At 36.0% G+C, this 144,179-nt stretch overlaps 1 protein-coding gene and 2 pseudogenes across 1 annotated transcript; all 3 read right to left on the bottom strand.

The window, feature by feature from the left end:
* Nucleotides 1-37,255: 37,255 nt before the first annotated feature.
* On the bottom strand, nucleotides 37,256-44,737 carry LOC143686815 (polypeptide N-acetylgalactosaminyltransferase 11-like; annotated as a pseudogene).
* A 21,993-nt stretch (nucleotides 44,738-66,730) lies between these two features.
* CRISPLD1 (cysteine rich secretory protein LCCL domain containing 1) lies at nucleotides 66,731-111,501 on the bottom strand. Its single transcript, XM_077167030.1, has 15 exons — nucleotides 111,116-111,501; nucleotides 109,783-110,102; nucleotides 88,523-88,641; nucleotides 88,040-88,172; nucleotides 86,932-87,047; nucleotides 86,123-86,223; nucleotides 84,303-84,443; nucleotides 82,472-82,532; nucleotides 82,308-82,374; nucleotides 81,921-82,051; nucleotides 77,868-77,911; nucleotides 77,696-77,768; nucleotides 72,107-72,182; nucleotides 68,830-68,960; nucleotides 66,731-67,819 (listed from the first exon to the last, which is right to left on the bottom strand). The coding sequence occupies exons 2-15, from the start codon at nucleotides 110,038-110,040 to the stop codon at nucleotides 67,768-67,770; spliced, it is 1,503 nt and encodes a 500-aa protein (XP_077023145.1). The 5' UTR covers nucleotides 110,041-110,102; nucleotides 111,116-111,501; the 3' UTR covers nucleotides 66,731-67,767.
* Nucleotides 96,142-97,530, bottom strand: LOC143688752 (zinc finger protein Pegasus pseudogene; annotated as a pseudogene).
* Nucleotides 111,502-144,179: the final 32,678 nt, after the last annotated feature.

Genomic DNA, 144,179 nt, shown 5'->3' with positions numbered 1-144,179 from the left:
GAAAATGGAGCAGGAGGAAATAGCATGCTCAGATTTGGCAGCAGTTTTGACAATGGATTACAGAACAGGAAAGACTTAACACAAAGTGGCAAATCAGGGAATGGTTATGATAACTTGTGGAAGGCAAAATAATCATGTACTAAAATAAAGGCATTGATGTAAGGAGTGGAAAAGAGTGGACAGACTTGAAAGGTAGGAGACAGAAGTGATGGGCTTTATTGATTGATTGGATGTGGGGGGAAAGAAGGAAGAGGGAAAGCCAAGCGTACCTTCCTAGTTTCTGCCTTTTTTCCCTTGATTAATGATGTGGTCATTGACTGAAATGGAAAACTCAGGAGGAAAAGCAGAGGAAATATCCAGCTAAAGATGTTCAATAAAGAGTTGGTTGTGCCAATCTTTGTACTGAGGAGAGTGGTGGGGTAATGGTAGGATGGAATTGATTAAAATGAATAAACACACTTTAGGAATGATGTTAAAAAAATATGAAAAAAAAGTGATACAATAATTTAAGATTGTACTAAAGAAAAAGAATCTGTGAAGGAAATTGTGAAAAATGATCAATATCCTCTCTTGTAAAAGGAAATGTAAGAACTGTCATATTCACCTCTGTTATGTTCAGTTTGAGATACAGGTAAAAAAATTTATGAGAAAATTATTTGGAACAACATAAGTCACCAGAAAAATAAAGCATCATTAGGTTAAGTGACTTATTTATATACTCACCTCTCTCAGCATTCCTTCTTTGTCTCTTTCATGTTTTCTTTTTTTTCCTACCAAAATCTTAATCTTAGCTGTTTCTTAAGGTTTAGTCCTTGGCTCACTTTTCCTTTTCTTCCACCCTATCTCTTGGCAAATCTCTTCTACTCTCAAGATTTTAACTGTTGTCTATATAATTAAAAGTTTGAAATCTATCTTTTCAGCTCTGACATCTTTTCAAAGGCTCAGAATCATATCTTGAAAGCCAATGGTGTATTGCCCTTCCCCCCCAATACAAATTCATTTGGTCATCTTCTCCGAAATTTTTCGTCCTTTATTCTTAGACACAGTAAGCAGCATCATAGTCTATGCCAGAAACCAGGGGAGTATAGATTCCTATGTTTCCCTCATACCCCATAGCCAACTAATCTCTATATCCTTATCATTGTATCTCTCTTCAATCTTTTCTCTACTCACCATCCCAAACACTCTTTTCTGAGTTGTTACTTCCCCAGCCTTTTTCTAGACTACTGTATTAATCACTTAATTCTGCCCTCCTTGAGCTCATTCTTCATCATGAAACCAGCATAACCTATCTAACAAGCAAATCTTAATATATTACTGCTTAAAATTATCTGTGGCTCTCATCCCTAAGGTTTTAGCAAGATCTTTAGCATGTCATACAAAGAGTTTCACTTTCTTTTCCTGCCTCTAGTTTCAACTCTCTCCTCTCTCTTCCTCTAAAAGCTCATATTATTGAGCTATCATTCTTGCATAAAACTTGCAGTTCACATTTCTTTGCATTTGTCAATAATATTTCTTTTGCTTGAAATAATATCCTGACTTTGTCGTTGATAAAACTAGAATCCTTCAAGTCTCAATCTAAGCATCCTCTCTTCCAAAGCGTGTGACCTTCTTATTTGAGCTTCTTTATTGCCCTATACAGTCCTTGACGCCAAACACTTCACCACATATTGACATACATACGTTTATAGTCCTGTCTCTTGCCAAACTCTCAGCTCCTCAAAGGTAAGGACCACGTCTAAATAACATTTGCACTGTCATGCAGTTCCTGGTACAGAATAATTGTTTCAGTCATACATGTTGAAATGAACTGAATTATAAAATTCAATTATAATTATGTAATTAATTTAAATTAAAATAGAATAATTATCATTATACAGATACAGTATTTACTACTGTTGTTACTCCTATATCATTCCGAACTCTCCTTTGATCTTGCTTTTCACCTTTTGTTTCTATACCAAATGGTTGAGGTCGAGAAAAGAGATTAGAAAAGGGTAAGAATAAAAGTGAATTCTAATAGTACCTTCTACTCAGGGCTTTATTTTCCATTTAAAGCCCACCATTCAGTTGTTTACACTTGTTTTGTCAAGCAGCAAGATTAAATCAGTGAGGCCAGAATGGCTTGTTCTCTAAAGGGCAAGTTGTGGCAAGGAGTAGGAGTGAGAAGGCCTTTTTCCTATGCCTGGCTCTGATTCTAACTGGTTGGGTGTCCTTGAGCAATTTTCTAAAACCCTCCATTCACTCGCATTTCCTTTAGTATAAAAGATGTTTATGAGTAATTGACATGAGACTCATGGGAATCTTTATTTGAAAGGCAGTTATAGAGATGTTATTATCCACATCTTTTTAAGAGTAAGGAACTAGGTATCAGTAAAAAAGAAAGGCACCCTTCCAAGAGACTAAAACCAAGAAGTAGAGAAAACATGAAATTAAGTTAGGTACTAAATTGTAAAGCATATTCAGTTTTTCAGTATTGCTAATGAGTTTATTGACCCAAATCGATGCAAATTAGTTTAAAACAAGAAAGCTTTATTTTTTTTCCGTCATTTAAGGCAGACCAACCTGTGTGGCCACCCTACAAGCCAACAAAATATGTTTTTGTAGAGCAGCATGTAACTGAATTTATGTTATACATCATGCACAGTAAACTTGCTTAAAAATATTTTCCCCCCAAAAATGACAAGTTGTTGAAATTCACTCCTCCTTAACTTCATGGTTTTGACTACATAGACATTTTAACCCAACTTTGACAGCATATAGAGAAAAGGTAGAACAAAATGATAAGCATTTTGAATATGGAAATTTAAAGGATTGTATTCAAAGTTATTTTGAAGACAAAAATGGCAAGAGCTAAGAAATCCTCTTCATTCAGACATCAGCTTTCGTATATAATATTGTAACTATAAATTTATGGGGTTTTGAAGTTGATTTTTTTTTTCTGTATCAAAAGAGAAAATAATGAGTTCTCCAGAGAAGCTATAACTTTTTAGAAAATATACAGATTGTGATGGAAACTCTAAGTCATGCAATTTTTTTAATATCTTGATTCAGGTACAAATTCAGAATGCCCTCCAACTTTATAGAAACGAGATACAGGAATTAAATACCTGTATACTGCTTATAAATATTCTTACAGATTGTACCCAGTCAATAACAGTAACCTCTGTTTTATACTGTCATATGAATTAAGATTTGACTAAAAGTGATGCATGATTAAATCCAGAGTAAGTTTTTTGAGTAACACAATGATACTTGTGAGGCCATAAACCAAAGAAACCATAAACTCCTAGATCAGGCAACCGCCACCCCCTACAGGTGCATTTTTTTTAAGTGTAAGCCTAACATTTTTTTTAATTAATTTTTTTATTTTTTTCTTAAAATACCAAAAACACCAAAAAAACGAAAACATTCATAACTTTTGGTCATTCTGTTCTACATATATAATCACAATATCATCACATGGTTGCATATTCATCATCATGATCATTTCTTGGAACATTTGCATCTATTCAAAATAAGAAATAAAAAGAAAACAGAAAAAGATTCATATATACCATACCCCCCACCTCTCCCCCTCACCAATCACTAGCATTTCATTCTAAATTTATTTTAACATTTGTTCCCCCTATTATTCCTCTTTAGTCCATATGTTTTACTCATCTGTCCATAAGGTAGATAAAAGGAGCATCAGACACCAGATTTTCACAATCACACAGTCACACTGTGAAAGCTTTATCATTATACAATAATCTTCAAGAAACATGGCTACTGGAACACAGCTCCACATTTTCAGGCAGTTCCCTCCAGCCTCTCCACTACATCTTTTTTTTTTTCTTTTAATTTTTTTAAATACCAAAAAAACACCAAATAAATGCAAACATTCCTATTTTGATCATTCCGTTCTACTATATAATCAGTAATTCACAATATCATCGCATAGTTGCATATTCATCATCATGATCATTTCTTGGAACATTTGCATGTATTCAGAAAAAGAAATAAAATGAAAACAGAAAAAAAAATTATACATACCATACCCCTTACCCCTCCCTTTCACTAATCACTAGCATTTCAAACTAAATTTATTTTGACATTTGTTCCTCCTATTATTTATTTTTATTCCATATGTTCTACTCTTCTGTTGACAATGTAGCTAAAAGGAGCATCAAACACAAGGTTTTCACAATCACACAGTCACATTGTGAAAGCTGTATCATTATACAATCATCTTCAAGAAACATGGCCTCTGGAACACAGCTCTACATTTTCAGGCAGTTCCCTCCAGCCTCTCCATTACATCTTGAATAACAATGGCGCTATCTACTTAATAAGTAGGAATAACCTCCTGGATAACCTCTCGACTCTGTTTGGAATCTCTCAGCCACTGACACTTTGTCTCCTTTCACTCTTCTCCCTTTTGGCCGAGAAGGTTTTCTCAATCCCCTGATGCTGAGTCTCAGCTCATTCCAGGATTTCTGTCTCATGTTGCCAGGAAGGTCCACACCCCTGGGAGTCATGTCCCATGTAGACAGGGGAAGGGCGGTGAGTTTGGTTGTTGTGTTGGCTGGAGAGAGAGGCCACATCTGAGCAACAGAAGAGGTTCTCTTGGGGGTGACTCTTAGTCTTAATTTTTTTTTTTTAATTTTTTTTATTAATCAAAAAAAAAGAAAAGAAATTAACACAACATTTAGAAATCATTCCATTCTACAAATGCACTCAGTAATTCTTAGTATCATCACATAGATGTATGATCATCATTTCTTAGTACATTTGCATCGATTTAGGAAAAGAACTAGCAAAACAGCAGAAAAAGATATAGAATGTTAATGTAGAGAAAAGAATTAAAATAATAATACTAATAATATATATATATATATATATATAAAAAGGAAAAAGATACAAACACACAAACAAACAAACAAAAAACCATATTTCAGGTGCAGCTTCATTCAGTGTTCCAACCTAGTTACATTACACTTAGGTATTATTGTGCTGTCCATTTTTGAGTTTTTGTATCTAGCCCTGTTGCACAGTCTGTATCCCTTCAGCTCCAATTACCCATTATCTTACCCTGTTTCTAACTCCTGCTGGTCTCTGTTACCAATGATATATTCCAAGCTGATTCTCGAATGTCGGTTCACATCAGTGGGACCTTACAGTATTTGTCCTTTAGTTTTGGGCTAGACTCACTCAGCATAATGTTCTCTAGGTCCATCCATGTTATTACATGCTTCATAAGTTTAGTCTGTCTTAAAGCTGCATAATATTCCATCGTAGGTATACGCCACAGTTTGTTTAGCCACTCGTCTGTTGATGAACATTTTGGCTGTTTCCATCTCTTTGCAATTGTAGATAATGCTGCTATAAACACTGGTGTGCAAATGTCCGTCTGTGTCTTTGCCCTTAAGTCCTTTGAGTAGATACCTAGCAGTGGTATTGCTGGGTCGTAATCCATTCTGACATTCTATGTCTTTTGATTGGGAAATTCAGTCCATTAACTTTTAGTGTTGTTACTGTTTGGATAATATTTTCCTCTACCATTTTGGCTTTTGTATTATATATATCATATCTGATTTTCCTTCTTTCTACACTTTACTCCATACCTCTCTCTTCTGTCTTTTCGTATCTGACTCTAGTGCTCCCTTTAGTATTTCTTGCAGAGCTGGTCTCTTGGTCACAAATTCTCTCAGTGACTTTAATGTCTATAAATGTTTAGTGTCTATAAATGTTTTAATTTCTTCTTCATTTTTGAAGGACAATTTTGCTGGATATAGGAGTCTTGGTTGGCAGTTTTTCTCTTTTAGTAATTTAAATATATCATCCCACTGTCTTCTAGCTTCCATGGTTTCTGCTGAGAAATCTACACATAGTCTTATTGGGTTTCCCTTGTATGTGACAGATTGTTTTTCTCTTGCTGCTTTCAAGATCCTCTCTTTCTCTTTGACCTCTGACATTCTAACTAGTAAGTGTCTTGGAGAACGCCTATTTGGGTCTATTCTCTTTGGGGTGCGCTGCACTTCTTGGATCTGCAAATTTAGGTCTTTCATAAGAGTTGGGAAATTTTCAGTGATAATTTCTTCCATTAGTTTTTCTCCTCCTTTTCCCTTCTCTTCTCCTTCTGGGACACCCACAACACGTATATTTGTGCGCTTCATATTGTCATTCAGTTCCCTGATCCCCTGCTCAAGTTTTTCCATTCTTTTCCCTATAGTTTCTGTTTCTTTTTGGAATTCAGATGTTCCATCCTCCAGTTCACTAATTGTAGCTTCTGTCTCTTTAGATCTACCATTGTAGGTATCCATTGTTTTTTCCATTTTTTCTTCTTTGTCCTTCACTCCCATAAGTTCTGTGATTTGTTTTTTCGGATTTTCTATTTCTTCTTTTTGTTCAGCCCATGTCTTCTTCATGTCCTCCCTCAATTTATTGATTTGGTTTTTGAAGAGTTTTTCCATTTCTGTTTGTATATTCAGCATTAGTTGTCTCAGCTCCTGTATCTCATTTGAACTATTGGTTTGTTCCTTTGACTGGGCCATATCTTCAATTTTCCAAGCGTCATCCATTATTTTCTGCTGGTGTCTGGGCATTTGATCAGATTTCCCTGGGTGTGGGACCCAGCTGGTTGAAAGCTTTTTCTGTGAAATCTCTGGGCTCTGTTTTTCTTTTCCTGCCCAGTAGGTGGCGCTCGTGGTGCTCGTCTGTCTGCACGGCAGTCGGCCCGGGAAACCGCACATGGAGGCGGGGGTTGCTGGCCGCCGTGGCTTGGGAGAGTGCCGGTCCTAATTGCCCAGCTGGCCCGAAACGCCAAGCGTGATGGGAGGGCCCCGCTATCCAACGTTCCCAGTCAGACCGGGGAGCCACGTGCATGGAGGGGACCCCAGTCGCCAGCCGCCCGGCCGGGAAAACGCGCGCCCCTCGGGTATCTCACCGCAGCAGATTCTCCCTGCCCGTTCAGCTGTTCCAGAATGGGGTATGCTGTCTTTTTGGTCTCTGTCGTGACTCCGGGAGCTGTTTCGTATTGTTTCTGTTTCTTTAGTTGCTTTTCTGGAGGAGGAACTAAGACCCGCGCGTCTTACTAAGCCGCCATCTTCTCCGGAAGTCAGTCTTAATTTTAAGTAGGCTTGACCTATCCTTTGTGGGATTAAGTTTCATATGAACAAACCCCAAGATTGGGGGCTCAGCCTATAACTTGATTGTCTGCACTGCTTATGAGAATATCAAGAATTCAACTTGAGAAGTTGAATTTTCCCCCTTTCTCATCATTCCCCGAAGGGGACTTTGCAAATACTGTTTTATTCACTGTTCTGGGATTTATTGGGGCATCACTCTGGACAAACCAACAAACTCTCATGTACTACTCAAGGTTCCATGTACTTATGGTGTTCAATTAAGCTGTCTACATAAGTTAAATTAGGAAATGCACTAGTCAAAACATAAATTTTGTACCAAATAAACATTTTTTGCTTTAGTCTCACACATAAGGTAAAATTTTTAAATATCAATTACCATCTATTTTCAGCACCCTGCAGTAATGACATTCCTTTGTTCTTCCTCATGCAAAAAAAAAACATTTTTAAAATGTGTACATTTAGATGCTATCATTATACACTCTAGGCATTCCTAGACATAGGTGCATTTTAAAGTACACATGTCCACTCCTACGCTAGAACTATTCCTGCTGCAAATTAGTAACTTCAAAGAAACATGTTTATGACCTTACTAATCCTAACTTGGCTTTGTATCTCCCTTGTTCTTACCTCATATAATCCCCTCTATGCCCTCTATGTAGGGGAGCACAACTCTGAATATCAGACAGCTGCCCAGAATCAGCTTCACGGTTTGTAAAATCTGTGAGAAACTTACTATTTTGTTATACGGAGTAGCTTCCCTTTTTTTTTCAATCTTGAGTGCCCATGGAACTTCAGCAGAACCTATTCCATAGGATCAAAGCCAACTGGGTGCATATAATAAATAAATAAAAATTAAGTGATGAGGTGAAATAAAATCAAGTAAATAAATAATATTTCAATTTTCATTAAACTTCCTGGATTAGGTGTAATGGGTCAAATGTTATCTTACTTTTCCTCCCTAGTAAAGCTTAGCATTTTGTATATATACAACAATAGCAATTTTTAATCACAAAATTTTATCATAGTACATAAACCATAAAAACAGCCAACGAATCCACAGTGTTCATATTTTTCAATTATGAATATCTTTTGTTCAGGCAAACTATGAAGTTTTGGATTCATTTTTAGTGGAGTTTTAAGACAACTTAAATTTTTTTTCAAAGACGCGAAAGAGGCAACATGAGCTGATTAGTCTGAACAACCTAAAGCACTTTAGAATGTCAAATATCTATTTTTAGGGACTATATTTAAATTTGGCTAAAAGATTGCTAGTTTTAGAACAAATGTATTACCCTTTACAGTTTTTCTGCTCAATTCAGATCATATCTTATCTTAGTAGACTACTGCAAATATTTCTTAAATGGTTGCCTTGTTTTCAGTCTATACACATACACCACCCCATTCCCTTTAATCCATATTTTTAAAACAAATGTCTGATCTCAATTCCCACTCCATTAAAAACCCCCCATGGCTTTCCAAAACCTGATGTTCCTATTTCCTCACCTTCTGTTCTATATATTTGCAGGTGTGCAGGATAGAACATCCAAAGGTGAGGGTAGTGTCACACTGTAGGTCGACTCACACATTTGTCCTCAAAAGGGATTCTTTTTCCTTTCCATATTGAGAACTCCTACCTTCTTTCATTTAGCCTCCCCCTTCCCCTTTTCTCTACCTTTCCTTCTTTCATTAGGATACCATTGAGCGAGAGGAGAGAGCTGAGAAATACCTAGAAACAGCCACTGCAGAACCTAATGTCTACAGCCCATCTAAGCCAAAATGTGGAGAGGAAAAGAAATGTTCCAATATAAAAACATTTAGAAGGTAGAATTGTCAAGGTGTATGGTAAATTACAGATTAGACGTTAAGTGTTGAGGGAGAAGATATGAAGAATGACTTCTAAGCCTCCTTGAACAAAAGGAAGAAAAGAAAAATGAGACAAAGTGAAATATCAGGTGGCTGTGGTGGCTTGGTGGCTCAGTGGCAGAATTCTCACCTGGCATGTGGGAGACCAGGGTTCAATTCCCGGTGCCTGCCCATGTTCTAAAAAAAAAAAAAAACTGAAGTTTCAGTGGCTGAGAGATTTCAAACAGAGTTGAGAGGTTATCCTGCAAGTTCTTCCTACGCATTATATAGATTTCCCTTTTTACTTTATGGTGTATTGGAGTGGCTGGAGTTTCAACCTGAAACTGTTAGGCTGTGTTCCAATAGCCTTGATTCTTGAAGAAGACTGTACAACTATATAGCTTTTTACAGTGTGACTGTGTGATTGTGAAAACCCTGTGTCTGATGCTCCTTTTATCCAGGGAATGAACAGATGAATAAAAAGTAATAATAATAAGGATAAAAATAAATACATAATAGGGAGACATAAAGGGTAAAAATTGGGTAGATATGTGGGTTAATGAGGGGGAGGATGTGCTTGTCTGAAGCTATTATATACTTCATAAAGGACATAAAAGCCATGTCCTTTAATTCTCATTCAGTATTGCTGGATAGGATCTTTTTTATTGTTCCCATGGAGATGTGATCCACCCAATTGTGGATCACATCATTAATTAGATGATATCCATGGAGATGTGTCTTCACCCAGTCAAGGTGAGGTTGTTTCCTCATACCCTGTAAGAGAGGCCCATTTTTGAAAAAGCTATAGAGCCCACCAGAATCAACAGAGCCCACATAGCCAGAGACCTTTGGAGCAGAAGGAAAATGCCCCTAGGGAAGCATTATGAAATGAGGAGAGAAAGCTAGCAGATATCAACATGTACCTTTGCAGCTGAGAAAGAAACCCCAAACTTCATCAGCCCTTTCTTTGGAGTTAAGTTGTCTTTCCCTTGATTGCCTTAATTTGGGCATTCTCATTGCTTTAGAACTGTAAACTTGCAACTTAATAAATTTCCATTTTAAAAAGTCATTCCATTTCTGGTATATTGCATTCTGACAGCTTTTACAAACTGAAATAGAGAGGTAAGGAATATGAGATTAGTTCTTTTTTTTTCTTTTTATTTCTTCTTCTGGGGTGATGCAATTGTTCTAAAAATGTTCATGGTGAATACACAACTATGTGATGATATTGTGAACCATTGATTGTATAATATGGTTGGACTGCATGTGTGTGGATATTTCTCAATAAAAATATTTTTTAATAAAAGAATGACTTCTAGGCTTCTGTGTGAGCCATAGACAACTGGATGCCTGGGGTTTCATGAACTGCATGAGCTGGGGGAGGAGCAGTGGTAAAGGACCAGATTTAGTGGGGAAAAAGGAGGAATTAATGAATTCTGCTTGTGAATATATTAACTTTAAGATTTCTTTAGACACCCAGGGACGGGTGTCAGGCTAGCACTTGGGAACATGACTTCATAACTCAGAGGAATGCTGCAGCTGAAGTTGCAAGTGTGGGTGCCAAATGCATAAGGATACTAATTGAAGGTGGGAATGCAGATGAGGAAAAGAAGGAAGACTAAGAGAGCACAATAGTGAGTTTTGAGTTCCTTCAAATGTTATCATTACTTAAGAGAAGCATATCCAGGAGAGACAAAAGATAGCAGCCAGAAAGGGGGGAGGAGAAAAGAAAAATATAGTACCACAGAAGCTAAAGGAAGAGAGTGGTTCAAGAAGGAAAGTAGTATCTAATGCTGAATCAGATGTAAAAAAGAAACTGAAAAACTTAGTTGCATTTAGTTTGATAGATTGTTTGGTAGATTGATGGGGATAAGAATGAGAGAGAAGTGAAGAAATTCAAACAGAGGCTATAAACAAATCTGTCAAGCATTTTGACTGTGAAGGAGGGGAGACATAAGGACGTGAGGGAGGGTTGCCTTAAAATAGAAAAGACTTTCTTAACTCTAGCTAGTCCACTTAAATCCATCCCCTCTATTGCATTGAACAGTCAGGCTCTCTCCTTAACAATTATTGGCTCCCTGCTTCTCTCTACACATCATTGCCAGGGTCAGCTTCGGAAAATCAAAAATAGTAAAATTCACACGGTGAGGAAATAACTTCAATGGTTATTTATTGCTTAAAAATGTAAGACTGTACATTGAATCTAATAATGATATCTTTCATAAATTTCTCTCCATCTGACATCTTTGTTTTGTCTTTCAAGGAATCCTTTTCTCTACTACTGAATGTTTTTTTCATCCTGATATTTATTTCAAAATCCAGATCAAAGCCCATTTTCCCATCCTCTTAGGCCTTTCCTTACTCCCAAAGTAATTTGCTTAGATTCTTATTATAGTTACTTATGACCAATCTTTATCAGAATTACTCATATGTATTTCTCTCTTCTGTGGGACTGCATGGGAAGCAACACTGTATAATTGGAGAAGGTTCTTTATGAAAAACCCAAGTTTTACACTTTCTGACATAAGACTCAAACGCTAGAGGCTTCTTTCACCCGCCCGTGTAGTCAGTGCTTACTGAGCACTGATTGGAGAGTTAGGACTTTTCTAACTGCAAGTGGTCAAAATTCATAAGTTAGCTCAGCAAACTTAAGACTCTGTGATTATTTAATAGAATCAAAGAGTGCTAAGGAATGAAGAAATTAAACTATCTCCAATAGCAAAATTTTGAAAATGAGAATACTCATTATGGATAAAAGTGTGTAGATAAACAGGTATTTTCAGGCACTGTTTGATGGTCTGAATTGATACAAACTTTATGGAAATATATTGTATTCTGTATCTTTAAGAGCCTCAAAAATAATGATACTTTTGTACCTGATGACTCTGTGTAAAGGAATTTACACTTAACTAATCATCCGAAATAGAATTTAAAAGTTCATGCCACAAAATGTCATGCACACAAACACACATCCACACAAATCCTAAATTTTAGAAACAACATATGCCCCCAAATAGGGAAAAGATAATTATGGTATAGCCTCAGAGTAGAATATATGCAGCCTTAAGCATTATATTTATAATATATTTATGAATATTAAGTAAATTTTTTATAAATATTAAGTAAATTTAAATGTCTACAATGATTTCAATTGGAATATCTTCAGCCTTAAATATTATATATAAGTACATCATATTTGCAAAAATTTATACAATTGGAAGACATCTATGATATTATATTTGGCTATAAGCAGAAAGCAAAATTTTGCAAGTGGGAAGTTATCAGTCCTTTTATAAAGCTATATAGGAAAGAGACTTGAAGGAAGCTCACCAAAATGTTAGCAGCTATTTTAAGCATTACTCTGTGCCAGAATGACCACAAGCATTTTTTTACAGCATTTAATCAGGAAAATGACACTCTCTGTCCTCGAATAAATCACAATCTCTTGAGGAAGGACAGATAGTTAGCAAAATAAATTAACCGCATTATGTCACACTCCTTATCAGGCAATTTTAATGCTGTCTTTTACTTATATTCAAACAATATTGGGAGGTGAAAACTGAGGCTCAGGCAGGGTAAGTAATTTGTCCAAAATCACATGGTCGAGAAGTAGCAGGGCTAGGATTCAAACCTCCATTTATCTGATTTTAAAGCCAACTATTTTTTTCAGTCAGAAATTTAGGTCACTTTTTCAGTTCTCTCCTTTGTGAAATTCACCTTGTAGTACCAATCCTATCCACAGTTGCTATAGGATCGATTGTTTAAGTTAATGTTTTTTGGAGATTTAAGAGAATCTAATTTTATCTTCTCTCTGTTAAAATATATATATATATATATATATATATATATATATATATATATATTTAATTATGTTTTTAAAGGTGTAAAATTGACCTAAGGGCCTCAGCCCAGGGATAGACATGCCAACCTTTGGGAAGGTTTCCTTGGAATTAAGTAAAACAGTTTCAAATAGAGCTGTAGAGCTGCAACCTAATGAGAACATTTATATAAGCTTTTGGAGTGAACTCAGCACTCACTGGAAATCTACTGTATGCAGTTTTTGCTTTTAATACATGCTAATAATTCAGAGTCCCCCTTGGAGAGCTTAAGAATTTGGTGTAAAATAAATAATATGGAATTAGTTTCTCTGGATTCATTCCTGATTGTCACAGCTAACAAATTATTGATCCCATGAATTATTTATTAACGGTAAAGTTGGCAGAAAAAAATAAAAATTTGCCATCATTCAAAATTTAATGATGTAAACAGCTAGATTTACTCCGGCTTCACTAGGCTAATTTGCCAATCTACAGCTTGAGCCAATCATAATAAGCTAAGCTGACTTCATGCCAAGATGTTGGAGTATAAAGCTGAGGCTACTACAAGGTTTCTATTCTATAATTTTATATTAGGTTACTCTACTCTTTTCCCCGTGTAAACAAATGAGCCTTCGCATGTGAGGTATATTAAGTTCAGTGGTTGAATTGAATAAGCCCTCTGCTTAGATTGTATAACTGTTTATGTTCTAGGTGTAGACAAGTTAAAACCATGAGTGCTCTTTTGTAAGGCTGTGATTAAGTTTTTCACCTAAAATGTTTAACTGACAACAATATAGCCTATGATATCAGCATCACCTTTTCAAAATTTCGCAAGAGAAAGGCCTAACCCAAATTCAACAATGTTAAGTACAGACACAGGTAAAGAAGGTAGATTCATCACCAAGGCCCAGCCTTTGTTAACGTCAAAATTTTCATAGAAGTTTTTCTCTAAGAAAATCATTATAGCTCAAAAATATCAAGAAAGGGTGTTTGAGCCTCCAAATTTTGTTTCTCCTGGTAATTTTGCCTTTCTGGGATCTGACCCTCAGCTTTACAGACTCCATGCCCCCTCCCAAAGAAGATAGCCCAGTTCAGATGGTCACAGTTATATATACCATTAACAGTAAACTAATAAAATTACTGAATTGCTATTTCCTCATTTATAATGTTGTGCTAATGGTCCAGACACTTGTTTCTATGATCAAAGCTAGCCCTTCCTAGCGTCAATTCAGTGTCTAAGAAATAAAACAAGTTAACTTAAAGCTGCTTGTTTAATATACAATTCAAACAAATGGTATCAAATGCTCTTGAGAAGAATTTTACTGCTGTTAAAGACTCTAGAATGATCTTTGATCCATGGTAGAATACAACACTCTAATTGTAAAAATTCTTGTGTCTTCCTGATAGTGCCTCATATTTTAGTATTGTGCTGAGAATATGCTGACAAATCTTAGTATCCAATGCTTATGTTAGGAATGAGAAGTTTCTAAATGGGAAGAATATTGCTTTTTCTACTTTTCTTATATCCATATAGTTCTTTTCCAAAAATGAATTGGCGAGGAATTAAAATTTTCTCATCATCTATTCCAGAAAGAATAGATGTGGTCAGTGATCTCAACTCAGATATCAAAGTTTGGGCCACTGGCAAATGTTTAATTCTTAGTCTCAGAATAGTTCCTCAACTCAGCCAGGAAAAACTGTATATTTCCTAATTTCACTCATGTGACCAGAAAATATTTACAACTTGATTCATTTCGATTCACTTCAACAAATATTTCATGAGCAGCTACTACATGCCAAGCATTGTGCTAGCCAGTGGAGTGTGAAATTACAAAAATGAATCTATTACCCTGCCATTTAAATACTTAGCATTGGGGGAAAAAACGTAAGGTTAAAAACAGCTGCAGAATTCTCTATGATACCTTTTTTTGCTTTTTTCTTTTTGCATGGGCAGGCACCAGGACTCTATGATACTTTTTATTATAAGAAAAAATATGTCTTTGAGAGTATTTTGGGTTCAAGATGTATGGGAGAAATCATTGTACAACCAAGTGCTTCCAAACGAAATGATTAATTATGCTTTTATTAAAAATGTTGGGGGCAGTGCAACGGTGGCTCAGTGACAAAATTCTCACCTGCCATGCTGGAGACCCAGGTTCAATTCCCGGTGCCTGTCCACAAAAAAAAATGTTGGTTTTTCCCCACACAAACCAAAACTAGAGAATAAAAACAGAATATAGAGTAGGAAAATACTCATGTTATTAAAGTCTTACTGTCCCTCAAAATGGAATATAAAATTTCAAGGACCTAATCTAGGTTTAAAATTATATACAAATGTTGAACCAATATTATGTCTGTAATTTGAATAGCACTTTTATAACTACTCCAATAATAAATCAGGCAAGATCTATACCTTAAAAGCAGATAGATTAAAACATAAATTGGTTCTAAGTAGTTTCATTGTGGACATTTGGGGTGATTTATGGATCATTAAAACTGATGAGTTTTGGACCTTTACTAAATATGCATTGATTTATGCTTATCATTTTTCATGGGTTGTCTCAGGTCTCTCCATGAAGCACTGCGGATTATGAATTAAACTCCAGTCGTTTACTATAACATTCATCTCACTGTGAGAATACGATGTCTGACATCTGTGAGCACACTTTTTAAATATTCCGTCTTTGATGTTCCCATTGGTATCTTTAACAATTTCATTGCTGAGGCATACAGCTGTCTCTTGTGGTCCTGCCTAAATGTCACCTATTAGCTTTAGAAAGACTATGGCTCATGCCAGTCACCTTAATATCATGTTCCACCTGACTTTAACACTCTCTCAGAGCACTCCTCTCTCAGACTAACCCAGTCTGATATTTCCCACCATAGTTAATATTTCCATACCCAACAGCCTTTCAAGAAATAATAATAATCATAAATTTGAATTTAATAATTAACATTGGTAAGAGTGACAAATTTATTAGACTGTGGGAAAACTGGAGGCAAGGAATTCTATTTTTCGTTATTTAGTTGAAAGATAAGTGGGGCTTGAATGAGGGCAAGGTAGGATTCAAAATTGATGTCTCTTCTCTCCTGCCTCCTGCCGTCCACTAAGCTACCTCTCTTGCTTTCCATCTCTTTTGATTTTACCCCTTGTGGTACCAAAAGTACAATAGAAAAGCCTGAATTTATTTTCCATCATTTTCATTAATCTTTCCCATCTTCCTAAAATTTTCTCTCTTTTTTGACTTTGTATTTTTATGTGCAATTTAAAGTACTTTGAAAAGTACTGATTGCCAATTGCCTATAATGTAGCATGGAAAAAACAATAGTACGTTTGCTTGTCCTAGAATTTTGCATAAAGAGAACATCTGAACTCCTTTTTATTTATTCTAAATATAAGTTTTCCAGTTTTAAGATATAACACATATGTACTGGACTGTGGTAGCTTTTATTTTATCTGCCCAGGATGCCCTGCCACTTCCTTCTACTAGAAACCATAACATCGTTCTGTTGGAGAACTTCTCCCTCAATAGGAACGAGGTTCCAGTGGAATTGTCAGGTACGGTTCCCTGACCTCCATTCTCCTGCGACCACGGGAATGAGCATGGCTCTGGCCACTTACTGTATGCACAAGTCAGAAATGGTCGTTGACCCAAGTCTATCCAACCAGGGCTCTCCCCAGAACTTTTCTGTTGGAGATAGCAAGGAAGGCTCTTTCTCTCATGATCAATATTCTGAGAGGAATAAGCCCAGAGATGTTTGCTGACATCTAATTATCATAGGATAATTAGAGGGAATTGGGCCAATTTACAAAAAGCATCATAGACAAGCATATAAGAAATATGGATGAAAAGAGAATAAAAACATCTCTTGAACTTCTAGATTTGGTGCTGGAATAAACATAAGATTTGGAGTAAAAGACCTCAGTATCAATTTAATTTTGTAATAGCCCAATAGCTATATATCAAGATCTGTTATGCATTGGTAGGAGGAAGACTCTGCAAATAAGTTGGCTCCAATTGCCTGGTACCTGCACGTTCCCAAAGCAGGCACATTTCTTTCCCAAGTTTCAAGCCAAGACATACACTTAAGTGGAGGTTCGTGAGCCACTCCACTGAATACTGCTATAAACTCACACAGTCCAGGATATTAACTATTCCTACAGCCATCAATCCCCCAATTATGAGTTTCAATAGTCTCCTGGATTTGGAGGAAGTTCATGTCCTCTGAGCCCATTACACTTTTCCACAGTCCATAATCCACAAACTGGTGTATTTAGACAGATGTCTAAACAACACAGTCCTGAGAAATCATCTTTCCTCTCAATGATAGAACTGTTTCTATCATAGCAGCATATAAGGCTCCTAGTCTTAGTTTACTGTCCTTCTTCTATCATAAACATCCCCACTAAATAGTACATGTGGGTTCTACCCCGTGCTGCTTGCTTATGTGCCCTAGAAACGTTGGCAGCTAGTCAGAATCCAAGCAAAATATAGGTCACCCTGAATGACTTTTGGAAAATACTCTGTGGGTTGGGATGAGGGCAAATACCGTATAGTAAGCTCTTTGACTGGCATAAAGCCCATAACGGAGACATCTTGGTGGAAGATACCATCTGGCCTCTTCACATTATATGTTCTATTTGGGCAATGAGAAGGGAGAATGGCTACCAGAGCTTTTTCATTGTGATGAAGGCCATGTTTCCATAATATTCTGGCTTCCCAGGCCTCCATCCAAGGGGATTCACTGATATTTCATCTCTTCTTTCTGCTCCCAGCCCAAACAGACCCTATTCTTTATTCTGGATGCCAGTACTCTTTCCTAAAGGTAAAACTGTCAAACACCCTATGATTCCATGGCTGTCTGGGTACCTAGCCCACTGGAAAGGGCCTGGCCCAGAGAAGCAGTTGTAGGAACAGGACACTTGTCCTAAGAAGGATGCCAAATATATTAGAAGCATTCATCAGTCTGGGAAAACCAGACCCCACTCAATTCAAGCAACAAATTATATTATCAGAGTGCTCTTAACAACTTCCTCCCAATTCAGGCACACATTCCAAAGCAACCTAAGAAAGAGCCTGGATCTTCTTTTTAACAACTCTGAGGATCTTCCTAGTGAATTCCCAGAACCTGATGCTGTCCCTTTGCCTCATATCTAGTTTTGTACACTCTAGTTCTCCTTGTTTGAGCCCTCGGGTCATTTACATTATGACTTTTGTTATCAAGGACACATCCTTTTATCTTTTTGCTTCCATAGTGCTCCCTAACACACAGGTCAGTCTCACTGTATTTCCATGCACCAGTCATGGGAAAACCGCTGAACCATCTTTTTGCACCAGAGAAGAGAAATTTGCAAGTTAAAAAAGTCTCCTTTAATTTCCAAAAATATCCTGAGTAATTGAACCAAAGGAAGATTTAAGGAAAGGTTTCTACCACTGACTTTATTGGAGTCAATGAAAATGCTGTGTCCCTATTTCTTTGTATGACAGCCTAAATACATAAAATAAATACATCTCATAGGACTGGAAATGGAACTGGTAAAGCAGGCCTGGAAGATTCAAGTGCTGCCAGACCATATCCACAGATGGCATGTCCCTATTGCTCATTCTTTTCTCAGTATTCAAAACTCAAAAAAAGTAAGCATTACCATGCATTCACAGAACATATCTGTGTTCTCCTAAACACCTGTGGGAGCTGAGTTAATTAGTATATTCAATATAAAAGCATTCCTAACATCCAATATATTAAGAATATTCTGGTTAACCTATGTATGAATATATCTGAAACCATTTATATTATACTTAGATAACAAGCACTCATGGAGCAAAAGAATTGACACTGGGTTTACTCAAAGCCAGTATTGTTCTTCTTGCATCTAAGTCTTGCATATGAATTAAATCAGAAACAGGCTATTTGGAGCATACATATGTCACCATCATCCAATCAGTGAATGAGTGTGTGTCTTGCAGGGAGGCAGATTTAATTAGGTGTTCTAAACAAATTAAGCCACACACGAATGTATTCTCTGGCAATGGTGGTATTTTTACTGGCATGCCAGAGGTACATGATGTTCTTTTCCTAAGTTAATATACTTTTCTGAACAAAAGTTTGACCAAAACAGTTGACAAAATTCCAATTTTACTTTTTAGTTGGAGGAGTGGTTTAAGGGAGACACAGCTTTTTTTTTTTTAACATGGGCAGGCACCAGGAATCGAACCCAGGTCCTCGGGCTTGGCAGGCAAGCATTCTTACCTGCTGAGCTGCCGTGGCCCGCCTGAGGCACAGCTTTGAAGATGTCATGTATTAATAGCTGCAGGTGCTTAAAGTGGTTACACTGATACTACTAGAATGGTACTAAGAATCTTGAGTGGAAAAAAAATCCCAGTGAAATCTGCAAAGCTCTCCAGGAACACTGACACTTGGTTTCTATGAGCCATTCTATTATTTTTTTATGATTAGCCAATTTTCCTAAGGAGAAAAATATTCCAGATGACCATTGATGAAAATAAGCTATTGTCAGTGTCAAATATACTAGATAGCGAGCGTCAATAAAGTAGTGGTATGCAAGTACTGTCAGTGGGTTAGAAGAATTGTAAGAGGTGATCACTGTCAAGAAATTTACAGTCAAAATTGAGGAGAGAAGGCTGAGTACATAAATACAGAGCAAAAAATACTAATGGTACATGATTTTAAACTGTATAGGAATACCTGTGCTTACCATCTTTGCATGGTTAATTCCTTTCATATTTGATGATTTTATTTCATGGTCCCAATTGGCCATTGTTCCTCTGCCCAGCACCAAACTGCACAAAGTGGAATTTTCTTGCAGTTTTTGGCTGTCTCCAGCATAGCAGATATCGCACTGCTTCATACCTGTCTCCCCAACCAGGGAATGAATTATTGAGGGTCATATCTTTTCACCTTTGTATTTCAAAGCTTGGCATCACTAGCAGTGAAGGGGAGCTCACTGGTAAGGGCTAAAGAATTGACCCAAAACTATGTAGTGGATGTGGATTTTAAGCTGAGCCTCTAAGGATGCTGAGGATTCTAGTGGACAATTGTCTCCTCTCTGCCCTTATTTCCAAAGCAGAACTGTCCTTCCCTCACCCCACACAGTTCTGGGGTGCCTTCCCTTACCCCTAGCCATGAGGCCCAAGCTGGGTACAGAAATGGAAGAATTGGACACATAACTCAGCCAATCAGAACCTGTGCTGGTTTGAAAATATTATGTACGCCAGAAAAGCCATGTTTTAATCCTGATCCAATCTTGTAGGGGTAACTGTTTCTTTTCATCCTGATTCAGCACTGTAAATTGGAATCTTTTGATTTAGCTTATCTCCATGGGAGTTGTGACACATTCAATTGTGGATATGGCCTTTGATTAGATGGATGTGTGACTCCACCCATTCCAGGTGGGTCTTGATTAGCTTGCTAGAATCCTTTAAAAGAGGAAACATTTTGGAAAGAACCAGAAACAACAGAGCCTAAAGAGAGGGAGTCAGCAGAAACTTCAGAGTAGAGCTGAAACAGATGCTGATATTTGGAGAACAGAGATACAGATGTTTGGAGATGCTTGGAGCCCAGAAGACATTGCCATGAGATGTTAAGCAAACCAGAATCGGGAGAGAGCCAAGGGAAGCCAAGAGATGAAAGCCAGCCCCTGAGAAGCAAAATGAGGAACCCCATAGGAACAGAGGCTGAAAGCAACTGAGCCCAAGAGTGAGGGACCTGCAAGGGACCAGCATGCCTTCTCAGCTGACAGAAGTGTACCAGATGCATCCCCCTTCCTTGAATTAAGGTATCTTCCCCTAGATACCTTAGTTGGGACATTTCCACGGGTTTAGAACTGTAAAGCTGTAACTTATTAAATTCCTTTTATAAAAGCCTTTCCAGTTCTGCTATATCACATTCGGGAAGCTTTCAAACGCAGAACCTTTTCTTGAAACATACCCTATACACACAGGGTATACTCAGCTTAGTTTTTCCTGTCACTACCCTCTCCTCTATGTGGGTAGAACATATGTGAAGCAAAAGAGGACATGACATTCAAGAGAGAAAGGTAATATTTAAAAATAGGGTAAATCAAGTGTCAGGTCTGATGTGCCACATTGGACTTTCCTGAATATCCTACTTTGTTTCAGTTTCAGGGAAATGTGCTTCTGCCGCTCAGAAACAAAGAACCTCAGTTACTACAATGAGCAGACATTAAAGTGTATAGTGCACAAAGTTCTCTCACATACATTATCTCATTTGAATTTCAAAGTCATCCTTTGTGGATTGGCATTATTATCATTCCCATTTTAGAGATAAAGAAATCAAGCTTCAAAGAGATAAGTATCTTCCTTAAGCTCTCACAGAGAAAATGTGCTAAATTTACCTGGATGTTCTGATGTCAAATTTGATATTCTTTTTCACTATACATTGCTGCTTTAGGTTGGAATTAAGACTCGAGCTCAAATTTACAAAAGTACAAAACATGCTCTTATAGAAAGGTAAAGCCGGGTGATAAAGGCTGAGCCTAACCTGAGAATGAGTTCAGGAGAACAGTTATTTCTGTGGAGAGTACAGTTTGGGTCTGTGCAAAGCAGAGCATTTTAGCAACACAAAAATATACAGGGCTTTGTTCATGAAGTAACTTCTGGGACATCTCAGAAATTTTATGTTGGAGATTGATAACAGATTCTGGGTGAACTGAAGGGGTAATAAACAATGAAGATTTTTATATAGAGGCTAATGTGAAATAATTTCACCATAATTGGGTGAAGGTTGAGCACATTCAGGTTAAATTTGTTTTTCTCAAATAATCATGTTTGAATTTTAGGAACTAAGCAAAGATGAAAATATATTTACTGAAAAATGTTTCCATCTATTGATTTAAAAAAAATCAATGGATGCTTCTATCTGGAATAAAACAGAAAATATTAGCAAGGAAGGGCTTGTGTTTCTAGCAAGATTGTTTTTTAATATTCAACTGTTACTTAGAGGCAGGAAAACTTAATTCAAGTTCAAAAATATAAGAGTTATTGGCTGTTTGATCTTGATCAACTTCTTAAAATTTAAGTTTCCTCACTTGTGAGGTGATAAGCCTAATAACGACCTCTTAGGACATTTGCAAATATTTAATAAATTCATTTCTACACACATGTACTATAAATGTTAGAACGGTGTAAATGTTAGTTCTTTTAATCTTCTTCTGATACCTTATTCACTATGATTTTGCTTATAGCACTCCTTGATATTAAATATTGTTCTGTGCTAAAAGATAGTTGTAGTAACTGTTTCTTTTGGTTCTTCAAACAGAAGAACCAGAGAAAGTTCTTTTGGGTAAATTTTATAACTCACCACATGTGTATCACAATCTATGAAGATGTATAGCACACGAATTGAATCAAAGATCGCTCTAAGAAAGCTCTTTCATCTCAATTCTTCCATTTGCATATATAGTGGAAAATAATCACTTAGTCACATGTTAACCTGCCTTTACATTTAGTACACAATCCCATTACACCTGTAGGACTCTACCTCCTCAACGTTGTCAAACTATACAAACTGAGGTTCTTCAACCTGCAGGCAAAACTCTGCTCAGGACACGTACCAAAATAAACCTGACTGCCAGTACGGAAGGGCTTGCAAGCTTCCCAGCAGGTGAGGTCTGGCTGCTGAATTCTAACACCTGGCAAGGTTGGTGTGGCTCTCTGGCCTGATTTTCCTTCCAGTTTCATGGTCCTTCCAACCTTTTCCTACCCCCACCCTCTATCCACCCCTCACAATTTCTACCCAGCACTGCAGGCTGTTCTGCCATCTGGAATAGGAAGCCTGCCCTAAATCCATCATTTGTGTTGGTACAGGGTTTGGATTGGGGTGGGGGTAGGGTAAGGGGAGCAAAGCTAGTTGCCTCTGTGGCATCTATTACTTCACTCTTACTGTCCTTTCCTTGCCCAAGATCTATCTGTCTCTCCTCCAAGACGCTGGTTTTCATCCTGTCCTGCTTTAACCCAAAGAGACTTGCCTGAAGCCAGAACTGTGTTAACTGTTTGATTATGAGAATCACCGCAGCTCAGAACTCCTGCTACCCTAAACAAAAATAGGAGCCAGAGGCTATCAATCTCACCCCTGTTCAAACTTGAGTTTGCCATGGTCACATGCATATTACGATTTGGACTTTTTGCCACTTCTGTGGGAGTCAACCCTACAACACGAGAGTCTCCTCCTGGGCTAGGGAAACAGATAATTTCTCTTATTTTTCTTGGCCTACAGTTAAGGTCCCTACATGACCCAAAGCCAAGAACACACAGATTTTGAAAATATCCACACCAAATAGAATGTCTAAAAATAATTTTTTTCTTTTCATCAGTAAACAAGTTTTAATGTTTGCTATTAGCTATTTCCCACTATTATAGAAAAAAGGAAAATCACTTCAAAAACTCTATTTTTTCAAAGAAAAAGAACATTTTTTCCATAATAGAAAATATTTTTAAATACTGAATAAAGAAGAAGAAAATTCTCACTACATTTATCAATAATACAAAAATATTCATTATATCAAGTTCCGAGTATGTTCATATATACATATATATGTGTATATCATATTTGATACTTAATAAATCATACCATATTTACTTAGAGACTTGATAGGTCCCATAAGATATCAATTTTCAACAAACAGAAAACCAGAGAAAAAGTTGATGGGGCGCATAAAATGTTTCTTTCAAAGAGCCCAGGATAGGAAAACAGAAGATCTATGTTTAGTCCTTATTATGTTGCCCTAACTTACTATGTGAACTTGGAAAAGTTCTTTGTCCTCTCTGGACCCCAGTCTCCTGAAATTTATGTCCCCTACACCCTTGTGTACATCTAAAGAACTAAGAGACTGTGGGTCTGCAACTTTCTATTAAATGTTAAGATACTAATATAAAAGCTTTAGCTGAGACCATACCAAAATAGATACTAGATGCGAAAGTGAATTATTAGATAGAGCATCTCATTAAAAGTAAAGTGTCAAAAAGGAGTCAAGATAAGTAGAATTAATGTGATTTAACAGCATCAGGGTAAGATTTTATTTTTTCTTTTTCAGTGGCATGCAGGTTAAGTATCAAGAAGGGTAGAAGATAATACAAGAAAAATTAATGATGCCATAATATGAGGAGCCATAAATACTAGGCTGAGAAGTTTGTATTCAGTTTGATAGGCGCTAAGTAGTCTATGAAGTTTTTTGGCAAGTATATGGGTCTAATGGACTTAGCTGGAATTGTGCCTAAGGAAGATGAAGCTAACTTTCTTTTTCAACTTGGTTTGTTTTGTAGCAGATGTGTTTTATTGTTGATTTTGTTCTTGAGCACCAAAGTGCACAGGAACGATTTGTGCCTTTGTCCATTATTGAGGGTAGTATCTGCTTGATAACCGTGAGTGTGTGTGTGTGTGTGTGTGTGTGTGCGCGCGCACACACACTCCTCTACGTTGGACCCTGTCTAAGGACTTTTATTCCTAAAATTGCCAGCAGAACATTTGTGTCTTCTAATCTTCTCACTAAAGGTACATAAGATCAGTGTTATAATGAAGAATGCAATATAATTTCCTATTACCTATAAAATCTGCTTCATTGAATTTTCATTATTTCTGTCTTACTAATTGCTCTCCTACATATTTTTAAAATTCTAATCAGAACCTAATTCAACTACTGTGCTAGTCAAAGGTTTCAGTATCTATCCACTCAATAAGCTCTCAGGAAATAGTTCAAGATAACATGTATTTTACCCAGATTTCATATTTCATGTCACAATTATAAAAGTGTCAATCTTATGCTATTTGTGCCAATTGTTGAGATGACTTTGCATTTTTTTAACACTTAGATAATAATTTTCTGTTTTGAATATGAAATACACATTTCTCTTTAGTTTGTTGGTGTGTTTTTCCAATAGGTTTTCCTTCCTTCCTTACTTCCTTCCCTCCATCTGTCCATCTGTCCTTCCTTTCTTCCCTCCTTCCTTTCTTCCTTTCTTCCTTCCTTCATTTCATTCTTTCCCTTTTTTACTATTTGTTTTCCCCTAGCACTATGGTTTTCAGCAGCCCCACATAAAGCCTTTCATATCATCCAATGTAATGTCCAGTTTCAGCATCGAGCACACACCACCTTTGAGAGGTCATATTTCAGGAATGACGTGACTTGTGTGTGTTAGGGTTGGGGATAGGAAGTTAAGGAGAAGAGGGAAAGATTTGTATGTATGTATTTATATAGGGAATTAGGGCTTCCATTGGGATGAAACACTACATAAATACATTATTGTTAGTAAAAATGAAGACCTGGTTAAACTGGAAAATCTGGGGTAAGAAAGACTTTTTGTTTTTAAATATGGAAACAGAAAGAAGCCATAACTGAAAATAAAGTGGGGTTCCTGGATAGTCACTCTCCTGTGTTTGGGGTTGGTGAAAGTCAATGGAATCCTTTCATAGCAAGCAAAAGTTGGCCTCAGGGGCAGCTGACATTGGAACCATAGCACAGAGCTCATGTTTTGTGGAGTTTATTGACTGCTTCCCAAACAGAAGAAATAAACAGAGGACTGGGTTTTTAATTTTAGGATCTATTTGCACCCTATTAAATTAAAGAACCCAAATGACGTCTGCCTGGAGGAACTCCTGGCTGCGCCAGTGCTTTCTTTACTAGTTTGACAAAAGATGATTCAGTTCTAAGGAGGCATATATCACTCCTTACCCATCATCAGTACCAGTCCCAGGGCTGAACACAAAAGCAACACTGTTTCCATTGTGTCTGTGGAAATGCCACACCTTAGCTCTGCCGGCCACTTCGTTTTGATTTAGTTTTAAGAAGTTTTTGCCAAAAATGAGCTACGCATTGAAAGTCATTCACTATAGGGTTTGCTAAATCGTGGCTTCATTTGGGGACTTTAGAGCCTTCCCCCTCAAAATAAAATCAATTGGATTTTTGTTTTGAATTTTGTTTTTGAAACATTTATTGAACACTTTCCATATGTAATGTTTTCTTCTTATATTGTATAGCAATTTTGATAATTTTTTCACTGTTTATCTTCTTTCTTTAGAATGAAAGCTCAAAGTGAGAAACTTTTTTCTGTAGTTTTAGGATAGTACCCGGCACATAGTAATAATAAATACCTTTAAGAAAGAGTGGCACACAAATGCATACACACACACACATGCCTATTCAAGCTGGTGGACTTGACTTTAGAATGAATTTTTAGCAACAGGTTTACTTTGAATTGTCTTGAGTCTTCAATGAAATTAATGAACTGCTAATACAAAGATATAACTTGGTATCTATGAAGCAGCAGGAGGCAATCAACAATTTGTTTTCTTCCCAAAGAAAATTTCTTCGCCATTTTTGGAGATTATTTCAGTTTTATAAGCTTAAAAACTTTCAGATAATTTGAGCACTGCCTTAAATATCCAGTTTATTCTACTTGAAAATTAATCTTAAGAAGACAACCAATAATTCCTGGATTTTTTCAATAAATATTTCCATTAAAATAATCTTGAAACAGAATAACATTGATCTTTCATCAATATTTTCCTTTTACTTAAATAGTAACATAAAAGGTAAAATTAAAAAGGTAGTTGTAAGAGTCTGTGTTGAAATCCCAGGATGAGCTGGGACCTGGCATCAAGGGATTGAGAAAGCCTTCTTGACCAAAAGAGGGAAGAGATAAATAAGACAAAATAAAGTTTCAGTGGCTGAGAGATTTCAAACAGAGTCATGAGGTTACCCTGGAGGTTATTCTTATGCATTATATAGATATTCCTTTTTAGTTTATGGTGTATTGGAGTAGTTGGAGGGAAGTACCTGAAATCGTTAAGTTGTGTTCCAGTAGCCTTGATTCTTGAGGATGATTGTATAAAGTTATAACATTTACCATATGACTGTGTGATTGTGAAAACCTTGTATTTGATGCTCCTTTTATCCTGGGTATGGACAGATGAGTAAAAAATGTATATATATATATGGATAAAAGGTAAATAAATAATAGGGGGGACAAAGGGTAAAGTAAATTGGGTAGATGCAAATACTAGTGGTCAATGAGAGGGAGGGGCAAGGTGTATGGTACGTATGAGTTTTTTTCTTTATTATTTTTATTTCTTTTCTGGAGTGATGCAAATGTTCAAAAGCATGATCATGGTGATGGATCCACAGAACTGTGATGATATTGTGAGCCATTCATGTACACCATATATGGAATGTATGTTTGTAAAGATTTCTCAATAAAAATATTTTTTAAAAAAAGAATCTGTGTTTCACCGTGTGTCTGATGCTCCCTTTATCCAGAATATGGACAAACGAGTAAAAAATAAGGATGAAAATAAATAAATAATAGTGGGGAAAAGAAATAAAATTTAAAAATTGGGTAGATTGCAATACTAGTGGTCAATAAGTGGGGGTATGGGTTATGGGATGCACTGGCTTTTTCTTTCATCTTTTTTTTCTTTTTCTGAAGTGATGCAAATGTTCTAAAAATGATTATAATGATGAATACACAACTATGTGAAGATATTGTAAGACACAGATTGTATACACAATCTGTGTATACATGGCACATGAAGATATCTCAATTAAAATTTTTTTTAAAAAACGAGTCTATTTCAGTGTGATCTCAGAAATGCCTTGTACAATTCAGTTAGGAAAATTATTGATACTTCAAAAACTGAGTCACAAGGCTCCTTCCTCTCCAAAACTGAGGAAAAATGACAAAAAGACTATGAGAAGAAATTGGACTTGTACTGTTTACTTGTGCTTTCATGTTATGGGTCCATTGAAAGGCAAATAACTTCTTCTAAGACCTGTAACCAGGGAGTTTATATTTAAGGGATTATTCTGATTACTGAATCATTATATAGCTATTTCATTTTTTTGCTTTCTGATATATTAGAGTAAACAGAGGGAAATACCAGGAATCTCTGAACTGCAGTCCACCTGCCTTGAGCTCTGATAATGATTGTGTAGCCTTTATCTTGTGCCCCGGTGACTGTAAAAATCTTATGATTGACCATCACTTATATCCATTTTATCCAGTTTTTCAACTTTAGAGTCTTATGATCACTAAAGACAGCCCTAATGTCTATTAATGAAGGGCCTGAATCAGCCCAGAACTAACCCACCCTAATTCCAAGGCTATCTTGATAAAGGAAGCTGATTCTAACCAGTATGGGGCCACCTGATGGGCGCAGTAGCTTGAACACTAATCTGTAAGCACCACCATTTCCTTACATATGTTCTGTGATGAAGCATGTGATCATTCTGCACACACTTAATAATCAATCACCTCTAATTATGTCATTTGGAGCCATTGTGCTGATTATCCTAAAACCTGCCGATTTTTTGACACTATAAAACTATCAGGATTACTACAGTTCAGAGAGACAGAATTTTAGGCAGACAGGCCATCTGCTCTCCTGCTTCACCCCCAGCAGTGAACTGTCTTTGAAACCCCGGTGTCACAGATTGGCTGTTATGCTCTCGGGGCAAAGAATTTACCACTTTGATCCCATTATCAGACCCAGACTCAGTTCATAATACAGTAAATTCAATACAAAGAACACATATATATTCTGTGAACACGAAATATCCCAGCAATTCTCTCCTGAAAGGTAAAGAATTGGCAAGAGCAGAGTCTCAAGAAAAAATCACTTAGCCACGATGATATCCCCCATACTCCAGCAAGTCTCTATTTAGCTTTCTCCAATTTCCCCTCTCCCAAGGTGGGGATGGGGTGCGGGCGGCGGCGCGCTCTGGGAGGTCATTACAGTTGAAGTTGCAGGTGGGTGAGGCCCTTGTGACCGCCCTCCATAGACCTTCCAAATAAACTCCCAGGTGTCTCTATGAACCGACCCTGCTCCAGCAACGTCTGATGCGCCTGCTTTCCCCCTTTTCAGCCACCGACGCTTGGCCGCTTGGTGCCCGCGTATGCCTACCGCAGCCTGTCGCCGCCGGGTCGCGGGTCTCAGTCCTGTGGCTGCCGCTTGCTGGCTGGTTCACTTGGACCAATTCTTCCCTGACTAGAATGATCTACTCTTCGCCATTTCCCCATTCCACTTGTCTTTTAAAATGGATAACCTCAGAAACATTCCATTTTAGAATATTAATAGAAAAGGGCGTTTCACCTTTGATGTGTGCTGTCATCAAACTTCTGCAGATAATTTCCTCTTTCAACCAGAGCAATTTAGAAGCAGGGGGGCAGACACTCCAATTTTTAAAAATTGCATTTTGCATATGTACTTCATTGTTAAAAGAAATATGGGGGAGAGGGGGAAACATGAATTTAAGTTCTGGATCCAAACTTACTAGTCTTAGTACAACAGTAATATCTTTGTGCCTCAGCGTTCTCATATTTAAAGCATGAATATTATTACCTATTCTATCTACCCCACAGAATCCATGTAAGGATTAAGGAAAAATAATTTATATTGGAGTGCTTTTAAAACTCCAATATCCTGTATATATATATATATATATAATACATTTTACCTATAATCAGACCAGCCATGAAAGAGCCATAGGCAGCAAGGAGCTAAATAATTTAATTTAAACATATTAATTGTGACGTTATATATCAGACACTATTCAGGTGCTTGAACAAAGGTGAACAAAACAAACTGAACCCCCGCCTTCAAAGAGCCTTACTCTTGCTGAGAGTTGTGTCAGAGGCTTAGTGCTCAGACGGTGAAGCCATTTGAAGGGTGGGTGGAGAGGAAAGAGATGATCATTTTAAATCCTAAATGTATTGTTTTTCCTTCATGCTACTGCGAGGGATAGCCTAATCTACTTTGGATTGAATATGTGTAGGTCAATATTTCCACATACAGAGATTTGTCAGAGAAGGAAAAAAATAGTCTAGACTTCAAAGCCTCTAAGTCCATTTTGTTTAACTGAATTAACTCATAAGAAGCCTCCTCCATCCCTTTTTGTGAGTCAAAAATTGTGTGGAAAAGTAAATAGCTGTATATTTTAAAGAGAGAATGTGAGTTTACCAGTAGAGAGAATAGGGCCTGGAAAATGGATTAGCAGGAGTAATTGGTATGAAATAAATATGGCTGGTAGCTAAAGCCTACTTGGGGAAAAAGATGTATATTGATAAATTCAAATGATGGGGTGCCTATCAAGTAGCAGGAATTTATAATCAGCTTAACATCCTTTGTGTTGTTTCCATTTAAATGCTCTCTATTATGATAAGCTAAAATAAGGTCTGTTATACACATAAATTCTTAGGTTGTAGGAAACTCAAGTAAAATGATTTTGTTCTATATCTGTATTGGTATAAAGGAAAGGGACATCCCAGGAGGAGGGAAATGAATGAAACAGAATTCAACAGAACAAGGAATAACACAATTCTAGGAATTCTCAGCACTCTAAGTGAAAATTCAGAAACACTGCCTTGATGATATGCATGACAGGTATATAGATCAGTGGGCTTGAATCAAATTATTTTTAAATTTCATGTGGATTTCAATCAATGACTTTAATTAATATGGGGTTTTTTTTATTTCAGTGGGAGATATTTCTTAAACCAGCAAGCAGAGGGACAGAGTTGAAAAGGATAATGCAAATGGTAGACATCTGTGGGTACCTTGGTTACTCGTATGGTTGAACCATTAATTCTGAGACAAGGGTAGCAGACAATGAGGCTAATTTGGTGGGAGAACTAATTGTATGGAAAGCTCGAAAACTCTTAAGTGGATTGAGAAGGAGCTTGAACTAACAATGAGGAGCTATAGTTTTTTGTGTTTTTTTTTTTTGTATGCTGGGTGGCGGGGTCACATTTCATTATTTTTCCATGTGAGTATCCCATTATTGCAGCACTGTCAAATTTTTTGTTTGATTAGTTTTCTTGTTTGTTTGTTTTTTTAGGAAGTGCATGGACCAAGAATCGACCCGGATCTCCTGCATGGCAGGAGAAAATTCTGCTCTGAACTACATTTGCACCCATGCCATAGATTTTTAAATAGGGAATTGACATAGCAGATTTGTGACTTAGTAAAACCACTTGGCACTGTGGGTAGCATGGCTACATAGAGAACAGATACATTGTTTGTAAAGGTTGGTGAATCAGTTCAGTAACAGGATTAGCAAGCCTCTGATTATCTAATATGCAAGAAGTTTCATTCAAAATTTTCTTCACAGGCCTAGCATCCCTGCCAGAGTAAAGTATTGAGAAACAAGAGACTGCTGCCTATAAAAATGGAAACTCAGATTCAAGTTAAAAAGACAAAACCACGGAAGGATGACTTTGGTATTTTCTTTCGACTAGTGAAAACATCAAAAATTGCTAATACCCACCAGTTTTCCAGGAAGAAGGCATTGCTTTCCATGGGGCTTCCCTGCCAAAGTTTTCCTCTCCTTCCCCACTCTTTCAAAGACAGACTTTGTGGGATCCCATACTGTAAAGATTTAGTATTTAAATAATAATTTGTTTTAACTTTCTAAGTTTTGTATAGAAAGTGAAATTTCTTTGTAAAAATTGTTGTAGGTTTGCAATTGTGAGAGCCGAAATTACATGGGAAAAAAATAATGTAGTTCAATGCATTCAAAAGATAGAAGGAACAACCTTTAAATTATGATAAACTGCAAAAGAATCATGATCATATAAGAATATTGTGAATTTAAGTAAACACGTATTCATGTATTCAGCTAAGATTCATTTTTTTAAATTCCTTATATAAAAGAGAGCTTTTTAAATCATATTCTAATAGATGAGAGAAATAAGGGGAGGAAAATCCTTGAAGGTTGAAGAAGCTCAAAAGAAGGCAGATGTGTTCAAACATTTTTTTTTTTTCCAATTTCTCTATCAGGATAGGTAGACAAGCTGATTAAGAGAAAGATGAAGCCCAAGATAAGTGGAAAAAAAAAAAAAAGCCAAGATAGGACCTGGCCATTTTAAATTAGTTCACGTGTCCAGGCTCAGAAAAATTAGATTTTATGGGACTGAAAAAATATTGAGGTGATTATGAAACCATCACTATAATGTTCCATCTTTTGACTTTTAATCTATTTGTGTCTTCATATGTAATGTGAGTTTCTTATAGATAGCATAGAGTTGGATCTTACTTTTATATCCAATTTAACAATCTCTCTCTTCATGGTGTGTTTAAGTTGTTCAATGTAATTATCAATGTGTGCTTAACTCTACTATCCTGTTACTTGTTTTCTATTTGTTCCATTTGTTCTTTGTTCCTTTTTTTTCCTTCTCTACTTGTCTTCTTTTGGACTGGTTGAATATTTTATTATTCCATTTTATCTCTTGTTCTTGCTTTTTAGCTATGCCTCTTTTTATTAAATGATTTCTCTGGGGTTTACAGTATACATCTTTAACTTATCACAGTTTACCTATGAATAAAATTATTCCACTTTATATATAGTCATTAAAACATACAAAACTGTGCTTCTATTTTTCCCTTCTTGTCCTTTGGACTATTGTCATAAAACATTTTTTCTTCTACATTGTGGTAGTTAGATTCAGGTGTCAACTTGGCCAGGTGAAGGTGCCTCGTTCTATTGCTGTGGACATGAGCCAATGGCATGTGAACCTCATCTGTTGCTGATTATATCTGCAGTCGGCTAGCAGGCATGCCTGCTGCAATGAATGATGTTTAATTTAATTGGCTGGTGTTTAAATAAGAAAGCTCAACATAGCACAGCCCAAGCAGCTCAGCATACCTCATCTCAGCACTTGCATCTCAGCCCAGGTCTTTGGAGATGCAGAAAGTAGGCACCCCAGGGAAAGGTGTTGGAACCCAGAGGTCTGGAGAAAAGGCCAGCAGAGATTACCCTGAGCCTTTCCATGTAAGAAAGAACCTCAGCTGAAAGTTAGCTGCCTTTCCTCTGAAGAATTATATGTTAACTAAATAAATCCCCTTTTATTGAAAGCCAATCTGTCTCTGGTGTGTTGCATTCCAGCAGCTAGCAAACTAGAACAATGTTGATCCAATTTCTATCTGGTGTCATTGTCCATCTTCCCAAAGAACTTCCTTTAAAATTTTTGGCAGTACAGGACTGCTGGATTTGAATTCTCTCATTTGTTTATTTAGACAGGCTTTATTTCACTTTAGTTTTTGAGAGACAATTTTTTGCTCTTATAGACTTCTAGGTTAACTTTTTTTCTTTCATTATTTTAATGTTACTTGTTTTCTGGCTTGCTTAGTTTCCAACACAATGTCTTCTGTCATTCTTATCCCTGTTTTTTTCTAGGTAATATCTCTTTTTCTATGATTACTTTTAAGATTTTCTCTTCCTCTCTTATTTTCAGCAATTTAATTATAATATTACCTTGGTATGATGTGTTTTGTGTTTATTCTATTGGAGGTTAATTGATTTATTGGACCTGTAGATTCACACTTTTCATCAAATTTTGGAAAATGTTGGCCCTTATTTCATCAAATATTTTTCTGCCCTCCATCCCCTTAGTTTTCTTTCCTTTAGAGATTCCAATTGCACACATTAGTTTGCTTGACATTGTTCCATGTCAATAATGCTTTATTTAATTTTTTCAGTCTTTTTTTCTTGCTGTGCCTTATTTTAGATAGTTTTTATGCCTGACTTCAACTTCACAGATCTTTCCTTCTCAAATGTCTAAACTGCCTTTAATCTATCCAATTTATTTTTCATTTCAGTTATTTTATTTTTCATTTCTAGAAGTTTCATTTTGTTCTCTCTCTCTTTTTTTTGCACTTTTCTTTTCTCTTTTCATCATGTTCATGCTTCCCCTCCATTCTTGAGTATGTGGAGCACATTGTTAATAGTTTTTTTTTATGCTCTGCTTTCTGACTCCATCATCTGTGCCATTTTTGATTCTGTTTCCATTGATTACTTTCCTGGTTTTATTTTATGATTTTTTCATGGTGTTTTTTTTTTATTGAATACTGAACATCATTGTATTCCTTTAAAGTATGTTGGACTTTGTTCTAGCATGCTGTTGTGATCCATTTGATCCTTTTGAGTCTCAATTTTAAGATGTATTAGGGCAAATCTAGCACAGCTTTTAGTCTGTAGCTTATTTAATTCCACTACTAAGGTGATATCTTTCTGAGGACTCTGGAGCACCGTGTCTGTATGAGATGGCTCTTTGCTGGCTTGTCAGAACTTGAACTGTGTTTGTTCTGAAGGAAGGTTTTCAAGTGGTTTTTCTCCCAGCCATCTAGAGTTTTACCGTCTGTTCAACTACAGAAACAAGTGACTCCTCTGCACATTTCTAGGGCTGTCTCTCTGTTAATTTCCCTCCTCTCTGCCATTCTGGCATTCTACTTAATGATTTCTGACTGCCTCATCCTCCCCAAACTCTGATCTCTTTCTCCTAAACTCAGTGAGAGCAATGGAGTTAGTTACAGTTTCCCTTCCATTTGCTACAGTCTGGAAACTGTGTCTAGGCAATAAAATGACACAGTCATAGGAATTGCTTAGTATGTTTCCCTCCTCTTAGGCACACATCCTGCATAGCCCATTGTCTAATGTTTAAAACCAGTTGCATATAATTTACTCAGTTTTCTAGTTGCTTATGATGGGAGGGAAATTCTTTGGCAATTATTTCTTTATAAGTAGAAGAAAGAATAATAAACATAGGCAAGTTCCACATCAGCTGCTTGGTCCTCACAACATCTCTCTGGATATTATTTATTATTATTTTTTATCTCCGGTCTGTAGATGAACAAATCAAGGCTCAGAAAAGTTAAGTGATTTGCCTATCTTCACACAGTCATGTGAGAAATATCTGGGTCTCAGTATTGGCTCTGAATACATACATGTTTATTTTAAAATAAAAAAAAATAATTCTGTTAATATAAAAGTTAAAAGAGACCATATGTACCAGTAGAAAGATTTGGTATACAAATAAATGATAATTACTTTGTCATAGAAATTATTAACTAATTGAGTAATGTAAGGCAGATCAGGCTACTCAGTTTCCTACACCTCCAATTTCTCCACTTTGAAAGTAAAGGTTGGAAAATGGGTTTGCCGAACAACCAGCCAGTCTCTACCATACATTAGTCAGGGTTCTCTAGAGAAACTGAACCAGCAGGAGATATCCGTGAATATGAGATTTTTAAAAGTGTCTCATGCAACAGTGGGGACCTAAGAGTCCAAAATCCACAGGGCAGGCTGAAAGGCTGGCAACTGTGAAAAGGGGTCTAGATGGATGCCATAGGAGAGGCTGGCTGGCTGAAGAAGAAGCAGTGAAAATTCTCTCTTCTCCCATAAAAGTCTTTAATTGATTGGATCAAATCCAACTGATTGGATTCTCTTATTGTTGAAGACACACCCTTAATTGATCAGAGATGTAATCAGCCACAGCTGCAATCAACTGACTGATGATTTAATAAACCAGCCTCTAGCTTATCAATCAGCCATGAAATATCCTCCCAGTAATGGTTAGGCCAGTGCTTGCCTGACGAGACAACTGGGCACCTGGCCAAGGTAACACCTGAACCCAACCATTATATCTAGTAATAGAGATTTAGCCTGGCATTTGGCCGGCCAAATAAAGATTACATCTCCCAGCTTCCCATAAAGCTAGGAATGGCCATGTGAGTACATGCAGACTAATGGAATGCTAGCTAAAGTGAAGGAGAAATTCCTACCTATCACCATTTGGAAGGCAGGTTGCTTACCCTCAGTCCTGTCCTTTCCTCTTCAGATGGACTGAAATGTGCTCATGAAAGTGGCACAGATTTAACCATACAGATGGGGAAAACATCACAAAAGTAGTGTAATAATAAAAATCTCAACAGGAACCTGTTCCTTAAATGAAGTCAGAACTACTTTCCTGTGCTGGGCTGCTGCCCCCCTCTAGACTGTTCTGAAGAGGCATAAACATCAATATTGTTTGAGGCACTCTGTTTGTCTCTCTCAAGTGCCTTATGATTTCTAGTTACAGTGAGTATAAGTTGACAAGATGCAAGAGTTTAAGAATTTAAACTACTCTGTTTATTTATCCTTACTTCCTGGAGTAATAATTCCAAAAACCCTAAATCAGAATGAAATACAAGCTTTACAGTTAATTAGCTTCCCAACCCCCAAAATGGGAATGACAAAGTAGTTCCATATATTGCTGAACTGAAAGCTACATTACCATTTTGTGGACTTTTGGAAGTAGTTTTCATATGGTCTAAATTACCTTTATATATTTTTATTTTTTCATACGAAATGAAGCAATAAGCGCATGTTACCACTGACCGGGTTTGCTCTAAACCACACACTTATAATATCCTTCAAACAAATATTTTAATAATATCCAATGTCTATTAAAACAAAAAAAAAATGAATGCAGCAGTTGCATATCTTACTGAAGTGAGAGTGGAAAGAGAGGAAGAAAGGAAAAAAGAAAAGAGGAAGTAGGCAAATATGCAATGTTCCTTCATTCACAAGTCTTTCTAAATTAGGACAGCTAACACCCCAATTCCAAGTGCCGTGGAGCAGATGCAAAAGCTTGCAAGGAGAATGGATGGATAATTGAGAAAAAAAAACAATCCTTTGAATATGCCAAGCTTACACAGCTTTCAAATTATACTTTTATTGCTAAAGAAAAAAATTTTTTATTTTGTTAAGAAGCTTCCAGGAGTCTGGTGTTAAAGTCAGTAGACATGGCATTAACTTCAGCTTTCTTTATTCTTCGGAGTATTGGAGATTCTTAATTATTTGTCTCTCAATATTTCCCACTGAACTTTTTTTTTTCAGAATTTTTATGTAACTATTATTTTGGCATTATTATTTCCTCATTGAAGTATGTATGCTTAAAAGGAATGGGATTTATATATCTCATTTATTTCTTTTTTATAGTAATCAAAAGGACCCTTTATTTTAAATGTAGATAGTATCATAAGTCATCAATTTTATAATTTATAAAATGCTTACTTGCTTCTTAAATATTGTCTTATAAATGTTGTTTTCTGAAGTTAAAAAGTAAAGTGGATTCAAGAAGCCTTTTAAAATGATCTATTTAGGGCACATTAAACCAATGATGAGAGTAAATAAAAAATATAACTAGTCTCCTATGAGGTTTTCTGAGAAAGAAAATCATGACAATGTTCCTACTAAATGTCATTCCATCATTAAAAGGGATTAAAAAGAAGCATAAATGAATTTTAACAGAAATGCCAATCTCCTGCATTTGGTTCTTTGTACAAACCCAAGTCTCTAAAGGTGAAATTACATTCTGTACACAAGAAAGTCCTTAACAGCAGCTTAGAAACAACATAAATATCTTGGTGACATGTACTTCGTTTATGATGGTAACACAATACTTCAATCTCTAATGTATCTGCTGTTTTACCTCTGCTAATCTTCACAAGCATCTCCACAGCATTAAAAAAAGTATATGCTCATTCTCTCAAAGATGGTTCTATCCAAATAAAACATCACCTCAGGGTTTTTCTTGTACCATCAATATTCTTTGGAAAGCCTAGTGAATTTCACTGTACCAGTCTGAGGTCTCCACCTTAACCTGTCAAATGCCCCTATTTTGAGGAGGAGCCATCACAAATCACCATAGCAACATAGCCGTTGTGACTCAGTGGATCAACAACTTTCAGGCACTGCCAGATTGATACCTGGTAGAGCTGATTCTTCTTTCCCAAGGTCCGTTGCTGAGACCCTTCTGACCCACGGCACTTCATGAGTTGTGGTGCGTTTGACTGAGCGAGTCTCTGACATATCTAAGCAAAGGAGATTATTGGAAACCAATTCATGCTTTCATTATAAACCCAGATCTGATTTGGGTCACTATAGTTATACACATTAAGCACTACAGTCCCTTCTGATTTGAGCGACCTTGTGCCACCAGACATTTGTTGGTCTGGAGGTGATAGAGCCTTCCATGTTGAAGGACTTTGGGGCATTTGGGCCCTCTATTAATAAAAACGGGTTGTTGTGCTTTGACATTGGGCCCAGATATCTACATCTGTTGGTAAATATTATCCAAATATCATTTAAATGATTTATAACCCAACTTCTTTCTCAATTCAACATGCTCACTAGTATTTCCATGTCTTTTGGTCTCTGGATCAGGTCTTAAGAAAAAATACTGTTCCATATATTTATCCAACCGTACATGTGACAGCCTCAAAGAGGAGTGTGTCATGGTGTCCTGGTCTTCAGGAGATCCATATGGTTACCTTTTCCAAAAAAATATGTGTCCTACTCTAGAGCAAGGGATGGTGAAGAGCATATCTCCACACATCCAGATCCAAAATGATATTTCCAAATTTTCTCCTCCCCAGATATCCATGCCACTGTCATACTGTCCTAGTTCATTGCAACAGTGTCTGCTCATGGCAAACAATTCTCTGGCCATTGTAGGCAACTCTATTGGTGCAGTAGCTCTTTGTGGTCCTTCTAACTCAGAAAGAAGAACAAGATCCCATTTAAAGCGTAGTCCCCAATTGAGTCCTTCTCATAAAATAGGAAATGAGCTGTATGAGAGCATATGAGTACTGATGATATCAATCACTGTGCACACGGTGATTTTACAGTCTTCCTGGGCCACTTCCAGCAAAACCTGTAGCCTCATCTCAATGACTTCACAGTGGCTATCTAGGAATACAAAAGTTTCTCCTGTAGCATGTGCTGCTCCAATCATTGGACCTCAAATCAATTCCTCAGGCTTCTTATTAAACTTTAGTTGTTCCAGGATGATGTTTTTGATATCATCTAGTTCTTCTTTCAAATCATCCAAATCCTATCATCATCCACTAGGATACTTTCATGAAGATGTGCTAGAGTTCGATCTATGACACTATGCACTGTCCAGAGAAAGGCAGAGAAAATTTCATTGTAGAAGCAAATAACACTAGTAACTGGAAGATCAGCTGGGTAAGACTTTTCTTTACATACTGCATCCCTTGTATTTGGCACATCTTTACAGTAGCCCAAGTGGTCACTAATAGGCATACTAAAGGCTTGTTTCTGATAGGCCAAATCTCTCAACTCCTGGTTGTGTTCATTAAAAATCCTATCTGATTCAGGGGAGAATTTCACACTGTCTTTTCCTGGATCATCAATTTGATGATGTGTCATGTCACCAATCTTATTTGCTTTGAACTGTGGCTCTCATATGCCACTTGGGCCTGAAGCAAAATGAAGGTAGAATTTTGAGAGGAATGGCCCATGGAGTCCAGACCCATTGACGGCACTTTCCTCAGTGGCTCAGTCATTTCAATGAAGTTGAAATAAAGAACAAGGGTGGCCAGGTTACAGATGTTAAAAGGCATCCATAACAAAAATATCGAATTGTGACCTTTCCTGTTATAGACCTAGCGTAGCTGATGTGCCATTTTCAATTTCCTTTCAGTAGTTTCCAGCTATTTCTTCGTAAGTATCCTCAGTATTCCGAACCAGACACCTGCAGCCCAGAATTGCAGTCTTCCAGGACTCAGACTGTGGTGCCTTCCCTCCCACCACAGCCCAAGTTCAAGTGACTGGAGTTACAGGGGAGAAAACACAGCCAGGGAACACAGTGCAGTCAAGGGTGACAAGTCACCACCCAGGGCTCGCCAGGGCCCTTATTTACTTCTTTATTGTAGATATTTAGGATACATTTCCGATATTATCCAAACTGCATTTGGTTCATAAGCTAGAAACCATACTACAATAAATACTTGAATGATTTGTCCATTGCGTTCTTCTATATTCCTGTTAATCAGTTAGAAAACTAAATGAAATACTTTGTAGCTGCCTACATTCTGTATAAATGATGTATTTTGGAATCCATGCTAATAATATAAACTTTTTTAAAGCTGCAGGTGCAGAAAATTGAGTTACTCTTATCCATTAATTCTTGGCTTACCATCATCATTAATCAAAGTGAAACCTTTCTCCTGTTTTATTTACCACCCCTCCATCCAGTCTCTTCTCCACTACCAGCAGTTGTTCCAATGCGATTCATTCTGTTTGTCTTTGCAAAATGTGCACTGTTCCTTGCATTTATATATTTTGTACATTTATTTTTAATTTTATAAACATATGGTATGATATACCTCATCCTGGTTTTTTCCATTCTTTTGTACCTCTTTGCTTTTAAGTTCCACCCATTGTGTCATGTACTCTAGCTGTTGATTCTAGCTGGTGACTAGAGCACACTGCCCCATGGTTCATCTCACCCCATGTACCAGGTTTTGGAATCAAATAGTCATTAGCCTCATAACATGAGCTTGGTGGAATCCACACACTGTCTACTTCTTGGATTCACTTGTATTACATTTTCCTTGAAGTTTTGGTAAAATTTATCTAAAAAAAATACCCAGAACAGCTATTTCAGGGGAGGGGGGGATTGAGTACCATTTAAATTTCTTCATTACTTATTAAAGTTGTCAGATTCTCTATTTCTTTCACTGAAAGTAACATTGTATTGTTTTAGGAATATAATTTCGTTTTTCCAATGTTAGTAGTTTTTTTTTAATCAAATTTTTTTCTTCATTTGCCTTCTTTTTTCCTGATCATCATTCTTGACAAAGTTCTACGTTACTGTCAAGTTTTGTTTATCTAATCCAAGATTTTTTTTTGTTCCTTTTTACTATTGGTTTCTTTCATTATTATTATTCTTTCCTGGTTTCTTACTTCTTTAACTTGCTCTATTGCTCTTTTTCTTAATTACTGAATGAATGCTTAGTGCATCCTGTTCAATTTTTTTTATCCTAATAAACATATTTATAGCATTTAGAGATAAGAACTCTCCACATACTGCTCTACCAGAATCCCACAAAATTTGGCAGGTATGGTTTTCTTTATGTTTTAAAAGCCCTATTGTTATTGATTCAAACGTTGTTCATTACTTTCTGATGTTCTAAATCTTCTTCTATTATCATTTCCTTTCTGTTTAGAGAATTTTCTTTAGCCGTTATTTCAGGGGAAGTTTTCTAGCAACAAATCGTCTTCATTTTCCCACATCTGAAAATGTCCTTTCTTCCACTTCATTCCAGATGGGTATTTTTGTCAGTCATAGAACTCATGGTAGACAGTTCTTTTCTTTCAATACTTGGAAAATATTGTGTTACTTCCATCTGGTCTTATTATTTCAGATGAGGCATGTGCTGCCATTTGAGTTGATGTTCTCCTCTAAGTAATATATTGTTTCTCTATGGCTGCTTTAAAGATTTTTGCCTTGTCTTTAATTTTCTGACTGTTAATTCTGGTGTATCTTTAGTGTATGCCTGAGAATACCTTCAAAACTAAAAAAGAAAAAAACAAAAACAAAAACAACAAAACACTGCATCCAGTGTTTTATTGAAAAGCCTGGTGTCCACCTGAATCTTGTCCTTTTGTAAGAGTTTTTCTCTTTCTCCCTGGAAATATTTAGCATTTTCTCTTTGACTTTGACATACTTAAAATTCATTATCATCATAAGAGATATTAAAACTCTTTGTCAAAGGAAATATTAAAGAATTGAGGAGATTCCTCTTGAATGACTAAAGATTTTCTATGTCATATTCCTGAGATAAAAGTTTAAAAATTGAAGTCTTAGGTCATGCTAAAATTGTTTGATTTCAAAATTTAATTTTCTAATATGCAAATAAATATTCTACTGTATGAATTCTCATATTTTGACTATAAACCTTTAGAACCTATGCCACAAAACAGACTGTCATAAGCAAAGACTTTCCAGTATAACATTTAAATTATATAATTAATTTCAAATATCTAGTAATTAATCTGTCATGAAGAATTTAGGCTCAACACATTGAAAAATTTGTCATTATTTTATCAAAATTAATTTGATAAAAATAAAATAAATTAATTAAATAAAAATAAACTAAATTAATTTGGATGTAAAAAATGCTTTTATACTTTCCTCAGTTTTCTTTTTAACACTAATACAACAAAGTTTAAAATATGGTAATGTCTAACATGTACAAGAGAAGTAAAAGAAAAAATTAAAAGGCTTAGCTTTCTAAGAAAAAATAAATAAAAATAAAATTCATTATCATAGTGGTGGATTTTCCTCTCTCCTTTTTGACATTCTCTGAATATTTGCAATCTCAAAGGTTTCAATTTTTTTTTAATTCTAGGAAATTTTATTTTATTGTTTCCTCAAATAGTTCTTTCTGTTTTTGTCTTTCTCTTTTTCTGAATAGCAATTATAGGTTAATTTGCATGTGAACGTATGTATTTGCTTCTCTGTCCTTATTTTCAATTAGCATTTCTTTTATGCTTTTAAAATTTGTATTATCTTGCTGCCTTCTGGGAGAATTCCTCTATTTGATTTCTCAACTCATTGATTCTCCAGCTGTATCTGGCCTACTGTTGGTATGCAGGGACATGTTTATTTACTTGTTACCCGATCTTAGACCAGGATCTTTAAATCCCTGATACCTGTACCATCATATTCATTTGTCATCTGTGTTTTTCTGCCGCCAAATGTAACTTGCCAAAATCCTTGGTAGTCTTTATTTTATACCTTACTGTTTCATTGATCCTAGTTTCACCTTTTGTCTTCCTTTATCCTTCACATGGTCCATCAGATCCTACCCAAATATCTAAATCTTTCTTTGTATAATTTGTGCTTCCTTACAAAAAGTTACATTTGTATCCTCTTCTGCTTAATTTCTTTATAGAAAAATTTGGTTGAAAGATAGTTACTGGTGAGTTTTTGCGTCCTCCATCTGTATATGTCTAATCATTTGTTTATGTTGCAAGACACTATCGTTTGTTGTTCCATTTACACATAAGTTCAAATACTTATACACATTCCACCTATACAAGGGGCACGCTTAAAAATAATTGTAATTATAAGAGCATATGTTGAGTGCTTATTATGCGCTGGCACTGTCCCATCCTTAGTATGTTCAGGCATATCACATATGTCAGCCATTTGATACATGAGGTAGGTGCTATGATCATTTCCACTGTACAGAGGAGACAGTTGAGATCCTGAGGGATCATATGATTTGTTCAAGGTCACACAATAAGTGGCGAAGCCAGATTTTGAACCTACTGTACCATACCTCAATAAATTGTACCTGTGTTTAAAAAATACACTGATAGGAAATATGATGGCATTGATAATTAAAAAAATGTTTAACTTTATATGTTATTTTCAATGGTATTCCAGAAAAAAATATTTTTATTTCTTGCGAGGGCTTATTCGTTTTTCTTGATTAACACTGCCATCTTTCCAAAAATGAAAATGCGTAGGCTTTATCTATTTTATTTGTGTTGTGTTAGTTATATTATTCTAGAAATCAATTATGCTTCGTTTAGGTTATAAAGTTACATTAGAACTAAATTTTCTCAATGCAGACAAATTTAAAGACTTATTTTTCATACTGGATATAGTTTTTCTTTCATTTCTTCTGTATTAGGATTGGGGGACCCAGGAAAAAATATTCTCTAACATCCCTTCAGCTTTAAGCCTTCTTAATCTGACACTTTAACAAAGTAACACAAGTACTTTTTTTTTAGTGGATAAATAAATATGATGGTCAGTGTACATTTATCTGTGCACATCTGAAACTGACTTGGAAGGAGAACAGTATACCCAATAAACTCCAGCTAAAAAATTCACAAGAACAAAGATGGCAGCGCCTAGTCTGTTATGGTGACATTTCCCCCACGGGAAGTAAACATTCATCTGGCTGCTCATTAAGAACATTTCTTTCCTGAAGTGCACTTGTGAAAAAGTCAGTATTATTAATATTTTAAACACAGTTTTCATTGGATAGCTTTATTTTAAACATCTATGAAAATAATGCATGCATAGCTCTGAATCATGAATGAATATTTCTTTCTTTTGGCTCTTTGTTCTATAAATCCCTCCCCCCCCACACACACACACCTCTTGTTTTTTTTTTAATTTTTGAGGAAAAGAATTTTCAAATCCTTTTCCCTTGTTTTTTACTCTGAACTTTTCCATCGCTTCCCCTTGCACCCCAGCTCAAGTTTTCACATCTATCTCTCTTTCTCCTTTCCAGCCAAGAGCTCCAACCAGTGGGTAAAGCTGCCAATAAGCAAAGATTTACTCAGTGTGTGAGGACATGGAGGAGTATTTGGCTGATGCAGGCCCAGCCGGGCTTTTTCTGGCAGTATTACACTGAAGGCTACTGTCAAACACAGCATCATATTGACCAAAAGAGCTGGGGACGTGCCATTAGAACCAGCGGAAATTATCTGTGGGTTGGTCTAATTATTTTTTTCACTGGGAAGGAATATTCCTTCTTTCCTTTCAGGATGGTTACACTTCTTCAATGGAAATAAGGAAAGCATTTATTATACTTGATATACAGGATATACAGGAAGAAAAACAATTCAACATATTCAATTAAGGTTATATTTAATAAAACCTATTGGTAAAGAGCATATAAAGAATTTCCTAATTCATATTCTAGTTTTAAATCTTCACATTTATTATAGTATAAATGTGAAGGTTTGTAAAATCTTCACATTTATTATAGTATATGCCAAATTCTGCAATTTTAAGTTTATATCTTCTGTGCTATTGTGTGGGAATAAAATGTGTACAGATCGAAGGAAATAATACAAATGTAAGGGGTAAGTTATTTGCCTGGTGATCATACTTAAATGGTTTTTAATATGTATATACAATGTGTGTGTTTATTCTTGTGCATTAATCATGTAAGTACTTATAGACAAAGTGAATAAAGAATTATTTTTAAATTATAAAGATATTAATAGTCAAAGAAACAAGTCTCTTAAGGGCTAAAACAAATTCAAAGTAGATGTTGCATTAGAATGGACCCAAAATCCCTTTAGATAACCTTAGGTGGGTTTCACACCAAACAACATTGAACTACTACCTCTCTTTTGTATGAAGCAGTATGAAGATCAGGCATTTCATTTGATTATGTAAAATGAACAAAAAAAAGGTGTAGTGATCAACTCATAGACCAGAAGAGGTACACAGCACCTTTGTCTTGGTTGTGTCTGTCCCACACAGCTTACAGCGCAGCTGCACCTGCAGACTCCACCTTGACATTACAGATAACCATCACCAGATTCTTTTTTTTATATTTTTATTGTAAACAACAAATAAACATGCAAAACATTCTTGACATGGCTGCAACCAATGGCTCGCGATATCATCACATAGTTGTGTTTTCATCACCATGATCAATTTTTTGAATACTTGCATCTCTCCAGCAAAAGAAAAAAGAAAAAACGTGTGCACGTCATACCCCTTACCACTCCCTTTCATTGAACACTAGTATTACAAGCTACTCAATTTATCCTAACCTTTATTTCCCCTATTATTTGTTTATTTCTTATCCATATTTTTTACTCATCTGTCCATACCCTAGATAAAAGGAGCCATTAGACACAAGATTTTTACATTCACACAGTCACACTATAGAAGCTGTATCATTATATAATCAACTTCAAGAAACATGGCTACTGGAACACAGCTCTACAGTTTAAGATACTTTCCTGTAGCCACTCTAACACACCTAAACTGAAAAGGGGATACCTATATAATGCATAAGAATAACCTCCAGGATAACCTATTGATCTGTTTGAAATCTCTCAGCCACTGACACTTTATTTTGTTTCATTTCTCTCTTCCCCCTTTCAGTCGAGAAAGTTTTCTCAATCCCTTGATGCTGAGTCCCAGCTCCTGCCAGGATTTCTGTCCCATGTTGCCAGGGAGATTTACACCCCCGGGAGTCATATCCCAGGAAGAGGGGCAGGGAGGGCGGCCTCACCAGACTCTTAATCTCTTCTGCATTTAACCGTCATTTTTTTTCTATTACGCCTGTCTAATCCCAGACCACTGTCTATTTTCTGTCAACCAAGAACTGATTTCCACCATTTTTGATCTTCCAGACATTGGAATCCTCTCACGCCCTGAAACCATGAACGCTGTCAGCAAACCCTGATGACAGACCCATCAGCTTTTGGTCGCTCCTAAGTGTTTACCCCTACATCTGCAATTGCCTTGTGTTTCAGTTTGGCATCAAGCAAATGAATGAGGATTATCCTACAAGCATAGATAGTACTTTTTAAAATTCTCTAATATAAATCTGTTAACTTGGAGTAAAACAAAATATCCCAAGCATCTTTGTTTTCCAAGCACTTATAAAAGTATGCTCCTCTAATTCCTTTCCCTTCTCTTTTCTTGAAAGTTGTCTTCTGTTCGTTTTTATTCACAGCAATACATTTAAGCTTTCCTGGTGAAATATTTCTAATGATTTTTGATTATGTAAGAAATATATAATAAATTTCAAACTAGGATCCAATGTAAACCCTTAGGCTATATAACATTTGTTTTTTGGTTCATGTGTTAAGAATGAAGATCTTCTCCAAAGTTTAATTTCAGTTTAAAAATAAGTTGTTGGAAATTTCTCCTTAATTGTTTGACATTTCAAATAAAATAGTAAAGGACAGAAAGATTTAGGTTCACTTTTTGAAATGGACAATCAAGATTGTAAGGCTTTTTTATGTTCTGACTATTGTTGCTTTAGTCTTTTGATGTGAATATTTTCATGGGCTTTCTACTATAAGACAAATGCTTTTTATATTTTCTTTGGACTATGCAAAGAACATTTGTTACAGATAGACTAAGAGCTAAGAACTGGGTGAGAGTAAGTTCATTGCACAGCCCAACGCTGAAGCATTTGTTTACAAAAACAAATTAAGTTTTTAAATTATAATAACTCTGAGTCTTCCAAAGAAGATTGTTAACCAATTCATGAAGTGAAAAGGGATAAGCTACAGGTCTGAGAATACTATTTTTTTTTAACAGAGAGTAATAGTGGACCAGAAAATAAGAAACTGGATTTTGTTCAATTCTTTATCTCCAGCATTCAGAACAGAACCCAATACATAATAGGTACACAAAAATATTTTATACATGAAGCTACTGTTTCATTCTGGTGGTAAATCATTGTAAAAGATGACTCTTAAAAAATTTCTTCCTCCCTAATACTCAGCTGCTACTTCTTATAACAAGAAATGGAGTTTATTCTTGCTGACTTTGTTTGACCAGTAAAATATAATCCCAAGAATATCCTGGGATATCTTAGATCATAAGAAACCATTCAGTTCCTCCTTAGGCCTCTTACAACCCTCACCCTGGGAGAATCCAGATGTCATGTAAAAAGTCTGAATATTCTGAAGCTATCATGCTTTGAGAAACCTACGCTACATAGGGAGGACATTTGTGGGCACACTGGTGTAGCAGTTAGGTTCACGTGTCATCTTGGCCAGGTGATGGTGCCCAGTTGTCCTGTTACTGTGGACTGAAATAATCAGCACTTGAAATTCATCTATGGCTCATGACATCTGCGGTTGGCTAAGAGGAGTTGCCTTCAGCAATGAGTGATGTTCTAATTTCACCAGTTAGAAGCTCAAAAGACACAGTCCGAAGAGAGAGAAGGACCTCAGACCCAGATGTTTGGAGATACAGAAAGGACACGCCCTGGGGAAAGCCATTTGAACCCAGAATCTGGGAGAAAGGACCAGCAGACATCGCTGTGTGCCTTCCCAAGTGACACAGAAAGCCAAAGGAAAGTCAGCTGCCTTTCCTCCAAAAAGCTGTAAATTTGTGACTAATAAATCCCCTTTATAAAAGACAGACCATTTCTGATGTATTGCAGCATGGGGGCTTTAGCAAACTAAAACGGCCGGTCAATGATCTCTGTGGAGCTTCCAGTGGACATCTAAGGGTAATTTGCCAGTTATGTGAGTCAGACATCCTGACATCCAGCCAGCTGAGCCTTCACATATGTTCAACCCTGGTCACCATCAGCCTTCAATTTCATGGGAGCTCTCAAGGGAAAACTGCCGAAACTGAGACCAGTTAATTCAACAAACCAGTAAAAAAAATGATAAATTTGTTGTTGTAAGCCTGTAATTTTTCGAGTGATATTTTACACAATACACAATAGGAACCATTATTAACATAAATAATTCTTAAAATATGGGCATAAGTCCATTAAAAAAAACGTAATCAATAGTTGAATAATGGTGAGGATATGGGGCAATGGGAACCCTCATGCATTTCTGGTTCAAGTGTCAATTGAACTGTCTTCTCTGCTTTCTTCGGTGTTGATCTAGTTCTCAGGGCACCACAGATATGGTGGCAGCCAACAAATCTAGCAGATTGCCCTTAGTTAATCTCTACAGAAAAAGAAAGAAAGAATTGCTTTTTCAAAGTAATTAGAAACAAAAGTCCAGAACATTTTTCATGCTTCCATCACTGAACATTTACTTTGGTCAGAGAGTTGGAAAATGCTTTATCCAGGCTTGAGTCACAGGCCCACCCTGGGAGTTTGGATGTGAGTTCGGTACCAAATGAATAACATGGGCTGACAGTGGAAGAAGTGTGATTACTCAAAGTAAAATCAAGATGCACTTATCAGAAGAAGAATAGAGAATTCTGGCTAGACAAAAGAGGCAGATTCCACTATTGTACACTAAAGGACACAAACTCCTGCAATACTTCTGCTCTCCTCCAAATGTCCATAGTCCAAAGGTCTGGAATCATGGCTGCAGCCTTGAGTAAATATTCAGGGACAGTTAGTAAAAGAGGATTTCCCCTGTCAAGTTATATCCCCTAAGTCATGCGATAGACATTCCCGGACACAAATGTCTGAAACTACTGCAATATGTTCTAAGGATATCATTGACCCAGTTTAATAAAATGCAGAAGTTATGGTAGCAGCAACGATGATTATAACCAAAGGCCAATGCATAAGACACCTGATATTATACCAGTGCCTCTTAATCTGGACTGTTTATTAGAAATTGACAAAATGACCTTACACTTTATATGGAAATAAAAACATTTGAGAAATGCTGGGAAATTTCTTTAAAACATGAGCAATGAGCCACATCAAATGTTAAACTGTATTATAAAGCAAATTAAATAATAAATGCTAGTACTGGCTAATGTGTAGATAGATGAATGGATCAGTACAGGCACCTCAACAATTAAATCAAATACTTATAGAAATTTAGTTTAAAGAAGACAGCATTTTCAAATTTATGTATAAAAGACCAGTTATTCAGAAAACAGTGTTAGGAAAAATGTTATTCCAAAATAGCCATTTGGAAAAATATAGCTGGATTTCTCCTTGCCCTGGTCCTTATACCAAAATAAATTTTAGATTTATCCAACATTTAAGCATAATAAATGAAAACTTTAAAGTGCTGGAAGAAAACATTAAAATTTTTTTTCACATAAGTTTGAAGGTAGAATGGTCTTTCTAAGCAGACACAAAACTAAGAAACCATTAATGGAAAGATTACAAAATTTTAATAATATGCAAATTAAAAATTAAATAAAAATGACTGGAGGAAGTATTTTAAATAAAAAAGGAAGTAATCATCTCTTAATTACTTGGATCAGCATGATATTCAGAGTTTACATACACGTATGCACACATTCATACATACACACAAACATATGCCTATCTTCAAATGTGTTTGAAGTTTAGTAGAATTTAGAAAGGGAAATTGAAGTTCAGGGTAATAATAAGACTTACCTTCCATCATATATTCTTGGAACTTCTTGAGTTTTTTTGCTGTTGTTGTTATTGTCAAAATTTACTTTACATTTACTGTACAAAAATACAGTTTATTAAAAGAAACATAATCTTCTGATTCTATCCATGTGAGAAAAGATTGTTTTGGACTAACCCACCAGCAAAAGACAATGTTGAAAGCTGGAAAAACTATATAAAACAGGTATTTGAAGGTCTGGGAAGCCACTAGTATAGGAAGAACTTTAAGGACTGGAGTGCTTGAGAAAAGGACAGAGTACAGTGTAAGCTCTACATTTTTTCTGGCTTTGCCTTTAAAGTAATCTCCAAATCTCAGACCGGGGAAGGAAGACCAAGTACAAAATGGAAAACTTACTATGCTAAGAAGACTGAGATCAGATTTGAGTGATCTCTGCCAGAGTGGCTGGGGTTTGAGGGGCCAAAAACCAGAAAAGGAGGAAACCTCAGAGACAGGATGGAAGAAGTGGCATAAAAATCAGCCCAAATCACTGGCTGACTCCTAACCCGTGTGCGTACAGGGTGAGATTCCAAAAATCTTAGTGCAAATAGCGTGGGGGAGGTTTAATTGCTAAAGGAGAGATGGCAGCAGCCACATGGTGCCGACAGAGAAGTAGGAGCTAAAACCCTGCCAAGATGGTATTACCTTGGTCAGCACCAAAGGCTTTTATTTGAGACTTTAGACGTCTCCGCTGTAGTGACAAGAGCCACACCTTGGGGATAAGGACAAAAAATAAAATAACTGCCCATAACAAAGACTAAAAACAAGCCTGCATGGGACAAAGATGATCCACTGGTGCTTTGTCTGTTTTCCAAAGAAGATAAACTCATTTAGAGCCTGTATAAATTTTTGACCAATCAAAACATGTGAGGCATGGAAATAAGTAAGTAAATAAATAAATAAAAAGAAGGGGAGGGAAGGAAGGAAGGAAAGAAGACGGGGGCCAAGAAGTCAAAAGAAAAAAAACTAAGAAAATGATAAAGTAACCTATGGGAAAGTCAAACTGTCTAATCTAAAGATCAAGAGAAAATTTAAAGAGCCACCAAAGAAAATGGCATGTTACTTACAAAGGAGCAATAACAGAAGTTAGAGCTGACTTGCCTTCAGCATTATGAAAGTAGAAGAAAATGGAGTATCATTAAATTGATCAAAAAGAAAAACAACTCATCTAGAATTCTATACCTAGCAAAAATAAATTTCAGAATGAATAGTGAATTAAAGATGTTTCAGATAAATAAAAGTTGAGCAAATACACCTTCAGTAGGCTTTCACTATAAGAAATTGTAAGAGGGCTCCCTATGTTAAATAAGTATGACATCATATGGACACATATAACTTTACAAAATAAAGGCAAACATTAAATATAAATGAATATTTACTACTTCAATAAACAAAAATAATAATTTCTTACAAGGTGTATAACAAATATAGAAGTAAAGTATACCAAAGCCCAAAAGGCAGAAGTAAGGCAACTTTTTAAATGTGTTTGTATTGAAAAGTGACAAATGTGCTTATTTACCATAGATTGTAATATATAAAGGATACATATTATAGTCTCTTGGAATTACCACTATAAGAAAAATAAAAGACTATAGAGCTAAAAAATTAATTAAGAAAAAATATATAATAATTAAATGTAACTGATTTATTCAAAAGAAGCAAGAAAGGAGGGAAAGAGGAAGAAAGAACAGAATGGCAATTGAAAACACAAACTAAAATGATGAACATACTATCTCAGTGTTGCCTTAGATACAAAAAGAATAAGAACTCTCCCAAAATATTATCAGCTTTGGGAGGAACTCTATAACTACTACTTTAAAAAAGATACATCTTAAATAAAAGGACACCAAAAGATTGAAAGTTATGGAGGGGAAAAAACCTTCCATACATGCAATAAGCAGAAAAAAATCCAAGTAGTTTTATTAATAATAGGCAAAATAGACTTTAAGGCAACAGAGCTAACGAATGAAATTTCATAAAGTGGCCCATGAAACAGGAAGTTATACAAGTCTTACATTTGCATTTGCATTTAATAATGTAGTTTCAAAATACATAAAGGAATATCAGATAAATATAATGAAAAATAGACATAGAAACAGAATGTGATAATTGAAATAAATTCCTTCAAGACTTCTTGTAAAATTTTTAGAGTTAAAAATAAATCTTATGTAAGTATATACTCATTTCTCAGCTATGTGCAAAGATAGGACCTGGTTTATCTATAATAATAAGTGAACTCCCCTTGAATTATTGGTCTCCATTCCCACTCACTAATGAGAAAACTACATTTAGACCAATAAAATCAATTCATTCCTTATGATAATTTTTAGGCAACTCCTCACCTCTTGCATATATATATATATAGCAGGATGTTAAAATAGGATGCTACATGGGCTCCCAAAATGGGTTTATCAGATGCTCCATGTAATGGTTTGAAGGGTGGCCTCCAAAAAAAATACGTTCATATCCTATTCCTCAGAACCTGTGAATGTGACCTTATTGGAAAACAGGGTATTTACAGACCTCATTAAATTAAGGATCTCAAGAGGAGGTCCTCCTGGATTATCTGGCTATGCTCTAAAACCAAGAGCAAATGTCCTTAGAAGTGACAGAAGAGGAGAAGACGCTGAGACATAGAGGAGAAGGCCAGGTGAAGACAGAAGCAGAGATTGGAGTTATGAAGCCACAAGCCATAGAATGCCTGGGGCTGGCAGAAGTTGAAAGCAGAAAGGAGGGATGCTTCCCTAGAGCCTTCAGAGTGTCTGTGGTCCCTGCTGACAACTTGATTTAGGACTTGTGGCCTCCAGAGTGGTGAGAGAGCATATTTTTGTTGTTTTAAACTATTGAGTTCCTGGTAATTTGTTGTGGCAGCCCTGGGGAATTAATGTGCTCCAAAGAGAGAATTTCACAAAGAAATATTTGACAACAATTTCCATGACTTTGAGATCCACGATACAGATCAAAGATTCAAAAGAGAGCCAGAATAAGGAAGAGTGAGAGGACTTCATGGAGAGCTGCCTTTAGCGAGAGTGTGATCATGCTGTGAGCCCCACCGCTTTACAGTCTTTCTAGGGCTGGATGGCCTGACCTCCCAGAATTTGTGAGGGCAAAGGATGTTGGAGAGTGTCTCATGGACAAGTGTGGGCTTGTAAGGCAGAGATTCTAACTTTTTCTTTTTTCTTGGATATAGAGTCACCTAAAGGTTTGGAGAGCCCACTGCAACAATAAATTATACCTGGGTACTTGATTCCTAGGAGAAAAAGAAGGAGTCCTACTAGAATAAATATGCATGCACCTTAACAAAAAAAGAGGTCCTTAGAGATGAGAATTCTGTAAGGCCCACAAAAAGAGAATGATCCCTAGTGGAATCATAAACAGCAGCTGGCAAGTAGGATAGGAGGTAAGCTGAAAGAGAGACAATGACAGAAGATGACCACAGCTGTGAAGTCACAAAACTACCAACTACTGACCTTATTTTATCAGATGGGAAGGAAAAATATTAACTTCGATTTAAAATTAAAGCATTTAATTTCTTGTACTGAACATCTTCTAATTTACAAATTGACTTCATGCTTGCAACTTAAAGTGAGCATTGGACTGTTTACTTCTGAAAAGTGAACAGAAGAATCATGAAATTTTTCCAAGTTTGCATGGGGGGAGGCAAGGTGCAGGGAAGTGTACATCACTAAATGCATTTAAAGGGATGGTGATAAAAGTTATGCTTTGACTGTATAACAAATTCATAGCTACTCAACACCCTGTTTAAGTATTTTCTTAAGTAAATGTATCATATTTGGTGAAATTCTCCAAATTATCTATTTTTTAAAACATTAGTCAGCGTTAATTTAAAATTTCTGCCTGATTTTTCCACTAACTGGGTCATCTATTGGTCTTGTTACCAGTCTTGCTCCATTCCTTGTCATTTCTTCTTATACCTAGTAATTTTTTATTAAAAGCTGGGCATCGAATATTAAATTTGTAGAGGTTCTAGATGGTGCTATTTCCCTTCATAGAAGATTCGTCATTTTCTCTGGCAGGAAGCAGAAGGCCATTTCACCTTAAACTAGTCAAAAACTAATCTGAATTAAAGATTGCTCACCATCTCTGTAACCTCAGTCTACTGCTGTTTCACACCTAAGACATAGTCTTTTAACAGTCTTGAATTTTCCTGGGGCCCTTATTCTTGTCAGGTCTTGAACTCTATTTTCTGTTTCTCTATCACTGTGGTAGTATCAAAAACTCTCCTTTGCTTTTTAGACACTCTCTGCTAAACTTTCTTTCATTTCAATGTATAATTAAGGGGACCTCAAGGGGAAAACTATTCAAGGTTCACTTCTTTGTGCCTCGCTTCTCTCTGACACCAGGTCCCTCGAGTTCTAGCTGCCTTACCATCTCTAAACTCCAAAATTTGTCTCCCCATTCCCTTGAGTTTGCACAAAGCGTTGCTAGTTTCTCTACCTCTCGGTAGCCACCTTCTACCTAGCTTTCTAGCTGAATATTCAGTGAAAATTGAAAAATGTCCTTTGGGAAAGAGGAGCACACATAAAGTTGGGCTTGCTTCAGTAGGTTTTCTTTTCCTTTGGGGTCTGGCCCCTTCAGTCCTGGATGACTTAGATGATCTCCTATGTCTTGAAATATGTATGTGTTTTATTTATTATTTTTTAAAATGTTATGTGGTTGTTCCAGTTCTGGCAAGCAATTTGATCTGCTATATGCTTCTGTGTTATAACCAGAAGTGGAAATCCTAGGCTGAGCCTTGAAAGCTAACTTAGGCCTGGCAAGTTGAAGGAGGAAGCAGTATTATAAGCAGAGGAAGTAGTGCTATAAAAACTCAAATTGGAGGGAAATTGTGTTGTGCTTAGTTGGCATGGAGTTCCATAGACAGAGGTTGGAAGATTGATGAGGGATGAGATTAGAAAGATATTCAGGATCTAGGTAAGCAAATACCTTATTTATCTTTGTAAGTAAATTGGGTTTTTATCTCACAGATATTGATGAACTATTAATGAATTTTGGCAGGGTAATTACATGGTTATATCGTTAGTAATGATGTAATGCAGGTATAATTCTAATTAAGTTCTTTGAAGGTGGTAAGACTGAGACTGTTAGATCGGTAAGGTCAATGTTGCTATAGTCCAAATTAGAAAGCATAGGGAACTTTAAGTAAGATGGTAGCAATTTTAATGGGGAGAAGAGATATGAATCATATAAAGTCAATGTGAATTTGTGATGCATTGAACATAGATAAAGGAAAAGAAATAGAGAGATTCAAAGATGACTTGAGTTTGCAGCTGTGGTAAGATAGTGTAAGTAGGTTTAGAATAAGACATAAACAGATTTGTTTAGGAAACAGAATGACATATGGGACATGTTAACCTTAAGACATCTGAGGCACAATCATGTGATGATATCCAGATGCTTATGGGTTTGGATATCAGTAGATATCTTGGCCAGAAACGCAAAGTAGAAGTAATTATGAGACAGACAGTAATAATTAGAGGGAATGGCATCACCTGATCAGAGCTTGCATTTCATCTGCTACCAGCAATCCAGCTAAATTGTAGCTTGATTACCAGTCCTTCACAGTGAAATCAAGATGAACTCCAGGAAGAGATTTTTTCCCTAGAAATTGTTAGAAATATGTTTGGAGTACATATTTTCAAAGATATACATATGAGATTTGTGATAAGTATGTGATCTGATCTATGCTTCCAAGTGCATAGATAATTGTGAATTTTCGTAGTGACATTATTACCCTGTATATATAATCATATAACTAGAGGGTTGCAAAAAGCTTGAATTGTCAAGATATTTAAAGAATATTTGATGTAGATTATTTTTTCCTATTCACGTGGGAAGATATTCTTGCAACATTAAATTTTTCATGATAAGCAGAGAAATCCATTTTTTTCAAAATGTTTTCCAGTCCATAGAAGAATATTCCAGTTGGCAAAAAAGACTTATTTACAATCTACTGAATTTTTTATTAACTTAGGCATTAGATTAAAGGTTTACTCATTCTGATATTATTCATAAAGAAAAAACAGAGAAACTTAAAATTGGGTGAATTTTTTATGCAGCATACATTAATAAGTTGCATCATCAAATTTACTTAGATGAGACATTAATAATATGACTATAATATGAAAGATTCAGGACACCTTGTATTAAAAGAATAATAACATGTTGAAAATGCAAAATTATACTAAAGAAACCAGTTCAACTTCTAAGTTCTTAAAATAACACTTACCTAGAACATTTTAGCCATTTTTTTTAGTTTTGCCCTTTCGGCTTTTTCCATTGCATATTTCTAAGCATTTGCAGTTCTCAGTTTAGGCCTCTACTTTGTTTATAAGGCATCCTTTTTGATTGTTTAGAGATCAAATTGTCATGTTAAGTATACTTTCAGTGCTTCTCCCAGCTCCAGTAAGCCTCCACAAGCATTTCTGCCTTTCTAATCAAATTCTTGGATCTGCTGAGCTGGCAATTCCTGTGAGAAGCCACTAATACTTGAGTGCATTTAAGATTAACATATTTTGAAACAATTCCACAATTTTTGCAAATATTATTTTAAAAAGATAAACACTCCACCATTATTTAAATCTTTTAAGCTAATTGAAGTGAAAAGTAATGGAAGGGAGTTTTCTCTGAGGGTAATTTTCTTTAAAAGTAATTGAAGATTTCTGTTTTTAACCCTGATGGCAGAAGAAGGAATAGCCTTCTCTTCCTTTCTCAAAGACCTAGAAAACAGGAAAAAATATATAGGATAACAGCTCTTTTAAGCTATTGGTCACCAAGCAAAGCAGGATGTAGTGCCTGAGAAACAAGCAATGTTCACCCTAGGCTCTCCCTGGCTGTGTGCCCAAGGCTCCTTCCAGCCTGCAGTCCAGGGCGGATGATCCCAACAGAACAGATAGAGATACAGAATGGAATTCAAAGAGGCTGAGGCAACTGGAAGTTGAAGAGCAGAGTTCTGGGAAAAAGGAGCTATGTAAAGAGATTCAGAAGTTTGCAAGGGGTCATCCTGAGTTTTTGCTGAAACTCCAGGAAGTTGAAAAAGAACAGTCAGAGAAGAGTAAACTGAACAATTTCCAGAGCTCACCCCATTCCAGGAGCCAATCAAGCTCTGACCAGCCAGACTGGAGAGCCCTTGTTTATCATCTGGAACACTTAATAGAAAACGCAGATGGGTCAGGTCTTAGTGTGTGGGTGTGGGGAGCCCAGGGGCCGAGCTGTTCCCTGAGTCTTTGTGAAAATCTAAAGCACCCAGCCGCTTGCATGACGCGGGTCAGTTAATGTTTAAACTAACCTCTTTACAAAGAAAGAATGCGCATGTGATCGATGTACACAGGAAACCAGACCCCTCTCTGCGTAAAATGTTAATCTATACCCTACCCCCTCCTTCCCGAAATCATATTTACTGTTAATCTATAATCTTTTTCACGAGATCCCTCTGCTGTCTTTGCTTCAGGCACCTATTACTGGATCCGTTGATTCCCGCCTAATTGCCGAGCGCTCTGACCCAAGCTCTGAACAGACCGCCTTCAGAGTAGCTGGATTCCCTGACTTCCTTCTGTCATTCCTGTGAGTGAATTCCTGTAATAAAGTTCCTGTCCCAGTCCATGCCTAGTGCTTTCTTTGGTCTCTCAGCTAGAAAGGCCCCTGCCGGCTGGAGCAGAGGCTATACCAGCTCCAGTTAGTGACAAAAAGGTCTGCAAAACTGCCAAAGAAAAAAAATAATTATGTAGAGCGGAATAAATAGTAGAATTACAGATTCTACAGATAAGTAGTAGAATTTCTGCAGATGTCTCTTCAGAAAATATATAAGGCCAGAAGACAATGAACTGACGTTCTTATTATGCTAAAATTAAATAAGTGTAAACATAAAATTCTATATCCAGTGAAAATACTTCTCAAAAAGAAGGCCAGATAAATATTTCTTCAGGCAAACAAAAGCTGAGAGAATTTGTTGCCTACAGACCTTTACTTCAAATAAAGTTATAGGAAGTTCTTAGATGAAAGGAAAATAACAGGTAGAAACTTAGATCTACATACATGAATGAAACAAATTTGTGAATGAATGCAAGAGATATTTTCTCATTTGAAAATTCACTTGAATGTTTAGAGTTAACATATCATGAGATATGTAACATATCATAATAAAATATATGACAGAAATAACATGAAGGATGGGAAAGAACAAATGGAAGTATTTTGTTGTAAGACAAATAGAATCTTTTATTTGAGTAGAATCTATTATTTTCAGAAGAATATGATAGTTTAAAGATACATATAGTTCAGCATAGAACAATCACTAAAGAATTAAAACAAAGAAGCCTACCAAATGAGCCAAGAGTGGAGACAAAATGGAAGATTGAGAATGATCAGTTAGGGCGGGCCACGGTGGCTCAGCAGACAGGAATGCTTGCCTGCGATGCCAGAGGACCTGGTTCGATTCCCAGTGCCTGCCCATGTTAAAAAAAAAAAAAGAAAAAAAAAGAATGTTCAGTTAATCCATAAGGAAGTATGAAAGACGGAAAACAAAATCAATGGGACACTTAAAAATGAAATAACACACTCACAGATTTAAACTCAATCATATCAATAATTATATGAAATTTAAATGGTTTAAATGCCTAATAAAAATAGAGATTGCAGACTGGATAAAAAAGCAAGACCTGACCAGATGTTATCCATAAGAATAGAGCATGAAGTAGTGGATAAATTAAAAGTAAATAGATAACAATAAAACCCCACTATTCTCCTATTAGAATGGCTAAAGTTTTAAAATCTAAAAATACCAAGTACTGGTAAAGACGCAGAGCAATGCTCATATAGTGCTACGGGAATGGAAAATGGTATACCCATTTAGAAGAATGTTTGGCAGTTTATTTTATGAAGTTGGAGATACAACTTATCCTACAACAAGGCAATCCCACTCCTGGATATTTGAAGTGAAAACTTGACACAAAAACCTGTACACGTGTATTTTCATACCAAAAAAAAAAAAAAAAAAACCTATGGCTTTATTTACAATCATTAAACCCACCAAAAACTGTGGCTTTATTCCCAATTACCACAATCGTTAAATGGCCTGCAACCGTGAAGTGAATAAACAAACAATTATACGTCCATGCAGTGGACTATTACCTAGTAATAGAATGTAACAAACCACTGAAGCACACAACAAAATGGATGAATTTTAACTGTCTTATGCTGAAAGAGGCCAGACTCAAAAAGCTATATCTATTCCATTTAAATGAAGTTCTGAAAAAAGAAAACTTTTAAAGACATAAAAGAGACCAATAGTTGCAGGGGCAAAGAATGGGGGACGAGGTTGACTAAAAAATATTGGGAGTTGATGTAAGAATAAAATTAAGTTTAGCTTGCACACAAGATGGCACAGAAAAGGGCTGCAGGACCGCTTAAACCAGACTTGCAGGTAGGGAAAGGAGAGAGCATCTGACGCAAGCCTAGAATTGGCACCAAATAGGTAAAAACAAGATTAAATGAGTACTGGCTAGGGTCGTTGAAATGTGAAGTGTAATCAAAAGCTGGAACCTTCAGTGGGAATTTGAATTAGACTATCCGGATAGGCTGTAACTTCTGGAGTATCTAATCAGTGGAGAAACAGGGAAGGAGCCTGCATGCTAGGTTTAGGGAATAAATACTCCTGCTTTCAGTTGCTGGGGTGCCAGCCATCTTTTTTTTTCAGTTGAGCACCCATTCTTGCAAGATCATGAATAAACTCTTTTCTTCTCCACAATCGGATGACAGTTTATTCTCTTTCAGTATGGCCTTTCTACAGTTGATAGAACTTTCTAACAGTTGATTGTGTTGTTTGTTTAGATAACTATTCAGAAAATAGTACACTAAAAGTATATAATGCATGCACTAAAATGTATGTAAACTGTCTCAATTTTTAAAAAGCAAATGGATGGAAGAATATCCATCATTCAAGCACTATCATAAGAATTCTAGAGTTGCAAGATAAAGTAGTATTCAATAGAAAACTATTACTGGATATTTATTATATCAATTATATTTTGGAATATATTTTGGCCGTATTGGTTAAACAAAATATATTATTGTAAGTAATCTCCCTTGCCTTTTATTAATGTGGCTATTAGGAGACTAAAGATCCTATATGTGGTCCTTAATGTATTTCTATTGGATAGTGCTGAAATAAACTGTCCAGAAATAGAGCCACATCTATATATTCAATCGATTTTTACAGTGATATCATGGTAATCCAATCAGAAAGGATAGTTTTTTTTTAACAAATCGTTCTGGGGAACTGGATATCCACATAGAAAAAATAAATAAATCTTGACCCTCCCCTCACATATTGCTTGCTCAAAGATGAACTCAAATGGACCATAGATTTAAACTGTACAATTCCTAGAAGAAGCCATAGGAGAAAATTCTTTCAATCTTGTGTAGGTAAAGATTTCTTAGATATGATACAAGAAGTCCAAACAACAAAGTAGAAGATTTGATCATTTATACTGCTTCAAAATGAAAAACTTCTCTTTGCAAGAACGCCATAAGAAAAAGAGTCAAGACACTAACTTGAGGAAAATATTTTAAATACATATATCTGATAAAGGATTTGTATAAGATATATAAAAATCTTTTACCAGTATAGCTCACAATAAAAAGACAACAGCCCAGTAAAAATGGGCAAATGATTTGAACAGGCACTTGACTAAAGTAAATATAAAAATGGCACATGAAAAGATGCTCAATATTATTATTCTTCATGGAAATGAAAAATAAAAGCATAATGAGATACAAATGGACACATTTGAGTAGTTAAAATTAGAAAGTTTACAAATACCAAGTGTTACCAAAATTGTTGAGCAAACAGAGCTCTCATGCGTAGCTCTCATGTGTTGCCAGCGGAAATGTAAGATGGTATAAAACCACTTTGGGAAATAGCTCAGCAACATCTTTTTTTTATGCAATTTCACTGATACATATTCACATACCATGTAATCATCCGAAGTATACAATCATGGCTCATAGTATCATCATATAGTTGTGCATTCATTACCACAATCAATCCCAGAACCCTTTCAATACTCCAAAAAAAAAAGTCTGAATAAAAAAGAACACCCAAAACATCTCAAACCCCTTATCCACACTTTTATTTATTTATTTAACCTTTGTTTGTCTTACTTATATTCTCTGCACTGTAAAAATGGAGTGTCAATCAAGGTTTTTGCAATCACACAGTCACACATGAAAGCTATATAGTTACACAATCACCACCAAGAAAATCAAGGCAGCTGGATTACAGTTCAACCATTTCAGGTCTTTCCTTGTAATACACCATGAACTAAAAAGGAATATCTGTAAGATGCATAAGGATAACCTCCAGAATGACTTCTCCACTCTATTCAAAGTCTCTTAGCCACTGAAACTTTGTTTCACTTATTTTCTCTCTTTCAATCAAGGAGTCTTTCTCAATCTCAGGATGCCAGGGCCAGGCTCATCACTGGGAAGTCGTGGCCCACGTTGCTAGGGAGATTTACCTACCTGGGAGTCATGTTCCCTGCAGCAGGGAGTGCAGTGAGTTCATTTGCAGGGTTGACTTAGAAAGTGAAGCCACATCTGAGCAACAAAAAATGTTCTCTGGGGGTGACTCTTAGGCATAGGTATAAGTAGGCTCAGCTTCTTCTTTGCAGAACTAAGTGTCATAAGGGCAAGCCCCAAGACTGAGGGTTTGGCTCATTAAATTGCGAGCCCCAAATGCTTGTGAGACTATTAGGAATTCCCCAGGTGGAAAAGTTCAATATTTTCACATTTTTCTCAGGTTCCTGAAGGAGACTTTGCAAATATGTTCTTATTTTCTTCCCAAATTACTCTGGGATATGTCAGGGTATTACATTAACCTACACAAAATAAGATCTCATTCCTTATTCAAGGTTGCATGTAAATATGTTGTTTGAATAAACTGGCCATAGAGGTTAACTTAGATAGTGTGCTATGGAAATTTAAATTTTATGCTAAATAAACATCTTTCCCTTGGTCTGACATTGAAGTTGAAGCTTTAAAATAAAGTCAATATCATCCTTTACCTTGTATTCTATTTACTTTAGTCCAAACCAGATCAGCTTAATTCATATCTCTACCTGAAGTCTGATCTCTTTTTCAGCTTCTTTGACGGTTGCTTTATGGGGTAATTCAGCAGGATCTTTTAAAATAAACAAATATTTACTCTATGACCCAACAGTTCTCCCAGTTATTTACCACAAAGAAATGAAAATATATGTTTACAAAAAGACTTGTTCCTGAGTGTTCATAGCAGCTTTATTAGACATGGAACATATATCTGTCAACAGGTGCATGCATAAGCAATTGATGTACAACCATAACAGTGGCATACTATTCAGTAATTGAAAGGAGAAAACTTTCTGATCAATACAACAGCATGAATGTGATCATTGCAACTGCATGAATAAATCTCAAAAACATATTTTTTTGTTGCTGAGTAAAAAGGGCCAGGCAAAATAATATATACCATCTAATTATATTTATATGAAACTATAGAAAATACAAATCTAATCAATAGTGGCAAAAAAGCACAACAACAGTTGTCTGAGACTGGGGACATATGGGGGAATGACTGGGAAAAATCACAAAAGAACTTTTTGAAGTTTAAAGAATTGTTTAATATATTGATAATGGCAGTCATATATATGGATATATAAATTTGTCAAAACCTGTCAAATTGTATAATGCATTTTATTGTATGTAAATTATACCTCAACAAATTTAACTAAAATGACTGAAACTTGTTCATAGAAATCTAAAACAAAATCCATGTAATCTCTGACAGAACCCAATATTCATGTCCAAATGGTTATGTTCATTAATATACTCATATGTGACTTTCATTTAATTAGTGTTTGCCAAGGGATAGGCAATTTCAACCATGTTTGTTCATTTAATTTAATTCTCAATCAACCCTGTAAAGAAAATATTATAATTCTAATATTACATATGCGCAAACAAAGGCTCAGAGACGTTGAAGAAAACTTGGCTGGCATTTTCCAACTAGGAAAAAGGCAAAGCTGGTCTGGAAACCCAATATTTCTTACTAGAAATTATACAGCAATTTATGCTAATTTGACATGAGTGTTAGCAGGATCAGAAGTTATAAAGCATGTGGATAACTATACTGTTTATTTTTAACAACAAATTCTCTGGTGTGTTTTTCCATTTCCATACCTCCCTTAAATTTCTACATTTAGGCCACATAACAACTTCCAAGCATGTCATCTTTTTCACTTTGCTAAATCCAATATCTGGGTCTTAGCTACTCTAATCTCTTTCAATAGTAGGTATCTTTCATGTTCTGTTTTTTTGTTGTTGTTGTTTTCTCATGGTAGCCTGTTTCCATTTCATAGATGTAATATCCTCTCATCTCATCTTGAGATATTGATGATGTTTTTAAAGGTACTCTCTTTTTTCTCAGAAACCTCCACTTCTTCCAGTCTCAGTTCATGTAATGTTTGATCATCTATGAAGATGTCTAGTGATACCTTTTGTCTGTTCATTTTTATGATGAAAAATAATTTTGCATCTCTGAGCAAACCCTGAGTACCCGAGTGTCTTTAGAGCATACTAAAATGCATCCTGTGATAGCATTATTCAATATGGGCTTCTTTTTGAACATGTAAAATTCATTTTAACCTTAAATTTCATTGACATGTTCGGTTCCCCAACTCAGTCCTTCTAATCCATACTGCCTAAGATCTGTTGTTCTTTGCCCTCAAAACACACTGATCTGAGGTGATTTTCAGTTTCTAGTATGTTCCTGCAATACTACATTTATACATTCTATTTTTTCTGCAAGGAATTCTTCCCCCTTAGCTTTTACTGATCCTTAAGATCTAAGCTGGAATTTCACTCCCTCTGCTGAGTCATGATTCTGTAACTGAGAATCCCTTAGGATTTAAGGGATGTTTATGGTTACTGAATCATTACATAGATATTCCTTTTTGCTTTTAAGTTATTTTGGAGTAGACACAGGGAAAGGCCTGAAATCTCTGAACTGTAATACAACTGCCTTGATCTCTGATAACTGTCAGGTCTCAGATAAAGAATTTCACATATAAAAGGGACTTGTTAGCCAAGGGTCCCCTCAGCTTCTTTTGTAGAACCAGATGTGGCAGCAAGATTCCCAGGCATGCTGGTGCTGAACCCATCAGAAGACGATAAACAGCCATGCGGTCAAGACCTGTCCCTGCTTGATAACTCTCCCCTTTTGGCACAGTTTTTCCTTTAAAACGCAGCTCTCAGAAGAAAGAGCTAGAGCCATTTCCTTTCTTTTTGCTGGCAGGTGTCACTGGTTCCCACCTGCCTTCTCTCTTCAACAAACCTGTTAAGCTTTGACTCTGTCCTGTATGGAATCCTTAAGGACTCCAACTCTGTGCCTAACAATAAGGACTGTACAACTTTTATCTTGTGTGCTTGTGATTGTAAACACTTGTATCCATTTTACTGTTTTTTTGACTTTGGATTACAAATCACCAAAGACAGCCTCTCATGTTTATTAATGAAGGGTCTTGGGTCAGTCCAGAATTAACCCACCCCAAGTCCAAAGTTATCTTGATAACCAAAGCTGAATCTTACCAAAATGGGTTCACCTGACATAAGCAGTAGCTTAGACTTTAACCTATAAGTCACCTATACCTCATTATAACACCAAAAATCAAGCCCAGCATATTAAGGCTGTCATTTTCTTACCTACGTTCTGTGACCAAGCATGTAATCAATCTGTGCGTGCACAAATATTAGATCCCCTCTAATTACATCATCTGATGCCCTTGTGCCCATTATCTTAAAACCTGCCCACCTTTTGATACTATAAAACTATCAGAATTACTGCAATTTGGAGAAACAGATTTCTGGTCAATAGGCTATCTGCTCTCCGGCTTCACACCTGGCAATACACTCTTTCTCTCTTTGAAATTCTGGTGTCTCAGGAATTGGTCATTGAGCTCTTCAGGCAGAGAATTCACCACATTTGTCTGGTAACAACTCAACCCTACTAGGTCAAATTCCATTGTCAAATCTCTCATGGTATTATGAACATTTTCCTTGCAGCTGTGCAGTTATACAACCTTCATGGTTTATAATCATGTTTATTTCTGTGATTATGTAATTAGTGTTTCCTTCTCTAGATTCTAATTTCCTGAGGGCATTTTTACTTACAAGCATTATCTGTAGTGATCAGCACAGCTCATAGCAAATAGTTGATATTTTTGGAACAAACGGAATTAAAAAGTAGAAAGGCAGATCAACTATTTGCCTTTTTGTGTTTTTCATTGTATGGTTCATCTAAGTTGTTCCCATATAGCTTTAAAAACATCTATATCTGTTTTAATGTAAGAGCTACATGAGGCTGGGTTTTAGCTTTTCTAATGATTTTTTTTAAAAAATCTGTTCATATCCTCTTAAGTATTTATTCCTGATCTCTACTTCATCTTCTGTACATTTTCCTTTATAAAATTGAGCATATCATATAGTCTTGAGTAGTCCCCCTGCTATTCATTCTAATCAACACGTTCCATAAATGTAATTCACAATTAATTACAGCTTTAAACAGAAAGTAATTTTTAGTAAGCACTGAAAAATTAGTTTCCAAAACTTACAAAGTTACAGTCCAAGCAAATTTGTTTATCAGCATTGTTTTACACTCTGATTATTCTATGGGCATGGCAAAAGGATTGGGGAATAAAAGAAGCTGGAGAATATCTAATTGCCAAACACAACAGCAGATCTCTGAAAAGTTTGCTTGCCTTTTTACATCTCAAACTGATGAAATTCAGCTTTTTAATTCCAACAAATTAGTGAAAGGGAATCAGATTATTTAACTAAATTATTTCATCAGCTCCTGACTATTATGGTGTTATGGTAGGAATACTACCTCTGATAAGTGTTTTAAATCAACCTAAACAATGCAATGCTCTGTGCAATAAATGAGCTTAAATTCTAGACATGAAGTTCGGTATGTTCGTAAAAAGACTGGTCTGTTTCTGTGCTCAACCCACCATACTCCTCAGAAGAGTTTACTTTTCTTTTTAAATTGTAGAAATGCTAGAGAATAGTCAAAATCTTTATATATGACATTAAGTAGAAAAGGGCAATTTTAATGTACAAATTATCTTTTTATATCTCAATCTGCTTGAAATACACAGCAGGTTGTATAGATGAAGACCATTAAAGTAATACTAAATTTAATTAAGAATATTAAGGTAATATTAGCAACTTTGAAAGTTAAAAGTAATATTCTATGAGCACTGACTTTGGTGTTAAATCCACATTTAGAATGTCTATTATAAAGGTAAATTTAAACTACTACTATTACTACTACTACTAATAATAAAAGGGATTAATTCTCCCTGTTGAACATAAGAGAAATCTTCTTTCTCTCTCCAAGTTCTTTGAGTTTACTTTTGAGTTTGAGTTTACTTTAGAAAACCTGTAATTGTAAATTCTCTTTTTCCTTGTATCTTCAAAATGCATGTAAATTTAAGATGCAAAGGTTGAATAAGCCTTTTGATGTTTCACCACACAAATAGGTCTCCTCAAGGAAGGAATCTGCTTCTTTGTAATGGAATCAAGGAAGATATTGCCCCTTTCAGTGTCCTGGGAAGGAATTAAAGTAATTTCCAGGGGGCGGCTGGCTACAAATCGTAAAGCTACTTCTAAATATCTTAAAAATGTTTATGCAACGGGCCATATCCTCCTAGTCACATGCAAACAGGTAAGCTCTCTTTCGGTTTCTGCAATATCACTGCAGATTGCCTGTGATGCTACATTCTAGTTTAATGCTTATTCAATTAAAAAACAAACCAAAACTGTTTTCTCTTCAACCAGGGTGGAGAGGTTTTTTGAGTCGAGAAAAGATTCTGTTTTTAATTATATTTCCCCAACACTGTCAATTAACTGTTTTCATTAGCTATAATGTTTTATCTCAGAGTTGCCTTCTGATATAATATGCCTTTGTAATATAACGTACAATATTCAGATGTGTCAACAAGAAGAAAATGAGGAACTGTTGAAATTTTCCATCTCTTCTGCTTTTCCTGGGCCCTGTCTATAATTTATCTCCCTTTTGTTCGACTCCTAAACTCCTACTTACGTTCTAAAAGTACTTAAAGTATTTATTGTCTTGTCAATTCTTTAATATTCACTTAATGTTTTTTGACCCTTTCCTTCTACTTTATAAATCCGTCCCTCTCATTTTATTTAAAATGTCCCTTATATAGCACTTCTAAATATATGATTGTGTTCTTTCAAATAGAAATGTCTAAATAATCGGGTTGACTTCTTTTATTAAGTATGTTATTTATAATAATGTCAATAAACCAAATTTAGAAGACCTACAATAATCGTGCTCATTTCTCTGCAAATGGTTTCTGAGTCAAAATAAGCTTGCAAAGTGAAAATAACACACTGAAACACGATTAATGTTAACATGTTTATAGGGAGAGAAAACAGTAAATTTATCAGCAGAAAAAAATTACCCAAAGTAATGATTTACAAATTTTTTGGTCTTAAAGCACAATACATTTTTCATGGAAACAAATGTCACCACTATATAGGTACCATAATACGATAGCATTAATAAAAAAGTCCATTTACCATTAAGAAAATCAGTGGCAATGGTGATGTGACACATTAGTCCATCTTTGTCAAACTTTCTGCAATTATACTCCCTGGCCTGCAGGAGTATTTGCCAGGATACAAAAGAAAATGTGTGACCTCGATTTTAACAACAGAAAGCTTGGGCTGCCTACACTTATCTCTATATTTACTATATGATCACTAGGAATGTTTTTATAACTCTACTCTGACATTATTTCTTTTACTATTAAGGCCATTCCCAGGGAATCAAACATTTTAACAGGGTCATTTGGATATTAAGGGATTAGTTTATACAAAATAAGTGCAATATCAGGATTTAATATTCTACATGTCTAAACTTAAGAGAAGAGAAAAACTGTACAGGAATTAACTTGAAAATAATTTGAGATCATTTGGAGAAGGTAATGTCATAGTACTGGGCTGGGGAAAATGTGATACTATGGTTTCTTTCAGCTTTTGGAGTTATTTTTAAATGCACTGGATGATTTTCCAAGGGCCACTCACATTCAATGTTTAGATTCATTTTATTAGTGGCATATACAAAGCACCATATTCCATAACATATGAAAAGTAGAACAATTACGATTATGTAATTAACTATAGAAATAACTGCTAAGAAAATATAGCAATATTTAACACAGGATTTCTAAAACCATTACATATTCAATGCTTTTTCCAAAGGTAATGTCCCATGTTTTATTTTACAGACTTTGTTTCTCGAGATTTATATGCATTTGGCACTTTACTGGGCTGAAAATAGTTGATTTCTTCTGTACAGTAATGTTACAGTTTTATACAAACTTCAGAAATATGGCATTTAGAATAGTCTGTACTAGCCTCTTCCAAGAGCTTTACTTCATACAACAGCAAATACTCTGAATGCCTTTCCTCCCGGAGGATTCTGTAAACTGGAAAAAATGCAAAAAGTATATTGATGTCATCTCCACATATACCTATTCAAATAAATTCTGTCTTCTTATGACAGTCAAGAAAGCAGCGCTATGACTCCAGATGGTCAACCTTCTTAAGGATACTATAATTTCTAGTTAGTGGAAAGCTTGAATTGGGATGACTAAATTCTCAGTTGTAGGCTATGCTGCAACTTTACTAAAGAAATTTAAGATGCACAATACAAATAATACTAGAACTGCACAGATTTTCAAATATTGCATCCTCTGATCTTAAAACAGCAGAGTTAGACAGAGGTGTTTGCAACTTATTGGGGGAATACTGAGTCTCAAATTTCTGGTTGATTTGCATAGTTAAATATGAACTGCAAATTAATGACAGCTGATATTTCTGAAATACTCCAGAGAACTAGTACAGATAATTTGAAAACTGTAATATGTTCTTTCCTCCTAATGTATCTTATATATCTGATAAAGAGAGACACATAAATTCTCACAAACCAATAAAACAAATAATATAAGATGACCTGAAAAGAGTTTATTCATATCACATTAGCATTTGACCTCCAATTAAAAAGAGTTAAGTTCTAGAGAAAATCAGACACATTGTTTTGTCAAATATTTTGTCAGACAACTGGATTATAGAAATATTCAGTGCCTTGCTCATCTAGAAAGAAATAAATATAAAAACTAATCTAGAAAATCCAAAAGAAGGTGCAAGAAATTTCCTTATTAGAAGATCAGTTAACAAAAGAATCGTTCTGACTCATAATCCGATTTTCATGTTGATTCTTATAAGCCTGCAGGAGACAGGCACCTCTGGTACTCAGCCTCTCCCATCCCTGGAAGAGTGATTGTTACACAAGCATGCAAAGGAAACATACTGGTGCAGCCACTTAACCCCAAACCCACATTAAAGTGGGTCATGTGTAAGCAATCATAAACAAAAGGTCGGATGGCACATAAAGAATATTGGATATATATTACAATATATACACATATAATTTTACCTTTCTGAGAAGATTCCATTCTGAAAGGAAGCAGTGTATGTCTTTCTTTTGTCCACAGGCATAACGTCAACATAACCACCATGATTTTGAACCACTCCAGCATGTACTGCTGCTCTGCAGATACTGGACAGCTGAGGGGACAAGGAAAAATCTGCCATTAGGAAATTCCTGTGGAGTATGTCTTCCTGAACTTCTTTCTATTGGACTGACATCTGACATCTGTCTCCATAGGGACAGCCAGAGCAGCTGTAAGATGATGCTTTGTGCATAAAGGAATGTTTTATAGGTAAAAGCCACAAATGTCAAAGCTGACTCTGAGCTAGTCTGAATGCAGATTTTAGCAGCTGCTGCAATGATAAGAAACTCCCCACCATTTAATCTAGCAAATATTTGTCCTGTCTAAACAGCAGGCTTGTAGAACTCAGCAGTTGCAGAGAGGAAGCAATAAAAAGGAAATTAGCTCTTTTTATATCTGCAAAGGCCTATTCATCATTCTTAAATTTTAATCTTTGTTTATCTATACCAGAGTCACTTTGACCAAATATTAATAGTTGGACCTTTTGTACCTCATTTATGCCTAGTTTCTATAGATAACTCATACCCGGTTATGTATATAACTCCTTTTCTAAAATATAGGTTTATATTACTTTAATATAAAGTTTAATGTAAGTTTTAAACACTGGTTTAAATGGTCTGACATGGAGTACCAGCAAAGTTTAATGGCTATAAAGTATCAGTTATATAATCTGAATTAAGTGGGATTCTGTGGAGGAGAAAATAATTGTTTCAGGTCCAATACCTTCAAAATTTTAAAACTATTGACTTCTAGAAGTCGCATAATTTTGTTGGCCCATTAAAGTTTTCCCTACATTTAACATTTGTTTGTATCCAAAAGTTCTACCAAACTTTATCAATATCTGAATATAGCCTGAGGAAATCACTTTAACTCTTTCAGTGTAAAGGAATCCACCCCCAAATTCAGAGGTCTTTCCTCATCATACTGGTAGGTTCTTTTCTCATCTCTATGCATATGTGGGTGACTAATTGTGCTTTCTAAAGTTTGCATGCACGTGTATTTTGCATGACCTTGCTTTATTACTGTGCTCTGAACTCTGCTGCATCAGTCAGTCCTTATTAGATCAGAGAGAATGAACACGCCAAGCTGTTTAATCCGTTTTGTACTTTTGCTACAGCACAAAAAGACTGTTAAATATAAAACCTAACATTCTGACACTGCAGAGGCATTTTATTTATCATTTAAATCCCCTCACTGAATTAATATTTGTATCTGATAGGATTCATAATATAAGGGAAGCTAAAAATCATTCTGTACACATTTCAGTATTTATCTGATTTGTTAAAAGGGTATTATTGGCATTTTATTCAAGGCAATAGAAGTGCTGAGATAAAGCAGTCACTAGAGCCAAGCAGTTACTCTATTGTGAAACGACTGGTTTGCTTATAACTATGTAGTCGGCAGGCATTTTTATGGGTTCAAAAATCATAAGGAATTTCTTTGCATACCCATACTTTATAAGAATTAATATATCATAAAAGGAAAGAAGGAATTTATCTGTGCAAACATTAGAACATTTAATGAATGCAGAAATTAATTTCATCACTAATAAACTAACAAAAGTTCCACAGAATGTGCAAGTTGAGTGCATGAATGGTAAGAAAGAAAGAGGGAGGGAAGGAGGAGGTTCGCTCGTTTCCAGCAGACAAATAGCTTTAAGGCAACGTGATATTTTGAAAGATTTTCAACAGCGGTGAGTAAACTGAAAAGTTCTGGTCTTATAGGGACAGTCTGGAAAAAGCTGACTTATTTTGAAATCTCTGATGGTTCCAGATATGCTCATACAGATACATTCATAAATTTTTTTTCAACAAATATTTAGGTGCAAGCTATTTGCTTAATGTATGACATCACCACGTGCTGTAAGCTCCATCAAGGTAGGAAGCAAGTCTGTTTTGTCCATCGCACTTGGATTGGGAGAACCATGAATATAACTCACAGAGAAGGTGGCAATAATTTAAGATGTGAAGAATGGCGTGATTTTGACACATGGAAATAAGAAAAACAATGGGATATATTTCAAGCAGAAACAAGAACATAATCACCAATCAGAAGGCTAGCACATTCAAAATACCAGCAAGAAAGGATGTTTAAACTGAGGATAAGAATACACCAGAGCTGGAAACTAGGAGAAAATGTAATTGGAGAATGAATAATTTCAAATGTAAAGTTGAAACGAAAAAAAAAAAAAAAAAAAAAACCAAAAACTTGACCCTAAATGAACTCACCAAGAAAAATAAGGTGGGTCATGTACATCTTCTAGGCCTCTTCTCAAAATCCTATTTCCAAGGATCTCTTTTGAATATGTGCAATAAGAACAGATCTCCTAAGTTTACTTTTATAGCTCTCTTACTTAGAAATCTGTGAGGGTTTCTAAATGCCTGCCACATGAAATCTAAACTCATCAGCATGTACTTTCGTGCTTCTATCTACATGCTACAAAAGCTGGCTCACTCCATCCCTGGGATTAAACTGGCTGCAGCTACTTTTATATTCGACTCTTACCAGCTCAGAAACAAAGCAAACCCACTTGTTATGCCTTGCATGCAGCTCATCTGCTCTCACCTCCCTTTCTTTGTTGATGTCATTTATTCCACTTGGAACACGTTCCCTAATCATCTTTACCAAACCATACTTCAAACCTGTCTGGAAATAGAAGCTTATCTGTACTGAAGCCATCACAGCTATATTCCTTGTCCAACCCCAGTAACTTCTTTTATCATAATAACTCCTCAACTGATTTTCTTTTGTAGATATTTTAATGTATTATTTGTTTTTGACTCTATGCTACATTTTACATGCCACTCTTGACAGTGAAGATATTACTTAGCTTAACAAATTCTTAAAGGTTCGGTTCAGTTTACATTTCATATATTAACAAATTAAAAGAAAGATTAAAGAAAAGCAAAACGCATTTTTCTTCCCAAGAATTCTTCCCAGATTATTTCATTCAGTGCTTGATATGAGATATGGACAGGATATAAACAAAAATTTTGTCAAAAAAATTATTATCCACTCATATATACATATGTATATTCATTTTCTTAGTGTTATTGATGATCAACTTTTCTGAGAATGTCACAAATATTCTGGCTCTTTGCTTTGTATAAATGTATATATAAATGTACACACATTTAAATGTGTATGCACATATACATATTTAATGTGAATACTGAGAATTATATAAATTAAGATACTCACATCAGAATAAATGCGGGTTCCAATTACACGAGCATAATGTGGATTTGTCTGCATACAGTTACGAGGACAGTATACTCTGAAAAAGATAGGAAAACAAAGATATATATTAAGTAAGCTGGTTGCTTCAGTCTTTCTTTTTAGAAAAGCCATAGACACACATATATAAAAATAAACATTTTAAGCCTACTCATTTTGTTTTTCTCCTGAAATAGGCCAATTTTACAGGGCAGGTAGTACATACAATTGTTTACATTTATTTTATCCATACGCAGCTTCTGGCACACATGTGACTCTTGGTTTCTTATTTAGCCAGGAAATGTCCTAATTTTGGGATTCAAAGCAGAAATAACCAGCAAGAAGTACCTCTAAGTATCTGGGAATTTGGTACAAAAAAGTCTATAGAATATAATAAACAGATAATTTGGAAACGTCAAATCATATCTGCCTTACACATCTCATAGTTTCACTTCTGTAAGTTTACACCTCTGATGATATCACCCAATTTCACGGGCTTAATTATCATCCATAAACTGTTTGTTCCCAAATTTACATCTCCAGTTAGATCTCTTAATTCCAAATATATTATCCTACTATAGGCTTATTCAACATTCCCACCTAAATACTAACAGGTACCTCAAACTTAGCATGTATGGAACCAAATTCCTGAACTTCTCTCCTGGTCCCTAAATCTGCTCTTTTTGTAGTCTTCCCATCTCAATAAATTGGCAACTCCTTGGAGCTCAAGCCAAAAAACACTTAATCTGTCCTTCTTCTCTGTCTCTGTTTTACACCTTATTTTACCCATCAGCAATTTCTATTGGCTATACATTAAAATGCACCCAAAATCAGACTACGTCTATGCACCTGTGTTAGTTAGATTCAGTTGTCAACTTGGCCAGGTGAGCATACCTAGTCTTGTTGCTGCGGACATAAGCCAATGGTACGTGAACCTCATCTGTTGTTAATTACATCTGCAGTCAGCTAGGAGGTGTGTCTGCTGCAATGAGTGATGTTTGACTTAATTGGCTGGTGCTTAAATGAGAGAACGCAACGTAGCACAGCCTAAGCAGCTCGGCATTCCTCATCTCAGCACTTGCAGCTCAGCCCAGGCCTTTGGAGATGCAGAAAGAAGTCACCCCGGGGAAAGTTGTTGGAACCCAGAGGCCTGGAGAGAAGACCAGCAGAGACCATCCTATGCCTTCCACGTAAGAAAGAACCTCAGTGGAAAGTTAGCTGCCTTTCCTCTGAAGAACCAACAAAATAAATCCCCTTTTATTAAAAGCCAATCCGTCTCTGGTGTGTTGCATTCCGGCAGCTAGCAAACTAGAACAGCACCTCAACCATTGTTAACTCTGGACTCCATCATGTGCTGCCTGGTTTACTGCAATAGGTTCTTTCTTGTATGATCTCTGTGTTTCAATCTACTTTCCACACATATTGAAGCATAACAAGTCCGATTATATTCTTTCATCCCTTTATATTACTGCTCACCTGCTCCAGTCACAATGGCCTAGTAGTAATTCCTCAAACATACAGACTTCTGCCTCAGGGCCTTTGTACTTATCTTTCTCTCTGCACAGAATGCTCTTTCTCCAGACATCTTATTTCCTCACTGATAATCTTATTGGTTTAGCTCATTTGAAAGAAGTTTCCAAAAGCTTTTATTTAAAAATTGAGTCAAATTATCAGTGTTCAATCAATCAAATGTTATTATAGGGAAAAAATCCATTTCCAGATATCCAAGAAACTGTCCAGTGGCACTTTTGAAAATCTGATCGGCTCTTTTCAATTCATATATACACAGACACACAGAAACTAAGAACCAAAACTGAGGGAAAAAATAGTTCATTGTACTTACACACATGTATGCACACACAATTTCTATAAGGGTATGGTTCTAAATAATAGTTAAAGTTTATTTGGGGCTGCTCTGGCAGCTATGGAACCTCTCAAGGCAATACCTAAAGTAAAACAAATGTACCACATGAGGTTCCCTAAAAGCTATGAACTGTAATATAAACAATATCATTATAATAAAACTTATCAAACTATTAAAAAGTTTTATATGAAAAAGATAATCTTTTTTTCAATAACCTATAAAAAGAAATAAATAAAAGGCTTCCCAGACTACTTAAGGTCAAAATTAGGTATAAATCATTACTTCTATAGATTTATTATATCAATGAGAACAAAAGCTAAAATGAAATTTTAAAAAATTTATGACATTTCACTTTTTTGGATGTCCCCCTTCCTGGAATAAGTCAAGAAATAAGAAATTCACTTATTAATATTTTATTCAAATGACTTTTTTTTTTCTTTTGGAATATCTTGACATAGATTGTGCCTGAGATATAGAATCACTATTTATTGAACATCAACTATAGGCAGGAATTATGTTGGAATGTTCCACAGAGATTATCATTATTTGGTCTTTATAAGCCTAGTGACTATGGCTGAGACTGGGCCAAGTGAGACAGTAGGTATCTAGTAAGTATGTATAGACAGAGATTTTAAAACTACTCTTTTTTTTCCCCACCATATTGTGATGCTGATATTTACTAGCTTCACCTAGCAATATATCTCTTCTCCTTATAAGAAAAATATAATCTATTTAAGTACAGGGGTTTGAGAAATCTAAAAAAGAAATGCTTTAATTTTGTTTTAAATAAAACAAAATAATTTAATTAAAACTAATGATGACTGAATTAAATCTGTGAGCCTTATAAGAGCATACTTAGTGTGGCAGGAGAATATATTTTTATAGTAAGAATATAAATGTTGACATATAGTTCATTTGTGGGCAGATGATAAAAAAAGTATGTGACGTGTTTCAAAGAGCAAGGGGTCCTCCAGTTATCCTATATACTTTGTAATCTGCCAATTCCTGTAAAAAATTAGGCTGAAGAACTACAAAATTCTCAAGTAGCATGCACCATTGTAGCTGATAAAATATATATATATATATATATATCACAACAGTGTTCTCCCAATAGAGTAGGAACTAACAGAAATGGTTTTTAAAAGGAAACAGGTAATTTATTTGTGCATGAACTATGTCAAGGAATTGATTGTTTACATCAGATCTCTAACTGAGAAACTCCCTATTAATAGAAAGTGAAGGACTACTCCTTGCATCACCATCACAGGTTTGCATTAACCTTGTGAACAACCAATCTCATTCTTTAAGCGTTATATATTGCTTTAGTTTTAAAAGTATAAGCAATTAAGTTTTTTCAAATTAAATAAACTTTTTAAAAAAATTAGTAAATGTAGTTTGTCAAATTACAATAACATCTCAATCTCAGCACTGGCTTTTAGAATTAAAATGGATTTTTTTTTTTTACAGTAATGGAAGTAGCAGGGTACAAGTATGAATGGATAATGCAGGGAGATACTTCACTTTCCCTATTATGTATCCTTAGAGCTGATGGCAGGTGTTCTGTGCTCTGGCCACATGTTATCATACCAGAGGGCTGAAAGGAATTTCTAATGCCAAGGGCTCACCTATGACGATGGAATCTGAACCTCTGTTGTTGGAATGTAACTATCAGTATTTTTTAAACATCCACAATAATTCCAAAGTATAGATATGGTTGAGAAAATGAGGGATAGAATTGGAGGGAACATATATAGGAACATATGTATTAATACGTTTCAAAAGGAGCTCAACATTGTTCTATAAGGAATCACTTCTAAAGACCACTGTATAGTAAGAGCCAGGACTTTGGCTCTGAAAGAGGAAAACCTAGGTTTAAATTCCATCTTCATCATTTACCTCCTATTCAGTCGAAGGAAGTTACTGAACCTTACCCAGGTTTCATTCCATATTGCAACCTGGCATCATAGTGGCTTCCCTATAGAACTATGCAAAGGGTAAATGAAGGAATACATTGGAACATTCTAAGCAAAGTAAATGCTCAATAGAAGCTAGCTCCCTTTCCCCATCTTTTTATTATTCCTCATCTAGAATAGAAGACAAAGGCTTTAAATCACTATTGCTATTTACAAATGCATAAAATCACCAGATTTCTTTTTTTTTTGGGTGCATGGGCAGGAACTGAATTCAGGTCTCCTGTGTGACAGGTGAGCATTCTACCACTGAAACATCCATGTACCCCTCTCTATAGATTTTTATTCTCTTGCCCTTAACTATGAATAATTATCATAAAACTTCTACAATTTAAATTCAAAATTACAAAAAAAGTTGATACAAGATTTCAGAAATGAGCAGAAAATTTTTTTTTAATTTCCGTAAGCGTTCCAAAGTAGTATAAAATTTTCATTTAAAAATCTTTTATTTATGCCATGACTTTAAGATCAACTTACAGGTGAACAAAATCTTTCAAGGAAGGGAATTAAAAACATTGAGAAAAAAATCAAATCTTTTTAAAGCCCTACAACAGGAGACTTTAAGTTTGGTTGATGTGTTCAAAACCCTACCCATTCAGAATATTTTAAAACAGTGTGAAATATAATTGATTTTAGCCACACAATATTTCAGGGGTTGGACCATTATTATTTGTAACTTGTAAGAATGTCCAGACACTCTTTAACTGATACTTGCAAACGTGCACATGAGTGGAAGAAGGAGTTCGACCCACTCACATGTGGAGTTAGTAGTACATACTGGCAAAAAATTAAGTGTTTTTTCCAAACAATCCCAAGGATGCTCAATTTTACAAGATTAGCAAAAAAATTAGGAAGGCCAGAGAGCCGACCACATTTACCCCATTATTATCTGAAAATCATGAAATTACAATTGAAGCAGTGAACAATGTATGGAAATTGGTGACAGTGACCAATTTAATGGTTACATCTCATGGTCTCTGAAACATTTACTACCACAGCTCCAAAAGTTTTTCTGCTTGGGTGTAATCCCAAAAAATTATTCTTTAGGGTTATAGACCACAATGACTGCAATTTTTAAATATAACTGAGCTACTTAAATGAAGTAAATCTCTCAGCAATTAATAAGTATTTAATGTGCCCACTCCCCCATACTTAAAACCTCCTTTTGCCTGCAAAAGTGCCATATATATGTTTGTAAAATATTGCTTTATCATTCCAATTAAACATGTCTTCATAATACTTCTATAAATTTACAACTTAGCTTGGACAATATAAATGAAACATTTTTTCATTGTGTTATAGTAGCTAAATTCCATTATAATTTTTAAATGACAGTACAAAAAACAAATGAAAGGCAGAAGATGGTCTTTTTGATTTATCAATCATGATTAGCTTTATCTAATTTAGGAACTAGATAACAATGTTAAAAAAAAATCTGAGTTATGTCATTTTAGTTTCTTTAGTAAGAACCCTTGGTAGTATATGTGAATATACAGATGACATGCACATGCCTAGCTATTCTGGAGTGGCAGAAAGTACTGTCCCATTGGGGGAAGTACTTTAGGAGAGTCTATAATACAAGTTGTTTTTGACGCCCTATTGCTCCCTCCCACCTGCTGAGTAGTTTAAGATGATATGCTAGTTATGTCCTAGAGACACTAGGAGGCCAGGAAAACAGTTTTCACAGGACCAAAACACCATTTGTACTAATAAAGAATGATAAAATTTCTAAACCATTACCTTGGGCAATGTGAAGCAGGCTTATGAAACGGACAGAGTTGTTCCACAGTTGTTTCACAAGTAACAGCCTGAACTATAAAAATTGAAATGCAAAACAATAAGCAAATCTTATGGAAGCAATAACATGCAACACAGCAGTAAAGAAATTAAATAGAAAGTTAAATGTGCTAACCTGTTACTTTAGAGACTGTGAAGGAATTAGCTGAATGATATTTGCTGAAGATGAAAAGATAAAAACATCATTTTCTTATATATATTATCATAATTTCAGGAATTTTTCAGGTCTATGAGCACTTTTTTATGAAGCATTTAAATTAAAATATCTAGATAAGTAGTATTCTGAAAATATATAATCTATTTTGTATGAAATCCACATTATTTTCAGGTATGACCAATTTAGTACCATTCTTCACATTAGAAGACAATCTCTTTTCATTACTTATTTTAAAATATTAAAGAAATAGGAAACTACAAACGAATATCTTTCATGAATACAGATGCAAAAATCCTCAATGAAATTCTAACAAATTGAATCCAACAGCACATTGAAAGAATTATACACCATGATCAAGTGGGATTCATCCCTAGTATGAAAAGTGGTTCAATATAAGAAAATCAATTAATATAATATACTATGTTAGTAGAATGAAGGAAAAAAACTATAAGGTCATCTCAATTGATACAGAAAAGACACTTGACAAAGTCCAACACTCCTTTCTTGATTAAAACAATTAAAATACTAGCAATAGGAAGAAACTTCCTCAACATAATAAAGGGCACATATAAAAACCCTACAGCTAACATCCTATTTAATGGTGAACAACTGAAAGCTTCCCCTCTGAAAACAGGAACAAGACAAGGATTCCCACTGTTACCACTGCTATTCAACCTTGACTGGAAGTTCTTGCCACAGCGATTAGGCATGAAAAGAAATAAAAGGCATCCAAAATGGAAATGAAGATGACACGATCCTATATACAGAAAATCCTGAAAAATGTGCAACAAAGCTCCTAGAGCTAATAAGTGAATTCAGAAAAGTGAAGGGTACAAGATCAACACCCAAAAAATCAGAACCGTTTTTCTAAACATAAGCAATGAACAACAGAGAGAAGAAATCAAGAAAAAAAATTCCATTTACTATAGGAACTAAAAGAATCAAGTATCTAGGAAAAAAAATCTAACGAAGGATATAAAGGACATGTACACAGAAAATTATAAAACATTGCTAAAAGAAATCAAAGGAGACCTAAATAAATGGAAGCACATTTCATATTCATGGATTAGATGGCTAAATATTGTTAAATGTCAATCCTACCCAAAGTGATTAATAAACTTAATATAATCCCAACAAAAATTCCAACAACCTTCTTTGCAGAAATGAAAAAGCCGATCATCAAATTTATATGGAAGGGTGAAGGGCCCCAAATAGCCAAAGCATCTTGAAAAGAAGAATGATGTTGGTAGACTCAAATGTTCTGATCTGAAAAATTATTACAAAGCCACAGTAATCAAAACAGCAAGGTACTGGCACAAGGACAGAAATACAGACCAAAGGAATCAAACTGAGTGCTCAGAATGGTTGCTTCACAATTATGGTCACCTGATATTTGGCACAGACTATTCAACTGAGAAAGAGTAGTGTCTTCAACAAATGATGCTGGGAAAACTTAACTCTCCATTTGCAAAAAAGGAGGACTCCTACCTCATACCATACAAAAAAAATCAACACAAAATGGATCAAAGACCTAAATACAAGAGCCAGAACTATGAAAGTCTAGAAGAAAACATAAGGAAGCATCTTCAAGACCTTGTCTTAGGCAATGGTTCCCAAGATATTACACCCAAAAAATAAGCAACAAAAGAAAAAGCAAGTAAATAGAACCTCATCAAAATTAAAAGTGTTTGTGCCTCAAAAGACTTTATTATGAAAGCAAGATGACAACTTACACAATGGGAGAAAATATTTGGAAACCACATATCCGATAAGGGTTAATATCCAGAATATATAAAGAAATCCTACAACTCAACAGATGAGCAACACAATTTAAAAATGGGCAAAAGAATTGAATAAACTTTTCTCCAAACAGGATATACAAATGGTTAAAAAGCATATGAAAAGATGCTCAACAGCATTTGCTATTAGGGAAAGGTAAATCAAAACTACAATGAGATAGCATTTCACCCCTAGTAAAATGGCTACTATTTAACAACAACAAAAAATTGTGTCGGAAAGAATGTGGAGAAACAAGAACACTCATTCATTGCCGGTGGGAATATAAAATGCAGCAGCCACTGTGAGAAACAGTTTGGCAGCTCCTCAAACGCTAAGTATTGATTTACCACATGACCTGGCAATCCTTCTACAATGTATATACCCTAAAGAATTGAAAGCAGGGACTCGAACAGATACTTGTACATTTACGTTCGGAGTGGCATTATTCACAATTCCCCAAAGATGGAAGCAATCCAAATGTGCATCACCTAATGAATGGATAAACAAAATGTGGTATATATGTACAACAGAGTATTATTCAGTTGTATAAAGAAATGCAGTTCTGATATATGAGACAGCATGGATGAACCCTGAAGGCATCATGCTGAGTGAAATAAGCCGGACACAAAAGGAAAATATTATATGATCTCACTGATATGAAATAATTAGAATAAGCAAACTCAGAGAGTGAGAATCTAGACTACAGATTACCAGGAGACAGGATGGGGATAGGGAATGGGAAATTAAGGCTTAAAATATTCCTATTTTGGAACAATGGAAACGTTTTGTTAAAACTTTTTGTCTACAGAAATGTTTTGTGATGGTAGCACAACATTGTGAACATAATTAATGGCACTGAAATATATGTCTGAATATGGTCAAAAGGGGAAAGGTTAGATTGTAATATGTAATATGGTAACAATAAAATTTATTAAAAAGTCCAGTGAACCGGCTCAGCATGCAAGAATGCTTGCCTGCCATACCAGAGGACCCAGGTTCGATTCTTAGTGCCTGCCATGTTAAAAAAAAAGAAAAAAAAAGTCCAGTGAACCCTATGTCAAACCGTAGAATCTAGTTAATAGTACAATTATAAAAATGTGCTAACATCAATTGTAACAAATGTTCCACACCATGCAAGGTGTTAATAACAGGGTGGCATATGGGAATCCTGCATTTTATGAATGATCTATAAACCCACAGCTTCTCTAATAAAAAAAAAAAGTTTTAGGTAACAGCATGAACACAACACATGTATATCTTTGCTATTGAAATTAAAACTATAAATATGAATATACACATGTAAATAGGTATTATTTGTTAAAGGTAATAAATACTTGCTGAATGAATAAGTTAATAAATGACTCTATTAAGCTTTTACTAATGAGAATAAGCACAAGTCTAAAAATTATACATAAAACCTTTAAACAAATGTATATATAGGCCATCATTTCATTAATTTATATCAGTTTTTAATAAAAAATTATTTTTATTATTTTGAATTTCTACGTAACCCTAGTGTGAAGTTGCTTGTGATTTTATAGATAAGAGATTATACCATATTTCCTAAGAAAAAGATTTATGAAGTCCAAAAATGCTTATTTTTACATAGGAAAAACAGATGCAGCAAAGATATTTCAAATAACTTTACTCTTCTACTTTCTATAGAGTACATGTGAAAATACAGTGTTTTAGAATAAGATATTTAATATACTGAATCAAAAGCATTTCAAAAGTTAATCAGTGCTATTTTGTTGGATAAAATTACACTTAAATGGACAAAGGGAAGATAACATGGTATATAATACGTTAAGAGAGCTGTTAAAAATGCTTTTTTATCTATTAACCTAATTCATCTCATTAATAAAGTCACTGCTGCATGAAATAAAGTCATTTTCCATAAACAGGACAGGGAAATATACATATCATTAGCCATCTCTGGAGTATTTTCTATTAGAGATGAAAAATTTATTGCTTTAAAGTTAGGAATAAACTAAATTTGTACATTCTTAATGAAATCTTTGAAAATTTTAGCATGCCCTTTATAAGAAAAAGGTACAATATTGAAAGTTTTAGATGTTTTCTCTTCTTTTCATTCACAGAAATTATACAGTGGGAATGAAGCCTGAAAATTATTTTCTTTCTTTACAAATTAAATCCTATGATGTCCTGTAAAAGAATGTAACTCATTATCATTTAAAACTGTCTGGTCCAAAAGATCATGCAAGTACTTACCCAATTGACTGAACACCATTTCTTTTGGATTTGATGAAATAATGTTTCCTTCCTTGCCTAGTGATATCCACCCAGCCACCATCATTATCTATTATACCATAATGAATTGCAGCTCTACAGATGCTGGATTGCTTGAAGAAAAGAAGGGAAGACAAGGATGTTAAAATATAAGAGTTTTGCACAGGCTGTGACTTGTTACCTCTTATAAGACTTTAAATAAACTTTTCTAAGTGAAATAACTGATTTATATGTTATTTTTCACATTAAAAGATAAAGTGCATTTCTTTAAATGTCAAATTTGATCTTAAAATAAATTTTATTGTTTTAAAAAACCAAATATTACATGAAAGAATTCTCTTCACAAATAATTGCATCTATAATACTTACCATTTCATAATGTACACTGCCAATAACTTTAGCTTTACTATCCAAACAGCCAGCAGGACATTCATATCTAAATGAAAGAAATACAGTTTTTCTGAATTTCAGCATAAAATGAAAATATTTTCCATATTTTGTCAATTAATTTTGAGAACAATAACAAATATTACCTATTACACGTTGTTCCTTTGCACTGATCTCTTAATCTTACTTCACAAGAAACAATTTGGGCTAAAAGAGAAAAAAATACCAAGATAATTTAGTTAATGTAAAAGAGGCTAGGTTTGGAGTAATTGCTATATAAAATGTATCACCAAACTCTGCAAAATTCATCTCTGAATGATCCTTTAATCACAGAGTTGAAAGCAACATGCTACAGTGGATACTGGGTCAGGCTAAGAATCAGAAAACAAGATTTTCCCTGCAGATTTCAAGTTGTTTTTTTTTTCCTGTTTTGTTACTTACTAGTCATTTCAAAACCATTAACAAATAATTAAAATTCTATGAAACCTAAATGTTTCATCTATCAAATACAAAATAATACTGTCTACCACATGAGGGTTTTGTGAGAACAAAGTGGGTTAATTCAAGCAAAAGTACTTCTAGGAATATAAAATATACATTTTGTTTTAGATAACTAGGGTTCTCATTTTAAACTGACATTTAGTTTTCTAAAGTTAAATCTGGCTATGTACACTGTTTAAAAGATATTAGGAGGAAATTATCTCATATATTTTTATTTCCACTTGTTAAAAAGGAGTAATATCATTACCACTTGTAAAGAGGTACCTTCCTAAGAAAGCTACAATAAACTCAATCTCTGGCCAAATCCTAAGAATTCATTTATTCATCCATTCTTAAATATAACAGTGGAAACTGGGGATACAAAATCAATGAAATTGTATTTCTTTCTTCTCCACAAGGAACTTAGAATTATGACCTTAAAGTTACACAATGCTGTTGCTATGCATGGTAGAAATGGCCAAAATACCAGTATCCCCCAAGTACCAGTGTCCCAAAAAAACACCAGCATCGCTCAAATGTTTCAGAGACCTAACTTTTACTTATGTTTAAAATTAACTTTAAGATACGATACTAATATTACATATATTTTCTGTTAGTTTATCCTGGAATAGAATTCTAAGAAGTGTTTTGACACACATTCACTGCTTGTAAATTCTCATTTTTGCCTACATAAAAGACAGCTTGAAATTATATTATTTTGATAAATGTTAGCAGAAAAAAAGAAAAACATTTAGGATAGGGAAATAAATATTCAGAAAAATCTTTGACATAAGACAATGTTGTTTTATTGCTTGACTAACAATTGACTGCTTTCAAAGAACATTGAAAAAAATAAACATTTTGGCCAAAAGCCTTTTTACAAAAACACAAGAATATCTTCAGTCTGAAATACTGGTATATTATATCAACAACAAATAATGAAAAAAAATTATCTATGACAATCAATAAAATGTATTTTGATGGAAAATCGTGCCTCAATTGGATTTAGGTTTCTGGAAAACACATGTAACGTAAAACATTTGCCCATAAAAACTTAATTCCAAAAGGCAATGTCCAGGAATTTCTAAGAGAATCATGGCGATCATCAGTTTAGATGTATTTCTAAAGTTTGGGCTTTGAACACTGGCTCTTGTAGATGACAACATGCCATTATCTTCAGAGCTGTACCTTTAAACTGCCATGAACACCCTGATTATAAACAGTTTAACAATAATCTAAAAGAAAATCAATTTAACATTTTGGAGACAGATATACATTAATAAAGATCTAACTACAAACAGTTTGATTCCCACACATATTGCAAATTACTTAGGGGAGGAAAGATAGCTGTTCTACTTCATTAGATCTGGTCTCATGTTAAGCTTTTTCCATTCTAAAAATGTGCAAATTAATAATAAAGCATAGATGGGTACGCCTTCTACTCAGACTATTAAACACTTTGGACTAAATCACACCAATGCAAAGCAGAGGTCTTACACATTTGCTGCGTGCTTATGACTTCGTTTCTGTCACTTTCGTCGGCTCTTGTCCGAACGTGGCTGTCACGGACTTGTGATTGCTGCCGCTCGATTTCATTTGTTTCCTCTTCTCGAGGAGGGTAATATTGGTCGGATCCTTCTGTTGGAGAGAATGAATTGAAGAAACATGAACCCCATCTAACATGTGCACAGATGCCCAAAACAATGACATGCCTTTATATGCCTGGTAAAGTGAAAAACTAGAAAAGTTAGGGCTGTATTTGGGCAAAGGTTTTGGGTTAAGGTTTTGGGTTCACTGGAGCACGTGAAATACATACTGACGCCTTTCAGCCCATCATTTGGCTAACAGTCAATGGAGCCATTTCCAAACTTTGCCTGCATTTCAATATGTTATCAGTGTCTGGTTTTCATACTAACACCATGAAATCTAGCACAGTCATCTAATGAAGTGAAGGCTTATTGAACGTGCTTTTCCCAAATGAGAACAAATTCTTAATACTTTCAGGAAGATCACATTTAGAATTCTTCCAAAATGAAATCTGGCCTAAAAAAGGATTGACATGTTTTGTTATTTACTACGGTATCAATTTACATGTAACGAATTTTCTCTGAGAATGAAATTCAATGTTTAAAAATGTAAACTTGAAAATAGAGAATAACATCAAATTTTGAACTCAATCATTTTTTTCCAGATTAGCTTTTACCACGGCCTTCACAGTGGCACATTTTGGAGACGTGCACTTTTGCTTACTAATCTTTTCATGTATATCCAAGAATTCAGAATCTAGGTAAAGGAGGTATGAAGTCAGAGGAAAGGCAGTTTTAAGTAAAACATAGTGGCCTTTAGTGAAGGGCAGATAAGTCGGAGGCTGGGAGGTGGCGAGGACGTAAAACAGATGGACATTTACATAATGAAAAAAATGCTGCAAATGCTTCCAGAAATTTTGAAATGTGTTATACCACACAGTGAAATAATAGGTTAGTTCTTGTCTGCTCACTGTGGCTAATTAACATCTAATCATTAAGAAAAACAAACACACATTTCTTTATGAGCACTGAAAAAGTGTTTCATTTATTCAAATATTTTCTAATACATTTAATCAGCATTAATCTGCATTTCTTTTCAACACCAAAAAGAAGAAAGTCTGAGGCAATAAAAACTGTTCACTTGGTTGCCAAACAAGAGCATGATTTTAATAAAGCTTTGTCATATACGTTTTATCTTCCTGTGCTATAAATAGAAGACCATATTTATATTTGCATTATAGGATTTCAAATGCATTTAAGAGCACTACTTTTATAATGGTTTTAATGCTTTGCTACGTTTATTGTTATTTCAACAAGAAAAACTGTACACTCCACAATGGAAAGTACGGGATCAGCAGAATTCATTGCATATGCACTGATAGGATCCATGGATAGGTATTTTGGTGAAAATTCTTAAGGGCTAACAATAAATTATGTAAAATTACTAAATCCTTCAAAAACGGTGACAGTATGGAAATAACTAGTCAACAATACATCAAGATGACTTTTAAGAATATAAAAATATTAGTCACTGTGATAATTTCAAAATAGAATGAGAAGTGGAATAATCATGAAAATTTTCCTCTAAATATATGTTGGTATAGTAAACACAGTATTATGAATAGTTTATGAATATTTTTTTAAAAATTTGAAATGGTATCTTTATAAATCTAGAGTTCTGAAAACTTTCATGTAAAAATGAACTCTACTTTTGGCTTTTGAAAACAATTTAATGCAGGTGCAAGATTAAAATATACATCAAACCGAACGTTACAACACAACAACACTGACCTTTGTAGCACAGATTTTCTCTACAGGCACCTCCAAAACTAGGTGGGCAAGCAGAGCAGGGCCGTCCATGTTTGTAAGGGGCATGGCCCCACCAGTTCCCCCTTAAAGAGATGATCCACTCAATTAAGAAGTACTCTAATAGCACAATTTGCGATGCTGCAAAATATTTACTCTATAAGAATCTTTAAGGAAGGACTTTACATGTAGATTTCTAAGACACAGACCTTTTAGTACAGAGCCCTTTTGGTTATGGTTTTAAATATATATTACTGCCTCATTCTTTTGAAAATGTTCCAAGTAATTCATTTATACATATTGTTAAAAATTGTAAAATCAACCTTTTGCAGAAGACCAAACTCTGCCATAGAATAGCTACCTGTATTCCATTTGCTTTCATAGAAACAGGTCTTAGACTTAGATTTGACCCTAAGTACAGTTGTGTAAGATTTTCAATGTAATCATTTAAGTGATCTTTATACAGCTGAAAATACATTTCTCATTAATCTACAGTTGTTAATCTCTAATAAATAAAAATTAGGAAATATTTACGGAATAGAAAAATGCAACCAGTAAAACTAAAATATATGATTGCTGTCTTCAGGAAGATCATAATTGCAATTTTCACAGTCCCCTAAAGCATTGATTTAAAATGTTAGGCAAGTCATAATGGTTTCCAAATTAAAGAACCTGAATTAAAACAATACACATTATTCAATCGTTCAAACTGAAAAACGGAAAATTCAGGAATATAAAGTTGTCACGTTGCTAAGAATAAATTTAGAAATGAAAGCAGTGTTTTGTGTACTCACTTTGGGGAATAGTTGCACACCAAGTAGACAGCTTTGGGCCATATCTGTCCCCAGATGTTCATGTTGTGGCACAAATTAATGGCACAACCTATTCTGCTACTTGTAGCCCACACCACCTGCATTTGAGAAAAGAAAGGTTCAGAAAAAAGTAAGCCGAGAGGAAATAAGACAATGACACATCTGAGAAAAATGTATAAAAACTTAACTTGAGAAACAACTTTTATCATTCAAAATGAAATGAGGCAATACCAAAAAGTATATTTTCCCTGAGATTCTGGGAAAGTGCTTAATTCAATTTAAAAATGAGGTCTAAAGATAAAATAACTCACTATAAAATGTAAGCATTTCGAAATACAAATTTACTTAGTAAGTGCAAAAGCTACATCCTCAACAGACCTGAAAGCAGTATTAATGTTTCTATGAAGAAAAACAAGCCTCCTAACAATTTCTTACCCCATGTTTCCAAACAGAAAATATTGGAACAAGACTTTAGGTTTTCATATTTCTCAGATAACATGATCTTTTTCACTGTGCACATTAGGTGGGTCAATGCAGATTTAATCTTGTCACATGTAAAGGCAGAGACCAATTCATCTACATTAAATTCACTAATTAATAATCAGTCACAGAAAATGCCAAAATTCACGTTAATGATAAACTTCATCTACTTGTATCTACCTTCAATAGTTTGATTTAGAAGTTTAGAATATATCTGACTCCAAATATGAACACTGATTTAAAAAATGCACACATGTAAATGTTGACCATATGCTGGCAAATAAAACTATAGTTTCATCCTTTAAAAAATGAAAAAAAAAAAAAACAACAAAAACCAGTACTCCTAGGACTTTTGAAAGTGGTAAATTTCTCTCCACTGCATTTACAGGGGAAGTATTAAAAATGTTTCTTAAGTAAAATCAGTAACATAATGCCTTAAAATAGATACATGGACATATTTTCTGGTAATTTTTTTTACTGTATAGTATTTTTTTTTTAAATAATCATACCACATGACTTAAGAAAGGCACATGTTCAAGCAGCCTAAGTTCTCTAACTTGTTACACTAACTCTGCCTAGAGGAATGGAATATGGCACACCCAAAACATACCTGTGTATAATGAGTACAGACTGGACCGGAACATCTGAACGGACAATACGGGTTGCATTCATGCTCATATGGGTAGGTAAAGTCTCTCACTTCATCATACCATGCTTGGACATGAAACGTTGGGGGCCTATATCTATTTGAAAGAAAATCATCACAAAGAGCAATAAAATTGGAAAAAGTGTAAAACCAAATTTTGCATAACAGAATAATAAAAAGTTTCATAAGAAAGAAATATTTGTCGCAAATTATCAATCTGAAATATCTGCGTCCAATACATTACTAACATTAATGATTTAAAATAAAATAAAGTCTTAAAAACTGCTGTGCATTCTGGTTTCGTATTTGTTCTTTGTTGTTCGTGCTGTTGTGCTTCCTCCTTTTCCTTTCAGGTGCCAAGCCTTTGATTACTTGCAATGATGACTTAATAAGCATCTTCATTCCAAGCACTATTTTTCAGAAATAAATAGTTACACTGTAAGCTACCTTCCCCAATGTGCTCCCAGATTCTGTCCAATTGATGGAAGCAGGCTGGCAGGTCCATGTTCCCACAAACAAGTTTCAGCCCAGGATTCTGCAGATCTTTCCAGTTCTACATCCCAAGTCTACAATTTAAGATAAAAACAAAATACAGATATAAACATATAGTGTGCAGATGTAGTTTGGATACTTGTTCAGAATCCAGTGTTGCTCAGTTCTTACTTATCTTTTCCCCTTTCTTCACAAAGTCAACACTTTAGTTTGGGTTCTCACCATGTCTCATGTAGATGTTTCCACCAATCTAATTACTCTCCATGCCTTCATCTCTTATCCCTGCAATCTATCCCAGAAGTGTCTGGAACGACTTAAGTGAGCACAGATATGCTGAAGTGATTCCCCCACCCAAACACGCCCAATTCTTCCCCATATACACCAAATATAAAGTCCAGAATCCTTGGTCCCACTATTCCCTATCATAACACATTGTATTCCTTATTTCCTCTGCCTAAAACGTTCTTCTCTCAATTAACTGTCAAGCAAATTCCTACTGTTTCTCCACAATCTAGCTTCATAGATACTTACTGTGATGGCTTTTCATTTCACTTAGACATAAGATACTCCCTCCTTGGATCTCTTAAAGCCCTGTCATACTCCTTTGTATAGCAACTATTACACTGCAATGCTAGCATATGTCTACATGACCAGCTTGTTTATAAAAGTGTAAGTAACTGCTTAAAGGCAGTTCTTATTTGTGCTACTATCTTCAGCCTATTATTAAAGATGATTGACAAGTGAGATATGTGACTGGGGTTCTGGAGAAAAAACTGGTCTGGAGATACAAATTTTGAAGTTAATCCACCTACTGCTGATTTTTACAAGATGATAATGGAGAGTGAGAAGGGGTATGAAAAAAATTTCTGGGGTCATCAGAACTGAAGGGAAGAGATAGTGAATTTGTAAAAAAGGATCAGATAGATGAAAGGAAAAGTAGAAGAGGATTAAGTTTTAAAAGCCATGGGACAGGGGATGTCAAAAGTAGAGGAGCTACTCAAATGCCACTGAGAAGTCAAGAAAGATGAAGTCTGCTACATACTAATTCATGATTAAGGATAGACAGAGAAGGTTTTTAATCGAGGTTTATTAAACACATGGAAAGGGAAAGTTGAGAAAGCAAGTACAGGTTATAATTCTTCAGAGAAGCGATATTGGCAAATGCTAGATAGGACTTTAGGGTCAAGGGAGAGGTTTTGGCTTGCTTTCATTTTTAAAGAAGGAAAGAAATCTAATCATAACTATAAGCTGAGAGGGAGAGGCTAAAAAAATTATAGAAGGGGATGTTTTTTGGCTTATTCATATTTTTCATAACCCCCCCCATTTGATGGCATTTGAAATACATAAATCATGCTTTCAAAGCCACAAAGTAAAATTTATACAAAATTAGTACAAGCATTGTAGTACACCTTTAAGTTGTATTAAAATACAAAAAAAAGTATATTTATATGCAACTAAAAGAGTAAGAGCAGCAAATTTAATTTCCCTAAAACCTTTAATTTTACTGTGAATTGATATTAAATATTCAAAATGATCAGTTTTATGCAACAGACAGAATTATGTGCTATGAAATAAAATATTTACCAGGCAAGCAGTTTGCCAAATTTTGGCTTAGATATTCATAAATTTCACTTTCTGAGTGTGATACTTTTATAATTATAATAGTTAACAAAAAATATATATATAATTCAAGTGGCTGTCACATTATTTGTCCAAATTATGAAAGAAACAATGCATTTTGATGAAGTCTCTGAAAATGGGCAAGATGCAGATTTCCTTTTGCAGTCACAAAGTTGGAGATGTAGCAGCCTCTGAGAAGCAATAGTTCCTAGACGAAGTTCCTTAAAATGCAGGGTGTTAGCTAAGAGACAAGCAAATTCCTGTCTTCAATCCAGGTTCTTGTATAGTACTGTAGACATATGCAAGGCAAAACCTACACTTACCCAGAGAGTTCTAATTAAGCAATTTCGAATTTAGTGGAATTGAGCATATTCAGTAAGGAACCAGAAGAAGTACATACGCAGGCCCTTGAGGTCTAAAAAGAAAATGCCTTGAAAGCCATTGTGATGGTTGAAAGAATTCTTCCCACAAAAGGTGCAACCAAATTCTTTTCCCTCCCCTTCAGTATCAGGTGGATTAGTGACTCACTTCTAATAAACAGAATGATGCTGGGAGACTTCCCAAGTTAAATTTATATTAAGGAAATACAACTTCTATCGCCTCTTTCTTTTTTAAGACACACATCTTGATAGCCCTAAGCCAACACGTTAGGACTACTACAAGATTGGCATAATTCACTGACTATGATTTGATAAGATCCATGGACAGATAGTTCAGTAATGGTACCCTAGTGAGGTAACCGGAAAGACAATATGGAAAGACCACGCAGAGAAAGGAGGTGCCCCAGAAGCTCCAGATGCTTGAGTCTTCCTAGCCCCATCAAGAAATGTGAGTTTGCAAGTTCTCAGGCAATTCTAGGTCAGGTCACTAAAAGCAAGAGTGATCTAGGGTGAGAACTGCCTCATTGAGCCCAACCACCAGAACGCTGAGAGATAAGAAAATGCTGCTACTGTTTCAAGCCACTACTTTTGGGGATAAGTTACATGGCCATTAAAACCGGAACAAATTTTGGTACCTGAAAGTGGGGTGCCACCACGCACCCTAACAAAGGTGGCCTTGGCACCAAGCAGCAGGTAGAAGATGGAAGTACACAGAACAATCCTGAAGAGCCCTGAAAATTGTGAGCTGAATCTGATGACCCTGAAAGAGTCTGCCAGTGAGGATGTCAGCAATGTGCAGAAAAGGTGATTGGAAGCTGGAGGAAAGAGCACCACTCTTATTTAATGACAGAAAGCTTAGCAACACTGTTTGATGGGGGACCTAGAATACAGGAAAAGTACTGAATTAGCTGGATGACCTAGTTAAGGAAACTTCTAGGCAGAGTGCTGAAGGTATCACCTGGCTTGTTTTTGCTGCCTCTAGTAAAAAGTTACACTAAAGAAGTTAATATCATATGTAAAGGAGTCAGGGCTTGCTGACTTCTATTATGAACCTTCAAAAGAAGCCCACAAAGTTTTAAAAAGGACTGTACTACTGGAAATGCCATCAGTTTGAACTAAAAGCAACAAGAAAGCACACACAAAAAAAGAGTACTTTGGATCCCTGTAAGACTGAAGGCAGGACAGAAATTGAAAAAACTACTCATTGGTAAACCGCCATTCTCATAGGGATCAGAACCAAGCTCCAAGAGGACAGAGCCAAGAACTTTGGGGAATCATTCCCAGGCAGTACAACTGAGCCCTAAGGAAGGAACTGCTTACACGTGTCTAATCAGATTTCAGAACTGCTCTATGTGCCACCTGCTTTCCCCTTGCCATAGGAACTGGACAGCCACTGGTTCCTCTATCTAGAAGAGTCCTTAAAATCCTCACTCAAGGTCAATTATCTCTTGTTTTGTACAATTGTACAATTTCAGATATCAGTTCTTTTTATGAATTTGAAACTGAGTCCTTTTTAGAGAGGGTATACAACAAGTTCCAAACTCACAAATCATTCATATTGCAAAAGTCTGCCGTGTAAGGCAGTGCAATGGTGGCTCAGTGGCAAAATTCTCTCGTGCCGTAACAGAGACCTGGGTTTGATTTCCAGCGTCTGCCCATGAAAAAAAAAAAAAGAAAAGAAAAAAGTCTGCTGTGTAGAAATTAGAATAAACTCTAAAATAAATCACTGAGATGCTTTGGATTGCTTTCTTATTTGTAATCTATGTCAGCTGAAATAGATCAATCAAATCCCTTCCAGCTCTAAAATTAAATTACTGAACACATGGTATGCATAAGATTTTTTAAGGCATAACTTAATTCTTAAAAACTCATTAAAAATAGGGGAAAAGCAAATTAAATGAACTGTAACAGGGCTAAAATAGGGACAAACATTTTTTAATGTATTCAAAAATGTACAACTGATATTAATTAATGACAATTTTTAAAGTAAATATTTAAAGAATTTAATCAAGCCTTGATTTTGGGGTCAAATTCAGTAATAAAAGATTCTTGAAGAAACTTAAACTTTACTATACGGCAACAGCATGTTACTGTATTTGTCACAATATAATATTTCGAGTTTTAAGGCCACCAATAATTCCTACTCATCCCATTTAAAGGTAGGTTAATCTCTACACATTTCCATTAAAATTCAGGTTTTTAAATAAAATCGAGATGGCCTAAGAGGTATCTTTTTTTCCTCTCTCTGAACAATTTGCCCAGGATTATTTTAGAGTCAAACATTTAAAAATTACCATTTCTTTATAAAATGGGTACCTAAGGTGTGCATAAATGAAAACAACTGTATTTTCCAACTACATCTGTATGCTGTTCCTTCTTACAGCATTGTAAAATGTTCCACAAAGTTTTATTACCATAAGAAACATTTAGAACAGTATTGACATTCTTTATCTCCATTATTTTAAACTAGTTCAACCTGGAAGCATTATCATATCCTACGCATGTGTGACAAAATTTAAATACTGTCAAAGCACTTTAAAAAGTCGGGCGGGCCGCGGTGGCTCAGCGGGCAAAGTGCTTGCCTGCTATGCCGGAGAACCTCGGTTCGATTCCCGGCCCTAGCCCATGTAACAAAAAACGGAAAAACAAAATACAATAAAACAAGAAAATGTTTAAAGATGTTTCCCTTTCTTCCTTCCTTCCTTTCTTCTCTCTGTCTTTCCTTTAAAAAAAAAAAAAAAAAAAAAAAAAGTAAACCTGCCTGGAAATAATATAGTGATTCCTGCACAGCTAAAAAGAGCAGCAGGATTGTTCAGCCAACTCACTGATGTAGAAGTGGTTGAAGAAAATCAAAGATATAGAGAGAATATAGAGTATAACTCTCTCTCTTTTAAAATACTACCTTTCAAAGAAAATTGGTGCACTACCCCTTCTGGAAAAACAAGTTTGTAAATTATTCTTATGTTAAAACTAAATCCACACCCCCACCATCACTGCTATGTTTTCCTTATTAAAGCAGAAATTGTATTTCAAAGAGTTGATGGAATAAATTGCCCATTTTATCCTCTCCATAGCAATAATTTGATTTTCAACATATTCCAATAGTCTGTTACTGTATGGCAATATATTATTCTAAGTAATATAGTCAATAGTTCATGAGACTTAAGATTCAGATTCCAAACATAATGCCTCACTTTTAAATCGTTAAGGTCACTTTCTTTTCTTCCTGTTTGTTATCAGAGCTACAATAAACAACATTAAATCAACCAATCAATCAATCAAGCTGTGCTGGAAGAGTGCATTATGTTTTCATTAGAGTCACCTGGTGGTATAAAAAGCGCTATGGAAAACAGCTGGAATGCATCCCTTATAACTAGGAAATTACCTCAAGTGGTTAACTACTATGCTTCACCTGTTTTGAAAAGACTTTGTAGTTATAGGAAAAATGCACAAGACTCAGATTTCAAAGGAAACAGCTGTGTTACTGACACAGTCACTGCCAGATTCAGAGAACACAACATTACCTCAGGGCAATGCCCCCACAGGGTCTCCTGGAAGTTACGGAGGTGGGACACAGGCAACAGGGTTTTACTTAAAATCAACTTTAAAACAAAACACCTTAAAAACTTCAAAAGCAGGAACTTAATAATTTAGGGCACTGCCTCTTTATTCTATGAAAATTAAAATACTAGTTTTTGAACAGAAATTTAATATCCAGATAAACTCACAAGAGGATTTCAATTAAACCCACTGTTTCAATGTTATACAAATAGCGCGAATGCAAGATGCTGCCCTCATAGTGCAGCCGAGCCATTAACTCGATGTGATCCTTCCATTTCTACCCAATTTCTACTGATGAGTCTGTCCTCATCTCGCTGACAAGGCTCCTGCCGGTCTGGCTCTGTAACATCTACCACACTGACACCCCACTCCTGCCTCTCTGTAGATGACACTTTCAAACTCTAAAGTGCCTCGGAACCACCTAGGGACCTTGTTAAATGTAGTCTCAGGTTTGGAAGGTCTAAGGAGATGCCCATCAGACTCCATTTCTAATACATGGGGCCAGGACCATACAGCGTAACCAAATATTTTATTTTAGTAATATATTTTATTGTTTGACCAAGCTATTTTTCAGAGTAGGCTAGCTAGTATACAATATAAAAACCACAGCCTCCTCTTCAAAACGAATTACTCTAGATTCAGCAAGTCTTATTTTTGTAAACAAATTAAATATCAGGTTTAAATGCATTTTTTTTTCCATTTTCACACCTTCTTACCCTTTCCTCCTAAAATGACAATGCAATCCGTTTCCACAGTTTAAACTATACATGAAGATTGGTAAAATTGCAAATGGACATTACAATTTGAATTCACAGAAAATATTCAAAATGGCTAATTCTGAAGAGGAAATCAAAATCCATTTTGGACTTATTCTTTCATTTTGGTAAATGTAAATTTGACACCATATTTTTCCATGTGTTTCTATACCTACTTTTTCTTGGAAATTAGGGGCAGGAAATAGATAGAAGGCAGGAAAAGGAAATACTAAATATATATTTTTTGAAAGTTTGCAGTTCCTAGGACTAAGAAGGTGGATGACATCTACTGAACCTCTGGTCATCAACGGAATAGGACTAATAACAGGTTCTCAGAGGGTTATCAATTTCCCCAATGCTAATACCGTAAGAATAAAGGAGTTGAGTGAAAGGTAAGTTAAAAGAAAAAAAAGGTATCTTCATAGATAATCCTCTGACATCACCTGTGCTCTCATTTATTTACCTGTTTTGGTTTTTTTTTAATGAACTGGAAGTAGAATAAAAATAATCTAATTGAAAGCTGAAATATGTTGAAACCAGCAATTGAGTAAACAGATATTTTAAATATTAAACTCCAATTTCTTCTGTTACAAAGGAAAAAGAGAACACATTTTCACCTTAAAGTCTTGGGTTTCATTTCTTTTTGAAACTTTCACTTCATATTTTTATAACTTCATTAAAAGAAACTGTTTTACATTTTCCCTTGAAGAAAACAGATCCACTGCACTGAAAAAGCTTCATTATTATGAAGTTAAAATGAAACTACTCCTTCAACTTAAATAAGAACAAGTTTAAAAGCAATACCCCTATTAAACACTGAAATAAATTGTAACAGATCTTGTAAGAGAAAATATTATATCATTTTGACATGTGGCTGAAATAACATCTACCTGCAAAGAATATACTGACATATCAAGAATAAAAAGAAGGCTTGAAGTTTTCATGGACCATAAAAGTGGGAAATTTAAATGAACACCTAAAAGATTATGCTCAAACTACAATTCTCAAATGTCTAGATGAAATTTACCTAACTGTTTTAACACCAATTTACCTAACTGTTTTAACACATAAATAACCCTGACCAATTTTTTTATGAAAAGAAAAAAAGGAAATATTTTGTTTCCAAAGTCAAACGTACATTCTGGAAATTACAATGTATAAACTTTAAATTAGGAACCACCTTAATAGGGATGACCAAAACAAACAAACTCAACCTACAAACCCCAAAAAGGTAAAACGAAGCACAATGTGATTGTTTTCAGTGTTGGTTATGTTACCCTCTTGAAAAATGACACGCAAAATCATACTTGTTTTTACATTTGCATCCACATATATATAACACTGAAAAGGACTTTCACACCCATGACATCCCGGATGAACAGTGTAAAGAATACTGTCTGCAAAATACACGCTGCAGTGCTGGCAGTGGTGCCGAAGCTGAGGGTCCTGGACCCATAGGGTGGGGGCTGAAGTGGTTGGCTGGTATTTCCTAAGCTAGGGGTGTCTGTGTGGGCACTTGGTTCGCTGCTCGGATCTGCCACTGGACTAAAGTTTCTTTGACTATGGGATGGCCAAGGTTCGGGGCTTGTGGGAGAGGAGCTCTGAGGAATATTTGCTGACACAGTAGAAAGTACTGCTTGGACTGAGGGCTGCTGAATTATGAAGGGCTTTTCATCAGGGCAGAGAACTACATCAGGGGATGCAGGGTTTTGGTTTTCAGGTGGCAAACTGGACAACTGTCCGGCTAAAGTCAGGAGCTGATTTAAAGGGTTGCCAATCATGAGTTCTTGGGGGTCCCTTGGTAGGCCACCAGCTGCTGTGGTTTTTGTCATACTTTCAAAGGAGTCCATCTGACTATGTGGGATTTCATGGGTAAAATCATTAAAGGTAGTCTGTTTTCTGAACCACCATGGAAAACGGACTCAAGTTGATTAGTGCTTGTCTGCTATACCTGAGATTGTTCTTTTTTTTCTGTAACCCCCCCCGCCCCCCCCACACACATTTTCTTACTGCTTAAGGAAGACCTAGGACCTTTAATTGGTACCATTTTATGCTTGTGTCTTCGATGATGGGGGAGGTTACTTTGATCACTACAGCGGAAGGAACATAATTCACATTTGTATGTTTTTTCTTCAGTATGGGAACACATATGGGCTTGCAGATGATGCTCACAAGCAGATGCAAATGGGCATAAGTGACATCTATGAGGTGTCTCACTTGTGTGGATTCTGATATGTTTGATAAATCGGGCTATCCCTTTGCTGGCATAGCTACACTACCGACATCTGAGCTTTCCATCAAAGGCCCGTTCAAACCCGTCTGCTAATATTTCTGAGTTTTCATCCAAGGAAACTTCAACAGATGGGTGATCGAGTCCATTTTGATCACTTTCTGCTCCAGCTCCCTGAAGACCCTCTGCTTCTCTGTCCCCACTAAATGATTCAGAAATCATGTTCACATGATGGGTCTGCTGAGTCAGGTATTCCTGAAAATCTTTCACTAAGTCTAAAGGCTCTGGTTTCTTTTCACCCATCTTCATTTTTTTTTTTAAAAAAAAAAAAAGCTCACAGTTTATTATATTTAGAAAAAAAGCTTTTCACCCAAATCAGTTCCTCCTTTTTCTTGCCACTCCAACATGGACGAAATGTAGAGTAATCGAAATTTACTGTGAAGACACACCATGGGACTCCAAAAAGCCATGGAGGGAATTTCACCTAAATTGAAGAGTCATACAGAAGTCTCCTGACAGCCACACCGAGTAGCCTCATTGCCTTGTCCAACGCCCCTGTTGGTGCCACCACGACCGTCTGCGTCACCGTCTCAGTCGCCACCATGTTTGTTGTGTCTCCTACTCCCTTCCCGCCCCCCTACCTCCCGTAACCACATTTTGAGTAGCAAGAATCTTGCACCTGTCTTATATTTATTAGAATCTAGTAGATATTTCCCTCCCCAGGACTGTTCTGCCCCTCCTCTTCTCCCCAAACTTTATCCTTTCACCGAAGTCCAGTTTGCATTCTCTCTCTCCTCTCAGAAGTCATCCAAGTACAGCACTCCAAGTATCTCACCCTTCTTGGTAATTTACCACTTAGGTTATATTCTAGGTGTGTGCCCATTGCTTTGGGTCTTAATTCTGAATCTAGATTTTTAAAAGACTGCATCTCATATTTTTGTGTTTTTCATGGCACTTCATGAAAAACGCACTGTATAATAGGTCACCAATGTACTCATCGATTAATTGGTTTCTGGTCTCACAGCTGGCCTGGGAGCTGACAACTCAGGGGTCTGTGTTCCCTGCCTCAAACATGCACACATGATATCAACTCAGGTGGGTGTTCAACAAGTACCTTTGCTAAACAAAAGATAAACCCTTGAAAAGCTGGACTTGGATTCTTTTATAAATGTCACAGCTTTTCAGTGACTTAGTCATAAATTCAAGGCTATGATGTCTTCATTATTTTTATTTTCACTTAAGAGTAGATCATAATTTTAATCCTCAACATTTAAAGAAATCCTTTAGTAACTGAAAAAGCACTATCTCATCCTTTTCACAAGTGTTGATTATGGATATTGGGCCATTTTATAAGGATAAACATCTGCTATTTTAATTATAGGACGGTACAGTTAGATGGATGTAGGAGTTATCTAAAAAGCAAGCCTAGAAAAATCCACAATGGAAAGGTAAATCCTCATAATAAAGCATTCAATAGTATCTACTAAAGCATTTGTTTCTATTTTATATTTAAATATCAAATCATGGCAACAGATTTTGTAAAGTAAATAAAAGATTAATGACTTTCATTATTTTTACCTGGAAATGGCTTTCTAGTTTCCAAAAATAAAAAAGCACAAATTAGTAAAAGGAAAAGTTTATGGATACATAGAAACTGAAATCTACAATTTATTAACATAACTTCAATTTAAGCCAAAGACCAATATAAAAAACATCCAAATGCATATATTTGCATAAAAATTCTATAGTATGTTGCTCATTGTTCCTATATTAAGAATTTGGCTCTAAGTTTTCACTAATAATTCCTGTTTCAGGAATGATAAATCAGAAAGAACTATGTAAACCATTTGGTTTGTTTTCTTTGGCTGCTAGGAAGCTCAAAGCTAGTTTAATAACCAAAACATTCTTGATCAGATTTTTCAGGTATTTCTCAAGAATATGCCTTCAGCCTTGTCCTCAACAATTTAAGTATTACTAAGATGATGATAAAGAAAATACGGTCTTTGAAAGTCCTTATTTGAAAATCCGAGAAAAGAATGTTGTGCTAAACATTCGACCATTCTTGGCCCCTTGCTATTGTGTTCTATATCCAGAAGGTTGAACTCTACATACTGTTACCTCAGGCTCTCTTTCCCTCTGGCTTCCAGTTTGATTTGACCAATGGAAGACATGGAGAGAAGTGAGAGGGTTGGAACTGAATTTAAGTATGTACTGCCCGCTCATTCATCCCTGCTGGGTTCTCTCTGCCACACCTTCATGTTGACTGAGCCCTTTCATACAGCTACTTCCAGGTCCAGCCCTCACAGACTCAGATACCCGAGCTTGGGTTCCCCACCATCCCCTGTTGCTCATTTTTATGCTGTCTACTACAACCCTGCAGAGAGACCCATCATTAAACTCCTGTAATTGTAGCATTTGTTCCCTGCTGAGACTCTAATAAAAAGCTCTAACTCACAGATTTGTATTAGCAAATTGCCTAACATTACCTGGCACATATTAATCTTAATAAATGTTTCCTTCTTCCCCAGTTCCTCTACAAATCTGTTTAATTTTTGTGATTAACAGACTCTTTTTTTTTTCTTTTGGGCATTTGGAACATTGCTGATACTTATGTGATGAAGGAAGAAATTAAAACCCAAGATTTCGAGTGATTGCAAAACAAGATAATCACGGCCACCTAAAGTTTCAATAACAGTAATCTTCTTAGACTCCAAATTTAATACAGCATTAAGTTAAAAGCAAAGTTTAGGGTAAGTTATTCCTAGCTTTGCTTTGAATCTATTGACAATTAACTCTCTAACTTAAGACCTTTTTAGTGTTCAATTTTCCATGACATATCCAATGGAGCCTCCAATCACTCTTGAGGTTCACGTGACACCAATATACAGAAAAAATGGGTAAACACAAAATTATGGAACACAGTCATAACTGTTTCCCCTATAAAAGTCAAATTAATACTACCTGAGTTGCCTCAAATGAAATGCTTCTTTATTAGTATGTGGAGAAGCAAAATGAAAGGTGAGTGTATGAATAGCTTCTTACTCTACAGCCATCCTGCTAGTGCTGCCGAAGTCTATGCTGATTCACACTTGATAGAACAAGACCCTCCGCATCATTGGGAAAATAAATCCTTAAACATTTCAACACCGACTCCCACATCCTCCCTTCTAGGCAACCGTGCCCAGATTTTCATATCAGAACCTGTCTGAAAAGGTTCCATTCAGTCATTCAGGCACTCCATGTCTATAACCTCTTCTGAATTCTTTAGGATTTATATTGAGTTTATAATAAATGAACATGTACTTCTTACCATGTGGTGAGTTACATATTGAAAATAGTTCTGCAACAAGAGCATTAGTATTCTGACCTTGTATTTCCTGCAAGATGCCAACCCACCTTCCAAGAGCATCTGGCCAGTCCCCCTCCATGAGAGGATGTCAGCAACCCAGCACAACTCATGAAAGTCACTGTAATGACAATTACAGGTGGATAAATACTAATTTATAAATACTAATTTATCCACCTGCCACGCTCATTAAAGAATGATTTTACCCTAACCTAAAAGTTGCTGTACTTAAAAACACAGAATTAAGTAAAACCTAAGCAAAATGCTTCACTGAAAAGAACGCTCTTGCAATTTCCTGAATAATAACATTTTCTTGTCAAAATAGAATTAATGAGGTCCTTTTTTCATTCTGCCCATGTTGAATTTGTTGAAAATCTAGTCTTCTCAATTTTTCATTCATTTATTCAATTTTCTTTTCCTTTCAACTAGCATGAATTGAATTTACGGCATTTGTAAGCCACTCAGCTGGGGGATGTACTAAAACACAATCCCTGTCCCTGAAGGAATTTAATTTAAGACAAGAGAGTAAGAGACAGACAAGCATAAATTAACAGAGGCAGAGACTTGGGACTAGGAGGAGGAGAAGGAGGAGGAGAAGGAGGAGGAAAAGGAGGAGGAGGAGGGGGACATCTAATTCAGTATGGGAGAAAAAGAAGTAATGCTTCAGGTGATTCTTGAAGGAAGAGCAGAAATTCATTAGAGAGAAAACAAGGAGGTCATAGGGCATTCCAGCATCTGCAGAGGAGAGCAGGTTTGGCAAGATTCATTCAGAAAACTCAAGGCATATGGATACTGGCATGCATGTCCAAGTGAAATAGCACTGCACTTTATTTGTGCAGTTTGTACTCATGTTATTCATACCACTCTTGATTTAGGAAATCTCTCAGCCTTTTATTTCCAAACAGGAGTTTTGTTGTTCTTATTCCATCTTCATTAAAAGCCACCCCTCCCCCAATAGTTTTTTTTTTTTTTTTATCATTTTGATTTCCCTTCTCTGTACAATATCTGATCTTGGTATAGTTTATCAGTCATTTATTCAGCATATCAGAAATGGGTTTGCCATGCCATGCACAAGTATAAGACAGAGATTTATGTTTTACTGCCAGCACTTTTACTATGGATATCCATTGTTTTGGTGATCACTTTCTATTGTTTGAATTATAATAACACACAAGGGAGAGTCTATAAATAATAACTTTTCTGTTCATTCCTGTACCTTATTTAATAGCTCATCATCCTATTCAGTTGTTCCCCAACCATTCCCCTCTTCATACTTGCCCACTTTGAAATACTACTTCCTCCATTCTCACTCATTTGATCTTTAAAGTTTATCCTGTCATTGACTGCACTTGCGTTTTGGGATTTCATTTTCCACACTACCCCTCCACCAAGTTAGACAGATTTAAACAAGAGTGGAGAATCTTATTGCTCAATCTTTTATATCTTTTGGTTTCTAAATCCCTCTTTAAAAAGGAGCTTCTGTTTTCAGTTATCAGTGTTATAGTTACTTCCTTACAGAAAAAGGAACAGTGAGTGTAATAGCTGAGGAGGGGAAAAAGAAAGAATCTGAATTCTAGGGTCAACTTTTCATGTCTCACTTTAGATCTTGTTTCCCACAGGGAGCCTAAAGCCTTCTGTTCAAAGTGGAGGTCCCAGAATAGCAGCTGCCACCTCACCAGGGAGCTTTTTAGGAATGCACAACTCGGGGGTCTACCCTGGACCTTCTGAGTCAGAATCGTATTTTAACAAAACCCCCATGGGATTCATGTGCGCATCAAAATTTGAAAGGGCCCAGACTAAATAAAGCACCCCTCCTATTTCTACTCTGAAAGTCACACCTAGCAGGTCTTGCATGAAAAACACTTGCGATCCTTAATTTTCTGCTGATTTTTTCAAAATATATCTTTCAATTAAAAACTTAAAATATAGAGAATATATTACCATCTATATGGATTGATTGCGTCCATATTCATATTTTGTCCATAAGATTAATGAACTGCAATATAGAAAACTGTGGTCTTTTCTGCAATATTTTGTTACTAGTTGACTTTATTACTGATTCTATTAGCAAGCAAAAAAAATTAGTGACAATGATAATATAATAGTAGTAGTAGTAAAGTTCACCAGATTATAGTTTCAGGTTCTTATACTTGGCCAGTTTTATGACCCAGTAATCAAATTCATATTTTTGGAGTGAGAGTTCCATAATTTAATTTTTAGAGTTCTTATTCAACCAACAGTATTTACCCCATTCGGTTTGAAATTTGAACCACAAACACATTATTTTATCTGTAATTCTTCTGTTATCTAATGTGTGAATATTGTAAAAAATTGAACATCTTCAAACATAGTTTCCTCATTTCCAGAAGTTGCTCTATGCATACTATCTACAAAAATTACTCTTATCAAGGTCACCAATGACCTGCATGTTAGAAAAGTCAGCTTGACTTTCCTTCATCTTAGCAGCTCAGCAGTATTGAAAAGAGTTGACTTCTCCCTTGTTGAATCATCTTCTCCTGGCTTCTGGGACATCAATCTATTGTCTTTTCCTCCAACAGCACTAACCACTTAGGCTAGTTGAAAATATTTGGTTAGAAAATAGTGAAGACTGCAGATACTACCCGGCACACAGTCGATGATATATGTTTGATGAAGAAATGAATGAATAAGGATGCTAATTTCTCCCATTCCATTCTCTCTGGAGCCACTCCAATCAGGCTTTTACCACCGTGACTACACTAAAACTGTTTAATCAGATCACCAGTGGCCTCCATGTTGTTAAATTCAGTGGTTTCCTCTCAGTCCTTATTTTACTTGACCTTTATAAGCATTTGACGGTTCTTATTCTTTTGCCTTGAAAAACTTTCTTCACTTGGTTTCCCAATTCTCTTTGCTGATCCCTCCACACCTTCTCCTTCTCTACACTTTAAAGTACTTCAAGGGCTCACTCGTTGAACATCTTTTCTCTATTTATTCATATTCCCTTGGTGATTTCATATTTCTTCATGGCTTTAAATACCATTTAAATGCTGATTAGTCAAATATTATATCCCAGTTTGGACCTCGTGTATCTAATTGTTATATGTCTAACTGCATCACTGAAAAATTCCTTTTGGATATCTAAACTACATCTCAAATAAATATGTCCAAAATTAAGCTCTAGCTTTTCCTATCAAAAGGTGATCTACCCACATTCTTTCACATCTTAGGAAATAACTTCAATATCTGCAGTATCTCAGGCAAAAATCTTGGAGCCACAATCCATGGTCAAAATGTAATGATACTTCCAAAATGAAATGAAATCACAATGATATGCCCCATAACAGTGCATCTGGTGATCACTGGACAGGAACTGGACCAGTGTCCTTTCATGTTCTTCATGCTAAAATTCTTACCTTCTGTTGGTTATGGAGGAAGTGAGGGAGTAAAATGGGCTTGGGAAGGGAGGGCAGAACAGGAGGAAAAAGAGCAGGAATAGAGATTGGGTTCCCACACCCTCTAATGAGTGCCAAGCATTCCAGATGATCTCTGGAATCTCTGCAAGCATTCTGGAAGTCCTTGTGAATTAAAGGACCCAGAATCTTCCCCATTAATATTTAAACAAGCATGGATAACTATGCCTTTAGTCACAAAACTGCAGCCAATGGCTGAATGGATTTAAATCTTGCAGCAAATGCAGAAAATTCCAGCCTGCTGACTGCCTGGCTGGCCAAGACAATTTCATTAACCTTGCAACAAGGCTTCCTTGAGTTTTTCAAGATTCATGTTATGGTTACAAAGGGATTTTGGTATATATTCACACTTCTGCCACTTCTCACCACCTTCCCTATTATCATTCCAGTCCTAACTGCCAACAGTAGTTGTTCAGATTATTGTAGGAGGCTTGGCTCCCTGCTTCCACCCTTGCCCCATCTCCTACAACCTAAAGTATATTTTCAACAAAACCAGAGTGCTCCTGATTAAATGCAAGTAAGATCATGCTCTGTTCAAATGTCTCAAATGCCTTCACATAACTAACCCAAAAGTGAGAGTCTTGACAGTGCCCTGTATCTTCAGCCCACTCCACCAATTAAACCTATGACCTCATTTCCTACAGCCATACCCCACACTCACTCTGCTCCAGCCACGTGAGCCCCTTGCAGAATCTAGAGGTTCAGGACATTCGCTCCAACTCCATGCAAGGAAGAATGGTGGTTGTGTTTATGGCTGGGCCCTGGCAGTTCCTGGCATATAGTAAATCCCAAGCTCTGTTGAATGAAGGAATGAATAGAAATAATTTCAAAGTGGTATGGCATTTTTCTGGCTCTAGATGTTTCGTTCTCCTATTGAGATTACTTCTCTTCTCCCGACTTTCCAATGTCCTAGATATATTCCTTACATTTAAGGAGGACGCTTTAATGTTCCAGAACTCCAGGGTAAATTATTAAGTTCAGCAGAACTGATCTGTAATGCCCCATTTTTCCTGTAGGAATTGCCATCTACAGTGCAATTTCCAAAAACAAAAATATATTAATTTTTAAGTTTCAATTTCTTAAAAAAAATTAGTATCTTTCCAAATTTAGGATTTTATAAAATTTAAAATTCTGTAGACCAAGATACTTAACAAAGCATAGTTTTTTTGTAACTAAACAAGATTATTAAAAGAAAATCAAATAAGCCATTTTACATATTTATTCTTCTTACTGTTTAAACTCCAGAACAATTGAATATCTTTCCTATTAGATCAGCAACTCTATATTACAGGATAATTTTTAGCATCCCATGAATATATTCAAAAGATAGAAAAACTATCCTGAACTACTTGAAGTATTTATTTCTTCCGTTCGAGTGTTTCTAATTTTCCATGCCAAAATCCCTTGTATTGGTGATATGCTACCTCCCGCAACACCTATTATTTTTATTCCTCTTTCTTACTGGTCTTCTGTATTTATTTCATACAATCTTATCTCTTCATCCAGCCATCCCCTCATTCAGCACATATTTATTGAGCATTTAATAATATTCAACCAACAAATATCTATTGAGCACCTTTTCTATGTCCCAGGCACTAGGACATAAAGACTAATAAAGTATGATTCTTACCCTTCCAGGAAAGCAGTCTTAGGGTGGAAAATAGACATGTAAATACTTAATTGTAACTAAATTTAATACTACAAATAGGCTCAAATAAAACACTTTAGAAGCACAGGAGTGGGGCAGGGAATGGGTACATGAAAGACACCTTTATAGAGACGACAATGTTTGAGCTTCATCTTGAGAGATGAGTAAGAGTCTGTCAGGAGATAGGAAGCAGAGATATTCCAGGTACAGAGGAAAGTGACTGAGCAAAGAGGCACACAGACACAAGGAGATGCCACAATATTTTAAGAACAACACGAATTCACTGTAAACAGAGTTTCAAATATGCACAAGGGAGTTAAGAGACCAGGGGCAGATGGGCACTAGATGTGCCATCATTTATAAGCTCATCAGGGTGAGCTTTAAGTCATTAGCAGCAGGAAGTCAACAGATGTTTTGTACAGTTGAGTAACCACTGCAGATTTGTTTGGGGGGGGCGGGGAGCAACTTTAGTAACAGCAAAGAGGGTGGACAAAAGCAGAAATAAAGAACAGATTGGTCCAGTTCCTGGGTGGCAGGCTGTTGTACAAATATAGGTGTGAAATAATGAGCCCTGAAAGTAAGGATGAAATGCAGGAGATGGATTCAAAAGACATTCTGAAATGGAACCTGCAGAATTTGGCAAATTTGTGTTTGTATGTGTATGTTAATACATAAATGGATAGAGGGAAGGACTTAAGAATTTTTTTTTCTAGCTTAGAGAGGACATTGATGCATTAACTGATAAAGAACGTGGGAAGAAGCAGATGAGGGTGGAGGAAAAGGTAAGTCAATTAGCTTTCTTTTCAGACATTTTAAGCATGAACTGACTGGAGAAATATTACATGGGAGATGAAAATGGGCAGTAGGAAATATGAAAATGAAGCTCTACAGAGAATGTTATTGGAAGGAGACACAGACTTTGGAGCTATCACTCTATGGATGATATCGAAGTCGAAAGAGCAAATAAGGTCCCAAAGTAAGGGAAAAGTCCCCAAAGTAAAAAGATGGGGAAAAAAATTTAAGGAACAAACAGAAACAAGGACATGGTTATGAAATACCAGAAACATAAAAGAACCAAGTGACAGGTTCTTAAAATCCTTGGAAGGAAAGGCTTAAAATTAAAGTGAGTGTTTCTACCAGTCTCGTCCAATTACAATCTGTGAGGTTTATGTACTACACCAATTTTGCCAATAAGACCAAAGCCCAGAAGCGTTGCTGACCATCAGAGTTCATATCCTGACAGCAGCAGAGATAAAATGTGAACTTGCTGCTTTCTAAGACCAAAGCCAATATTTTTTCCTCTAAAATCCATTGCTCCTTCAACAACAGCTTCATTTGACAGTCTACGTGATCCAGCTTCTCAATTTACCCTAAATCAAAATGCAATCTCCAGGCCACGGTGGCTCAGCAGGTAAGAATGCTTGCCTGCCAAGCCCGAGGATCCAGGTTCGATTCCCGGTGCCTGCCCATGTTAAAAAAAAAAATGCAATCTCTCTCCTTAGAATTACTGATTTCCCATAAGTAATAACACTTTTCTCCCCTTACTAACTCTGCCACAGGTTTTGTGTTTTTATCAACCTAATTTGCTTCTAGCTCTCAACAACCAGCTTGCCAATCAAGTCCTGCAGCCCAGCATTTATCTGTCCCACTTCCTCTAACTGAATGCCCCTCTGCACTCTTTTCTACAGTTCATGGTTCTGAGCCTTTCAGAAACAACTTATATTTCATCTTCTCTAAGAACTCCCATTGATTAATTTTCACAATTAGAAATATTCTATTATTTTGTGCTCCCTGGCATTATTTATAGACATGAGCAAAGAATTATGAATCCTTGATTACCTGAAAATTTTCAGATGTGGCTGCTCTTTCCCTTCCATCAGCCTATACGATCTTTAAGGGAAGACATGGCTTTCTAGAATTGATTTTTAACCCTATTCCTTAGATGAAGAAAGAGTAAGGGTAGGGATGTAATAGTAATAAATGCAGATGTGGCTTGGTTGCCATATGTTCAAGGGCAAAGAGTAGACTAAAATGAGCACCAAACGTAAAATAAGGTAGTCAGTTATGCAAACTTTTAACATTATGATATATAGAGTATAAGTGGTCAAAAGTAGCAGCATTTATCACAAGGCATTGCAGAATTTATAGGAAACAGCTTTTACCCAGTTTTAAACTTTGTTTTCTCAGAATAAATGTACTTTGAATAACTATTTGAATAAATTGTGCTTTTACAAGGTTGATCAATATCTGTACTTATAATTGTATAATAAATAAATGAACAGTATTTCAAATAAAATAGAACTACCATTCTTTCAGACATTCCCTTCATTGTGTATTCTAGAAAACATATTCCAGTACTACAGTCAGGCAGTGAACTCCTCTGCAGTCCAGTTAACGTCCAAGACATAGTTTCAGTGCTCATAGTCTCTAAGGGCAACACAACATAAACCCTGGCTGGTTTCTGCATCTACATTTCAAGGATAGAATGAAACCAGTGAAACTAAAATGTAACTCATATAAACACCCCAGACCAGACATCATACAATAGGCAGTTATTTTCTTTGGAAGTCAGACATGAAAATGAATAACAGAACTGTTTTCATTATTTCCATATTACTTAAAACACACACATATTCTCAGATTTCTTTTTTGTGGATTTGAACTCCCAAGTTATTCCTCATTTTAAATTAAAAGCAACTGAATACTTATACGCATGGAATAAGCATACAGAGCACCAGCTGGAAAGATTTCATAATTGGCTCTTTCTGTTTGAGGCTCACAAAGGAGAAGCTTATAGAATTTTGCACTTTAGAAAATGACTCTCTAAAATACACACAAAGCAGAAACGTCAGCCATTGCAGATGTGATATACACCACACAGAATTTTCAAAGGGCTACCGACTTCCTTAGATATTCCACTTAAACAATATGAGGAGACAAAATTAATTATATGCCATAATAACATTTACTGAGACCTTAAAGAGTGCCTGTAAATGAGCTAAAACTTTACATAGGTCATCTCATTTAGTCCTCACAGCAACCCTTTGAGGTAAGGGCACATGTCAGAGATGAAGAAAGTGAAGTAGACAGAAATTAGTAAATAGCCCAAAGTCAGACGGTTAGAGCCTGGTCTCTACCAGGATTTAAACCCAGACAATCTGATTGCTGGGGCCCAACACTTGGACACTGATGAGATCTCTTGACTTCTTTCTACCTTCTTTAAGAAAAAAAATTTTCTGGGAAAAGTTATAATAATACAATGCCATATTTTGTAATGGGTAATATCAACTCTAAAACTTCTAAGCTTCATGATGGTTACCCCCAAATGGAGATTACCCACCACAATAAATGCCAAAAAAAAAAGAAAAGCAAGAATACATTAAAATTAACCACACCATGCAATGTATGCAAAGAAGAAATGTTTTTCCAATGTTCATTAAATAAGATTTGCTTTCACCAATGACTATTATTCCAAGGGCATTCCTAATTCATGCAAGTAATATAATGGATTCTTGAAAATTTTTCTAAATTTCAAGAATATTAATTAGTATATTGGTGGATTATATGCTAATGATCTTAAAGAAGTCAAATTGTTTCCCAAACTTGCTAATGTACACTAAGAATAAATGCAAAGCTATTATAAAGAGGAACTACATATTTTTATTTGAGATCCTTTGCCCAGGCTTATTTTCCTACTTTGAAGGTCCCAAATAATAAATTCACTTAAAAAGTCATTGCTGAAGCATTTCTTAACAGTAAGCAACCACAAAAATGTACTCTTTACTATATATCAATTACATATTTGTAAGAAACAAAGGTCTCAGAAACATAGATATCAGTAACCCAAAAAGCTTCCTCAAATCATTAGTCCTCAAATTTTGCAGACCCACCACTTATGGCAAGGTTCTATCTGTTAGGAATTAGGAAGTAATTGTCCCACCGAGTCACTTAAAATCAAATGCATCAGATGTTCACCATTTCCAGTACAGCAACTTTCCAGTAGGATCAGAATTTAGGGCACTTACCAGGAAAACTGCACCTACACATATCTAATTCTACTCTGAAATTCAAGGAGCTCCTAAAAATGAGAGGAACACTAACAAATCCTTTCATTAAAGACAAACAGTTAAAGATTAAAGAGGCGCATTGAGGGCATTTAACTGTGGTGGTTGAAGGAATCAGTAAATATTCTTTGTACCATTCCACTTGAAAAATGGCCTTACCATGTACTCCATATTAGAAGCTGTTGGATACACCTGACTTCGTAATTTATTATGAAGGTCCAAGATACTCTGCATGTCATTGTCGGTGATGGCCCTTTTCCCTCTTTGCTTGGCTGTCCACCACTCACCATCCTCATCCATGTACTTCTCCAAAAGTTTTTCCAGGGAAGTGGCATTAGGAACCACCATGGCTGGGATTGCTCTGGCCATGAACAGCACAGTGGTTATTCTGAGCCACTCTGGCACAGTACACTTCATAATGAACCACCTCAGGATTTCCCCAGGATAATCTCCAAGTCAGGTTCTTCCACTCCTTTTGGCTACAAAGACATGCAATGTGATTAAGATGAAAATACCAGCAGATATTACTTTTCTAATAACAAAAGTCAAACAATACATAGAAAGGGAGTGTGCACACGTGATCTGTTGCCTCTTTGAAACCAGCAAATTTTTGAATCAACTCATCTCCAAACCCACTGTTTCTTCCTGAGGGTTTTTCACAATGCATCCTTTCCACAAAATGGCTCACTTATATTTTTGCAAGATAGTATACATGAGGCTAAAATAAATGGCAGAAGCAGCCCAGAAGAGTCAAAGCCTGAAAATAATTTCGGAATTACAAGGGCTTAAATGGCTATATACTATACACAGCCTGCAAAGGGCGTTATCTACCTAAAGTGCTTTATAACAATGTAGAGGCTCATGTTTCTATTGTTTTAAGGTATCCTTTCATTCCAGTGTCCCATCTCTAGTTGGCGGGAACCACGACATTCTGAAAGTGAAGATGAACATTTTCAAGTACAAAATGCTATTCAGGGCAGGCAGAGCGCTCCCCTGCCACGCCGGAGACCCGGGTTCGATTCCCGGTGCGTGCCCATGCAATTGCGAAAAAAAAAAAAAAGCTATTCATACATAGGTCCTTAGGCACATCTGGAGGGCCCAGTAAACTAACGCGAATGAATAGTTCGGATTTCTAGTGACCTCTCTCTGCTCTCACCCAAGAGCAGCTCAAGAACTCATTTCATGGCAAATTTGTTTCTACCTGTGGTCCGCACCCGAGAAAGCCAGCAGTTCACCAGCAACTTCAGAGCTTTCCCTCTCCCATCCACCGCAGGGGCACCCTGTTCACTTAACCCACATGGAAAGCTTGCGACTACAAGCTCCCGCAAATTTCCATCGCCGCTGCTTTCCAAGTAGCCCACCACCCTTTGTGCCAGATGAGTCTCTCCCAGCTGGCTTTTTTTTTTTTTTTGAAAATAGGGTTTAAAAAGGAAAAGGCCGATGAAAGGTGGGAGCTTTACCACTCGGCGATGGGTTTCAGAAACGCTCTTACCTCTCCAGGGTGAAGTTCGCTGTGAGCGCCGGGCGGAAAGAGACGGCCTGCCTCGCGCAGCCGCCTCACACCCCTGCAACCAGGGGAGCCGGGCTCGGGAAGGACCCGGGCGACGCGCGTCCTCGGGCGAAGAGGGCGCTGACTGCAGGGGGACTAGCCTCTGTCTCCGCGGCTCCTTTCAGACAAGACGGATGCGGCAGGCAAAGCGCTCCAAAGTTAGCCCCTGGAGTTGGAGCGGAAGGCTAGCTGCCTAGTTAGCTTGCCCGGGTGGGCGCCGGAGCGTCTCTAAGCATTATCAGCCCGAGCCAGGGGCAGGGAGTCCGGCGGTGCTCGGAGCGGAGAGACCCGCGGCGACCTCGGCTTCTGCTGGGCGCAGCTGGGTGCAGGAAAACGCTCCCGCGGCGCCTCGCGCGAACCGGCATTTATTGCGGTCCCCGCGCGCGTGCGTGACGTGTGCGCACCCCCGCCTCGCCGACCCCCACCTCTGGCCGGATCCCCCGCGGTGGAGCTGCGAGCAGCCGGCCCTCCTGCTCCCGGGGCCCAGCCCTGCCAGGACGCGGGGCCTTTGTGGGCGTGCTTTGGGTTGCAGAGATGGGGGCGTGGAAGGCCTGGACCCTGTGGGAGGTGTATGCAAGGAGGGTCCCTCACTCCCCGTCCACTGCTTTCAAAGATCCTGGCTCCTTCCTGAGGAGACGCTAAAATGACTCTAACAACCTTTGCAGAAAGGAGCTGCCCCAGAGAGCATGGGATGAGAGTGGAAGTGGGTTAATGCCTTCGGTCTTAGAAACACAGAGGTGGAATTAGAGGGTGGTATGGGCGAGAAAGGCTTCCTTTGTTTTTTCCAGGGAACCGCTTTTGTTTCCAGGACCTAGTTATCTAGAATTGAGACGTTCCTTTGCCTCCGTTAAACCTTGATAATGGCCAATTGGGGAAGGGAACTTCAGAGAAAGGCTCATCATCCCGGCAGGCTTTCCTTTGTGGCTAAAGATTGCCGGACGGTTGAGAGCCCTGCTTCACCCTTCAAACGTGTGGTATTCACTTCCCACGGGACCAGGATTTTTTTGTTTTGTTTTGTTTTGTTTCTTTCTAATGATGTTGTATACTTTCATGGAGTTGATGTACAGGGTTCCCTCAATTAATTTATCTATGCTACTTGACAAGAATTCAAACCCCAGCCCTGGAATAGATAGTGAAATGAGTTGGCCCGTTTCCCTGCTATCCTTGTAATCTGTAGTCAGAAAATTTCTAATTTTAAATTCACAAAGGTACTGAGCGAGCACAGTGCTGCATGTCTGTTTTTAAGAAGTATTTATTTAATTCAATTATCTTTGCTTCTCCTCTGTAGTGAACCATAATTTGAATTTTCTTTATTTGTTAACTAGCACATGATAAACTAAAACATTCTGTTAGTAACTCCTCAATCATCCCAAAATGCTATCTGTCTCTTCCCACCATCCAACTAACTACACTTTGTTTTTCAAACAAGAACTCAGTCTAAGTCTCTAGTGAATGTAAGCCCTTCCTTCCTCTATCAATGAGGAAAATAGAAGCATCACCTATCAGAACGGCACTGAGAGTGAATGGTTTTGGTGCACCTATGACTTTCATAGAAGGCGTAAATTTGCGGTTTCATAGTAGCTGAAACTCAAAAAGACTGTTGTTTGTGCTTTTCAAATAATTATCCATGATTCTCTTGTGCAAGAGAATCTGGTTCACCCTCCTGGAAACTGATTACAGAACCCAAACTTCATGATAAAAGGACTATTATGTCACAGCAGAGGAAGAACACATTTTTATGCTTTTTAATTTTAATGTAGTATTGAAAACAATACTGAGTATTGAATTTGAAAACTAAAAGTAAATATGCTACTTGAAATATTTTCAAAGAGAATTTAAATTGGGAAGAAGGGGATAAAGACGAAAAGGGAATGACATTAAATGCATTCAACACTTGAGTGTTTCAAGTCTATACCTTTGCACACAATGTACAAATCAGACACCTAAAGGCTTACGTTATATTTTTAAAAAGCAACTTAGGTTTGGTTTTAAAGTTTTAATTTCAAGACTTTCTCCAGGCAACCTTGATGCAAGGTCTCCAACTGGCTTTGATTTAGATACCACAGGTCATATTTTTATATATAAGAATGATTTAGACATTCACCATGTTAAACATTAACATTTCAATAATGCATTCCTGTCACTTCAGTATACAAGCTGGAAGTGCCATTTTGAAGGGTAAAATCAAACAGAATTCTCTTGAAAATTCAAAGATGGTACTGTTCACATTTCTGTTTGTTGTTGAGCAATATGTGTGTAGACAGAAGATGCCTTCTCCACACAGAATTCATGTACAAGTGGTGCTTTGGTTTGTGACTAAGGCTGGTCCTTGTAAAGCCTTGGTTGTTTTTAGCATTACTACTTTCTTGTGGCAGCCCCCGTTGACTGCCTAACCAACAACCATCCTTCCACCTCTTTCTTCCAAGCCTATGGCCTCCAGTTTACTGGAGATATTCACCCTCTCACATGTGGTCAGACTGGTCTCACCCCAGCCTCAGAGGAGAATGTTGATTCGTCAAAGCCACTCATCACAGTTCATTCCTAAACCATGAACTGATTTACATGACGTGTTCTGCAACATTGATTACTGAGAGAAAGGAAGAAGTCTGCTTGGGCATGTGGGAAAGTGTTAGAAAGGCTTTCTTTTGTGATAAAAACAGATGCAAAAAGAGAAAATGTTTCCTTAGACATCGATGTGTGAATTTGTGACGTTTAAAGGTGCAGCTGTTACTGTGCAAAGAGGAACAAGCCTGAGAACACAAACTTGCTGTCCTGGCTGAGCAGAACAACCACGCCTGGAACTCTGTGTCATTGCTCAATCTTGGAAACACCTCGCCTCCATTTCTTTTTCTGAATAAGATATTAAATGGTAGCATTGTTGAAGCCACATTGACTTCGGTAATCAGTTATTTGCAGCTGTAGACATTCTAACATATATTTCTAGAGAAGATGCCTTCCTCTTTGACAATGTCATATTTTCTCCATGGTGTTATTTTCTGCTGAGGCACTGGCTGCTCTATCACCACGTTCTAGGTAAGTCCAACTCCATGGAGCAAGAGAGAGAATAGAATTTGTGTTGTGTTTTGGGAGGTAGACTTAGTGTAGTACAATGTTTTAAAATATGACATTTTAAATCAAGCTGCCTGAGTTAGTTTTGCATCTCGACCCTTACTAGTCATGGGTCCCTTGATTCTGCTTCTTGACCTCTGTGAGCCAGAGGGCCTTCCTTTTCAAAGGGGAATAATGCTAGTAGCTCTCTCACTCTGTCACTTTGTGTATTAAAATGACTTAATATATGAAAGCACTTAACATAGTAACAGGTAAATAGTAAGTATACAGTAAATGATAAATATTATTATAGAAACAACTAGAGGTTTTATATTTGCTATATAGGATTTAATCAAAATATAAAGGTTTAACTTTTAAATAGAAATAGTTGGCTATACACATAGCCATAAAACAGGCTGTATTATTTCTGGCATGTGTAGTGAATTTTCTTCTCATGGCAGATGTAGAATTCAATTCTGCTTAGCATCGGATAGGGTTTCTATTTTTATTCAAAGCAGCTATTTGTCTCTGTCTCCATAATGTGTGTGTTATATTCATGTTTAGGGCATCTCTATTATATGACAAAATTTTAATGAATAGCACACAGTCTTTCTACTCTAACCATATCTAAACATTTATTAAAACTCTATTATTCAAATGCACTATTAAGCTTATTTATATAGCAGTAAAGCTCAGCTTACCTATAGTTATGCCTAAGAATTATGTCCAGAAAACCTCTTTTGTACTCAGATGTGGCCTCTTTCTCTTTAAGCCACCTTTGCAAGGAAAATCATTACCCTCCCCACCATGTGGGATATGACATCCCAGGGTGAAAGTCTCCTCGGCAATGTGGGATATGAATCCCAGGAATGAGCCTGGTCCTAGCACCATGGGATCGACAATGCCTTCCTGACCAAAGGGGGAAAGAAATCTAATAAGATAAGGTATCAGTGGCTAAGAGAGCTCAAATAGAGTGGAGAGGCTATTCTGGAGGCTACTCTTACGGTAACTTCCGCTTGACATTGCTGTTTACCATGGTTTGCCAAATCCCAACCAAAACCATTCCTGCCAACCCTAAAGAACACCTAGGGCTCTATCTGAGATTCTACAAAACTTCCATGCAGTATGATTACTTTCCAGAAACCTACAACTTCCAGTTGGTTTCCTAGGCTGGATAAGTCCTGAAATCCAGAGCAGTCAGCCTCTCCAGAACATCAACTATCCCTATCCCATATTATCAACAGCCCTTTCCAACATGAAAAAGTTAGAATGGGCATAGTCCAAGTGTCCCTAAAGATTAGGAGAAGGATCAAAGGAGAAGGAGGAATTATAACAGAGAAGATAGGATTTAACAAATAAATATGACTGCTGAAACATTATATCAATATTTCTTTTAGTCTCCAATGTCTTGGAGGAGTTAGAAAGAAAAACCTAAAATTGTGGAACTGTAACCCATCTCAAACTCTGAAATCCCTTCTGTAACTACACGTTACAATGTACTTTGAAATGTATTGCTTTTTTGTATATCTATTTCATAATAAAAAATGTTAGAATATAATAAAAGTGCATTATTAAGTACATGCATTAAAGTGCAAAACTCTTAAGTGTAGAGCTGGAAGAAACTGTGCAAAGTTGACACATCCATGTGAAAATCACCCAGATTCAGATAAGAGAACATAAAACCATCCGTTTTGAAATCAGCTTTGTGCCTCCTTCCTATTGCTTCCTCACCAAAGGTAACATATTCTGACTTCTTATCATCAAAGATTAGTTCTTCTTGTTTTTAATCTTTACAGAAATGAAATTATATAGCATATGATTCCATTGTGTCTGGTTTCTTTTAATCAATGTATCTGTGAGATGTGCCCATGTTGCTGTGTATCATAGCAGTTCGTTCTTTCACTTTGATGGACATCCCGCCATTTACTTATACATACTACTGTTGAATATGTGAGTTGTTTCCAATTTAGTACTGTTAAAAATAATGCTGTTAAGAACATCTAACCCATGTCTTTTGGTGCACATATTTACATATCTGTATTTCCTATAGGAATGGAACTGCTGGGGCACAAAGTATGATTATGTGCAGCTTGGGCAGGTAAATTGAGTTGTATGTCTTTTTCTTAATGATTTGTAGGATTTTTTTTTAAGTGTGGGCACAATTCCCCTCTTTTCATTACCTTTCACTCTCTTAATCATGTTCCTTGATGAATACAAGTTCCTAATTTTAGGAAGTCCAATTTGTCAATCTTTCCCTGTTGGAGAGATATTCGTCTATCCCAAAGTCATGAAGAAAAGTCTCCTATGTTATTTTCTGGAAGCTTTATTATTTTACATTTCACAATCAGATTTTTGAACCATTTGGAACAGATTTTGGTTTTCATTATGAGGGAAGAATAATTGAATTTTTAAAGAAAGACTACAATGATTACATAAGACGCTTACCTTTCTTGAACTTACCACTATAAAACCCTTCATGAATTTGTTCTGGAGAAAGCTCAATTTCAGAATTGAGAGATAGAAAACATATCATTGTTCTTTGAGTCTTGAGTAATTATGATGCTTCATTCAGCTTATTTAAAACTATAATTCCTGAGATTCATATTGATGCCATAACCTGGAAACTCCTTAACGTGTTTCTTGATTTGGAGGAAAGTAACTACATGAAGCTTATGATTGATTTTGCAGCAGACTTATTTTCTCATCCATCTGAAGTTTGACTGATCTTTAATCACTAAATGCAATGATTATGCTTTTTAAGTTATCTTCTCCTATCACCAGTAGTACGTTTGAAAGAAAAACAAAGTTCCAATAATGTCCACACATGGCCCTGTGTCTTTCTGATACTCTTTTTGCTGCTTGGAGTCTCTTCCAGTTATTCTTCTCTGAGAATCTATACCCTAAACATTATCCGTCACAGAGAGTTTTGCTGATCCACCCAGCCATTATCTGTGTTATTTCACTTTCCTCTAAATAGTATCATTTTCTATTTTATGAGCTATAGCAATTCATGTACTTGTCACGTCTCCAATCATGCTAAAATCTCTTGAGATGGGACATAATATTTATGTGATCTTTGTATGACTTACAATGTTTGTTAAATAAATACATTTTCGTCTTTGAACTATTCTGTGTTTTTCAGAGACCTGTTCACAGGACTCTGCATGTACATCCTGTGGGCAGAAGACCTGGGCTCCACAAAATAAATAAAGCACTAGAGATGATATCCACCTAATGAATTTTTTGGAGGAAAACATCTTATATTGAAGCAAACATTATATATCATAAATATGTTAAAAGCAGATGGAAAATTCAGACTGTTTTAGGAATTCAGCATATCCTAACTGTTCTCTACATTACCTTAAGATCCACTACCATTAGTGATTCTTCAAGGGCAAAGCTTGAGAAGTACTTCCCTCAGCTATTAATTGAAATTAAAATTGATGGATATAAGCTTTCCTTTAAAGAAAGAAGGATGCAATCCACTTCTAAACCATCCATTCCTTTCATCATATCATGTCTGTAACATGAGATTTCCTAAGGTAAAGAAAGAGGAGAAATTATTTATTTGGAGAATTATACTTTGGAATGTTCTACTTCACCATGTTTACTATGTATATTTTCTCTGTTGAGTCATTTTCATAGGTTCCTTTATAGCTTAAATGAAGATCTGGCGCATGCATAGCATTGGCCATCTATAGCTTTATAAATCACCGCAGGGGCCATAGATGGAAAACTAAAAAGAGCTAATCACTGACTTAAAACTTTCCATCCAGGAAAGTACTGTGCTTCAGTTAGTTCATATCATAAAGTTCAGAACAGTAGGTAACACTAAAATTGTTTAAAATTAAAGTATTTCTGAAGTACATACAGAGTGGCATGAGAAATCTGGCTGTAAGGTTATCTCCGCCCCCCCCCCCCCCCCCCCCCACACACACACATAAGCATTCCACAGGGAATCGAACCTGGGTCTCTGGCATGGCAGGTGAGAATTCTGCTTGCTGTGCCACCATGGTCCGCCCTCTGAGGTTGTCTTTTGATAATCACTTTTCTTTTTAGGTTTGCAGGGGTGCTTCCCAAGGCGCCTGGGTCACTTTTCAGGTTTACCAGGAAGGGCTGCTGAAAACAGATCATTGGAAAAGGAAAATCTGTCGCCCTTCACCTATAGAATCAATGTCAGAGAGAGACTTTTCATTCCGATATAAAGAGGATGAAAAATTTCTCAAGTGTCGTTAAGCAACCCATGATGAAACTGCAGGTAAAACCCCTGCAGTTCACTTTTTTTTGCAAGGGCAGTGTTCTGTTTGCTAGCTGCTAGAATACAATATACCAGAAATGGAACAGCTTTTAAAAGGGGGATTTAGTGAGTTGCTAGTTTATAGTTCTGAGACCGAGAAAATGTCCCAATTAAAACAAGTCTATAGAAATGTTCAGTCAAAGGCATCCAGGGAAAGATACCTTGGTTCAAGAAGGCCAATGAAGTTCAGTGTTTCTCTCTCAAATGAGAAGGCACATGGCGAACACAGTCAGGGTTTCTCTCTCAGCTGGAAGGGCACGTGGTGAATACGGCATCATCTGCTAGCTTTCTCTCCTGGCTTCCAGTTTCATGAAGCTCCCCAGGAGGCATTTTCCTTCTTTATCTCCAAAGGTCTCTGGATGGTGGACTCTCTGCTTCGTGGTGCTGCAGCATTCTCTGCTCTGTCTGAGTTTCCATTCTCCAAAATGTTTCTTCTTTTATAGGACCCCAATAAACCAGTTAAGACCCACCCAAATGGGTGGAGATATGTCGTCACCTAATCTAGTTTAACAACTACTCTTGACTAAATCACATCATCCAGGGAGATGATTCGATCACAGTTTCAAACATACAGTATTGAACAGGGATTGTTCTATTTTTATGAAATGGAATTTTGATTAAAACATGGCTTTTCTAGGGGCCATACTTCTTTTCAAACCAGCATAGGCAGGCACCGGGAAACGAACCTGGGTCTCCAGAATGGCAGGCGAGAATTTTGCCACTGAGCCACCATCGTACCACCCAGCAGTTCACTTTTAGTGGTAATTTTAGATGATATTTTACAAAAATGAAACAATTAAAAATCCCTGGTGTTCTGCAAATGAACACTCTCCACAATTAAAATATTATGTATCTGCATGTATATGCAGTATTTGCCTATTGAATACATTATCCCACTAGATAATGGGAGAGAAAAAGAAGGTTTAACTTTAATTAGGTAAATTGTGGGGGTGGGGGGCACGTCTAGAAATTTGAAAGAAAATATGCAGCCTTTTATTTGCAATATGCTACTTCTAACTCTTCTCCTGAGAATAAACCCAAGAATTAACATAGATTTTAGAAATGCTTATGGTCTTAAAAATATGTATGGAATGACTACAAAGAAAAGCCTTTGACAAATAAAGAGTTTACAATAAGTAGAGCACAAGGGCAAATAGGAGGCATGCTTAAATAAACAGCTTTCACAAACATCTGAAATAGCCATAACCTCAAATGGTATGACTGCATTGTTTGCAGAAGGTGCCTCTTGCTTCTATTTCTGCTTCTGTCTTGCTTCTTGCTGTGCCCTTATAACTTGGGTATTATACATTCTTGACCTCTGCTTCCTCTGTGTTTTTGCCCAAATCATAACATCTCTATTTCTGCAGCTTACCACTCTTTTCCTTCCTTTCAAGTTACATCCCAAATCCTAATCTTCTAAGAAATCTTCTTACTCATCCTTAGCTAGATTTATTCTGTGTTCTAAAATCTACATATACACTAAAGCTCTCAAAGAAGATAAAGTTAGCAGTAAGAACATTTTTTTTTCAGACTTGAAAAGTCCCTAATTTTCAAGTGAAAGGACTGATTACACCAGTGAACCAGTTATTAGGATCTCTATAATATAAACTATATCACATAAAGAAATATTTAGGAACCTAAACTCTTAATGAGCAAATTAAATTTTAATATGTATTTGCTAAAATTTGGGGATAAGAATTTGACCTTTTTTTTCTCATTTTTTTTTCAGTTTTTGAAAGCTTTTCAATTTTTTGAAAGCATTAGTTGAAAACAAAGTTTATTGTAGGTAGTGATAGATTTTGTTATTTGCCCACAAATCTTCCTCCTGCCATTAACTTTGGGCCTGACTATGCAATTTGCATTGTGTAATGTGAGTGGAATTATCAATTAGACCTTTGGGTGATAATCCTCCACCTTGGAGTTTCTGCCTTCAGCCACAAGAAGCTCACCCACAGGCAGCTTTCTCCTTCAGTATGGTATAGGTCCCCACATGACCTAAAGCATGGAGTCCAGCCTAGACCAGCTGAGGCCAGTCAAAACCACGGTCAACTTGCCAAATCCGTTAGTCAATAAATGCATATTTTTATATTTAATGTATCATTTCATCCTTATAACGACTTTGTAAAATATATCGATGTATGCTCAGAGAGACTAAGTGACCTGAACAAAATTTGATGATAAATCTTTCCCTGAAGGCCAATGTGCACTCTGTACTTTCTGTTCCCTACCACTGTGCCTTGCCATCACCCCCCACCCCACCTTCCATCCCCCACCACACCCCCCATTCCTCTTGGCTTTACAGATGCAGGTAAAAAATCTTCTGAAAACGCAAAAGTGACATTGGAAGTGGGGGAAAAGAAATGAGAAGTAGCAATGTAATAGGGAACAACTCTGTCAAGCATTTTGTTTCAAGCTTCAAAGTTTCCTAATTTTACTCTACCTACCCTCATTAGTGATTATCACCATATGAGGACTATGATTTCAGCCTTAGCAAAATGCTAGTTGTTGTAACTTAAACAGAATAACAAATACATATTAGTAGTGGAGTCTCTGTGAGTCAATGATTAAGATTAACAAGGAAGATGAAATCTGGTTACATTACAACACCCCAGAAATCGTCTAGAGTTACAGATGAATCATCTTTTTAAGAATTGTATCACTTCCCTAAAGAACTTCATGATTTAAAAATTTGTTAAGGGCAATGCAATGGTGGCTCAGTGGCAGATTTCTCGCCTGTGTGCCAGAGACCCAGGTTCAATTCCTGGTGCCTGCACATGCAAAAAAAAAAATCGTTAAATGAATTTCTGTTTTAGTCAACACCAGACTAATGTTATATTTTAAGAAATAAAAAATTTGAGAAATGGAACAACTTAAGGACAAAAAACAGCTTTGAGGGAATGGTCCAAAGCTGAGTGGGATTCTGGCATCTAGAAGGGTCTCATGGCACAAAAAGGTATATTCGCTTGACTGAAGAAATGAACAACAGGAAGCGTGTAGGCTCAAATCCAAGGTAAGACATATTTCTTGACATTGGAAAGAGAAAAGTGAAACACAAAGACTTTCTTCCCTTAACAATATTATATAAGGGAAGTCATGTTCTGAAAAGTAGGGTCATGCTTATGCCAGGAAGGAAGAAGTAGGTGTGCAGGTTTTGAGGAGTCAAGAGTGGCGGTGGTCCAGATGGCAGATGGAATGGCTGAAGAAGGAATCAGAAGAATTCAAGGCACAGTCCTTATGTTGCCAAAGCAGGACTCCGTCCAAGTTTATTGAAGATTTAATCCTTTCAAATTGAGATGAAACCGTAACTTTAATTATACAGTTGGAATATTTGAAAATTAAGATTGCCTGGAGTTATAAAAAGAACATCTGGAAAGGAATATATAAGAAAAACCATTACTTGTGCAAATCCCACAAGATGGATTCAATTTCTCTTTTAAATTAATAGCTTATCTACTAGTAACAATTCAGCTTTCAGACCATCCATTAACAAGATGAAGCACTGCTCCTACATGTTGAACAAACTGTCTTTACTTTATCAAACCAGGTTTCCTGTTCTACTTCTGGCTTTTATACTTTGTCTAAAGTCTTCTTTGTCTCACTGACCAAGCCAAGGAATAGGAACAGAATGAAAGAGAGAAGTAACTCTGTCTTGGCATTTCATGAATACTCAGTAATTATGACTTACTGATTCATACGTCTGGATGTCTTTGGTTGTTTTCCATTGCTAATCAACACCATAAAAAAATACGTACAAAGAGTCTCAACAAACCTCTGGAAATGTATCTTATTCATTTGTTTAATTTTCGCTTACTCATCTGTTTTAAGAAAACATGGCAAATAATTTTTGGTGATTATAAACATGAGGAATTTCAAATTACTATTGGCATAATTATAGATAAAATGCATATTCAAAAGAGATTTTACTTATTCATACTTATTGAAGAGTAAGCTTGAGTGAGAGAAATGCCCATTCACTCTTTGTGTTTTTGTATATATATTTACTAAGTTGAATTATTGGCAAAGCATTTTCAATTTTTTTTAAATTAAAAAATTGCTAGCTTAAAGAGGTTTCTGCTAAGAAAATATCATAATTGGGTTTGACTTGGTGTGTTCTCAAATGGAAGAAACATGTCTTTCATAACTATCAGAGAAAAATGGAAGCCAAGGTTCAGTCTAGTCCTGAGGTTTAACCAGAGAAGAGATCTCAAAAGACAAAAAATGTTCAAGTTGCCAGTTGCATTATTATATGCATTTAAGTAACCATGACAAACTCGAAGACCAGCATGCCTGCTAAGGACAACTAGCAACATTGATTCTGCATTCTGAGATAATATTTCCACCAATTTCGCCAACTTCATGTACACTATTTTCTTTTTAAGTCATAGTTATTTTTAGATTTCCCATACAGGTAATCATCCTTGCTGTGGACTCAAGTTTGATAGAATCATATCCAAATTGGTATGATCTAATGAATGAAAAATAATGGAGGACTCCACACATATGGGTATTTTCTATAACTTTTCTAATTTTGGAGAGCCCAAATATTCCATTTCTAAATAGAAGGATAAGTTTACCAATAAAATCTACTCAATTTCATATTTACTGCATCTAAAAATCAAATGCTTTAAACTCTAATCAAAGAAGCTTCCTCTGGTTTGAGTGAAAGATGTTTAACAGCTTCCAATAGAAACATTAACACTATTTTGAACAAAATCTTGAGGCTACATCAGACAAGACCAAACGCCTCTTCTGACACAGGTACGCATAGCAAAAAGGGAAGAGAGGGAGAAATCACTGGGGAAATGGAGTTTCTGATGAGATTAATAGGGGACATGTCTGATTATACAACTGGAGCCAATAAGTTTCAACCCGTTATTCTATATAGATGGAAGATTTTATATATATTTTTAGTGATTTTTATTGAGCCTAGTTTATGGGGATGAAACTTTCTATAAATACATAAGAGGATTTCAATACTTTCCATACATCAGAATTCAAGATATTATTAACCTCTGAACCTAAAGCAGGACAAACCACATCTATTCAGACAACAATCCTTTTTTTGTAGAATATAAATAAACAAACCTTGAAGAAATGGAATGATTGTAGTTGCAGATTTAGAAGATTTTGGAGTTTTGGATTTTGCAAAAAGTGGAAAATAATTCCAGTCATGACCAGAAAGAGCTAACTTGAATGAGACCTTCTCTTCCAGTCAAGAAAAACACCATAAATGTGAGCACTGCGCTTGACAAAGCTTGGTGGAATTTGCTTTAATAAGGGACACTTGTAGCATATTGTCTATGACACTCCTCCTCCAAGTTCATCTTTTTTCAGGAGTCACATCTGTAAATGGGCAGCACCCTGATCAATGACGTGGTGGCTTCACTGGGTCATTTTAATGTGTCTTTTTAATGGATTTTAATGCAATGAAAGTGGTCAGCAAATGTAAAAGGGGGTCCTAGGTTGGCAGAAATCACTCTTTGTAGATATCCCTTGCTGACCTCTGCACAGGAAACATGAGGCTACTAAAAACATCCCGATGTGACCTGAAGGCAACAGTAGACAACACTGTTCACACGCTTGCTTATAGACCCCCTTGCTACTTACATTCTATTAAAAAAAATCATCTCTACCAGTACTAAAAATGCTTGCTGGTTCAGGAACTCATTATTTTCCAATGACTCAGAATGCAATAAACCCACACATATTTAGAAGCGTGTGGCATTATGTATAAAGAGGTACTGGACCACTCAATCAATGACACTGTGGAAAAAAACACGACTATGGTTAAAAGACAATAGTTTTAATATGTGTAATTGACAAAGGATCTCAACACTCATTAAGAAAAAAACCAAGTGATCCAGCAGGGGTAAATGGTCAGAGATTATGAACAAAGGAAGAAAATTGAATGGCCAATAAATGTATGACGTGTGTTACCTCATGAGTAATTAGGAAAATGCAAATTAAAAATAATGATTTACCATTTCTAATTTATCATATTGGTGATATCAATTTTTGATCAGGAAATAGAAAAGAGAGACTCTCATACTGACATTTAGTGGGAGTTTAATAGGTGCCAAGAACTCTGCTGAACCCATTCCATTGTTAATACAAATTAATATATGCATAAACAAATTGCAAATCATATAAAGGAAGTACACACACAGCTTCAGAATTGAGGTTGCCCTTAGGATAACAGAGGAATATAAGAAAGCAGCTATTCCTGAAGAGAAGAACTGAGAGAAGCAGTTTCTAAAGAAGCTTTTGCTACCTTTTAAATTGAGTGACAGAGGGACAGAGAGAGAGAGAGAGAGAGAGAGAAACCTGCCAAAAGGATGCATGTTAGTGACTGTTAGATTGGGTGCCTCCCTCAGCCTCTGTTCTAGTTTGCAAGCTGCCAGAATGCAATATACCAGAAACAGGGGGAATTTATTAAATTAAAAGGGAAAATTTATTAAATTGCTAGTTCACAGTCTAAGGCTGAGAAAATGTCCGAATTAAAGCAAGTCTATAAAAATGTCCAAATTAAGGACCAACAAGAGGTTACCTTCACTCATAAAAGGCCGATGAAGTACATCTCTCAACTAGAAAGGCACATGGCAAACATGGAGATGTCTGTTAGCTTTCTCTCCAGGCTTCTTGTTTCATGAAGCTCTCCTGGGGATGTATTTCTTCTTCAGCTCCAAAGGTCTCTGGCTGAATGGGCTCTGGCTCTTGTCATTCTCAAGCTTTTTTCCAAAATACTTCCTCTTTTAAAGGATTCCAGTAAACTAATCAAGACCCAAATAGAATGGGTGGAGTCACATCTCCCTCTACTCCAAAGTTAATACCCACAATTGGATGAGTCGCATCTCCATGGAGATAACCTGATCAAGTTTCCAACCTACATTATTGAATAGGGATTAAAAGAAACGGTTGCTCTAAGATTCATCGGGATTAAAACATGGCTTTTTTAGGGCATATAAATACTTTCAAACTGGCACAGCTTCCTTACCTCTGCTCTTTCAGCAGTTTGATCCTTAGTATGTTATTAATTGCTCTCAGCTGAGGTAATTATTATCATCTCACTCAAGGTGCAATGAAACAGAAATTGGGAGAAATTGTCTTGCTTAAAGTTAGCAGTTGGGGAGGTCAAGTTAGAAACCAGACCTCCTGTGCTCCAAGAAAATTTTCTGGCAAGGGATTTATTAGCATGACTAACAATAAGCCAGTTGGGACACATAGCCAGACAGCATTTGTGGCACAGAGGGAAAGGCTTCGTGTGCAGTCAGCATAGAAAGTCCAGCCCACACTGTCATTTGTGACCAGTGTGGACTCAGAAAAGCCACATAGGGTTTCTGAGGCTCTCTAGCCTTAGATTATGGTTCTTTAAAAGAAGGTAAATTAATATAGAAAGCTGTTGTGAAGGTCAAATTTTATGCCAAATACGAGGTACTTTATCAAGGAAAGGCTACAGACAAATTCCTTTAGAAGAAGAAACAATTTCTCCTGAACAGGATTTGCCATTCCTAAAATCTCCATTGCCCTCCACATGTAGGCAGTCAATAAATATTTGTTAATGGTGATATTGAATAGCCCACACAGGAACCCAGAAATCAACCAAGACTTTGCGTTCTCTACCAAAGTCCTGAACCAATACAATACCCTTCAAAAATAAAAAACATCCCAGGATGTACATACTGCTTTGTTGTCAAAAACCATTCTAGGGGAAAGAAAGTGGAGACCCAGTAAGTGTGTATTGCTGGCAGCCCACTGGGGATTGAGGATAAATCATGCTGGGTGCACATGCTTATCATACAATTATTTCCTCCCACCTATTCATGATTGGAGAAGAGGCAGAAACATCAGGAAGTCCATTCATGTGTAGGCAGAAGAAAACTACCCACGTCACAAGGTGCATTGTATCAGAGACCAGGGCAGAAAGGAAACAAACAGTTCACCAGGAATTCCCCAGAACACTCTCTGGTCAGTCATTTCTCTAATATTTTATTTCCAGCCTTTGGATGACTGTTCATTGATTGCATTGACAACAATTTTGTAACATTTTCAAAAGAGAGACTAGAAGGATATTTAATTTTTCTTCTAGCATGGTTGATCAAAGAAGCTGTTTCCAATGTAGACAGATAACAATAGTACGGCTATACCCAGAAGAGATTGTGAGCAACTTATATATATCCTGCTAATTCCAAACGAGATGGACTCAACTGCCCAACTTAAATCCCATTTAGCCACATCCCAACAATTCCTGTGGCCACTTCAGCATCATTGGTCAAGGGGAAAAAGGCAATGGAGAGGAAGACAGAATGGAAAGACACAGAGATCTTAACTAGCTGTCATCAAAATATAGTACATAGCAAATTTTACAAAAATATAAGACCCCATGCAAGTGATGATAACTGAAGCTTCAGCTCCATCAGCTTCAGCATTAACTCTGCCATCTGCTTCTGCCTGACCTCTGGGTAGAGGTGTCCATTCACTTCTACACCCCTCACCCTCCCACTCTGGCACTCTCCCCTCAAGCTCTGCCAAGGGAGTGGCAGAGTCAGGCTGTAGGGCGAGGAGAAGCATCCCTCCCTGTCTCGTTAATCCCCGCTGGCGTCATAACGATCTCAGTTGTCAAACTTCCCTGAAAGCTGGCCAGAAAGTCAAGTCTCCTCTCCAGTGGAAACTGCAGAAGAGAACACCATCTTCTTGCCAAAGCTCATGCTCTTCCACTGTTAAAGCAATTAAAAACAAAATGCCATTTGGTTGGTGTTTTAAAGGAACTTAGCCTGACAGAAGTGGCTTTTAGTATCTCCGGAAAACATTTTATTACTCCAGACGGTGTGTTATGTATTGGGAAGAGGGCATCAACACCCTGAGACTAGAAGTGTGTCACTAACTTGATCAGAGCTCTGCTTTACTGAACTGTGCCCCAAAGAGGAGCTGGGAAACAGGAATGTAACCTGTGTGAATCTGGCTGCCTACTGGGTAACCACTCACGGAACTTCCAAATGCTACGTGGGACGCTGACAGTTCAAAGACTCAGCATGTGTCTAGGTCACCACCGTAGAGTGACAGTGTATATATTGTTATGAGAGTAAAGTTGGCACAGAGGGAAACAGGGCTCAATGTGAAATCCAGCTCTCTTTTACCTTTCCATCTAGGCCACAAGGAAGAGGGAACTGGAGGTTCAAGTAGGGACAGCTTCACAGTGAAGGCAACTTAAAAAAAATTTTTTTTTAAACCAAACCACAGCCATCCTCACACTAACCTGGCCTTGTGGAGCCCTAATTCCAGTAACACCCTTGGATGGCATCCACTCTTCCTAAGGCTCTCTCCCAAGACTGAGTGAGCCGAGGAGAGCTGTTTTGCTCCAAAGAGACTCTGAAGAACAACATTCAGCAACATGGCACAGCTCGTGGTTCTTGCGGACAGAGTTGCCCAGTGAGCGTCTGTGAAGAGAGGAGGAGTTCTTCCTGACAGGCAGGCCGCGGCTTGATCGCATATCCATGCTGCACTGACCTCCCCTCGGCATAGTAGAAAAATCAGCTCTGTATTTAAATAGAGCAGGTGCATTTTATATTACACCTGTATACTCATGACTGTGCAGTTCATATGTTTTCAATAATTCTAGGATTTCATGTAGTGAGGCCATTTATCATTAAAGGGCATATGCAGAGAAATATAACAATTTCAATCCTAATCATATAAATCTTAGACAACAGTCTAGACATGAGACAAACCAGGCTAAAATAAATATTTTCCTCATCATTTCAGTTGAGAAATAATCACTGGCACATTTTTGGGACAATGTCATCTAAGGCACTGTGTTCTATATTATAATTGACAATAAAAGTTAAAAAAAAAAAAGAAAGAAAATATGTATCTAATATTGTCCCTTCCCACCAATCTTCAATGGCTGCTCCAATACGATAGTCTATAGGTTGCTAATCTGTTTCCACAAGTAACATGTGTTAAGACATTGTATAAAAGGTAAAAGATTAAAAAAACTCATATATCATTTAATCTGTTAATGATTAAATGGTCAAAATGGCATTAGTGCGATGTAAAAAGGAAATTAGTAATAATAACTACCCCAGGGTCACTGGAAATTAGTAACAATAACTACCCCAGGGTCACTAATTAACTTTCTCTTTACCATATGCTTCCAATTTAACTGTATCAATAGTTCATTAAATTTCTTCCAGAAAGGAAGCTAGTTCAAAAGTGATTTGTTCCCTAAATATTTATTGCAGTTTTAATACAATTTAGAAACTTTATTTTTTTACTTTTATTTAGATAAATATAGGAAAAAAACTTCAAATACCCGCCAAAACACATTCATATGAAACTATAGCTAGTTTTCAAAAGTTTTAAATTTATACACATTATTAAAGAAAGGTAAACAGGTTAAGTATTTAAATAAACTAGATAGATTGCTCCCTCTTCTGGTAAATCAATATATTTCAAAATGAAAATACTAATAAATGCATGCCATTTGGTTTACAGTATATTTTGCCATTTAAAGAAATAAATGTTATTATAAACTATTTAAACAAGGAATAAAATTAATTACTAGAGCCTTAAACTGAGACCTTAGAGGGTAGATTTAAAATAGTTTCTCTGACTGCTAAAGTTAAGTTTTCTTGCCTTTGGTAAGCAGTTCCAGAACGTTTTTACCTTGGGAACGTTTGAAGTATCCTCCCAACGTTACTTTTGCATATAATTATAATTCAGATTGAGATTTGTGATGTCCAGTAAGCATTATATTTGGGCGGCAGGAGAAATAAGCCCCCAAAGACCTTACCAAGACTAGCTTTCCCTGCAGTTTTGTTTATTTAATTTTGCTTCTTGCTTAGCAGGGCAGTTTCGGAAAAGAAAGAACCTTGAAGATATCATGCTGAATGAAATAAGCCAGACGCAAAATGACAAATATTGTATGATTTCTTTTATATGAAAATATCTAGTCTAAGCAAATTGATAGAGACAGAAAACAGAGTAGTGATTGCCAGGCTTGGGGAGGGTTATTACTAAGTGAGTATCAGCTTGGTTAAGGATGATGAAAATGGTCTGGAAATAGATAGCAGTGGAAGTTACACAGGATTGTTGCTGTACTTAATGCCAAAGAATTGTCCACTTAAAATGGTTAAAATCATTTTATGTTACATATATTTTACCACAACTAAAAAAAAATTTTTCAAAGAAATGAAGCCAACTAAACAGGTTTAATAGAAGATCTGTGAGACTCCTTAATTCATGCAAATGAAATATTAAATTATTAGAGACATGAAGTACAAAGATATGAATTTTGTTAATGAATTTAATAAATAAATATTTAAAATATGTCATAGCATTGCCATACTAAGCATTTTAAATGTAGTGTGGCACAATAATTGATAATTCATTTTGTTAAAACTTCGTATTTTAAAAATTTATTTGTTTTTATGTAGCCTCTCTTTGCTTAGATTTTCTCTGATATGGTTCCCAGAAATTGGCCACAGTACTTTGGTACAGATTCTTTGATTGTTTTGTCTTTGTTCCAATCTGATCTTTGGTTCCTTTCAAATATTAAAAACAGAGTTTTTAGTTTCTTCTAAAGAACTAAAGATTGAATGGCTGCTTTGACATGTGCTATGATTCTAAAAAGAGGGATCAGGAAGGTGCTTGGCCTAAAGCTATTGTGCTTGTTTGAAATGATGTATGTACCCTAGAAAAGCCATGTTTTAATCCCAATTCCATTTAATAAAGGCAGCCATTTCTTCTAATCCCTATTCAGTACTGTATGTTTGAAACTGTAATTAGATCATCTCCCTGGAGATGTGATTTAATCAAGAGTGGTTGTTAAACTGGATTAGGTAGAGGCGTGTCTCCGCCCATTTGGATGGGTGTTGATTAGTTTCTGAAATCCTATAAAAGAGGAAACATTTTGGAGAATGAGAGATTCGGAGAGAGCAGAGAATGCTGCAGCACCATGAAGCAGAGTCTACCAGCCAGCGACCTTTGGAGGTGAAGAAGAAAAATGCCTCCTGGGGAGCTTCATGAAGCAGGAAGCCAGGAGATAAAGCTAACAGATGATGCCAGGTTCACCATGTGCCCTTCCAGATGAGAGAGGAACCCTGACTGTGTTCACCATGTACCTTCTCACTTGAGAGAGAAAACTGAACTTTGTCGGCCTTCTTGAACCAAGGTATCTTTCCCTGGATGCCTTTGATTGGACATTTCTATAGACTTGCTTTAACAAGTTGCATTCCGGCAGCTAGCAAACTAGAGCAGCTATTTTCTAATATATTCTATAAACTGGTTGTATGGATAAGCCCTGAGGGAGAGTATGCTAACAAGTTACTCTGAAAAACACCAGGAAACAGGCTTTCTTTTTTTCCTTCTTTTTTGCTAACTCCTGGCATTAAGAAGCTCTGTCATAACACTAGTTGGATACAAACTTGAAGAACAGACACCTCAGAGTCTAAATTCCAACAATAATACATTAAAATATCAAAATGTTCAGGTTTCAACAAATGATCACAAAACATGCAAAGAAACAGGAAGTAATGGCCCAGGCAAAGAACAGGAAAGTATTAGAAACCATCAGTGAGGAGGGCTAGACCTGGGATATTCCAAAGACTTTTTAAAAATGGTCCTGAATATGCTTAAAGACCTAATGGATCACATGAAGGACTAAGGGAAATCGGGAAAATGGCAGATAAACACAAAAAGAATATCAATAGAGAGGTGGAAATCATGAAATGAAACCAAACAGAGCTGCAGACCACAGAAACAGAAACAAAATATTCCCTAGAGGGGTTCAATAATAGACTGGAGCTGACAGAAGAAAGAATCAGAGAACCCGAGGACAAGGCAACTGAAATCATTCAGTCCAAGGAACAGAAAGAAGAAAAGTGAACAGAGCCTGAGGAACTTCTGAGGTACCATCAAACATACCAATATGGGGAATACCAGAAATAAAAGAAAGGGAGAAAAGGACAGAAAGACTATTCATAGAAATAATAGCTAACAATTTCCCAAATTTAATGAAACACATGAATATACACATCCAAATGCTGAACAAACTCCAAACAGGACAAACCTAAACTGACCCATGCTGTGGCATATTATAATCAAACTGTTGAAAGTTAAAGATAAAGAGAGAATTCTGAAAACTGCAAGAGAGAAGCAGCATATCACATAGAGGGGAGATTCAATTGGATTAAATAGCAATTTCTCATTGGAAACCATGAACACAATAAGGCAGTGTGATATATTTAAAGTGCTGAAAGCAAACAATTGCCAAACAAGAATTCTGTATCTGGTAAAACTGTCTTTCAAAAATGAGGGAGAGATTAAGACATTTTCAAATAAACAAAAGCTGAGAGGGTTCATCACCACTATACCAGGCTTACAAGAGATGCTAAAGTGAGTTCTGCAGGATGAAAGGAAAGAAACAACAGACAATAGATCGAAGCCATAAGAAGAAATAAAGATCTCCAGTGAGGGTAACAACGTGGTTAAGTATAAATTCCAGCACTGTTATATTTTCGGTTTGCAACTTTTTTATTTCTTTAGGATCTAAAAGTCAAATGCATAAAATGTAATGATAAATCCATGGTTTGGGACTCATAGTGTATAATTTGTGGCAAAAACTACATAAAGGTGGGAAGACAGAGGACTGTAGAAACATGTTTGTGTATATTATTGAAATTAAGTTAACAAAGTAAATGAGATTGTTACATATTTAGGATGGTAAATTAAGCTCCATGGTAATTACAAAGGAAATATCAGAGAATATGTAAACTCAGAGAGAGAAATGAAAGTACAGGTTGCTAGGGGCAGAGGGCAGGGAGAATATAGAGTTAATGCATAATGATATAAGGTGTCTGTTTGGGAAGACGGGAAAGTTTTAATAATGGAAGGTGATAAGAATACCACCCATTGTGATGGTGATTATTTCCATTGAATCGTAAGCTTGAGAGTGGTTGAGATAGGAAAGTTTATGATATATATATAGAGAGATGGATAGATAGAGATATATTCTCATAATTAAAAAAAAAAGAAAGAGCAACTAAAGAGACAATGACAATTAACGTAATAAATGATCCTGGATGGGCTCTAACAAGGTAGGAGAAAAGGCCCAAAGAGATATTATTGGGGCATATGAAAATTTGGAATATAGATGTAATTTTTATATCAATGTTAAATTTCTTGAACACATAAACTACACTTTAGGTGGTCACGTAAGTGAATATCCTTATTCTTAGGAAATGGGCATGGCAGTGCTGTGTTCAAGGAGCATGATGTATACAGCCTACACTCAAGTGTTCAGAAAATGGATTGATAGATAGGCAAAAGGCAGATAATAGAAGACAGATAGATGACAGATGATATAGAATAAATAGACAGATAGATGATAGATGATAGAATAGACAACAGAGAGATAGATAGATAGAGAAAGATAGAAAGACAGAGAATGATACAGCACATGTGGAAAAATGTTAAAATTGGTGAATCTGGATATCAGGAGAGAGAGAGGTCAGGTAGGGGTATATTTGACCTCTCTGTAGGTGGTTTGTGTTATTTTTATAAATGCCCGTAAGTTTAAAATCAGTTCAAAATAAATTGTTAAAATTAAAAGGTGTAGAATACTAATCAGGATTTTAAAAAGAACAAGCTATTAATTCACACATCATCACAAAAAAGGTAAAGTTTTCATTAAGTTCCCTCATTTTATGTAGTAGTTACATCCCTGGAAAATTCAGTGTACATTAAATCCATGCAAAAATATTCCATGTTCTTATGTAAAAAACAGATTCTTGTTCACATAATTATAAAAGATTTTTCACCTATATCAAAGTCTAGCAAGATATTTGAAAGCTATGCATGATCTGAAACATTTCTCCACTGTGGAAGATGGTCCTAATAATTGTAGGAATTCAGCATCTCTCAATTGTGTAGACCAGGAGTGATCCCCCAAATATTATGAGTCCTACAAATTTCCAAAACATCCTTTAGTGAGTAATACTAAAGAAAATTACACTAGAGCACTGAGCCTCAAACTCTAATGTACCTACAAATCACTTAGGAGTTTATTAAAATGCAGATTCTGCTTTGGTACATCTGGGCTGGAGGCTGCGATTCTGCTTTTCAACAAGCTCTCTCATGGCTGCAATGCCACTGCTGGTCTGGAGACCCCACTATAAGTAGTAAGGCACTAGAGGACAATACGTACCAAAGTGAGGAAAGCTAATTCCTCCATCATCCTTTTGTATGTTAAATGCTTATCAGTTGGACATTTGAATTTTGTATTTCCATAATTTGAAATTTTTAATATTGTTCAACCAACAGGTCCTAGAGAAAAACATATTTTATGTGAATTTAAACTATGCATACATATGCACATATATTAAGATATATTTTAATGTTTAAATAGTTTTATGACAACTATATATTAATATTGGGGTGGTCTTTCAACAGTGACAAACTTCTTAATGCTTTATTTATGTACTTAAATCTCAAGTGTTAAAGAATTCAGGTAAAAATGAACATGAAAGGGCAGTGGTACATGCAATTAGAAAAGTTTACCAAGTTATTTCTGTTGTCCTCTCATATTACCCATCATTAACCTTTTATAATATAATTCACCTAGTAAAGACTATTATTTATCTCTTATAAAGTATTCCCTGAGATACCAGAAAAGATTGGAAGCAATTGATAATGAAATACAATCACAAAATTGCTGAGTAGGATTCATATGTCAAGTAGGAGAAAGACATAAATATATGAAACAATTAAGTCAATAAAATTATTCTTATTGGACACCCATATTCTTATTGGACACCCATTTATCAATTCGCTTCCTGGTAGCCAAGGTAATAAAACTAACCGTTAGTACATGCCTTGTATAATTGTCAAAAACATGGCACTAAAAAAAAAACTTACCTTTGTTGTGTGGAGAAACCATTTAGAATGTGATCTCTGTGTGTGTAGGTGTGTGTGTGTAATTTATATGTGGTTTTAACTTTTATCATTTTTCTGTTTCTTTTTCTACTCCTGAGTTACATGTTCAGGAGATGCTAAATCTACCATGGGGCTTTAGGCTTGAACATTTGATTTGTGCCTATATAACTGAGTGCCACATCTCCTTGGCCAAGCAATTTGTCTGCAGAAAAGTTTGATATTTGCAAATGAAAGATTTTTACCTAAGGCAAAACTTCTCTAATGACCTAATTTGATATAAAGCTAAAACTTAAAATATATAGACTGAGAAGTGAATAATATGGAATTTTAATTATTTTTATATGCATAATTTTATTATTATGCACACTGCCTCTTTAAAAATGGCTTTGACATAACATTCTATGAGCAGAGTGATGAAAGGGTGAGTAAAACAGAAATAGAAAAATAGTACTATTGAAAAAGAAAATATAAATTTGTTGACATAGCATTAAATATACTTGTTTTGATTGAGCTTCTTCTTTGGTGTGAAGCTTCCTAAATGGAAAAAACTAAACACAAGCCTATAAATACTCATATATATTTTATAAATAAATATATTATATGTATCAATTATAATATATTGCATATAAATATATCATATGCTCTTTAAATAATTTATAGGTATATATTGCATGTTTTTTCGTAAGCTACAGAAAGAATCTGTAGTTAGTTTCTCATTTACCTGGTGTCTTAGTTTGCCAGGACTGCTATAACAAATACCACAGACTGGTTGGCTTAAACAACAGGAATTTATTGTCTCACAGTTATGGATTACAGAAATTTAAATTCAAGGTATCAACAGGGTCAGACTTTTTCCAAAATTTGTGGCATTCTGATGGTGGCTCACCTGTAATCCAAAGCTCAATCTCTGCCTCTGTCACATGGCCACCCTCTCCCCACCTGACTCCTCCATTTATTACTTCAGTCATGTTGGATTAAGGCCCACTCTGTTTCAGTTTGATCTCATTTTAAGTAATAACATCTTCAAAGGTCGTATTTATAAATGGGTTTACGGTCACAGGACCAGTGGTTAGGGTTTGAGCCTGTCTTTGTGGGGGATCTGATTCAATCCATAATACCTGGCATTAAAGTCTAAAAGTAATTTTCACGTGGAAATTCATTGACGATCAATGGAATTTATACCCTCAACACCCTTTATTAAAAGCCACAAGAGCAAAGGAAGATTAATTTTGTCTGTGGCAACTCTCAGTAAAAGTGAGGCCATGATATAAAAGCAAAATTGAGTTAAAGCAATTGTGTAAGATTAGGCGACCTATTCTTTTATGGCCACATAGTCCATAAAAGAGACCTTCTACTAGAGCTACTTTTCTAAGATGATCCACTCAGGACACAAGGTGCGCTGCTGTTTTCAGTTCCTCCATATCCATTTCCCACCATATCCACAGCCCAAATCATTTCTACTTTGGATTACTTCAATAACCACAAAAGTACTGTTTTTTTTTACATATGTACCTCTCCTCCTTGAGAAAAGGAGTTTCATTCTAACTGTTTTTTGTATTGTGAATTTCTAGCAGACACTCAGCAGATGATTGAATGATGATAAATTTTTTTCTTATTCTAAGAATTGAATAATTAAATAAATTAGAGACTTCCTCAGAAGCATATAATCTGCTAAATTTATTTCCAGGGTAGATTAACTTTCACTTTAACTTGAATGACTTGGAAATGTGGCAAGACATAAAGTACATAGCTTTGGATTTTTAAATCTTCAGAAAAATGAGTGAGAAAAAAGTCAAAGACTCATACGTGGCTTATATGCAAGTGTGTTTGCTGTATAGCATAAAGAGCAAAGGTGTGGTAGAAGACAGAGAGTGATAAATATGAAACTATTTCTTTCAAGCGTTTAACTAATTAGTATTAAATCTCATTGAGAATTAGGACAGGAAAGCATATTGCAAAGTTGATAAAAAGAAATGACCTTGTACCAACTTGCAGGTTTTGTAATTATTAATATACTTCCTAGATTATTTAATGTTTTATAGTTGTGTGTCAGTATGTAATTACATAATATTAAATATCTTGTATATTATATAGCTAATATAATACATAATATTGTGCAATCATTTATTTAAAATTCTCAATAATTTTCAGGGAATCTTGTACATTTTGTAAGATACGTTATAGATATATGCACTTCAAACGAAATTAACCTCACAATAACCCTGTGGAAAGACTGGTTTAGAAAGGTGATGTCACTTAGTCATTCTGATGCAGTTTGCAGGTCAAATGTCTCTTTGATTACAGGGACTCAAACTCAAAATGATCCTTCACTCCTCACCCATCCCCACCACACCCTCAGGGGTCTTGAGTCTGAGCAGTATTGCATTGTAGATGCCAGAAACCTCTACCAGCCACTGACCATACTTTGTATTGTGCGGATATTTCAAAAACTTTGTCACAGAAAAGAAGCCACAATTAAGCTAAAAATAAATTTAAGTGCGCTTTCTGTGAGAGCATGTGCAAGAGAGGTGTGAGAAAAAGTGAGAATAAACATGGGTTAAAGAAAAACGGCTGGACTACGGAGGTAATTGGAGGTGGCTGGGGCAATGGTTAGAGAGGCTGGATTCATCACATACTTTAGAGAAGAATCCATAGGGTATAGCAATGAATTATAAGATGAAGAGGGGAGAGGGATGTGTAAATGATGACTTCCAGGCTTCTGACATGAGCAATGTGTGGCTTCAGGTCCCATTTCATGAGATGATAAAGTCTGGAGGAGAAGATGAATTAAGATAGCAGAAGGTCAGGAGTTGAACTTCGAACACTGGAGTTTTTAAGATGTCTATGAGACTACTAATTGGAGGTGCCAAGTAGGATGTTAGATAAAATGGTCTGGAGCTCAAAGTAGTCTGACACAGACAGATTCACAATGATAGGCATAAATAGAACTGAAGTTTCAGGAGTAGATCACATTATTTTAGGGTAGAGACTGTGGAAAGTGTGGACAGTGTGTGTATAAAAGGAAGAGACAAATTCCTATAACTCAGTGCCGAAGAATTCCAGTATTTAAAGATAATATAATGTGAGTATAGGTCAAGGTTTGGGGGATTTTAAGACTAGCTTCAACATAAGAACTTTATACACTGTGAATATGATAGAGAAACAAAAAATTTAGATGATAAGAAAGAAAAGAACAATCTTCCACTTGGTTTTTTATTACTGCTTTCTCCCCCTAGTCTCCTATCCCATTTAAGTACAAAGAGATATTTTTAACAGATTAAATTGACACATTATTATTTGCTACCAGGACATTCTGTTGTACAATCGCTTTCGATTCATTGACTTAGTGGTAATCAAGGTTAATGCATAAGGTTTAAAACAACAGCTCAAATTCTGTTTCCACTTAAATTGCTTTTTAGACCATAGACAATTATCTTAAATAGTGATATGTAAAGAAAACCTTTTGAATTTAAATGACTTCTTCCTCACAAAAATGTCCTGCCAGAAAAGTAATGATGCAAGGAAATAGCGTGTGCCAATGATTAATAGCTACTGTACATGCGCATATTTACTAAAGCACAACATCTTTCTGAAAGAAATTGATGGTTAAAATAAGAGCAGATTTTGAGATCATCTACTGCATAGAATTCTGAATTTACATATCCAAAGATAATTTATATTTGCATAATTAAAGCGTTTATACTTACAAAATGTTCTTAAAAAGGACCTACTCACTCATGCATGTATTCATTTGTTCAGCAAATATTTACTGAGATTCATGCTGTTAGGTACTTGCAATCTTGGGACATTGGTAAAAAAGAAATTAATGTCCACATCGAGACCTAAAAGTTCAGCAAAAGAAGGGCAGATGATAAGGGATTTGGGAACGGGAAGAGTATACTAAGCAGAGGGGATGACTCTCAAGAAGAGAGCACCACATAATGAGGAAATGAAAAGGGGGAGAAAAAAGTGTGAAAAAAGTTGCTATATGGTACAACATGGGAACACAGGCTCAGAGACAATAGAAACTTACACAGCACAAAGGGTCCAAAACAGCAGGGGAAGGGCTCCCACCAGGCCAGTCTCCAAGGGAGGCAAACTACTCCACACTCATACTCACCACTTTTGTTGGAGAGGAGAGATAACTCTGTGCTGCCTGAGGGCAGGGTATTTATATAATGCATGAGGAGGGGGTCTGTCACAGAGTTTCTGCCCTGAAAAGTGGCTGGAACTACTTGTTCCCAGTTTCCAGTTTAAGGTAAGGTAAGGTCAGGCCACTTCAGTAGACCCAATGCCCCCACCCCTGGTTGCGAACTGGGAACATTTTGAGACATCTGCACACAATAGAAAAGGAGGCAGGGATAGGTTAGGGCTGGGAGAAGTTCCCTGTGTGTGGGTGACTTCCCCAGCAAAAACAGTAAAGCCAGAAAGGTAGGGGCCTTCTCAGCCACTTGAGGGAATTAGAAATATATTCTAAGAATAACCGGGAGTCATTGATCATATTTTTAAACCACTTTATTGAAGTATATTCTATATTTCAAAAAATCCACCCACTTCAAATGTATAATTCAATGATTTTTTGTAAGTTTATTAATTGGTGTAACTACCACCACAATTCAGTTTTAGAACATTTTTAGGCCCCTACTAGGATCCTTCATGCCTGTTTAGTTACTACCAATTACCATCTGAAGCCCCACTTTCTGACACTACCGTTTGTCTTTTCTGGACATTTTTTTGTCAATGGAGTCATATAATTTGTGCTGTCTTGGATCTAGCTTCTTCCACTTAATATGATCTTTTGCACGTTTACCTATGATGTACCTAGGGTCAGGAGTCCATTATCTGTTACTGCTGAGTATTCCATTGTGTGGATACACCACGTTTTATTTTTCCATGCACCCGCTGAAGGACATGCAGGTTACTCCCCGTTTAGGGGGATTATAAATATCACTGTTATGACCATTCATGTGCAAACCTTTATGCGGACATAATTTTCATTTCTCTTCAGTAGATACCTAATGCTGGTATCTCTCACTGAGTCATATGGAAGTTTCATGTTTAACTTTTAGCTTTGATCAAATTTTCATTGAGAGATCCTTCTATTCCTAAAATAGTCAAAAATTTTCCAATTCATTTATGAAATTGCTGTGCCATAATTTTTTAGGATCATCTTAGCAAAAGCGAAGCTTGATAAATTCTTAAGTAATTTGATTGAGATATTCAAAATGTATTGTTTTTGATATCAGAAGTCTCTGAAACAAACAAATTCTTTAAATTTGGACGTTTATGTTAATGTTAAAAAGCAAAAACAGGAAATAACCAAAGGAATCAGTAAAATGATTTGGCTGACTGAACAAATTAATGCTTAAAACTTAGAAGACATTGCGCAGGTCTCAGGGAAAATGTATGAAAGCTTTGTGTTTTAGACTAAGAGGACAGTTCTTAGTACGTATTTTGCAAGGTCAAGGTCAACAATTGAGGTAGGACTTTTTTCATATCACTCAGGAGAGTATGACAGAAATTCACTGTCACTCAGAGATGGCTGGGATAATGTCTAGAAACCGATAGGATAGTCAGCTTTATAATTTACTTTCATATAACTTAAAATTAGAAGCATGCCATCTGAGAATTATTAAGTCTTTTGACAATACAGCCCGATTTTTCTCTTGAAATTCTTATTCTACATTTTTATTTGATCACAAATTTCAACTCGGCTTTGGTTCTTTTTCTTGGTTCAGGACTTTATGTTCATTTAGAATTGTGTCACCAAGTTTGAAGGAAAGCTATTTCTGTCTCAGATATTCTGATGACTTCTTTTTCACATTTCTTGATATGTTTTTGAATCATGCATGAGGTGATATTCATTTCAGTGTGAATTCCCTCAGAAGGTAAATTATTAATTATAGTGGAAAACCACAGAGTCCCAAAGAGTTAACAAATATGACATTTCATGAAAGGTTTATTGTCAGTGTGCTGGACATGAAGCACCTAAATATAACAATGTCACCATTTATTACTTTCCATGGCAACGCCATTCCAATGGGAGTACTAGAGGCATCAGTCAGCCGGGGTGGAGGTGGCGGGGATAGGGACTACTCGGTGACTTTCGGGATGTCTCTCTGAGATGTCCAGGATCATTACAGTAAATTGGATACCATTCAGGCTTACAGAAAAATATATTTTTCTCAGTGAATGGACCACAGAAGTTAGTATATACTTATTCAAAGTATATAATAAGAGACATTTTTCAAGGAGGGATCAAAAAAGTGAGTAGGCAGCAAAACAAATTGTTATATAAAAACACATTTAACTATGAATCGGACTCTACTTAACCAACACTTCTGGAAAAACTGATGCTGTTGGCTAGAAAAGATGCCACTGGCTAGAAAGTCTATCTCCCTGAATTTGAAGATACCAGTAGAAATCTTTAAAGTGATTAAAATTTATTGGAAATTTATACTGTCAGGAGAATCTACAGGAGAATGATAGTCCCAGGTTTTTTTGTTTTTTTGTTTTTTGTTTTTTTTTGGTATGGTAAATGTATCTACCCCCTCCTCCAAACCTGATCTTCTTTTATGAAAGCCACTTTCATGTTTTTTCCAACTTTAGCTAAACCTGTCAAGTAAGAGACAGCATACTTTCAATATGTACGGAGCTCCATTCCTGTTCTACTATTCAGTGATGATCTTTTGTTCCCAGAATGTCCAGGGGTCCTCAGGAGATTCCTGACTCAGAACTTTCTCAATTTTTCCCATTTATTACCTCTTAAATCATCTATCATCCAGATTTGAATCCAAAAGAATATCATAAAATATCCGCATGTATGAAATCTTAATGTTTTATTTTTTTCTATAAATGTTATGATTTTAACTGAAAGGAATAAAGGACTAATGGTGACATTTAAGAGGCTGAAATTGAAAGAGCTTTAGTCTTGGAATCAGGATGTTTATTAAAATCCAGGCATTCTGTTCTATTTACTTGCTGGGTTTCTGTACCTCTGTTTCCCACTAGTTGAACAGGTAAAACAAATAAAACGTCCATGGTTTGTGGTGAGGTGTAAATAATATGTCAAAATACCTGCCATATAGCAAGTACTCCTGTTGAATTTCTTCCTTCATCGGGTCATTTACCTATATAATAAAAACCTCAAGAAGAAGCAATATACCATATAATAATATATATACTAAATTTCCAGTAGATTACACAGCACATGGCTTATAATAAACATGTAACAAATATGTGTGCTTGAAAAAATAGATTAATAAGCATGGATACACATATATCTTATTTAACATTAGTTTAAGATGGAAGAGGAGATAATTTGGGTCAGAAACCCTACATGAGATTCTCAAATTATATATCCACATGCATAGGTAGGTGTGGTGTTTTCAAACTATATGTACCCAGAAAAACATGTTCTTAAATCTAATCCATTCCTGGAGGTGTGAACCCCAAATTAAGTACTATCATTTAATGACACTACTTCCATTAAGGTGTAATACACCTCATTCAGGATGGGACTTAATCCTATTACAAGAGTCCTTTATAAATGGAATGAATACGGAGAGAGAGAGAGACAGCTATGGAAGCAAGAAGCTAGAAGAAATGAAATCCAGAAGAGAAGGGAGAGACCAGCAGATGCCACCATATGCCAAGGATTACTGAAAGCCAGTGTTCAAAAAGAAAGCATCGCCGTAATGATGCCTTGATTTGGACTTTTTCTCAGCTTCAAACTCTAAGCTAATAAATTCCCATTGTTTAAGATATTTCTGCTTTAAGCAACCTAGGCAACTAAAGCAGTAGGTAAGGTAACTTCCTATGTTATTCAACAATAAGTATTTCTCCAAATACTCTACCTCATTCCAGCATCCAATCCTAACCATAGGATGCTCTCATTATTGTTCTCCAATAGTCAGCATCCACTATTAGGACAGGAAGATTAGGGAGAAGTTGCTGGATATTTGGGCAGTGGTAGAGCAAATGATCCATGGTACTTGTGACATAAATGCTTACTTTTAAAAAAGTGCCAGGATATATAGAGAGAATTATTCATTCATTCATCAAATAATTATTGACTCTTCCGTATGCCAGATACTGTCCTAGTTTTCAGGAGATACATCAGTGAATGATAAAGATAAAGTTAGCTTCTCTTAATAAGATTATATCCTAGAAGAAGTGACAGACAATAAATAATAAGTATAGTAAGTAAACTGTATAATAAATTATACAGATGGAGCACAGGTTTGGAGAGAAAGAGGGTATCAGGGAGAGGAAGACTACCTGTGCTGGTCATGGCTCAGGAGTCAATATTTAATAAGTGGACTTTTTTTGAGAAGATGCGAATTGAGCAAATAATTTAAGGAGGTTAAGTATTAAGCTTATAGACATTTTTGGAAAAGGAATTCTAGACAGTGGAGCATCTCAATAGGGCAAAGGCTCTAAGGAGCATGAGAGACTAGAAGAGCAGCAAGGAAGACAATGCAGAGAAAGAAACAGGAGAAGCAAAGAGAGCCCAGATCATGAGGGCCTTCAGTACCTTTGAAAGGACTTTGGCTTTTCCCTTGAGTGACATGGGGATACAGTGCAGCATTTTGAGAGAATTAACATGACATTACTTAGATACTAAATGGTCCACTTTGCTCTATTGAAAAGGACTGTAGGCAGACAAGGGTAGAAATAGTAGGAGTTGAGGAATATATTAGGAAGCAATTGGAAGGGGACAGAGCAGTTTGGGAGTGGGGGTTTGGAAATGTTAGCAAGCTCTGGTTTAGGAATATTAAATTTTAGATGCTACATCCATGTGGAGGCTGTTGGATAAATAAATCAGGAGTTCAGGAGACAATTCTAGGATGGAGAGAGAAATTCTGATTTTTTTAGATTACAGAAGATGTTTAATGCCATTAATATGTGAGGAGATTATCAAGGCAGAGAATTTAGGTGGAGAGAAGAGTATTAAAAATTGAGCTTTATGGGAACAATGCATGAAGGTAATTTCAAGTAGTAAGTGTGATCTAGATAAACCCAGTTATCACATTGAGGACTGCAGCAGATCTAATTTGGAATCATCATAACCAAGGTTGATTCCAAAGAGGTAAGTCTTATTTAGGCTGCGGTGGTATGAGTTCATTAAGTCTTATCCAAGGTCCTTTTAGAAAAGAAAATTATAGTAAGAGGATGGTCCAATTTATTGGCCAACTCCAATCAAATGAAGAGATTTCCCAAGCAATTGACAAGACATTGCTGCAGATGTTACAAACCAACTTGTTTGCGTTACTGCAATCATTTATGAATTCACTGAGTTCTAGAGGCTCTTGCAACAATTTTATCATCTGGAAATCACAGAAGGACATTCATGTAGTGACATAGGTGTGAAAACATCGTTTATGCCAACGTCATTTTCTTTGGCAGGAATTGTATGAGTTCCCGTTTCAAATTTAAACAGAAGTAGGGTATATATGACTCATAACATTTATTTTTCATTCTCCTTACTTAGAAATCATTGCCTTAAATGGGAGCTTCAGATTTGCTTAGTGGTGACTGAAGCCCTAGAATATCAGCCTTTTATTTTTTCAGAATTTCGCAGGATGAAACTGTTCTGATGACTACAACAGAGAGAGAGGGAGAGGGACGAAGATTGAAACATGTGTTTTCATCTCCCAAATGTCAGCTAACCTCCTACTGACTGGCAAATCATTTAGCTTTTGTTGGTTCCCCACCTGTCTTCATGGAAAT

The sequence above is a fragment of the Tamandua tetradactyla genome, chromosome 6 (genome assembly GCF_023851605.1).
Source record: "Tamandua tetradactyla isolate mTamTet1 chromosome 6, mTamTet1.pri, whole genome shotgun sequence".
Lineage (NCBI taxonomy): Eukaryota > Metazoa > Chordata > Mammalia > Pilosa > Myrmecophagidae > Tamandua > Tamandua tetradactyla.
The sequence above is the reverse complement of the archived record's forward strand: the minus strand, read 5'-3'. Positions and strand labels throughout refer to the sequence as shown.

What these genes read in the sequence shown, in the direction of transcription:
- CRISPLD1 (XM_077167030.1), bottom strand. Translation starts at nt 110,040, where the DNA reads ATGAAGTGTACTGTGCCAGAGTGGCTCAGAATAACCACTGTGCTGTTC. An exon ending in CTTCTAATATGGAGTACATG is followed by an intron (nt 88,642 to 109,782) that starts GTAAGGCCATTT and finishes CTTAAATTGTAG; the next exon opens with ACTTGGGATGTAGAACTGGA. An exon ending in AATGGTGTTCAGTCAATTGG is followed by an intron (nt 77,912 to 81,920) that starts GTAAGTACTTGC and finishes TTTCATCTTCAG; the next exon opens with CAAATATCATTCAGCTAATT.